At 32.8% G+C, this 139,039-nt stretch overlaps 3 protein-coding genes across 5 annotated transcripts; all 3 read right to left on the bottom strand.

The window, feature by feature from the left end:
* Positions 1–17,707: 17,707 nt before the first annotated feature.
* LOC134687563 (uncharacterized) lies at positions 17,708–97,107 on the bottom strand. Of its 3 annotated transcripts, XM_063547957.1 has the most exons (39): positions 96,947–97,107; positions 94,679–94,815; positions 90,274–90,472; positions 89,021–89,163; positions 87,837–87,971; positions 85,934–86,086; positions 82,516–82,653; positions 81,631–81,798; positions 77,763–77,923; positions 77,012–77,152; positions 76,117–76,215; positions 74,734–74,917; positions 73,623–73,770; positions 73,021–73,154; positions 71,871–72,095; positions 71,116–71,271; positions 70,751–70,840; positions 69,850–69,987; positions 69,381–69,567; positions 68,957–69,030; positions 67,836–68,023; positions 67,348–67,447; positions 61,949–62,113; positions 60,637–60,717; positions 59,508–59,588; positions 58,574–58,675; positions 55,694–55,970; positions 49,272–49,652; positions 48,488–48,538; positions 44,560–46,517; positions 43,690–43,763; positions 42,050–42,122; positions 39,606–39,704; positions 38,999–39,079; positions 28,957–29,031; positions 20,774–20,807; positions 19,894–20,006; positions 19,196–19,295; positions 17,708–18,648 (listed from the first exon to the last, which is right to left on the bottom strand). In XM_063547957.1, exons 1-39 carry the CDS (start codon positions 96,948–96,950, stop codon positions 18,332–18,334), a joined length of 7,164 nt encoding a protein of 2,387 aa, XP_063404027.1. In that variant the 5' UTR covers positions 96,951–97,107; the 3' UTR covers positions 17,708–18,331. The 3 variants fall into 3 exon arrangements, 2 of the variants coding, with proteins under 2 accessions (XP_063404027.1, XP_063404028.1); XM_063547958.1 differs by lacking the exon at positions 28,957–29,031; XR_010101777.1 differs by lacking the exon at positions 20,774–20,807 and having other exon boundaries at positions 18,480–18,648.
* Positions 51,450–53,827, bottom strand: LOC134686401 (14-3-3 protein epsilon-like). Its single transcript, XM_063546073.1, has 4 exons — positions 53,684–53,827; positions 53,206–53,306; positions 52,473–52,831; positions 51,450–51,472 (listed from the first exon to the last, which is right to left on the bottom strand). Exons 1-4 carry the CDS (start codon positions 53,825–53,827, stop codon positions 51,450–51,452), a joined length of 627 nt encoding a protein of 208 aa, XP_063402143.1.
* A 5,519-nt stretch (positions 97,108–102,626) lies between the features above and the next one.
* On the bottom strand, positions 102,627–109,841 carry LOC134687983 (mucin-3A-like). Its single transcript, XM_063548447.1, has one exon. It carries the CDS (start codon positions 109,839–109,841, stop codon positions 102,627–102,629), a length of 7,215 nt encoding a protein of 2,404 aa, XP_063404517.1.
* Positions 109,842–139,039: the final 29,198 nt, after the last annotated feature.

Below are 139,039 nucleotides of genomic sequence, written 5' to 3'. Positions count from 1 at the left end.
GTTGTCAGACTGATTGTTCAATTTGGTTTTATACTTTTTCAAAAGTAGAGCGAGTAGGTAAACAAGAGTGGGGCGATTTTTTTGTAAGGTGGCGAAATAGTATGGGCCGATTGGCAACAGGGGCGAGTTGACATTGTTTGATCTGTCTGAATCTGTAGTGGTACGTGTAGAATCATGTTTAGGCTTTTATACACGGTGGAGAAGAGCGCCGTTGTTATGGGCGATATTCTTGAAAAGCGGTCTTAAATGCCTCTACATAACCTGCATGTACAACTTTATCTGGTAGTTGGTTCCAGTGAATAGTTGTTTCCACAAAAAATGAATGTTTGTACTGTGGTTTGTTGCTATTTGGTACCTTAAGTCCTTTGGTGTTATTGATAACTTGACGTTCGATGATATTGTCAGTTTCACAGTTTGAATAAGTTTTGGCTTTTATTGTTCGTTTCGGTCTTGCTGGTATGACAAAATTGTCGGCTGGTAGAGCCGGCACCAGACCCTCAACCACCTTGTAAATCAGGATAAGACGGAGGCTATATCTTCTTTCCTCTAGCGTCTCCATTTCAAGCTGGCGTCTCATATTAGTTATGGGCCCTGTCTCTCGACTCCTGTAGTTTTTTCTTGATGAAACGTAATCCTCTGTTTTGGATACGTTCTAGTTTGTCAATATCCCCTTTCATATATGGGTTCCAGATCGTTGCGCCATATTCCATTGTTGATCTTACAAGGGATATGTATGCTACTTTCCTACATGCTTCTGGTACGTTCCTCAAGTTCCTCCGAAGAAAGCCCAAGGTGGCGTTGGCTTTCTTGCTGATGTTATTTATGTGGAAGCTCCATTTCAGATCGTTTGAGATTTGGAGTCCTAAGCAGGGATTTACTTGTACTTCTTGTAGAATGTGTTTATTCAGCGTGTAGAATTTGTCTGCTTTTTTGTTTATGGATAGGACATAGCACTTTTTGGCGTTGAAACGCATTCCCCATTTGTCGGCCCAGATTTCTAGTTGTTCCAAATCTGTTTGTAGCTTTTGTTGGACTTGGCTATTTTTAATTGTTCTGTATAGTAGGCAGTCGTCAGCAAATAGTCTTACTGATGATGTTACACTGTCAGGCACTTCAGGCGTATCAAATTGTAAGATTGATACCTTTCATAACTTCGTAGATTGCCCAAGGACACATTGGTAAAGCTAATCAATTCAGGAGAACACCAATAGTTCTTGAACATTTTAGCGGGAATGTCAAATCCACTATAAAACTTAATTAATCATACGGAGACTATCTTCATGTAGAAAAACTCCAGTGTATATGGTGGGATTCGAACTCAAGACCTTTAGCACATCAAGCCACGACACATACCACTACACCAGTCCAGGACGCCTGGATACGACTCCGGGATACGAACTAACAGTTATTTAACATACTTAAAGGAAGCAAATCTTTTTATAAGTGGGGCGAGCTGGCAGACCTGTATTCATTGGAGTTTGAAACTTTTTCGTTAATAAGTGAGTTGTCAGACTGATTGTTCAATTTGGTTTTATACTTTTTCAAAAGTAGAGCGAGTAGGTAAACAAGAGTGGGGCGATTTTTTTGTAAGGTGGCGAAATAGTATGGGCCGATTGGCAACAGGGGCGAGTTGACATTGTTTGATCTGTCTGTATCTGTAGTGGTACGTGTAGAATCCTGTTTAGGCTTTTATACACGGCGGAGAAGAGCGCCGTTGTTATGGGCGATGTTCTTGAAAAGCGGTCTTAAATGCCTCTACATAACCTGCATGTACAACTTTATCTGGTAGTTGGTTCCAGTGAATAGTTGTTTCCACAAAAAATGAATGTTTGTACTGTGGTTTGTTGCTATTTGGTACCTTAAGTCCTCTGGTGTTATTGATAACTTGACGTTCGATGATATTGTCAGTTTCACAGTTTGAATAAGTTTTGGCTTTTATTGTTCGTTTCGGTCTTGCTGGTATGACAAAATTGTCGGCTGGTAGAGCCGGCACCAGACCCTCAACCACCTTGTAAATCAGGATAAGACGGAGGCTGTGTCTTCTTTCCTCTAGCGTCTCCATTTCAAGCTGGCGTCTCATATTAGTTATGGACCCTGTCTCTCGACTCCTGTAGTTTTTCTTGATGAATCGTAATCCTCTGTTTTGGATACGTTCTAGTTTGTCAATATCCCCTTTCATATATGGGTTCCAGATCGTTGCGCCATATTCCATTGTTGATCTTACAAGGGATATGTATGCTACTTTCCTACATGCTTCTGGTACGTTCCTCAAGTTCCTCCAAAGAAAGCCCAAGGTGGCGTTGGCCCAGATTTATAGTTGTTCCAAATCTGTTTGTAGCTTTTGTTGGACTTGGCTATTTTTAATTGTTCTGTATAGTAGGCAGTCGTCAGCAAATAGTCTTACTGATGATGTTACACTGTCTGGTAGGTCATTGATGTGGCACAGGAATAGGATTGGTCCTAAGACTGTGCCCTGGGGGACCCCAGAGTCGACTGTTGTTTCGCCAGATGATTCGCCTTCCACGATGGTTCTCATTGATCTTGCAGTTAAGAAGTTCTTAAGCCATTTGTGTGTATTTCCTTTAATTCCATACTGATCTAATTTATGTAATAATTTGTTGTATGGTACTGTGTCGAAAGCTTTTGAAAAATCTAATATGCCTACGTCGATTTGATGTCCCTTGTCGTGTTCTTGTAAGAAGTCGTTGATGGTAGTTATGAGCTGGGTTTCATATGAGTATCCTGACCTGAAGCCGTGGTTTAAGTTGGTTAGGATTTTGTTTCTTTCCAGATGTTTTAGAATATGCCTGCATACGATATGTTCTAGAATTTTGCTGATGACAGATGTTAGGGATACAGGTCTGTAGTTTTCTGCCAGGTGTTTGTCTCCTTTTTTGAAGATAATGGATATGTTGGCGTCTCTCCAGTCTTTTGGTAGTTCACCTGTGTCTAGCGATCATGGCATAATGATTTGTAGTATGGGTGCTAGTTGTTCAGCACATTCCTTAAGTATGCGGTTTGGGATGTTGTCTGGTCCGGAGGCTTTATTTGGGTTTGTGTTTTTAAGTAGTTTTTCCAGTCCCTTTTGGTCGATCGTTAATGGTGTTATATTGATTTTAGCTCGTATTCTTGTTGTTGGTAGGTTAGTGTCTGATGTTATTGTGAATACGGACTTGAATTGATCTAGTAGGAGTTCGGCTTTCCCTTTACTGTCACTGACAGTAGTTCCCTTTTTTAATGGTGCTATTCCTCCTGAGTCCTGGCGTTTGGATTTAGTGTATTTCCAAAACAGCTTTGTGTAATTGTTGTTTAGTCCCTCAAAGATGTTTTGGTTGACATATTCGTATTCTGCTTTCCTCAGTTGTTTCTTGCATTCCTTTTGGAAAGACCTATAATTTGACCATTTGTTTGTTTTCCTGGCTTGTTTGTATAGTCTCTGTTTTTTCTTTAGCATTTTCCTCTGTTTGTGTTTGATCCATGGGATGTTATTTCTTGATCTTATTTCTTTGTTCGGGATATTTGTGATCATGGTTTTTTGAAGCTGACTTTTGAAGGTGTCCCAAAGTTGATGTACCTCAGCTCCTTGATGATGTTTTTCTTTGACCTCTTCTAGGGTGTGTTTAAGGTCTGTTGTGATTTGGTCCCATTTCGCCTTCTTGTAGATGTAAGCTTTTTTGATGGTATACTTTTGTTTCCAGGTCGGCGATTATAATGTCATGGTCTGATATACCTGGTACGTTATTTGAGGATTTAACTAGAGTTGGGTTCGTAACAAATACAAGATCTAGGAGGTTTCCTTCACGAGTTGGTAAAGTGTGTATTTGTGTCAGATTATATGTTTCAGATATATCAACTAGTCCTTGTTGGATTTCCCTGTCTGGTCCAAGGCTGTTGCTGTGTCCCATATGATATCGGGGCAGTTGAAATCTCCTGTTAGAATGATATTGGTGTTTCCATTAGTCCTGGCTTTCTCAAGTGAATTTTGTAGTTCATTTAGGTGTTTTTGATCTCTGTGTGGCATGTAAAAAGATCCAACTAGCAAGTCTTTGTTGTTTTTTATTTTGATCTTTACCCATTCAATTTCTCCATCAGTAATTAAGGATGTTTGTTCGACTGATGTAATGGATTTCTCTACAAGCACAAATACACCCCCTCCAAGGGTCCCTCTGTCATTTCTGTATACATTATAGTTGGTGGGGAATATTTCGCTTGACATTATGGCGTCTTTTGTTGGATTTGATCCTGGTTTTATTCCTTTTAACCATGATTCTGTGGCGCATACTATGTCTGGTTTCAAGTAGTGGAGTGCTGCCTCAAATTTTTTTTTTTTTTTTTTATCTTTTATGCTCCTGCAGTTGATTGTCATGATGCGGAGGTTGTTTTTTTCTGGTATCTCGTAAGGATTGCTACTGAGATGTGATTTCCTTTGGTTTATGGATGACCTTGTCTTGCTGTGAGATGACATGTTTCCACTCTTTGGGCTGCTTGACTTCAGTGGGCTGAAGACTGATGATATTGAGTCCATGGTGTAGTCCAATCCGGTTATTTGTTCGTATATATTTGATGTTTCTAATTCATAGCTTCTAAAGGTTAATGAGCTTATGTTCATGCTTTCAAATTTGCAGCATATCCACTGTACATTAGATTTTTCTAAGAGTTCATAATTTTTTGAACATAGTTCTATGCAAGAGTTGTGGTGCCAGATGTTGCACCCGTCACAACATACCCCTCGACAGTTCCATGTGACTGGATGCTCGCAAAGACCACAGGGATATACAGTTTCTTTTTTTGGCGGTCCTGGGTTTGTTTCGATGTCTCCACTTAGCGTTATCAATAGTAGGAGCAAATATTTGGTTTTGGTGTTGCAGATAGGTAGGCAGATTGGTCTTCTACCGGCTGGGTGTAGTTTAGCATTAAGTAGTTGTTGGAATAGTTATTGATGGGTCCATGGTTTACTATGTTGTGTTGGTATGCTGAGTAGTACAAATAGTAAAATAAGTGTCATTGCAAACATAGTGATTTAGTGTAGTGTGGAAAAACCCACGCTGACTAAATCTGCCTGCAATGAACTTATTTTAATGGTGGTTTGTGTACAGTTTCCCAGCAATCTCTCTTGGCCTGTTCTGAGATTTTTTAAGCCAGTTTTTTGCTAGTAGCTCGCCTGGGTGTATCCCGTTTTGATACAGTCCGAACTCGTAGTTTCTCGTTGTTTTGAGTTTTCTGTCTTTTCCACAGTGATATTTACTGGTGTTGCTTATATCTGAGGAAAATTCAGGTGAGTGGCTACCTATATGTTTGTTTATTTCACGTATTCTTCCGTTTAATGTGAATAGTTGACGCTCTAGTTCTTTATCCTGCTCTTCAAATGTGTCTGGATTTTTGTGACCCTGTTTTTATTCCAGTTTCTAATAGAGTAAATAGGTGTTTCGAGTACAGTAATTTTTGATCCTGGATATTTATCTATTATTTTGATAATCTCTTCGTATTTCTCAATGACTTTGAGGACCAAACATTCCTAAAAGATTTGCCAAATACAGCTAAGGTAATCTATTCCTGAGGTAGAAAAACCCCCAGATAAGTCGTGGCCATGGTATTTTATCGACAGGACAAGGATAACAGACCGTACATAACCTACTTCGACAAAACACAACCGAACAATAATTATTATCAAACCTACCTGTAGAGATGGATAATGACACAACCCCTACCTACAGGATATTGTGAGCAGACGGAACCTGCGGATATCGAAGAAATTCTTAACTAATAAGGGGACGACCATTTAATATTCGTGGAGGGGGGGGCAGAAGGATTTGCTTTTAATCGGTTATTTACTTTTGTTAACTAAGCGGACAGGTAATCTATTTTCTGCAGTATTGAAGCATTTTTTTTTATTTTCATTAAAGCAAGGGACTGATTACTTATATATTTTCACAACTATATTTATGATATTCGAAAACATACAATTTTTATTTGTTTGTTATAAATAATAAATGTATAGTCAAGACATTATGTACCATTTAATCAGAATTTATCATCATCCTTTGCAGAAAAGAATCTTCTATATTACCAACTACATTTACATGTATTGCATACATACACAGTATCAAAGTTTGGTTGTAGCTAGTCTTTAAAAGTATTGGAAGACATGTTTCATTTATTTTGAAGAATTTTGTAGCCACTGAAGGCCCAAGAAGCTATAGAACAAATTATGCAAAATCATGCTATCTCGGTGTTCCCCAGACCCTTTCTTAATCTGAAAATGCAAGTTCTATTTTAATATTTTTTTGACAATATTTTGGTCTCACAGCAAAATGTATAGATTCAGTGTAAGACTTAAGTTTGTAGGGACAACATCAAAAGACCTGATATGGCAAGCCGTTCTCGTCAAAACTATGTTTAAACCCTTTTTTCGAAAAAAATACACACTGAGATTTAAAAACCTAAAATAACACACTGAGAAATCGAAATTACACACTGAGATTTAAAAAAATAAAAAACACACACTGAGAATTCAAAATTACACACTGAGATTTTAAAAAGACACACTGAGATGAAATAAATTGAAAAACACACACTGAGAATTGTTAATTACACACTGAGATTTCAAAAATACACACTGAGATTAATATGCAAATTACTAATGAATATTCATGAGATGAATGATTCAACCGATTAATATCTTGATCTCAAGAACTCTTGTCATTATAATGAAATGCGATTCCTTCAACCAACATTCGTAATAAATTTCAAGACTTAACAACGCTCATATTCATAAGTTTGTTGCCTATAATTCAGATCATTACTACCAGTGTATCGGGATGATTTTTTTTTAACTTAAAACCGTGGGTCCCTTTTCAAAAGTCTTCCAACTGTTTCCCTGGTTTCGCTAGTTAATCTTTTATATTTTTGTTACGTTGATATGCTATAATAGACACTTGGGTAAAAATTTCACTGCATTCTTATGCAGATTGTTCCAATGTTTTCTTATAATTTTAATAAAGTTTTTCACCATTTGGTTATATTTTGTAATAAGAGTATTAGTGGGTATTTTTCTTGTTGTTGTATTTCTAAAGTTTTTTTATTAATAATTTGGAACCAAATCGAAGGACTAACGAGTTCTGTCCCCTTGTTGTTTTAAGCTTGTAATAGATTCAGATCAAGTATGCTAATTAGATATGTGCGCATAAAAAGTGCGCACAAATCTCAGTGTGTAATTTCAAATTCTCAGTGTGTGTTTTCAGTTTATTTGTTCTCAGTGTGTTTTTTTGAAATCTCAGTGTGTAATTTTCAATTCTCAGTGTGCGTTTTTCATTTTTGTAATCTCAGTGCGTCTTTATGAAATCTTAGTGTGTAATTTTTAATTCTCAGTGTGTAATTTTCAATTCTAAGTGTGTAATTTTCAATTCTCAGTGTGCGTTTTGAAGTTTTTAAATCTCAGTGTGCTTTGTTGTAATTCTCAGTGTGTAAATTTTTCGAAAAATGGTTTAAACATAGTTTTGACGAGAACGGCTTGCCATAACCTGATGATAAATTTAATAGCAAAACTGTTAAAGTACAAAAGGAATGCAACACTTAGTCTAACAGAATAAAAAAAGGGTAATCAATGAACAAACGACAAATAAATAAGAAACATTGATCCCGAAAAATCAGTGGCTACGTTTTGAGAGAGAACAGAACTTGTTTTTTGCAAGGCACTCACCGTAAACATAATTTGATATGGAGGCAAGCGTTCGGTTTTGAAATTTCCTACATGAGGCATTTGCCTCAAGGTTAAGTAACGGCCTTGTAATAATAGTTATCAAAATTACCAGGATTAATAAAAGCGAGGTAAGTGTTCCTGAGAAAATATACCTCAAGTTAAATAACATTTCAAGTATATTTAAATAATATTTATACTTTTATCATTTAAAGATTTGGGAAGTGTTTCACGATGTTTTTTGTGGAAAAATATGAATTTATGAAGAATCTAGTGCCATCTCATACTTTCGATTAGACCTGCTGAGTTATTTATTTTCAATTCATTGCAAGTCAGGTAATTTATTTAACTACCACAGATTAAACCATTTATTTTTGTGATTATCAAGGCTGAGTTATTTATTTTCAAAGTCCTCCTGCCCCCTCCCCAAGAATAACAAAAATGAACGCCCCCTAAAATGATCACGAGAAGGGGTACATGGTTCAATGCGACATCGATTACCCCAAGAATTCCTCATCAAACGTGACGATTGTATGTTGGAGCATGATAATAGGAATAAAGGAGAATGAGAACAAAGATATCAACAAGGTGCACGAACTGAATAACTGCAAAAAGTGAATACTTCATTACCACAATTTGAAACCGTGCTTAGCAATGGAAATTGACCAAAATCACCCACATCAGTGATCGGATTCGAGGAGTCATTTTTATGTCTACCTGTGCGAATTTCAAACGCGCTATTTTACACCAGTAATGAAAACCTTCTATCATTTATGGGTAGACTTTACATAGATAAATTCAGCCGTATTTGACGTGAAACTGTTCTTATGTATCCCGTCATACTTTGAACCACACCATTATTTTATTTATTATTATTACTTTTACTGTTAAGTCTGTTTTTGTTATATCAACTTTACGTAAGTCTTCATTTATGTATGCCGTCATACGACAAAATTATTTTTATGTCTACCTCAAACGCGCATTTTTAAACCAGTAATGAAACCTTCTATCATTATGGGTAGACTTTACATAGATAAATTCAGCCGTATAAGAAAAGCAAAATGAGAATGTTAAATTAATGTATGCCTTTTTGTGCTTCTTTGTTACATTTGTTGTTTATGTAGAGATATTAAGATGATAACACAATATTGACTGTTGTACCCCTATTTTTGACATTTTTACTCTTTGAGTATGTTTGTTTTGTTCATGCATCGTTGACAATTTAATGGAATTTGATGCGACTGTCATATAAGTGAGAGGTTTAGCTAGCTATAAAACCAGGTTCAATCCACCATTTTCTACATTAGAAAATGCCTGTACCAAGTCAGGAATATGACAGTTGTTACCCATTCGTTTGATGTGTTTGGACTTTTGATTTTGCCTTTTGATTTTTGATTTTCCTTTTTGAATTTTCCTCGGAGTTCGGTATTTTTGTGTTTTTACTTTTTTCATAGCTCAAAATGTGTATCAACATGCACACAAGTCTTCACGCCAAGACAAAGACCGACTCTTAGAAAACTTTTTCAAATAACTATTCGGTGTTCAGCAATATTACGGAGCACATGCATCTACAAGAGCGTTGACGTCCAAACTAGAAACAAATAAAGGCAAAGGAGTATACTGCTATTCAATATTCATAGTTCAATTAAGCAAAAACAAATCCGGGTAGCAAACTTAAACAAATGTATCTAGCGTATTAAAAAAACTCATTCTAGCTTCGATAGTTCTTGGTGAAATATTGGAGGAAAGAAACAACAAAATACACTGAACACCAACATTTCAAATTCTAATTTCGTCAAATGCACCAAGCGTGTTAAAAAAACCCACTTCTTCAGCTATGACAGTCCTGGTGAAATAAAGGAGGAAAGAAACAACAAAAGCACTGAACTGCAACAAAAGCAAACGTCAACACACATAGAAACAGACTACAATAACAACTGCCATATTCCTCAATACAGGACATTTTTAAGAAAAAAAGGTGAGTTGAACCTGGTCTTATGGTTAGCCAAACCTCCAGCTTATATGTCAATGTTACTTGAAAAAAAATCCGCTTGAATGACAACACTACGTGACAGAAATACAGTACAAACAAACACTGGAACACTCATTACAGATAATTATTTAAATAAATAATATAATAGTGCATTAAAACAAAGAGGAAGGGAACGAAATTCGTGGCAGAGTAAAACTTAGATAGGAGCTTTATCTTTATCGAAAACATAGACATTCGTAAAAAAAAAAGCATGGTAGACAAGTTTGGATTTTATTAAGGAAGCGAGTGAGGAACCTGACTAGTAAGTTCGACGACCTCAAGATGAAAATCAATTGCTTCGTCAATTTGACAGCTCACATGGCCAGTGAAATTGATAAAACGAAATGGTGGGTTATTCAACCAATTAAAGTCAGCGTTATGATGAAACCAATCTGATTGTGATCAGACCATGACGGATACAAAACGGACGAAAAAAGATCGTGATGGGCCTATCAAAGAACTACCGAAAAAAACATGAAACAAGGTGGTCTAGTCTGAATTTGTCTCCAACAACAGCTACAAGTACAAAATTGAAATGTTTTGAGAACCCAAAGTTGTAAAAGGTTGTACAAACGTAACTGACAAAACCAATTTCATTTGTACCTTCTACAAATACAAAATGTATTTACATTTTACCATTCAAAATAATTTTTTTATGTTAAAATATTTGTTATGCAATTATAAAGAAATTCGTGAATTTGGAGATGAATCACAATACACTTTTTGTAAAGAACAATATTTTGACTACCATCAAAACTTAAACTTCCAAATGGGTTTAGCTCAGGCACTCGTCTCCGAAGAAAAAAATCTTATATACCTTTATATAAAGATATATAGGGGAAAAAATATTCTGAGAAAAGTGCCTCTGGGGTTCAGCGAAAAATTGTTACCTCACTTAGTTTATAATTAATCTTGTTTTAACGTCAGATAGAACTAAAAAAACAATTCCTGTTTTAGTCTCTACAATGATCGATTATATAGTACCCTGTAATTTCAAGTGAACTCATCATTGAAACTGATAGTACCGTATATCAAAACAGGCAATTTAAGAAGACTCCAGGAAATTTTAGCCAAAATACAATTTTTCAAACCCAAAGGATGCTAGATATGATTCTGTTTAAAATAATTGCTTATATATAATCTCATATATATATATAATTTCAGTCGGTTGATTTTATGAATTAGAATGAAATTATTTTCTTCTGAATTGTCTGCCCATATAGGTGGCGTTTAGGTTAAGTGGTTTGTGTGATTTGGCGGTTAAATCATTCGGCACGACAGGGTCTACTCGATAGGTCACGTTAATTTTTCTAGCTGTGTTAGTCGATTAGTACGTTCGAATTTAGTCTTGGATTATGAAGGTGAACCCGATATTTCATTGAGAACTGTTTTAACTGCTTTAAATCAACAAAGTAGAGGTACTGAGTCGGCAATTATTGGTGGTAGAGAGAAATTTGGAGGACTTGGATAAGTTACAGTGTGCTAATCAGTTGATGGAGTACCAGGTGAAGAGAAAAGAAAATGGGAATATACTACTCTTGTGTGTCCTAAACACACTACATGTCCAGCAGTCCGTATGTGAACAGAAGTAAATCACCCACCAAACCTGGCCTCAGTGAAATTTTGAAAGATGAGTATTTAAATTATCTATAAATTTTAGCTATAATAGATAATTGTATTGGTTATAATTTGACCAATGATTTTATTGAAGATCAAGTAGGTCAGCCTGATATTATTATTAAGGATAGACTTAGCAGAAACATTCAATTTTAAATGGATATTGATACGCCTATATTTATTATAGATACTATAAGAGATGGTTGTATATTACCTTTCTATTCATACAATATCGATTATTGTTTGTCAAATAATTTATTATTTTTAAGATACCTCTTTTGTTAAATCAGCGATTACTAATTTATTAGCTTTGATTTAATTGTAGAGATGTCAAATATTCACTTTGTTGTGAATCCGTTAACTGTTTCTGTTCAGTTAAACAACACGTTAAAAATCAGATTTGAGACAGAATATGACAGGTATTTGCGGAAGACAAGTGTAAACTTTGAAGATATGCGTATTGCAAAACATTACATTTATACCAATTCATATACGTTTAAGTATGTTATACATTAGTCTATATATGTTTCCACCTCATGCTAAATATCTATGATTTGTATGGGACTTTAACGGTGTTTCTGCTTGTTATAGTTTTACTAGAATATCTCATTAAAATGGAGAGAAGAAAATAAGCAGATTATTATGTACTCAGACGATGAGGAATTATGTAATACAACAAGTAGCGGTTTTATACCCAAGGCTGAGACGTCTGTGGACTACTATTAAAACCTTATAATTTCAGGGCCTAAGATAAAGGAGTTTTTACTATTCCTGACAATCATACATTGATTTGTGTTTAGCTAAAACGGAAAGTATTTGTTAGGGAGATATAGCTTCTTTGGTAGCCAGGACAGCTTAATATATCTATTTCTCAAGTTATAGGCAATATTGTATATTTATTGACAAAACATTTGTCTTATGATATAAATAGTGTTCATTCATACTGGAGCAGTAATATACATTTATCTGTAGACAGTATTGGTCTTATTAATAAAAAGATTTAAGGTTTTAAATGCACATGAAGCCAATATTAAACCTTATAAATCTGAAGTTCTTGGCAGACTATAGCGTACAGTGAAAACCCATGTAATATTGTTCACGATATGTGGTTTATAGAATGTGAGGTTTCTACAAGTTCCAAATGGAAGGAGTTCACAGTAGTGAAAAATGTATTTTTGTCGTTGATAAACTTTTTAGCTTGCAACAATATAAGATTACTAGTAACCACATTTAAAAATGTTGTTAGTAAAAGGAGCACGACATCAGTATTGCAAAAGTTGATTTTAGACATTTTAGCACATATATATTGCACAATGTTTATATTGACATGGTAGTGAGTCTACGTACTGAGGATAAGAGAGCAGATTATCTTAGTCGGATTGTTGATTAACATGATTGACTACAGGCTAATTCTGAATTTGTATTTCAGATAGTTGATGATTGGCTACAGGCTAATTCTGAATTTGTATTTCAGATAGTTGAATCCCTTAGGGGACCTCATGAGGTTGACTAGTTTACCTCAGGTGACAATTTTTAAATTGATAGTTTTTTATTCCAGATTTTGGAATGTGAATTCGTCAGGTATTGACGCTTTCACGGTTGATTGACGAGGGATTAACGGGTTGTTCGTTTCACCTGTTTCTTTGTTCCCACAAGAATTAATGTATTTTCGACAGTGAAAATTAAACTTTTACTCTATACTGGCTCTCTGCTGTTTTTTTTTGGCTAAAGCTTTTTCTATATGGTGATGGTTTTTCTATATGGTGATGGTTTCTTTTCTGAAGTGACAAATTTTATGGATCTTTCTACTTACAGACATGCTTATATAGCTGGTAGAGTAAAAAGACCATATTTGGCAATGTTGATTTAACATTTGCATATTTTATAGCATTAATGATGGATTTTTCATCCAGTCATATATCACTTTGATGTGAGCATGTATTATAGATCACTTTGATGTGAGTATGTATTATAGATCACTTTGATGTGAGCATGAATATGATAGATCTCTCTTGATCTCTTGCATGTATATGATAGATCTCTCTTGATCTGGTATATATTACTAGCTTTACTAGATTTGAATCTCAGTTTTTGATTTGAGATTTCATATGAATTTTGTGGATAATTAGATGCATAGTACTTAGCTGATAGTTATAATTTTAGATTGCTTTTATTAGTTATGTTTTATTTTTTAATTACAAATATATTTTTGCAGGCACTCACCGGAAGAATTGCAGAATTAACCTGCTTCACTAGTTAGCAAAGTGAATTTTCTCTCAGAACTTATGTAGGAATCTTAGCAGTTTCGACTATAAAGGATATTATCTGAGTATTTTACGCTGGAATAATTGGGCTGCATCAAACAGAATTGAAAATGGTTATACTGTACCAGCAAAAGCTTTTTACGTTGTTTTATATTTAGCTGTATTGACACATTCGAGAAATACTGTTAGTCCAGTTGAACAACCGTTTTACTCTTTACAGTGGATACGTTCTCTTATTGGATCATCATGTTTACCGACGAATTCGTCTTTAGTAATTAACCTACTAGAAGATGTGAGGCGTAGCTTGCCTACTCCTACGAATATAAAGGAGCCTGTTTCGTTAGAATTACTGCATGTAATGTGGGTTGTTATGTTTTCTTTTGGTGACTTGTATAATCAGCGTATTTGATATTTGTACGTGTTTCAGTGCTTTTGCGAGTTGAGTTGCTATCTATTCGACGAAGTGATTATTTTAAGTTATTTTAGATCATTTTATTTCTATTGTCATTTAACGTTTCAAAACAAGCGTATACAGATTGAGAGAAGGCGATTCAGTGTCATTCGTATAAGTGTCAGTGAAACATTTGATTTATTTCTGCATTGGGCAGATTTTTCTAGCTATTTTGATGGGGTTACTTATTTATTTATTTTATTCTACTTTTTGTTTGGATTTTTTCCAAATGTTTAGATGTTGATGTTTTACGTAAAAGAATACGCCAGTGTCATACTATAGGATGCGCGAGCCCTTTATTGAAGTGTTCTGTCGTATGTTCTTCATAGTAAGTGTTATGGGTTTCACAGTTTTAGGTCTGAAGGTGCTAGTGCTTGTGCTAATTTAGGTTTTAAGTTTATAGAGACACGGTAGATGGTGTTCCGAAACGGTAAACGATATTATCGTGAAGGATTCTTTGGATAATTTCTAGCATTATTTTCAGATCTTTATTACATGATATAGATCACCTTTTTTTTTTTTTTTTTTTTTTTTTTTTTTTTAAATTTTCCCGTTCTTTGTGTTTTCGGCCCTCGGCTCTGTCGTGTGGTATTGCACTTTACTATTTGTTGTTATTTATTAGTATGATTATTATCAGTGGTTGTGGTATATGGGTGTTAACGGAAGAAGAAATATAATTTCAGTCGGTTGATTTTATGAATTAGAATGAAATTATTTTCTTCTGAATTGTCTGCCCATATAGGTGGCGTTTAGGTTAAGTGGTTTGTGTGATTTGGCGGTTAAATCATTCGGCACGACAGGGTCTACTCGATAGGTCACGTTAATTTTTACATCCATGCTATTTGATATTAGTTTGTATCATGCATTAAGAGATCGATTGTTTACAAATGTTTGTGTGTATTGAAATACTAATACATATATATATATATATCTATCTAGCGGGAAGGCTAGAGTGCAGGCGATTTGGTGTCACGATATCTCAGTAGCATAGGTTCGTATCCCGGCGAGGGAAGAACAAGAATTTGCGGAAGCAAATTTACAGATCTAATTTGGTTGATGTTTAGACGAGTTGTATATATATCTATATAAATGATGACTTTTCGTACTGATTCGAAATTTGTATACAATTAATATCATTTAATGGTTGTTATTAAACCAGCCCTCGGCTCTGTCGTGTGGTATTGCACTTTACTATTTGTTGTTATTTATTAGTATGATTATTATCAGTGGTTGTGGTATATGGGTGTTAACGGAAGAAGAAATAAGAGATGCATTTGGTCCTGTTTAGGGAACCATCTTCCCTTGGATTTTTTGAGAAGTTGGCAGGTATGCAAATAGTTTCTTTTAATTTGACATTTCACATCCTATAATCAGCCATCAGTTTCGGGTTCAGTGGAAAATTGTGTCAAATTTGATGAAAATGCTGAATGCATCTATCCTATCGAACTAGAGATAACCGATATACAACGGATACAGCAAAGTCTGCCTCATATCTTGACTAACATCTAGAAATTGACAATGAGGGTTGGTTGAAAACAAAACTTTTTGACAAAAGAGATGATTTCAGCTTCCCAATTGTAAACTTTCAATTTCTATGTAGCAACATTTCGGCAGTGCCTGAGTTCAGAGTATATACCTGTCAATTGATATGATATGCTTGTATTTCCTATCATGATTTCCTTGATAGAGGGTTGTTGTTCACAAGGAAGCTTTTAAACAAAGAGTTCCAAATGGTGAAGTTGAAATCATTCTTTCGTAATGTGATCTACCAAATAAGACTATTTACCAGATTTTTAATAACGTGAGAAACATGACTGGTGCCACATGTGGAGCAATATCTATTTATCTTTCTGGAACACCTGAGATCATCCACCGTTTTTGGTGGGGTTCTTGTTGCTTAGTCTTATGTTTTCTATGTTATGTCTTGTGTACTATTATTTGTCTGTTTGTCTTTTTTGTTATTAGCCATTGTATTTTCAGTTTATTTTGGATCTATGAGTTTGACTGTTCCTCAGGTATCTTTTGCCCCTCTTTTATAGTGTTTCTGCATTTTCTTTGAATAACCCTTAATACGTTATGACCTGAGAAACATTGAACCAGGATTGTAGATTTGGTAAATGATCCAAGTCCAATAAACACATTTATTTACTTGATGGTAAAAAGTACAACAAAAACTATTCATGATTCTGACCGAGCTGAACCTGTGCTTTATACATTCACAAATCTTTAAAGTGCTATTTTCATTTTCAAGTTAATTGCAGAATTAGAATAACAAATTTTATCCTATCCTTTTTTTATTAAATATAATACAAATCATTATCACAAAACCAAAACCTTTTTTTTTTATCACAAAGTATAAATAGATATAACAAAAAAATTTTCATCACAGGAAAAAACTTAATAAACTTACTTCTAAAAATATGACTATAAAAACATATGATATTAAGTGAATTTAATATCATCTTTAGCCCTTCAAATACCTATTTGGTAGTGAAATCTTTATGTATCAGGTGAAATTGTTTGTTTTGGGTGACTTTAGATTAGATTAAACAGAGATCCATGATAGTAGGGGAATTTTGTAACTGAAACTGATAAACAAAATTTTAATATAATTGCATCATTACCATCAGTTAATAGATAATCTTACATTGATACCAGTGGATTATCGGATTTATCCAATCGAGATAGTTAAATTATCAATTTTAAAGTCAGAGCCGCCTCGGCAAGGACTTTAAAATTTATAATTTAACTATCGAGATTGGATAAATCCGATAATCCACGAGTAACTATGTAAGAATCTGTTTCTCTAATGATTAAAAAGATATTTTCTTTTTTTGTTAACCGAAAATCCCCTTCAAGTGCCTTTCACATTGCACGAAGTTGTCTATTTCATTAACACCTGTTATCGTATTTTGATTCATTCAGTTAGCTAAAAAGGTCATGACCCTCAAAATCATCCAATGATCTTTTGAGATCACCAGCAACCACACGTTGATTAAATTTTTTTATACAATGGGTTCGGAAAGGGATAAATTTCCATAGAGTTAGAGAAATGGTTATAATAGGTTCAATACCAAAACAAATTTAGATAAATTAAAACATAACAATTATAATCATATAAGCAGATAATTAGCACTCAAAACAGAGGTAAAAGTGAATATGTTGTACTTTCTAGCTGCAGTAGTGTGTGTGTAAAAAAAATCAATAAAAAAAAATGTTTTGTTCAATATAATGTACATATCACAAATGGTCAACTTTTATTTGACTTTCAAATTCAATATATTCAAAATAATATTATACAATTGACAATCAGTATAAACACTTAATGAATTTCTGAAGATGTATAACTTCTTAATGTCCAAAATATGACACATTAAATAAGTTAAGGTGTTGATAGCACAATACATACATCTATAAACAATAAAATTTTAAACTAAAAAAACAGTAGAAAAAAAGTTGAATCATTAATCAAACAACATACATAAAAATAAAATTAAATAATATACTTTTTAAAAATGATATTACAGATCTAGACTATATACTTTAAAAAAACACTAAATAATAAATAAAACAATAGTCATAATCTCAAAGCCTTTTAAAAATGTATAATTATGGCATTTTGAAATTTGTATAAATTAAATCTTGGAGGAACTAATTTTTTTCTCTCAGATTAATTAAAATCTAATGAAGAAAAAAACCTTTAATTTCAACATAATGTACATTTCATGAAATGTTAACTTTTATTTATTCCTTTATTTGGATTTAATGAGATGCAAAAAAATCATAAATACAGAAAAAAATTAAATACATGAATATTTTGTAAACAACATTTAAAGAACATAGATTTCTATTTCCATGGTAACCAGTATATTTGCAATGAATAACTATTATCATAGACAATGTAAATGCTACATTTTTAATAGCTAGTCATATTGTTTATTTAAATCTTTTAGAAGCAGAAGAGAAAAAAACAAATTCAAGTCATATTTATTAGCATAAACCAGATTTTACCTTGAGATAAAGGCAAAACAAGTATGTTAAATTATTATTTACATTTGGTTTTTCTTTATTAAAAAACATCATCAAAATCACTCAATCAATAACAAATAAATTGCAATCAACTTGCTAAAATTTGGTTAATATTTGATGAAACAAAAATCACGAGTTTTATGAATGTATTTGCTATATTTTACTCCATTATCATAAAAAATCTTAAGGCCCATGTATATAAAAACAATATTTGATAGTGGCTCATTTTTCAACAATTAGCCCTAAACTACATTTAACATTTTAGCAGCAACCTGGCCCCAACAGTGGCCCAATTCTAACATGTCTGAGGTCCATTTGTATTCAGCCTCTTTTTGCTGATAGAAGTCAACCATTTTTAACAAATCAGTTGGGGTCTTAAAACATATCTGCCTTGTGATTGGTCTTTTAGTACTATTGGACAACCATTGTGTTAGCTGTTGCTGCCACGACTGTTCCAGTATGTGGTCAGATACAAAGTCAGGAGTTATCAGCTGGATAATCACCAGAAGTGTTAAAGATGTGGCAAGTAATATCATAATTTCTTCTTGTATTTTCAAAGCTAAAAATAAAATTATAGTAATTCAATATCACATTATTCACTGAGTGAAATAATATACAATTACTGTCTTTTGATGAGGTAAATGTGTGGTTTTATTGACTTTTGAAAAAACTGACCAAATGGCCGAAATGAATGTCAGTTTTACAAAAGTCAATTAAACCACATACTTACTGAAACAAAGACGGTAATGGTTTTATTCCATATTCCGAGAGAAATGTATGCAATGAAGAATATTAACCAAAACCAATTGTAGATCAAACGTTTTTTTACCAAAATAACACACGTAAAGCCATGCAACATTTTGCCCGGTGAATATCCTTTTTTCCGCAGGTGAATATGCTTATTTATTCAAAATCGATATCGAAAAACCTACTAAATTTTAACAATATGCACAAATAACTATTATTTCTACATCATTTTTTCAGCTTTTACTGTTATGTCTCATATGCACAACTTTTGCCAGACAATAAAATTTTGTGAGTAGATAGTTCACTCTTTTTTAGTTTAAATAAAACATGAGCATGCATAAATGAATGTTCAATGTTACCTAATGATTTTATCCCGGCCTCTTTGAGTATTGTCATGCAAGCATCATATTCTATGCCAAGTAAGGTACATAACTCTTGAGAAAACTTCCAACTACCATCCTGGAAATAAAGGCAAGAATCAACATTTTGTGGTTATATTATTTTATTGGTTTCAAAATGAGTAGGCTATGTAAAACCTCTTTTTGGCCCCAAATTATAGCATTATAACAAATTGGTTAGAATGTGCACTTTTTGCTATTGATTGTAAAGAAGAATACTTTTGTTCCATAAATATGTTCTATTTTTTTGACAATACAATGCACATGCATCAGGCGATAATATCATAAATTCGTTTAATGAGGGGGGATAGGACCTTTATGGGGACTCCGGGATCAGGTGTTTTTAAGCTCGTGATTTCAGGATTGACCCTTTCGTGGTCCAGGAATTTCAGGACTTCGGGATTTTGTGTTTTTAAGTCCGGGGTTTTGTGTTTTAAAGCCCAGGATTTCAGGATCAGGATCTATCCTACCCTCCCCCTTAAATATTACTGAAATCTTCACAATTTTAGCATTTATGCTAATTTTATGAAGGTTTTGTCTTAAATTGAAGTGGCCAAATTAGTCTTCAGCCTTTTAAATATTTTAACGGAAAACCAAATATAACATTATTTCCCATCTGGACCTATGATTAAAATTGGTCTCTGTAAAATAAGACCTACCTCTTCTTGAATAGCAAATATTTTATTTATACTATGAATATTGACTCTTCCTCCTGTCTTCACTGGTTTTATAGTTGAGCCGATTCCATAATCAGCCAAATCCGTTGAAGGACCTATAATTAACAAATATGTAACAATATTTAACTAGGAGATCCATCTTTTCTTTCGTTACTTCGTAATAATCTCATTGGCTGTAGTATCATGTTTGTTGAGGCTAACAATACTGATTTGTATTTTTGCTTTTCTGTACAAGTTTTGTATAAAATGATTTTTTATGTGATTTGGTCTCTAGTGGAGAGTTGTCTCATTGGCAATCATACCACATCATTCTTATTTATAAATGACTTAAACAGGTTGAAATCCGAAAGGACTTATTTTTATCTAGCCTAATTGAATTTCAATTCTATCAGAAATTTTTACTTTTCTCAGCTAAAAGAAATTGTTGGTTTTGAATTATTTCTGATATTTCAGGACATAAAAAATGGCACCCCTCCCAAGATAATTTAGCATTGTTCTATCTGGGATGCAAATGGTGCCCTAACAGGAGGTGTATATTCAGAAATGATAATAATCATATCTAAATAAGATACAGCTGTATTAGGACAAAAATATGATCTCCCATGAAACACTTAACAATCTTGTTATGGCCAAATGTGAAAGTAAAATGAAGACATTGTTAACAATGACCGAGGAAAGAAAAGACAAATCATGAAATTGTATACCAGTAGAAACAACTCAGGGGGTTATAATCAATAATCAATCTACAGTATTTGACATAAATTTGGGAAATACAGTTACTATAATATAACTATATTATAAACAGTGTAAACATATAAGACATATGTAAATTGTAGACAAATCTTGAACATATTATCTATACCTTGTTGCCCAACTGTTTCTGATCCAGATGACACCTACATTAAAATAAAAAAGGATTACGTCAAAGTAGTGCAATGCCTTTGGGTTTTCAATAAATCATTCTATGAGTAACTATACAATTTATAGCACAATACAGGGTGAAAAATAACCATAGTGAGTAAAACTTTGTAGAACATTTGAACTTTTTCAATTTAAAATGTATAATAAAGGGTTCATCTGAGAAAATAAAATTAAAGCAATATTATCTCCACATCTAAAATTTCATTAACAATGAGAACCATTGCCATAATTCATGATATTTTGAAAATTATAGAACACAAGCAAGTGCTTTTTCCAAGAAAAATATCAAATTGTTTGCCTTTACCGTTTAAGTTCAAGGTCAAATTATATTTGGACCATTTTATGCAAAAAATGATATCTTTTGGACATTTTCCCTGTCTGCATGTGAACTTGCTCAGATTCTGACACTGATTAGATTTTTGTTTCATGCATTTCAATAAATAAGTGCCTGGAAAATATTGAATAGTGTTCAAATGATATTTATCATCTATTTATACACAAGAATGGGATGTTCCACTCACAATAATATCTTTTTCCAAATTCAGTGGTAAAAATCTAATATGGCATTGAAAATAGAAAGATCATAGCATAAGAAACATGTGTAATAAGTTTAAAGTTGATTGATCTTCAACTTCATCAAAATCTACCTTGACCCAAAATTTTAACCAGATGAGGGGCAGACAGACGAACAAAAGTACGTAAATACCAGATAACATAATGCCCATAAATGGGGCATAAAAATTACATGTTTAGAACAAAAATTTCAGTGTTCTTCCCTTACAAGATGCAAATTTTGATTGCCATGTTTCTATGTGTATCTTATCAAGCGCAGAAAGATAGTCTGTTCCTAAGTGAGAAGGTTTTAAAATACCCATCAATTCATATATTTCTAACATAATTTTATTGTTTCTCGAAATTACCATTGTTCAAGGCATTAATATTTAATGTAAAAGTTTCCAATCTAATCTTATATTTGACACAAAAAAAAATTTGGGGTCGTATAAAAATCTTAATACATGTTTAGATTCAGCTTATTAAAGAACCCAAAGAATTCCATTTTTGTGAAAATCAAACAAAGTTTAATTTTGGACCCCGATTTAGACCAACTTGAAAACTGGGCCCATAATCAAAAATCTAAGTACATGTTTAGATTCAGCATATCAAAGAACCCCAAGAATTCAATTTTTGTTGAAATCAAACAAAGTTTAATTTTGGACCCGATTTGGACCAACTTGAAAACTGGGCCCATAATCAAAAATCTAAGTACATGTTTAGATTCAGCATATCAAAGAACCCCAAGAATTCCATTTTTGTTAAAATCAAACTAAGCTTAATTTTGGACCCTTTGGACCTTAATGTAGACCAATTTGAAAACGGGACCAAAAATTAAGAATCTACATACACTGAGTTAGATTTAGCATTTCAAAGAACCCCAATTATTCAATTTTTTTATGAAATTAAACAAAGTGTAATTTTGGACCCTTTGGGCACCTAATTCCTAAACTGTTGGGACCAAACTCCCAAAATCAATCCCAACCTTCCTTTTATGGTCATAAACCTTGTGTTTAAAATTCATAGATTTCTATTTACTTATACTAAAGTTATTGTGCGAAAACCTGGGAAAAATGCTTATTTGGGCCCCTTTTTGGCCCCTAATTCCTAAACTGTTCCTAAAACTCGCCATGATATAGCCTTTTTGTACTAATGCGGTGTAAAGCAACCAACAATCAACATAAAATGTTGGGACCAAAACACCCAAAATCAATCCCAACCTTCCTTTTGTGTTCATAAACGTTGTGTTTAAATTTCATAGATTTCTATTTGCATATACTAAAGTTATTGTGCGAAAACCAAAAAAATGCTTATTTGGGCCGTTTTTTGGCCCCTAATTCCTAAAATATTTGGACCAAAACTCCCAAAATCAATCCCAACCTTCCTTTTGTGGTCATAAACCTTGTGTTTAAATTTCATAGATTTCTATTTACTTAAACTAAAGTTATAGTGCGAAAAAACCAATGTGTCTTCGGACAACGACAACAACATCGACACCAACGTCATGTCGTATAAAAATGACAAATGTAAAACAATTCAATTGCATGATTTATGTACAAAACAATGAACAAACTAGATTTGTCGGAACAACAAAATGGCCCTGTCTCAAAAAATTGAAAAATCTGCTATTTCAATAACATATGTGGACACAAACATGATGGTAGTCTAGCATGTCAAAAATCAGCTCAAAATCTGAAGTTGTATAGAACAAGAATGTGTCCACAGTACACAGATGCCCCACTTGCACTATCATTTTCTATGTTTACTGGACCGTGAAATTGGAATAAATTCTCTAATTTGGCATTAAAATTAGAATGATCTTATCAAAGGGAACATGTATACGAAGTTTCAAGTTGATTGGACTTCAACTTCATCAAAAACTACCTTGACCAAAAACTTTAACCTGAAGTGTAACAGACGGACAAACGAACAGACAGACGGACGAACAGACCAGAAAACATAATGCCCCTCTACTATTGTAGGTGGGGCATAAAAAAGTCCATTTAGCTGATTTTCAACAATTTTCAAAGTCTTGAACCCTTAATTTTGGCAAAAATCAGCAGAGAGCGGAACTATACTTAAACTTAATCTGTTACTCATCATGGTAAAATGACATACCAAAAATAAGCCCAATATCTAAAGCCATTCAGAAAAAAAGTCTGTATAACTGTGATTTTCAACAATTTATCAAAGTCCAAAGCCCACAATTTCCACAAAAATTAGGGGAGCAGAATGAAACTTAAAGTTGATCTGTAACTCATCATGGTTACCTCACAAACTAGAGGCTCTAAAGAGCCTGTGTCGCTCACCTTGGTATATGTGAATTAAACAAAGGAAGCAGACAGTTCATGACAAAATTGTGTTTAGGTGATTGTGATGTGTTTGTACATCTTACTTTACTGAACATTCTTGATGCTTACAATTAACTCTATCTATAATGAACTTGTCCGTGTAGTTTCAGTGGAAAATGTTAGTAAAAATTTACAAATTTTATGAATATTGTTAAAAATTGATAATAAAGGACAATAACTTCTTAGGGGGTCAATTGACCATTTGGGTCATTTTGACTTATTTTTGAGTCTTAAATTGCTGTACATTATTGGAATTTATTGCTATTTAAAGTTTATCTCTGTCTATAATAATATTCAAGATAATAACCCAAAACAGCAAAATTTCCTTAAAATTACCAATTTAGGGGCAGCAACCTAACAATGCTTTGTCCGATTCATCTAAAAATTTCAGGGCAGGTAGATCTTGACCAGATAAACAATTTTACCCCGTGTCAGTTTTGCTCTAAATGCTTTGGTTTTTGAGTTATACATGTAAGCCAAAAACTGCAATTGACCCCTATGTTCTATTTTTAGCCGTAGCGGCTATCTTGGTTGGTTTGCACGGTCACAAAACACAATTTTTAAACTAGATAGCCTAATAATGATTCTGGCTATGTTTGGTAAAATTTGGCCCAGTAGTTTCAGAGGAGAAGATTTTTGTAAAAGTTAACTAAGATTAATGAAAAATGGTTAAAAATTTACTATAAAGGGCAATAACTCCTAAAGGGGTCAACTGACCATTTTGGTCCTGTTGACTTATTTGTAAATCTTACTTTGCTGAACATTTTTGCTGTTTACAGAAAAGGTGTCTCTAACCATAATAATATTCAAGATAATATCCAAAAACAGCAAAATTTCCTTAAAATTACCAATTCATGGGCAGCAACCCAACAACGGGTTGTCCCATTCATCTTAAAATTTCAGGGCAGATAGATCTTGACCAGATTAACAATTTTACCCCTTGTCAGATTTGCTCTAAATGCTTTGGTTTTTGAGTAATAACCAAAAACTGCATTTAACCTCCATGTTCTATTTTTAGCCGTGGCAGCCATCTTGGTTGGTTGGCCAGGTCAAAAAAACACAATTTTTAAACTAGATACATCAATGATGATTGTGGCCAAGTTTGGATTAATTTGGCCCGGTAGTTTCAGAGAAGAAGATTTTTGTAAAAGATCATGGAGATTTACGAAAAATGGTTAAAAATTGACTATAAAGGGCAATAACTCCTAAAGGGGTCTACTGACCATTTTGGTCATGTTGACTTATTTGTAAATCTTACTTTGCTGAACATTATTGCTGTTTACAGTTTATCTCCATCTATAATAATATTCAAGATAATAACCAAAAACAGTAAAATTTCCTTAAAATTACCAATATAGGGGCAGCAACCCAACAATGGAATGTTTGATTCATCTGAAAATTTCAGGGCAGATAGATCTTGACCTGATAAACAATTTTACCCCTTGTCAGATTTGCTCTAAATGCTTTGGTTTTTGAGTTATAAGCCAAAAACTGCATTTTACCGCTATGTTCTATTTTTAGCAATGGCGGCCATCTTGGTTGGTTGGCCGGGTCAAAAAACATTTTAAATTTTAAACTAGATACATCAATGATGATTGTGGCCAAGTTTGGTTTAATTTGGCCTAGTAGTTTCAGAGGAGAAGATTTTTGTAAAAGTTAACAATGACGGACAACGACAGCTGACGGACGACAGACGACGGACGAAAGACGACGGACGCCAAGTGATGAGAAAAGCTCACTTGGCCTTTTAGGCCAGGTGAGCTAAAAATGAGCCCAATATCTGAAGACTTTCAGAAAATAATCCATAAGGGTTAAACAATATGTCCCCAACAACTTTGTTATGGGGCCATAAAAACAAATATGATATACAGAAACAAACCACAACAACTGAATTACAGGCTCCTGGTTTGGGATAGACACATACAAAATATGGTAATGTTAAACTAGTTTGCTTTTATCTAACCCAGGCACTAATTGGCAGGGACAGTGTTGTAACAGTACAACATAAGTACCAATTATACTACTGTGCTGGACGCAGCTTGATACAACCGCAGAGGTAGAACCCTGAACAGTTGGGGCAAGTATGGACACTAACTACATCCAAGCTTAAAAGAGCTCTGAATTTGAATTGTGATTGAATATTTGACACATCATAGGTTTGTGACACAAAAATAATGTGCTTAAAGTATTGGGAAAATTTAAATTGAACAATTTATCTATTATGATCCAATATCCAAAATCTATATACATGGTTAGAAATTGAAGAAAATGGGGAAAGTGTTTATGGGACCACAGATGACTCAGACAATGCCCTGCTTGCGTACAACATTGTAAAGGGGCATAACTCATGAACTGTAACAGTGACGCTACCCAAAGGAGTAGGTTCAGTAAGACCCCTTTTTGGCCCCAAAATATAGCAGTTTTATAAAATTGTGAAAATGTAATCTTTAAGCTATCTATTGGAAAGTAGAATACTTCTGCTACATAAATATGGGCTGTTTTTTACCATACAATGCACATATATTGAGTACCAGCATCATTAAGTCATGCTAAATTACTGAAATCTTCACAATTTTAGCATTTTTGTTTAATTTTAGACGGTTTCCGTCTTAAATGAAAGTGGCCACTTTGTTGTTCATTCATAATATTGAAATGTAAGTTGTATTTGATGATGATACATAATATATATAAAGGTTGAGGATGAACACGGATGCGGCCACTTTCATTTTTGACAAAAAATCATCTAAAAAGTGACGTTTTTTTGCATATTTGATAGATTTTTCATATTCAAGCTTGAATCGGAACGTTTTTAATGACTTAATCAGTTAAAATCATTTACATAAACTAATTGAATCAATTGTAATAGACATTTAAGTGTTTAAAAAGTGTCTAAAATCTTTCGTTAGATGAACTTGAAATTTTAGGCCAAAATCGGCCCTTACCAGACCGGACGTACTCCTTTGTACTTGATCTGAGTTTTGTGGTAATAAACATTGTGTGCATGTTTTATAACATTTAGTTGAGACAAAGTTAAGGTAAGTAAGAGAACGAACCATAAAAAATCAGCAACTTTTCCATTTGTAAAGGGGTATAAAATAGTTTCCTTTTACAAAATGTGACTTGGATGGAGAGTTGTCTCATTGGCACTCATACCACATCTTCTTATATCGATAACTATAGAAAAGCATAAGTGATGCCACCAAAATTGGAACTTAAGCATTGTGTATTTGTTTCATAACATTTAGTTGAGGCAAACTTAAGTAAGGGAATGGTTGATTGATTGATTGTTGTTTGCTTTACGCCGCATTAGCACAAAAAGGCTATATCGCGGCGAGAGCTAATACGAATAATTTTTATAATTTAAAGCATATTTTAAAAATAAGACAAAAGGTCCTTCAATATACTAAAATTCTTGACTAAAGCAAATTGATTGATTATATACAAATAAAAATCAACAGTAAAATAACGTGATAAAAATTAAAATCGATTTAAATATAATAACATTCTTATATTCTATAATAAATTCCAATTTCTTTTAAACTAGAGGCTCTAAAGAGCCTGTGTCGCTCACCTTGGTCTATATAAATATTAAACAAAGGACCCAGATGGATTCATGACAAAATTGTGTTTTGGTGATGGTGATGTGTTTGTACATCTTAATTTACTGAACATTCTAGCTGCTTACAATTATCTCTATCTATAATAAACTTGGCCCAGTAGTTTCAGAGGAGAAGATTTTTGTAAAAGATTACTAAGATTTAAGAAAAAATGGTTAAAACATGACTATAAAGGGCAATAACTCCTAAAGGGGTCAACTGACAATTTCCGTCATGTTGACTTATTGTAGATCTTACTCTGCCAAGATTTATTGTTTTTTTACAGTTTATCTCTATCTATTCAAGATAATAACCAAAAACAGCAAAATTTCCTTAAAATTACCAGTTCAGGGCCAGCAACCCAACAACAGGTTGTCCGATATTTCTGAAAATTTCAGGGCAGATAGATTTTGACCTGATAAACAATTTTACTTCAGTCAGATTTGCTTTAAATGCTTTAGTTTGATTTATAAGCCAAATACTGCATTTTACCCCTATGTTCTATTTTTAGCTGTGGCAGCCATCTTGGTTGGTTGGCCAGGTCATGCCACACATTTTTTAAACTAAATACCCAAATGATAGTTGTGGCCAAATTTGGTTTAATTTGGCCCAGTAGTTTCAGAGGAGAAGATTTTTGTAAAAGATTACTAAGATTTACGAAAAATGGCTAAAAATTGACTATAAAGGCCAATAACTCCTTAAGGGGTCAAATGACCATTTCGGTCATGTTGACTTATTTGTAAATCTTACTTTGCTGAACATTATTGCTGTTTACAGTTTATCTCTATCTATAATAATATTCAAGATAATAACCAAAAACAGCAAAATTTCCTTAAAATTACCAATTCAGGGGCAGCAACCCAACAACGGATTGTCCGATTCATCTGAAAATTTCAGGGCAGATAGATATTGACCTGATGAACAATTTTACCCCCATGTCAGATTTGCTCTAAACGCTTTGGTTTTTGAGTTATTAGCCAAAAACTGCATTTTATCCCTATGTTCTATTTTTAGCCGTGGCAGCCATCTTGGTTGGTTGATCAGGTCTTTGGACACATTTGTTAAACTAGATACCCCAATCATGATTGTGGCCAAGTTTGGTTAAATTTGGACGAGTAGTTTCAGAGGAGAAGATTTTTGTAAAAGTTAACGACGAATGATGACGCGGACACCGCCAGAGGTAAAGTGATGGGAAAAAGGAAAGGGTAGGGGTTAGGACCAGAAGTGTTTATAACTGGATATTAATGAACACTTTTGCAATGCAAACATATAAGTGTCAGCAGGGAGCAGGACCATAAGTGTTTATAACTGGATATTAATAAACAAGCGTGACTATTGCAATGCCAAAATATATGTGTCAGCAGGGTGCAGGACCATAAGTGTTTATAACTGGATATTAATAAACAAGAGTGACTTTTGCAATGCCAAAATATAAGGCTAAGCTTGATGCAGGACCATAAGTAATATATATAAACTGTAAAGCAGTTTTAAAGGTATATATATATATATGTGTTGACAGGTTGATGAACTACGAAGGTTGATTTGATTACAATGAACATCAGTTGAAGGATGAATTTTAATGGATCTAACTGACAGAACCAGTATGTTATTTAAAATAGACCTACTGAAGCTTGCATTGTCATATAGTCATCCTGTGGCATTTCTCCTTTCAATATTTCCTCTGGTACCTCATACTCCAACTAAAATAAACATAGTAAAGACAAACATGCTATTAGTAACTTAGTTACTTCAGAGTAAAGTACACCCAGAACCTGTGTTAAATCAATGTTAAGAAAGAGTTATTTTTTCTAAGAAAAAGAATATTGTAAAACTAGAGGCTCTAAAGAGCCTGTGTCGCTCACCTTGGTTTTATGTTAATATTAAACATTGTACACAGATGGATTCATGACAAAATTGTGTTTTGGTGATGGTGATGTGTTTGTACTCAGATCTTACTTTACTAAACATTTTTGCTGCTTACAATTATCTCTTTCTATAACAGTAGTTTCTGTGGAAAATGCTAGAGAAAATCTACAAATTTTGTGAAAATAGTTAAAAATTAACTATGAAGGGCAATAACTCCTTAGGGGGTCATCGACTATTTTGGTCATGTTGACTAATTTTTAGTTCTTACTTTGCTGTATATTAATGCTGTTTACAGTTTATCTCTATCTTTAACAATATTCAAGATAATAACAAAAAAACAGCAAAATTTCCTCAAAATTTCCAATTCAGGGGCAGCAACCTAACAACTGATGATCCAATTCATCTGAAAATTTCAGGACAGATAGATCTTAACCTGATTAACAATTTAACCCCATGCCAGATTTGCTTTAAATGCTTTGGTTTTTGAGTTATAAGCCAAAAACTGCATTTTACCCCTATGTTCTATTTTTAGCCATGGCGGCCATCTTGGTTGGTTGGCCGGGTCACCGGACACAATTTTTAAACTAGATACCCCAAAGATGATTGTGGCCAAGTTTGGTTAAATTTGGCCCAGTAGTTTCAGAGGAGAAGATTTTTGTAAAAGTTAACGCCGGACGCAGGACGACGACGGACGACGGACGCCAAGTGATGAGAAAAGCTCACTTGGCCCTTTGGGCCAGGTGAGCTAAAAAGCAACAATATTTGTAAATGGAACATTATTAAATAAATCATACATATTATTGACATTGAAATGCTTCTTACGAATATCAGCAAAGTCAATACAATTAATTAAAACATGTTTAATAGTATACTTGCAGTTGCAAGGTACACATTGTGGTTCATCTTCATTTTTCAAAAGATACTCGTGTGTTATTCTAGTATGACCAATACGAAATATATCTAGTAATAACACACTGATCTTTTCTGCACATAATATTATTAAAAGGTTTGCCTAAATTAGGTTTAATTTCATGCAATTTATTATCATCTTTTTTACTCCATTTATTTTTCAATATATTAACTAGATGCTCCGCAGGGCATAGCTTTATACGACCGCAGAGGTTGAACCCTGAACGGTTGGGGCAAGTATGGACACAACATTCAAGCTGGATTCAGCTCTAAATTTGGATTGTGATTAAATAGTTGACACAGCATAGGTTTCTGACACAGAATGAATGTGTTCTAATGAAATTAAAATTTTTGTTTTCTCTTAGAGCAATTCACTATGCTGTTGAATATTATTCCTCTCAAAAAAATGTTTGAAGAAATTTTCTTTTTATTTATGAAATTTCAAATGAGAAAATTGAACCCAATTTTTTTAATCACATCCCCCTTTCCCTAATTCCAAAACTAATCTCAATTAAAATTTCTAATGGAGTTTGCAACAATTACTACTCATTTAAATACATCATAAAATATTAAGATGTAAAAAAACTGCTTGTTATCACTGAATGGTAAAGATTATTTTAATTTATCAGTTGGTAGTAAAAAGTGAATATACATTGTATATTGTATATATAACAAAGATTTAAGTTGATTCTGGACAAAGAAAGATAACTCCAAATAAAAAAAATTCTTACAATTAGATATTTCTTGCTTACTATTCTGGACAAAGAAAGATAACTCTAATTAAAAACAAAATTGCTATTTCACAATATTTTGCAATAAGATATTTCTTGCCATTGCGCAATACTGTGCAATTGAAAAGACTTGCTATTGCACAAAACTTAATATAATAATTTTATATCCTGATTTGGACAAACTTGAAAACTGGGCCCATAATCAAAAATCTAAGTACATGTTTGGATTCAGCATATCAAAGAACCCCAAGATTTCAATTTTTGTTAAAATCAAACTAAGTTTAATTTTGGACCCTTTGGACTTTAATGTAGACCAATTTGAAAACAAGACCAAAAATGAGGAATCTACATACACAGTTAGATTTGGCATATCAAAGAACCCCATTTATTCAATTTTTGATGAAATCAAACAAAGTTTAATTGGACCAACTTGAAAACTGGGCCGATAATCAAGAATCTAAGTACATTTTTAGATTCAGCATATCAAAGAACCCAACCGATTAATTTTTTGTCAAAATCAAACGAAGTTTAATTTTGGACCCTTTGGACCTTAATGTAGACCAATTTGAAAACGGGACCAAAAGTTAAAAATCTACATACACAGTTAGATTCGGCATATCAAAGAACCCCAATTATTCAATTTTGATGAAATCAAACAAAGTTTAATTTTGGACCCTTTGGGCCCCTTATTCCTAAACTGTTTGGACCAAAACTCCCAAAATCATTACCAACCTTCCTTTTATGGTCATAAACCTTGTGTTTAAATTTCATAGATTTCTATTTACTTATACTAAAGTTATGGTGCGAAAACCAAGAAAAATGCTTATTTGGGTCCCTTTTTGGCCCCTAATTCCTAAACTGTTGGGACCTAAACTCCCAAAATCAATCCCAACCTTCCTTTTGTGGTCATAAACATTGTGTTTAAATTTCATTATTTTCTATTTACTTAAACTAAAGTTATTGTGCGAAAACCAAGAATAATGCTTATTTGGGCCCTTTTTTGGCCCCTAATTCCTACAAACTCCCAAAATCAATCCCAACCTTTCTTTTGTGGTCATAAACCTTGTGTCAAAATTTCATAGATTTCTATTAACTTAAACTAAAGTTAAAGTGCGAAAACCAAGAAAATGCTTATTTGGGCCCTTTTGGCCCCTAATTCCTAAAATGTTGGGACCAAAACTCCCAAAATCTATACCAACCTTCCTTTTGTGGTCATAAACCTTGTGATAAAATTTTATAGATTTATATCCACTTTTACTAAAGTTAGAATGCGAAAACTAAAAGTATTCGGACGACGACGACGACGACGCCAACGTGATAGCAATATACGACGAAATTTTTTTCAAAATTTGCGGTCATATAAAAATGGACAAACTGAAGGAAGGTCAAAGTGAAATACAAAAGGATAAAAAAAATGTTGTTATGAAAAAAGATATTTTAGATAAACTTATAGTTGATAAAACTTTAAAGCATTCAAAAGTGAAGCAAGATATTCTTACCCATGGGAAAGTTTTACACAAAGCAGTTGACCAGCACATTGACAAGCTTGTAACTGACTTGGATCAGTCTAAGAAGGATATTCTACAATCCATTGAACAGGATCTCGATACCATCAACAGCTCCATAAATGAATTAGACTACAAAAATGGTGAAATGGAAGATTTCATAAATACTACCGACACTACAAAGTACTTTCAAGAAATGAAAAGGATTGAAAAATCCATTGAAGCGCAAACTCCAATTACAAAAGAAGAATACCAATCTATTCCAATATTTAATCCAGGGGTGATCACTCAGTCCAATGTTGGAGGTTTACTAAGTGATCAGAAACCCACTGCTGAATTGGGTGTAGCCATAGTAATAAATGAAACACATCAAACAAACCTCTCAGCTGTAGGATATATGTGTACTGATCCTGATACAACATTGTGGATAGGGAGTGGGATGGATAATGTAATACAGAAAGTAAAGCCAGGAGAAAATAAACTGAACATACTTTCCAACTTTAATATGAAGGTTCATGATATGGCTGTTACTCAATCAAATATTTTACTTATAACTACAGTGGAATCAAGACTGAAACAAATCAGTAATAGTATACAGGTACATTAACAGACTCGGCATATAATATGTCATCATTCCTTGCTACAGCAGTCCATATCACCAGTGACAATAAAGTTATAGTAGCAGGTGTTAATAGTGACTACCCTGAACGTGGAAGAAGAGTGGTAATATGCATGAATCAGAAAGGAGACCATGAGAGAGTGTATGAACATGATCAACATAAACAACCTTTATTCATCTTTCCAGGGAGAATAACCAGTACCAGTAATGGAAATATTCATGTGGTGGATAAAGTAAGTGATGTCAGGGGTAGAGTAGTAGTGTTAGGACAGGGTGGGGATATCATCAATATCTATACAGGAGATACAGAGATCAACAAAGAGAGATCATTCTATCCAACAGTCATAGTGATAACACCTAGAGACAATGTTATAGTAGCTGATCCAGGTTCTCATGCACTTTATATCCTGACTAATGCTGGCCTGCTGATGACAAGTTATAAAACAAGTGACAATAACATAATGTTACCACTTTCTCTTGCATTCTCTCCAAGAGGACAACTCTACATAGGATGTGGCAGACCATTAGGCAGAACAACCAAGGAGGCCAAGATATATCAAGTGACCATATCAGGATGTTAAAACATTCCATATTACCTTTACTTTTATACAGAAAATAATGTTTGCTGACTTCAGTCTGAAGTTCCTTTCATTACAAATTTTCTGTAGATTGTATATGTGTTTAAAATATTAGCAGTATTACAAAAATTTAATATTATTATTAAATCTCATTTTTTTTTTTAAAGTTTTAAAAGTGACAAATTTTATTCATAATAGGTAGTAGGCTATACCACCAGTTTGCATCATTTGTAAATTAACTGAAACTCAGGAAAATTTTCTCCTCTTAAACAATTTCTTTATACTTTTAATTCTCTTTTTTTTTTAAATATTGAAACTTATGTTTCACAATGCTTTCATAGAGTTATGCCTACAGTATTTATCTGATGATTAAATTATTCATGGAGTTAAAAAATGTTTTTTTTTTTTCTTTTCAAAAAGATAAAACGAATTCCATTGCATGAACAAAAAGGCATTTGTGGTTTTCAGACTTCTACACTCAAGTCCATACAATAGGTACGAGACCACAATTGTTGTCCCTTGATTTTCGTTTTTCACAAATACATTATAGTCCTTAGTGTTGACAGTGGGGTACTTGCCATTAATTTTTATACCCCTTCCAAATTTATTTCTCCATGTTCAATGCCTCAAATTGCAAGTAGGGGGGTGAAATTACACTAAAAAAATTTGGGTCCAGAATTTTAAAGGAAAGTAGTAATTTGGTCCAGGTTAAAAGGTTGAAAAATAGCACTTCAGAAGCTGTCAAAAGATTTCAAGACGCCCTAAACATAAAATTGTCCATTTTTTTAGTTAGAGCCGATGAAGTTTTCTATAATTTTGATATAATTTGTCCCAAAAGTAGTACAGCCCACTGTAAAAGTTTCTTTGAGAAAGCGCAGGTGGGATTGTTTTAATTTTCATTTATGTTCTAAAAAGGAAGTTATAATCTTGCAGTTTTGCTTGGGTAATACGTACATGACAGATAAATTTAAGATTACATGCAAGAATGCACATACTGAAAAGTCTTGCCTGCTATACATATCATGATTGAATATGGTACAGGCCAGATGAACCCAATGGGCAGACATGCACACCTTACAATCATTCCATACACCAAATAGAGTAAATCTTTTACTTATAAAATTTGAGAAACTTACCTAGCAGGGAAAACTTAATGTTGACAATGGTCTAAAAAATTAGCTCTAGGTTAAACCACTGTTAGACTATCAGTACATCTTACAATCAGTCCATAGACCAAATATAGTTGACCTTCTATTAATAGTATAACCATAAAAACTTTGACTGATGAACCATGAACATGATGATGATATCAAGGAGGGATGAACTTGGCAAAACATATGTACACCATACAATCATTACCTGCATCAAATGTAGTTGATTCATTGCTCATTGTATCTAAGATATTGACTTTACATTGAAATCTTAACATTGCAATTGAGGTAATAAAATGAGGTTAAAGCCATGTGAACCCTCTATGGCAGGAATGAGTAATAACAAGAATGTGTCCAAAGTATAGGGATGCCCCACTGGCACTATCATTTTCCATGTTCCATGAACCGTGAAATTGGATCAAAAGTCTAATTTGGCTTTAAAATTAAAAAGGTCATATCATAAGCATCAAGTGTACTAAATTTCGAGTCGATTGGACTTCAGCTTCATCAAAAACTACCTTGACCAAAAACTTTAACCTGAAACTCCCACTTTCATTTTCTATGTTCAGTGGACCGTGAAATTGGAGTCAAAAGTCTAATTTGGCTTTAAGATTAGAAAAATCATATCATAAGCAACAAGTGTACTAAGTTTCAAGTTGATTGTACTTCAGCTTCATCAAAAACTACCTTGACCAAAAACTTTAACCTGAAACTCTCACTTTCATTTTCTATGTTCAGTTGACCATGAAATGTGGGTCAAAGACTCAAAGGTCTAATTTGGCTTTAGAATTAGAAAGATCATATCATAAGCAACAAGTGTACTAAGTTTCAAGTTGATTGTACTTCAGCTTCATAAAAAACTACCTTGACCAAAAACTTTAACCTGCGAACGAACGAACAGACGGACGAACAAACAGATGGATGAACGAAACAAAGCCACAGACCAGAAAATATAATACCCCTTTACTATTGTAGGTGGGGCATAAAAAATGGGATGTTGCATGATTTCTAGTGAGACAACTAACCACTAGAGACCAAATGACATGAAAGAAACTAAATATCACTGTAGTGACTTTACAGCCTTCAACAATGAGCAAAATCCATAATGTACATTAGGGTGGAAAAAACCCCCAGAAATAACAAAACTCAAAACAATCAAACAAATAAAAACAACAACATTTGCCTAATGTATCTACAGAACTAAAAATTTGTAAGGGTTCCACGGAACCCAGTGTCTCGCCTACTTTTGCTGTAAATCGCAGGCTCAACAAAAGTGAGGAAAAAAATCAATAAAAATATTCCTCTTGATACTATCTATTGATTGTAAGAGGCTTCTGTCCAAGATTGGTAAAAATCTAGGATGGTTAATGAATCTAATAAATGTTTGATAACTTTAACTGCAGACTGTATGTAATGTTAACTGGAAGAAAATCTAAGTCCATTTAAAAGTAAAATACAAAAAAAATTGATTTAATTTTTTACAAAATTTACTTCTGGATACTATCTTATGATCATAAATAAGCTTCTGTCCAAGTTTGGTACAAACCCAGGATAGTTTAAAGAAAGTTATTAAAATTCTAACCAGATGCTCCGCAGGGCGTAGCTTTATACCCCGCAGAGGTTGAACCCTGAACGGTTGGGGCAAGTATGGACACAACATTCAAGCTGGATTCTTTAAATTTATCAGTTGGTAGTAAAAAGTTAATAAACATTGTATATTGTATATAACAAAGATTTAAGTTGATTATGGACAAAGAAAGATAACTCCAATTAAAAAAAATTCTTGCAGATATTTCTTGCTTACTATACTGGACAAAGAAAGATAACTCTTAATTAAAAAAAAATTTGCTATTTCACAATATTGTGAAATTAGATATTTCTTGCCATTGCACAATACTGTGCAATTGAAAAGACTTGCTATTGCACAATACTTAATATAATAATTTTAGATCCGGATTAGGACCAACTTGAAAACTGGGCCCATAATCAAAAATCTAAGTACATGTTTAGATTCAGCATATCAAAGAGGCCCAAGAATTTAATTTTTGTTAAAATCAAACTTAGTTTAATTTTGGACCCTTTGCACTTTAATTTAGACCAATTTTAAAACTGGACCAAAAATTAAGAATCTACATACACAGTTAGATTTGGCATATCAAAGAACCCCAATTATTCAATTTTTGATGAAATCAAACAATGTTTAATTTTGGACCTCGATTTGGGCCAACTTGAAAACTGGGTCAATAATCAAAAATCTAAGTACATTTTTAGATTCAGCATATCAAAGAACCCCCAGGTTTCAATTTTTGTTAAAATCAAACTAAGTTTAATTTTGGACCCTTTGGACCTTAATGTAGACCAATTTGAAAAAGGGACCAAAAATTAAGAATCTACATACACAGTTAGATTCGGCATATTAAAGAACCCCAATTATTCAATTTTGATGAAATCAAACAAAGTTTAATTTTGGACCCTTTGGGCCCCTTTTTCCTTAACTGTTGGGACCAAAACTCCCAAAATCAATACCAACCTTCCTTTTATAGTCATAAACCTTGTGTTTAAATTTCATAGATTTCTATTTACTTATACTAACGCTATGGTGCGAAAACCAAGAAAAATGCTTATTTGGGTCCCTTTTTGGCCCCTAATTCCTAAACTGTTGGGACCGAAACTCCCAAAATCAATACCAACCTTCCTTTTGTGGTCATAAACATTGTGTTTAAATTTCATTGATTTCTATTTACTTTAACTAAAGTTATTGTGCGAAAACCAAAAATAATGCTTATTTGGGCCCTTTTGTGGCCCCTAATTCCTAAACTGTTGAAACCAAAACTCCCAAAATCAATCCCAACCTTTCTTTTGTGGTCATAAACCTTGTGTCAAAATTTCATAGATTTCTATTAACTTAAACTAAAGTTATAGTGCGAAAACCAAGAAAATGCTTATTTGGGCCCTTTTTGGCCCCTAATTCCTAAAATGTTGGGACCAAAACTCCCAAAATCAATACCAACCTTCCTTTTATAGTCATAAACCTTGTGTTTAAATTTCATAGATTTCTATTTACTTATACTAACGCTATGGTGCGAAAACCAAGAAAAATGCTTATTTGGGTCCCTTTTTGGCCCCTAATTCCTAAACTGTTGGGACCGAAACTCCCAAAATCAATACCAACCTTCCTTTTGTGGTCATAAACATTGTGTTTAAATTTCATTGATTTCTATTTACTTTAACTAAAGTTATTGTGCGAAAACCAAAAATAATGCTTATTTGGGCCCTTTTGTGGCCCCTAATTCCTAAACTGTTGAAACCAAAACTCCCAAAATCAATCCCAACCTTTCTTTTGTGGTCATAAACCTTGTGTCAAAATTTCATAGATTTCTATTAACTTAAACTAAAGTTATAGTGCGAAAACCAAGAAAATGCTTATTTGGGCCCTTTTTGGCCCCTAATTCCTAAAATGTTGGGACCAAAACTCCCAAAATCAATACCAGCCTTCCTTTTATTGTCATAAACCTTGTGTTAAAATTTCATAGATTTCTATTCACTTTTACTTAAGTTAGAGTGCGAAAACTAAAAGTATTCGGACGACGACGACGACGACGCAAACGTGATAGCAGTATACGACGAAAATTTTTTCAAAATTTGCGGTCGTATAAAAATGAGACCAATGAAAATAAATAAATACACAGTTTTTGGTTCATTTAAATGCATAGTGCAAGTGATATAAAGTATTTAGTATATAATACAATAGCATGCACCAATAAATAATTGCAAGATAATTTCATTGCATTCTATTTCCCCAATACAAAGTTTATATATCATAGATACCTCCACGATTTTGTCAAACATTATTTTGAACTTTTGCACAAAACTTTAAAAAATTACTATTCAGAGCTATTAAACAAAAAAGGTCACGGTACAAAAAGGTATAAGTGGACAGATTCTCTTAAAGTTGAACTTCTTTATATATTTAAAATATTTGCTTAAAACATGACTCTTACAAACTCTATTTTCGAACTAAATATATATTTAAAACAATGATAAAAAAATGTTTTCCACAAAAGTTTTCATTTTATTTCTTGCAATTAATGAAAAAAAAAAAAATCAGAAAAAAATGACTGTTTTGTTTTACATTTAGTGTTTAGTGCATTTTAACAAAATCTATCATATAAACATGCCTAATACCAAATCACCTAGAATACCAAAAAATTAAAAATCTGTCGAAAACCAAACTAGCAAGTAATCGTGCAACCCTGAGACTACATCCCTATCCTATTGTTACTATATCAAACTTCTATTGTATTTTACCGTGGGTTCTGGAGGAGGTCTTCTGCCCCCTCTAGGAGGAGGAGGTACAGGAGCTGGGGTTTCCTCTACCTTCTTTACAGCCTGACAAATAAATAAAATATCTAAAATTTGTAGAATTTTTATCTTCCTGTGGGATGATGTGTTGCATATTGTAAATTCAGAATTTAGGAACTTGTTATCATTGAAGATGTACCAGTAAGTCTTTCATATTTTCACTTTGGCAAAGTGACAATAAGTTGTTGCTAAGATCATTTAGAATTGCTTTTAATACAAACCTCAAATACGGAAAATAAGTGAATACTACTCAAAAGAACTTAAAATCAATTTGCTATGATCTAACATAGGTCTATATTTCATCTGTGAATTTCATCACAACATGTATCATGTCTTCTGTGTCACATTTCAGAAGAAAATTTGTTGAAGGACGCCTCCGGGTGTGGAAATTTCTCGCTGCATTGAGGACCTGTTGGTGGCCTTGGGCTGTTGTCTGTTCTATGGTGAGGTTGTTGTCTGTTTTATGGTGAGGTTGTTGTCTCTTTGACACATTCCTCATTTCCATTCTCAATTTTATTGTGATCATCAGTGATGTTTTTTTCTGGAGACTTACCTTTGGGGGTTGTCTCCCCTTACCCCTGGGAGGGGGCGGTGCTGGAGCATCTGGTTCTGATGTTGTCCTCATTGTCATTTTTCTCCCCATTGTACTAGTCTGTTAAGAGATGTGACACTAATTAGGACTGTGTCATACAATAAATTACAAAATAAAATAAATACTTCACAAGTTGTTATATATGTATAGATTTTACATCTGGTTATTTTCAGCGAAATCAACTGTTATATTACAAATTTTAAAACGCTAATTTTACCAACTAATTTTACTAATCAATTTTATTTTGCTAGATAAGGAATATTTTACAGCAAAGAAATCCTCTTGGCTGTGCTGGTTCTCTTGAAAGCTTGTCTTTACATACATCAGTTCTCATCAACACAGACTGATTATATATTATAAAACTCATTAATAATTTAGTCTAATATCTATCTTCTTTACTGAATATTTTCCTTTCCTATTCAATGACTAACATAAAGAGATACATAAGCTAAACCTGGTTGAATTTGAGTGCATAATTAAATACAAGAGCACACATGTTGAAATGTCTCATTGGTATTTATGTATATATATAACAAGAATGTGTCCCAAGTACATGGATGCCCCATCCGCACTATCATTTTCTATGTTCAGTGGACCGTAAAAATGGGACACAATTTCTAATTTGGCATTAAAATTAGAAAAATCATATCATAGGGAACATGTTTACTAAGTTTCAAGTTGAATGGACTTCAACTTCATCAAAAACTACCTTGACCAAAAACTTTAACCTGAAGCAGGGCAATTCAAATGGGTGGATGGACGGACAGACAAGGAAACATAATGCCCATAAATGGGGCATAAAAATATGAAGATGTATTATGATTGCAAATGAGATGATTGTCCATTAGAGACCAAATGACATAGAAGTTAACAACTGTGGGTCGCTGTATCCCATTCAACAATAATCAAAACCAATACTGCATAGTCAGCTATAAAAGGCCTAGAAATAGCTAAGGTATAACAATTCACACAACAAAACCTAATAGCTTGATTTATGCACAAAACAATGAGCCATGAGTGTGCATATGTATATTACTTGATTTTAATTAAACAAAATAAATCAATATTTATGCCAATAGAAACAATATTCAAAGGACTTGAAAGTCTGTAAGATAATGATTTTGCTTCAAGTATCACATGAAGTTAACATTATCAATGTTCTATGAAAATGATGCTAGGGTCAAATGAATTTTGACAGATATACATGTACACCTTAAAATCATGACATGGTGGTTGTATCACTCAGTACCTGAGAAACAGATCAAACCACAAAATCTTAACATTGACTAAGGAACCATGAAAATTAGTTCAAGGTCATATGAACCCTTCCAGACAGACATGTACACCTTTCAGTCATTCCATATGCCCAATTTAATAGCCCTATTGCTTAAAACATAGAACTAAAATGAAAAGGAATAGCAATGATTAATTAGTATGTTCTAATGACCGGCAGAGGTCTGTACCGTCATTGTCTCAGTGGCAAGACCCCTTGGGTTACTATCTGTTATACAGCGATTTTAAAATGGCATATGTACATACTTATCAGTCTCAAGATTTTAAGGTGTTTTGTAAATGTAGCACACCAGTGGAAAAATTATTGTTTATTACTAGTAAGCTTAGGGTGGCACTATACTGTACAGAAATTGAAGAAAAAAAAATCATACTAGAATTGTGTAAACTACAACAGTTAAATATGCAAATTTTATCTTATTTGCATACTTTTGATTTTGCTCTTTGTTTTAAACGTATCTAAAAGTGTTTTCTACACTAATGCAGTCTCGAATAAAACAGGTAATAACAAATAAGCGATCAGGTTTCACATGATGTTTTAAGAAAAAATTGTCAATATATGTCGCAATAAGTCATTTTACTGTTGAAATTTGACTAGTATATTGAGATTTATAAAAAGATATTTTCATTGATTACTTTATTGTGAAAATCTGGTATAACTGAAACAATTTGACATTTTAACAAATGTTATCATCAAATTTTAACTTCATTTATTTCACTGAATTTTTTTTCCGATGTTAAGGGCCAAAAAACTTTATTCCTTACTTTTATAAATATGACAGTTGTTTTCAATTCGTTTGATTTGTTTGAGCTTTTGATTTTGACAATAGTTAAGGAACTTTCTGTTTTGAATTTTCCTTTGAGTTCAGTATTTTGTTTGCTTTACTTTTTACATAATTTCATGATTTCATATTTTCAAAGTAAGGAAGACTTTAACTCCATCCTGTAGTGCCCCATCCCTCATAATGCACTCTATTATTTTTTGTTCATATTAAAACAGTACACAGAGACACTGCATGTCAGAAAGAAAATAAGAATAATTCAATCGCTCAATGAACTTGTTCCTTTGATTATCTGAGTTCTAGCCTTTTTTTTAAGCCTGTATTTTTTTTTACCTTTGTCATCATTCCTCTGTTATCATCACCATCACCATCATCATCATCTTCATCAACTTGCAATGCCTTACCCCTACAAATATATGATATCAAGATTTATTTATTATTTTGTAATAAAACTGTTACACAATTAGAATGTATATTATCTAATTTTAATAAGGCTTTTGATAAAGTTTTAATATCTAAAATATGAGCTAATCAAGGTAGTGCTTTGATCCTGCCATTCTGACTAGAACATCCACAATGTTGACTTCTATATTAAATAACACCGTTGTTTTCAAAGCGGCAGTTGTAGAAGTCCTCTTTTCAAATAATGAAAGGGATACATGTATTTAAGGGGCATGTTTTGGTGAAAATGTATCTTACTTTTATAGGCCTGACTTATTTTAGCATTTTTAATGAAACATAATCAACATTTAAAGTAAACTTTTTTTTTTATATTTGTCTCAATTACAATTATTCCACACCTATCTTAAATCCAGAAATGCCAATTAACTGTTTTTCGTTTTGAAAACTGATAATTAATTGTCATCCTAAAGGGATCCCAAATTTTATTTCACCTGGTCTGACATTTTTTATGAAAACATTGTCAATGTTTTTCTTAAATTATGTGAACTGCAATTATACATTTCAAAACAGCAATCAAACCTCAGGATAAGTCCCTCAAAACTATAATATGCTGAAATTCATTGATTTGAACTCTGTTTTAACCCCTTAAAAAGATTTAAAGCCTTAATTTTGCAAACAGATGGGATAAACTGCTTTACTGAGCTCAGTCTGATACGACAGCAGAAATTGAACCCTGAACAGTTGGTGCAAGTTTGGACACAATATTCAAGCTTGATACTAAGACACAAAATAAATGTGGGGAAAGATCTTGAAACATTTGTATTAATTTTCAATTGAAGATTTCTCACTTTTGTGATATACTATGAATTTGAAGATTTCTGTCGCAAAACTGTGCAATTGAATATTTCTTGCTTTTGCGCAATACTGTGCAATTGAAGATTTCTTGCTATTGTGCAATACTGAGCAATTGAAGATTTCTTGCTATTGCGCAGTATGATGCTACTGAACAATACTTCATATAATAGTTTACACATCATGTTTGGTGTATCTCCTGCCATGTCAGTATTATTTTGCTTTTATCTATAAATCAGAAATAATCAATGCAAAAATGGAAAGTTTCAAGAAAAAAAAAAGAAAAAAATTATGAAAAAAAATCCCTCCCCAAATTTTATTCGTCCCCCTTTTATCAATTATCCCAAAACTCAATGCCAGCTTTCCTGTTGAGGAATGGTACCTTGCGGTACAATTTATGAGAAATCCTTACACTTGAACACAAGTTAATGTCTGGAAACTAGAAAAATGCTTGTTATCTTTCTTAATTATAAACCAAAATAAAATGACATTAATTTTTTATGGGTACTACTTTTTGTGGATTGAGAAAACTTGCATTTCAGTGGATATTTGGTTTCATGGTTTTGTCAATGTCTGTATACAATCCTATACATATAAACTTTCTCATTGTTTGAATATTTAAATTTGAGTTTCACCTTTACCCACAAAACCCATGAAAAGTGGTATCCAACACATAATACAAATGTAATAATGAATCCACAGTATTTCCTTATACTTACATCCTCTTTTTAGACTTTCTAGACCTTAGATTAAGCCTTAGATCATCAAATACTGAAGCAAAATGGGAATCAACCTAAAAAAATTAAGAAATCATTTTAAAAATTCTCACAAGGTCCTTAGTTTGAGGTTTTTCATCTAACAAAGTGTATCTAAATTTTTGCCCTATACATATAGTATTGCCTGCCAAGTTATATAACATATATCTTGATGTGCCTGTGATTTATTTTATTGATACTACTGAATGGCTTTGTTCTTTTACAGTTGTGGCATAATCATTAATTTAGTTTGCAAAGAATTTCCAATAAACCAGTGCTATTGAGGTCTTAAACTTGCAGTGAGGTGAGAGCTTTTGCTCCATGTTAAGCAATGTGACTGAAATCAGTTTTAAAAAGAGATTTTATTGTTCACTGACTGCTTCACATCTACCAGTTCAAATCTATTCAACATATCACCACAATGGCAGGGATTCAAAGTTTTCTTCAGTCATTTGCCAAAGTATATAAATGCTGACATATATAGGATAGTAGTTGTTCTAAAATGCTATTACATAAATCCATGTGAAAAAGAACAAGAAGTTTAGATTTCCTTTTAAAATAGAAAACACTCACAACCCAAGGAATCATAATATCATATATATATATATATATATATATATATCTGATGGTGGAAATGAGATTTTGCAAATTATAAAAACAACACTTTTAAATTAAGTTTTCAAAATTGGTTCAGATTAAACAAACTATTCCTTTGATATTATCTAAAATTGGTTCAAATTAAACTATTTTTTTCATTTGCCATTATCTAAGATTGGTTCAAATTAATAATACATTTGACATTCATATTATAAGTACAGGTATCTTTTTACTTACCATTAATTCTTCAGTATTACTTTGTTTTTGAATGCTATCAGGTCTAGTCATGTCAGTGTACTGGTCAAGAATTTTGGTAGATTTTACACTACATTCATATGCTGGCTGTTCTGTGGATTTCTCTTGCAAACCAAAGGAACCAAAATATATCGGCTGTTCTAGATCTGTGGATTTCTCTTCCAAATTAAATGAACCAAAATGTGATGAAGTTGCCCTCTGCTTCTCCTTGTAGACAAACGTATCTTGGTTGTCTTTAGTGAGAGGCATTTCCCTTTTGTATTCACTTGCTATTGCATGTTGTTTTATTACAGAATTCATCCCTAGCCTATGGTATTTTCTTTCTGGTATAGCAGAATCTAACAGGCTAGGTATATCCTTCTCAATTATTGATAGTGATTTTGTTATACTCCCGAAAACACGAGCTGATCCTCCAGGAGCAGTTAAACCACTCATTTTTTTAGCTGAAGTTGCAGCTGAAATGTCTGAAAGTAATTGTGCTCTTGGTGATGATGATGAAATGGGTTGATTTTGTTTTGGTTGAAAAGACCTACTCTTTGACATTTGTTGTGGGGAAGGTTGCATTTGTATTGATGATGGAGGTGGTTCTCGTGGTCCCTGTGGTGGAACATACAGTCCCCCCACACCAAATGGTGTTTTTGGAATTGGTAATCCTGTTGGTGGTGGTGGCGGTGGTGGTATTCCCCCTGGAGGACCATATCTTCGTTCCGGTAGCATATCGTTTAATTCTTCTAGTAGTGGAGGTGGTGGTGCACCAATCATTGAAGAGTCCATTTGTTTGGATGACTGTAACAGTGGTTGTGGTTTTCCCTTTTGATGCAGTGGTGGCATTTCTGATGCTGAGCTCATAACTGGCATTCCTAGTGATGACAAAGGCGGTGGAAGTGGTGGCATTCCTTTTGTTGAGAAAAGATGCGGTGGCATTTCTCTTGATTGTAGAGGTGCTGGAGGTGGCATTCCTCTTGATTGTTGGTGCGCTGGAGGTGGCATTCCTCTTGATTGTAGGGGCGCTGGAGGTGGCATTCCTCTTGATTGAAATGAAGGTAGTATTCCTCTTGGTTGTAGGTGTGCTGGAGGTGGCATTCCTCTTGATTGTTGGTGCGCTGGAGGTGGCATTCCTCTTGATTGTAGGGGCGCTGGAGGTGGCACCCCTTTTGATTGCAGTGGCACTGGAGGTGGCATTCCTTTTGATTGTAGATGTGCTGAAGGTGGCATTCCTTTTGATTGAAATGAAGGTAGTATTCCTCTTGGTTGTAGGTGTGCTGGAGGTGGCATTTCTGTTAATAGTAGGGACCCTGGAGGTGGCATTCCTCTTGATTGTAGGGGCCCTGGAGGTGGCATTCCTCCTGTTGATTGTAGAGGGGGTGGAGGAGGTGGAAAAGCATCATAAACTGTATCTTCTGGAATTGCTTGTGCAGGAGACATTGGAATGTAAAATTGTATTGATGGATCAGGTGGTATTACTGATGAAGACACATCAACATGTTTTCCTCTTGGTGGTGGTGGAGGTGGCATTCCTCCAAGTGGTTGTGGAGGTGGCATTCCTCTTGGTGGTTGTGAAGATGGCATTCCTCTTGGTGGTTGTGAAGGTGGCATTCCTCCTAGTGGATCATAAGATATCCTTTTTGAATGAAATGTTGATGCTTTAACTTCCACTTCTTCTGACAGAAGTGTTGATGTAACTGGTTGTATTACTTTTGATAAACAATCAGAAAACCTTTGGGATCCCATTGGTGGTGGTGCAACTGATTGTGTTGGTGGTATTTTTCTTGGTGAACCTAAAAATAACATGTTTGATGGATATGGTGAGGATTGTGGTTCACCTGTAATCATTCCTCTTACTTTTCGATGTACATCAGGTACTGTTTCTTCATTGGAAGATTCTATTGTATCTACATCATAAGATGAGGTTGGAGACCTGCTATATTTCATCAAGATGTCTACAAAATAGAGTATATATATAGAGTTCACATTTGTTTTGTCAAGTCTAATTGTGAACTGCTGTTCATCATTTATGCCAACATTTATGACTTGCCAGGCAAATATGAAAATGTTTGACAAAATGATGACAATAACACAAAACATATTAACTGCAAGTACTCTAATTTCTGTTTTTTTGTCCGTTGTTTTTACATTAGTTGTTTTCATAACTCATACTTATCTCTTAACCTAAGCCAATTGCAACTAATTTTTACAGTTTGGTATTATGTTGTGCTTTTTCACCAATGTGGGAGGGTTGAACACTAACACACATGTTGACCCTATCACATTCTTTATGTGCCTCTTCCAATGTACTCGTTCAGTGGGTATTAGTTCATATCTGTATTAATGTCTTTATATAAATTGTTTTGTTTTTAATTAAATTCGTTAGTTTTCTCATTTGAATTTTTTATATCTTTCAGGTCAGACCCTTTTATTAAGGTTTTGAATGAGTGTTAAGTGCTTAAATATATTTCCAACTCCTTTGAATGGCTATTTTAGATATTTATATAATGTAATGGAGGATTTTAAATGGAACGTCAACATTCCTTAAGATGAAATTTTCCATAAATCAGACAGCCAGCTAAAATATTTAGCCCCGCAACTTTCTGTATGTATGTGCCTGTCCCTAGTAAGGATCCTATAATTCAGTGGTTGCCATTTGTTGCTGTGTTAAATACTTTTTTTCTGTAATATTTTTTGAACATATATCAGAAGGTTAGTTTTCTCATTTGAATCTTTTCATTTGCAGTATTAGAGCCTTCCATAGCTGACAATGTGGTATAGGCTTTGCTCACTGTTGAAGACCGAACAGTCACATATAGCTGTTCATTTCTGTATCAATTAGTCTGTTGTGGAGATTTGTCTCATTGGCAAACATACCACATTGTCTTTTTTAACAGGTATGGAATTTCTGATATATTTATTTGTGTTTAGATGGTTTTTCTTTGGAACTAACCATGCACATCACTATTCAATTGCGAGTGAATGATCTTCATGGCACTAGTATTAATTTTACAAGGCAAAAGAACCATTCATAATATGTTTGTGAAATAAGGGAGATAAGAAGACAATAAGGAGATAATCTGAGACATTTAAAGTTTTCATATTGTTTTTAGTAATTATTTGCCTATTTAAGTACATGTATTGGTAATACTTTAAATGGACATTTGGTTCAGATGAAAAGTGTTAGTCGCTTAATGCTACAACATATCAAACTGCAGAAAAATTCAAACTGTTATATAGACTTGGAAAGAATAGGGCTTTGCCAGGACTGACATAAGTGTCCTTTCAAAGAAACATGATCGCAATACTATGTTCCAGTCAGTTCTAACAATAGTCATCAGATATTAGAGCAATCTTGGACTTGCAGCAAAGAAGATATAAATGTCATTAACTCATTACTGTAATTAAAACAGCATAAGTTGCTTACATCCACATTATTTTGTCTCTGGTAGGTAGATCATTGTAATATTGAATTGGCAATCATACCACATCTTTATATATATATATATGTTCCCTTGTATACCATTATTTAGGGAAATTTTTCAACATCCTCCTCATACCATTTCAACAAGAGGAAAACAAATTTAGAAATAGAACCGAACAGAATAAGGTGGCACAAAAAATTGCCTCAACTATTTTACTTCTACATTAGCAGCTAAAAGATAAAGTAAAATTGAAGGGTGCAGTTGTTTTTTTTAAAATCAGAAATACTGTAAATTCAGAAATTATTGCGAGGTTTTTATTATTGCGAATAATGCGACTGAGTTATAAACACAATAATAAAACCTCGCATTTTGTTATATTTTAACTGAATTAAGCATGACTTTTCTCAAAATCGTAAAAATAAAAATCGCATTCAAGTGTAAAATGACAAAATCGCAATAATAAATGCACACAATAATTTCAGAATTTACAGTATACTGACCATCTATCTGCTTTTCTTCTCTCTTTTTCTTTTCAACCTCTTTTCCTTGAGCTGAAAGACAAAACAATTATTCTATAAATAGAAAAGCTAAAATTCAAACTGAATCATTGAAGACGTTTGGCAAACGTTTCAATAAATAATGCACAAAAGGGTTTATCCTGCTTAATTGATCATGATTGATTTTATAATTGAAGTTTTTTTAAGATAAAGGTTTAACTACATGTATCACAGGAATTTTACATTATCAATGATCCAGGTAAATCGTAGGATCAATACCAAACAGTAAACCATGTAAATGATGTTAAATTTTGTGTTTTTTCTCATTGTTGAAGGCTGTATGGTTGACTTTAATGCCTACATTTTCTTCATTTAAACTTTTGATTGATAACAGTTGTCTGATTGACAATCATATCACATCTCCTTATTTTTATATGTATTGCATACAGTGATTTCATCACAGGAGAGATGATAAGAAAACAATTTTGTTTCAAAATATTATTTCCTTATTATCTTCCTCTGTGTTTAACCCAACTTTTATGCTTAGTATGCTTTTTTGTGGTGGTCAGTTTTTGTTGCTGGAGGAAGCCTGAGTGCACAGATATAACCAAGACATTCAATATGAAAACTGTGAATGTTGAGTCAATTAGGTTGAAGTCCAGTACACCTGCCCAATGTGGGATTCAAACTCACAACCTCAGTATCGACTAATAAGTGATAAAGTAGCTCCATTTCCTTATTATAAACCCAGCATCAAACCGTTATGATTAAACAGAAAGTTTTATACCTGATTTTCCACAGGCTTCAAATCCAACATATGCATCCTTCTGTCCCATTCCAACCATCACCCCTTGATGTCTAGGTCTACCTACAGCTGTGGGGAAGTTAGCTCTAGGATGATCATCTCCGGCAAATCCTGCCTTCATCATGAATGATCCAGCATCTAATACTAAAGTCTGCATTTCTTCATCAGAGCTTGAATTATATTGGCCTTCCTCAGAAATCATACTCGTGGCTTCTGCAATAATTCCATCTTCCTCAAAATCCTCACTTGATGAATATGAAGAACCATAGTCTAATAATTCATTAGAATCTTCGTCTGAATCATCCAACCTGGTGGCACTTTGCTTTTCTACTGTCCCAAATGTTAGCCTATCAGTGCCATCATCTAAAATAAAATATTAACAAGAATGCTGTAATACCAAAGCTTAAAGTGATAATAATTGAATATTATGATGAAAGTATTATATGCAAACAGGTATTGCATAAACTTAATAGTTTCAAAGATTGATTGATTGGTGTTTAACACACTATTATGATATTGTGTTGCAGTTTTAACTGGTGGTGGAAGCCAGACTGCCTTGAGAGAACTACATTTTGGTAAAAACTGAAAACCCAAGTCAATTAAGATTGCAGTCAAGTGCACCTGCTCCTTGCAGGATTCAAACTCACAACCTCAGTATTGACAGTCTTATAGTCGCCGTCACATAAAATTGGCATCATGATTTTTGTTAAAATTTTCTTAAATATCGACCGTGTTTACTCGCGATCATGTTTTTCAATTAGCAGAATAAAAATCCAATCCAAATATATACTACTGTCCTACCTTTTATTGTGTTTGCACTGTATTAACCTGACCTTCATATTTTTCAAGATTGTTTTCATTGTAAAACCGCCATCTTGGTTTCTATGAGGATCCCTTACTACATAACATTCGTTACTCTCTGGTAATATCATTGTCATTGATGATACGATTTCCCGCGCTTTTTCACATAAAGACGACGAACAGCTTCGAGAGACACAAGAAAATTGAGAGCATGTGGACTCCACGGCGACACTTCCGGTAATAACAATGTCGGATTCCACCATACAAAATAATCTTGGATTTTGTGAAGGTCAGGGTTACACTGTGCAAACACAATAAAAGGTAGGACAGTAGTATATATTTGGATTGGATTTTTATTCCGCCAATCAAAAAACATGATCTGGAGTAAACGCGGTTGATATTTAAGAAAACTTTTACCAAAATCTTGGTGCCAATTTTACGTGACGTCGACTATCTGATGGTTTACATGTTTATCAAAGATCAGTGACAAATAAATTCAATTTCAGTTGAACTATGCAAGACACAAATGTACATCTCACAATCTTCCTCTGATTAATTTCTTATAATGTCTGAGAAACAGTCTTAACCATTAAAACTCAATGTTGACCAATGAACCATGAAAATTATGTCATGGCAAGATGAACCCGTACAAATGGTTATTATTCAATACTCAATGATATAGTCTTTTTTATAAAAGAAACTAACCACAAAAAATGTACCACAAATTAAGGTCAATGTCGGAGGAAACAAGTCAGGGGAACAAATAATTAAATAGGGTTCACCTATTTCTGAGTATCTGAGCCACCAAAAAAATGAAAAATTAATATTAATTAATGAACTAAGATGAACTGTTATCACAGAGATATGTCTCGCTTTTTTGTAATTTTGATTATGCAAATGTTGAAATCAAAATAGCAATACTTTAACATCTTACACAAGTTATGCAAATATTCAAAGTCAATGAAACATGACTGAGTTACATGGCTAAACAATCTCCATGTAAATGAGATGTGCCAATGCTAATACAACTGCATACCAAATACCATTGACTTAGTATAAGTCGTTCCCAAACCTAAATACACACATTAACTTGTAAACTATGTAAACGTTTCAAAGTCAATGAACCATGAAGAGGGGGGTGGGGCTATACAATTTCCATGGAAACGATACTTGCAAATGCATACCAAATATCATTGACTTACCAATAGAAGTTCATCTTAAACTGATCTAATCACAAACTAATACATGTACATGTAAACTAAGAAAAGTTTCAAAGATATTAAACTGTGACTGAGGGGGGAGGCCAAATATTTTACATGGAAATGAGATGTGCCAATACTAATTAGCGTTGGCCTACCACTAATGGTTCCCATTCAACTGACCTAATCACAAAACAATACATGATAACTTAGAAAAAATTTCAAAGTCAATAGACCATGACTTAGGGAGCGGATCCAAATTATTTCCATGAAATCAGATATGCCATTAGTTATACAACTGCATACCAAATATCATTGGCCTACCACTTGTGGTTCCCCATAAACTGACTTAATCACAAACTAATACATGTAAAATAAGAAAAAGTTGTTGAAGTCAATAGACCATGACTGAGGGGGCAGGGCCAAAAAATCTCTATGGAAATGAGATGTGCCAATGCTTATACAAATGCATACCAAATATGATTGACCTACCACTTGTGGTTCACCATAAACTAGACCTTATCACAAACTAATACATTGTTGATGCCGAAAACAGCATACCTATGTGTCGCTTTTTGACTCTGTCAAGGTGAGACAAAAATAAAGTCAAATTAAGGCGAATCCTAGCTGAGATGATCATATACTCTCAGACCTTGCAAGTGTAAATCAGGCCATTGCTTTACTTTATTTAAATGGTTGAGCATTTTGTTTGTACTGAGGCCATTCATATAAACTGCCTTATGGATCAGATTTTACTCATTGCCAAAGATTGCTTACATCTTTACATTTGGTTTATATGGATAGATGCCTCATTGGTAATCATATCACATCTAATTCCTTTATACTTTATGAGCAATTGTTGTTGGTGCTATTAATGAGAGGGGGTGGGGGTAAGAGGGGTCCTGATCCTGAAATCCCAAGCTTAAAAACATGAAATCTTGAAAAGAAATTTAAATCCTGACATTCCCAAATTCGAAAACAAAATTCCAGGATCCCGAAAGGATCAATCCTGAAATCCCAAGTTAAAAAACCACCCATCCCAACGTCCCGAAAAAGGTCATGCACCCCCCATCAATGTCTAAGCATGCCTAAGTTATGATTTTGGTACTTTCTTGCACTTCTGCAATTTTGATGCAGACAAGACAGTAATTATGATAACTTAACCGAACTACTCTAAACATACCTTCACCTTCAGCAGACCACAGTGTTAAATTATCTCTTAACAACTGCATTTTTAACGTTGAATCTTTATAGCTCTCTTCACTTAAACAATCAAGCTCTGATATTGCCTGATCAAATGCTGTTTTTGCTATACTACATGCTTTATCTGGGGAGTTGAGAACATCGTGATAAAACGCAGACAAACTAAGTGCTAAATCTAAATGTACAGGATGAGTAGGTGGTAGACCTGTAGATGCTGTATCACTTGCAATGTTATATGCTGCTAAACTTTTTTCTGTCGCTTCATTTTTAGCATTTCCTGTGACAGCTTTGTTTAAGTATTGGTAATAGTCGGCTAAGTATTGGTAATACTCTCCTTTCCTGGAATTTTGGAAGGTCAAAATATAAAAAAGAAAATGTGGTATGATTGCCAATGAGACAACTCTCCACAAGAGACCAAATGACACAGAAGTTAACAACTATAGGTCACTGTATGACCTTCAACAATGAGCAAAGCCCATTCCACATATAGTCAGCTATAAAAACAAAGTTGATCTTTATGCCAATCTCAAAACACTTTTGGATCAATTAATGATTTTTACTTCAAAGCACCTACAGAACAGTAATTTATAAAGCTTTTAGTTAAACTTTAATTTATAAAATAAAAAATCTAAGAGGACAAAAAAATCCAATTTTACATTACAAGAATTTAACTTTTGGTGTATTTAAATAGAAGGAAATTTTGTAAAACTTACATTTTATAGTAGAAAACTTTGGATTTTTCACTTTCTGCATAAGGAATTAGTTTTCTATCTAAAATGTCTAAAGTACTATGGCAAATATTCTTCAAATTCATCTACAAAATGAAAACCTTCGGTTAACATAATTAAACTGAATATTATATTATATAGTTAAAGAGATGAAACCACAAAAATGTCTTTAAAAAAATATTTAAAAATATAATATCATTTTTAAAAACTAATAAAATCCTTGATTCTTTTATAAAAAAAAAAAAAATCCCTGACTTTTTTTAAAAACTAATAAAATCCCTGACTATTTTTTTAATTATCAGTTTTGAATAACAAAAAGATAAAATAAAAAAAAAATAGAATATTAAAACTCCTGGAATGTAATTGTAAAATTATGAAAACAGCATGGACCTATATTTAAAGTCTCATGACCTAATTTTTACCTTTAAACAACTTGAAACAAAATAGAGCTCTATTCCTATACCTTTCCTTTGTGTTCATTACTGCCATTATTTTTCAAAAAAGTTCTTTTAGATAAGATTTCTCTTTTTAATACATTTGACAACAAGTTTCTCTCTTTGGCTGTTAAATCCACATGTGTTGACTCAACCTTAATTATTTGTTCCATAATTTCTGAAACAATAATATCACCTAATGCTTATGTTTCTCAAAGGAAAGACATGTGGTCAAAATACACAGTTTTTTTCTTATTTTAGTATTCCAGATCAATAACTGTTAAAAAAAAGGGCTCTGAAAATAGACTCCCTTAAGACTGCTGGAAATACAAGCTATTATTGACAAGAAAAGAGAATAAACTACACTTACAAGATTTATATGAATAAAAGTACTGTCAAAAGAGGAAGACAATAAAAATCAAATGGGGATAATTGTGGTCTCGGGCCAGTAGTATATATTGGGGTGTCAAAAATATAGTTAATTTTAACTTTAGTATAAGGTTGAGAATATTAGGATACATGCTTTTAACTGAAATGGAATAAAGTTATTTTGTCGATGAAGTGTAAGATTATAGAATCAAACACAAGTTTACCTATATGAAAATTTTTTTTTTTTAAACAAACAAGAAACTTTTATTATTATGCCCCACCTACGATAGTAGAGGGGCATTATGTTTTCTGGTCTGTGCCTCCGTTCGTCTGTTCATCCGTTCGTCCAACTTCAGGTTAAAGTTTTTGGTCAAGGTAGTTTTTGATGAAGTTAAATTCCAATCAACTTGAAACTTAGTACACATGTTCCCTATGATATGATCTTTCTAATTTTACTGTAAAATTAAAGTACTAACCCCAATTCCATGGTCCACTGAACAAAGAAAAAGATAGTGTGAAGCTCAGGTTAAAGTTTTTGGTCAAGGTAGTTTTTGATGAAGTTGAAATCCAATCAACTTGAAACTTAGTACACATGTTCCCTATGATATGATCTTTCTAATTTTACTGTCAAATTAAAGTACTGACCCCAATTTCATGGTCCACTGAACAAAGAAAAAGATAGTGTGAAGCTCAGGTTAAAGTTTTTGGTCAAGGTAGTTTTTGATGAAGTTGAAGTCCAATCAACTTGAAACTTAGTGCACATGTTCCCCATGATATGATCTTTCTAATTTTAATACCAATTTAAAGTTGACCCCAATTTCAGGGTCCACTGAACATTTTAAATGATAGTGCAAGTGGGGCATCCGTGTACTATGGACACATTCTTGTTTTATTAATTTTTAGAAGGGATTGACAATGACAATGATTTTTGCTACCCCCCCCCCCCCCTCCCCCCATTTTTTTTTATATAAATTGGCTGTTTACTAAAGACTCTACTTATATGTGTCTAAAGTTGTGTACATCAATCAGATCTTCAAATTACTCATCCTTAATATATATAGATTTATTGCACATCACAGTATTCTCAACTCATCAGACAAAACATGTAGGCTGCAAACGTTCAAATTATATCAGAGCATTTTCAAGAATTCTATATAAATTCCAATTTTTAAAATATATTTTATAAGATACAATTATAATATCACAACCAAAGTTCATTTTTTTTATACATATAACCAGGCCTTGAAGGCACAAAATATTGCTCAGTGCTCTGAGCACAAAAATCATGCTTTAAACATGAAATCCAGAAATTTGATTGGTTGATTGTCGAGTCAAAGTACAAAAATCATGCTAGAAAGTTTTATGATCGTGAGGCCAGAATCATTCTTAAAATCTTTAAAACAAATATGTCTTTTTATAAATAAATGATAGAAATTTACTTGCATATGACAGTCAATCTTCAAATATCATAGAGGGTTAAATCAAGGGATTTGTTTTTTTAAAGAAATGGGCTCTGACATCAAATATGTGATTTCTCTCTATAAAAATACCTTGTAGCACTACTACATGTAGCAGTTTTGAGATAAGACACGAAAATATGGACATAAAACAGTAAGTGATTTTGAATTGGGTACCTATCGCATTAAAATTCTGTTCCTAAATCAACTTACCACATAAATAAAGATCATGCATTGGAGCGGCTTCTTCCATATCTGCGCCATAACGTTTGTTGTAAGAATCTTTCCTATCCATGTAGACAACTTCTTCATCAGTATCTTCCATATCCATGTCGACAACTTCATCATAAGTCTCTTCCACTTCCATGTCGCCAATTTCATAATAAGAATGTTCCACTTCCCCTTCCCATCCTAAATACTGCAAAGTATCCACATCTTCATCAGAAACCAATTCCAGTATTGATGGTCCATCAGCATGAAGCACTTCATCCTTAATCAAGTCAAATTTTAACATAACATATGAAAGAAATATTTTTAACTTTCACATATGCATATTGGTTGGCATACAGATCATTCAGATATATTTCTAACTTTCACATATGCATATTGGTTGGCATACAGATCATTCAGATATATTTTTAACTTTCACATATGCATATTGGTAGGCATACAGATCATTTCAGATATATATTTTTTACCCCTTATGTGGAAAATTTGACAGGATGAAAACTTTTATATAGAGTAATAGTTATTCTACAATTTACACAAAAATTATATTAATTTAAATGATCATTTTTTATCTGCTATAAAAACTTAACAATAATAAATGCAAAAAATCTAATTCTGATTTTACATCATAATAATCTATATATTTCATTATTAGTTTATAGCTAGACATATTTATTCTTACAGATTTCTAAAAATATCTGACCAACATAACTTAGTATTAGCTTTAATAGTCAATTATACGACATGGGTTTTTCGAATTGTTGAAGGCTGTATGGTTGACTATAATTGCTTACACCGTATTCATTTCAACTCCGGTGAATATCCGGGGGGATAGGAGGGGTCCTGATCCCGAAATCCCGGGCTTGGAAAAACGTAATCCTGAAATCCAGTGCTTAAAAACACAAAATCCTGAGGTCCCGAAATTCGCAAAGAAGAATTCATGGATTCTGAAAGGGTCAATCCCGAAATCCTGAGCTTAAAAACACCCGATCCTGGAGCAGGGATGGGGTAATTGAAAATGTAATGGTAATTAAGTGTAATGCATTACAATTTTCCATGTAATTGAATGTAATGTGTAATTGAGCATTTTTTTAATATCATGTAATGGTAATTTAATTAATTACATTGAAAAAAGCATGTAATGCTCAATTACTTTTGAATTACATTTCAATTACATATACTTTTATGGTGTTAAACTTAAAGATGAGGATTTGTGTTTAATAAATAAAATTGTAAAATAGTACTTGTTTTTCAAATATTGATATCACATACTTTTTTCAAAATATGAAGTCTATAATTTATACTGAAGTTACAATGTATATTAATATTTATTTGACCTACAGATGTTTTCTTTAATAATTATTCTTAATTATAATTTAAAAAAATGTGAGAATCATATATTAGTGTTCAGTTTTTAAGAAAGATCTTTTAACTAAATCGATTGATAAGTAATTAATCACCTTGTTAAACAAAAAACAAAGTGTCACTGTTAAAAATCTTTCTTAGACAGTTCATTTAGAATTTAAAATCACTGTACACTATCATTTTGTCAAATAAGTAGACACAAAAGGATTATAGAAATAAAAATTAATAGCTGTAAAAACAAAGCAATTAATGAGATTAAAATGTCCAGGGGCTATGCCACTGTTACATGTATTTTTATCTAATTAGCAAAATATTGATAATATTTAAACATTATGCATACATTATTTGTACTAAAAATTATTTTCAATATTATGACAAGCACACTTTTTGATATTTTTAATGTAAACAAATTTATTTATGATTTATGTATAATATCTTTGTTTAAACTCTGTTTAATTCAAATGACTTCCATTTCTGAGATGTCAAAATACCCCTTGATGTATTGGCAAGTTAATAGGAACCAATTCCCTCTCCTATCAATATGATGATCTTCTGATCATAGAACTTCCATGTTCTGATCAAGCAATATCTGCCACATTAGCTACCGAAAAGCTATTTAGAATTGCTGTCAAAGAGATGCAGACTAAATGACAAAACATTAAAATAGCTAATGATTATCAATAATGCAACGCTTAAACTATGCTTACATGAATATTTTACACATGCATTATTTATACATGTATAATATTGTTAAAAAATACCATGACGAAATGTAATGTGTAATTTAATTAATTACTTTAGTAAAGTAATTGTAACTTAATTAATTACATTTCAAAAACAGTGTAATGTGTAATTGATGTAATTGACCATTTTTGCAATGTAATGTGTAATTTAATTAATTACATTCCAATGTAATTGACCCCAAGTCTGTCCTGGAGTCCTGATAAAGATCCTATCCCCCTCAATATTTGTCTCCTTGGCAATCATACCACATCTCTTTATTTTAATATAAAGTTACCGTTTCTAGTGTGTATTTATTCTGAACTTTTTGATTATATAAAACATGGGAAAATAGATTTACTAGTATTCAAACAGTTCTGGGTTGTACAGTTATCAAGTCACTTTGAATTTAGTTTAAAACTTTTAAGTGTTATTCTATTCTGTATTATTTGTCCATGAAATAGTTACAGAATAAATTAACAAGCCTACAAGTCCATTAGTGTTAAAAGTTTCATAACCTAGAGCAACATTATCAGTATGTCTGTCCATTTAATTTGGACCATTTTTTTAGGCCTTTTAAAAGTTTTAAAAGCATATTCAATATATTAGAAAGACCCTCCACATCTATGTTTGGTCATTCAAAATTTGTAGGAAAGACTAACCATCAAAATACTGCATACATAATCTGTGTTATATGTAACAAAAGATACAACAGATGGACCCTAACGGACAAAGAGTTGTCGTTAAATATTCTGATCTATTAACATAGGTAAATATTACCTTTTCTCTTTTCTCCACGGCTATAAAACTTGTCAGCTGAGTGACTATAGAGTATTTCTTACTCAGTTCTATTATATAGTCTTTCATGTCCATCTTCTTCAACTGCAAAAAAAATCATAAATAAATCTACTTCTTTATCCATAATAATTACCTTAAATTTAAAAATCATTGGGATGTTTTTATTGAGAAAATGCGACAGATTTATCATCACGATAATTAAAACTCGCATTTTGAAATTTATTATATGAATCAAACAGGAATTTTCTAAATATCTCAAAAATTAAATTGCATTTTATTCTAAAATGACAAAATCACAATAATAAATGCACGCATCAATTTCTGATTTACAGTATATAATACCTCCTAGAGTAATTCAGCAACTGACTCAGTAATTTCAATGTCTCAAAATAAAGAGCTTGGATACTAGATGCAATTTTGCAGCTGGTGTTTTAGTTATAACATGAACTTTCATTTTCAGCAAATAAGGATGTAAAGGTTAAACTGCTATACAAATATGAACACTGTTTTGTAATAGAATGACATCTTGGGCATGACTTTTAACAAGATAAAGATCACTAGTTGTCTGTGCAGGACAACATCTTACCCTGCTCACACACATTTATTGACTCAAAGCCAAATGCTCTAAATCCTGAATGCTGTATGATTGGCTGATAAATCATGAGCAGCAGCAAATATCATCTTTGGTAGCAGGGGTCTCAATTAACACTAAGTCTTGTCAGTTAACATACTGAAAATTTTCTCCTCTTTTCAAAAAACAATTAATAAAACGTAAATGAAATTTAGTGTTGTACTTAAATGTGAATGTGACTTACAAGCATTTTTTATTGTAAGAAATTTTGTGAAATTAGTAACTGACTGTTAAGATTCACATCCAAACTAAAGTTCAGATTCTACGTTATTCATTTAATTTTACCTGATGGTCAATACTATCAGGGGAGAGTACTCCATCTTCCCAGTCTCTGATTATTGCTTTAGCAGTCAGTCTGTGAAGATTCTGCAAGAAAAAAACAACAACATTATCATATCCATCTCATGAATACAAGGTGATTCTCAGTACATGACAGCAGGGCAACAAACAAAGAAAGAAGACATTTAGTGGTCAACATGTTGTCTTCAAAACAGTTTAGTATAAAGCTCTGACTTCCCCCCTAAAGGAACAGTTGTGACCATTTTAACACAGTAACAATTATATTTTCTCCATTGTTTTTTTTATCAAGATAGATCATAACAATATCAAGTTTATACACATGATATTACTAATGTCAGATCTGAAAGTGAGAACATTGTATTTGTGTTCAAAGTTTCCAAAAACCAAAACAGATGTAAAATTATCCTTACCTGTCCTTGAGTAGTACTGAGCTCCGATGTAGAGACAAAAGTAGATATTTCTTGTTATCCTTACCTGTCCTTGAGTAGTACTGAGTTCAGATGTAGAGACAACAGTAGATATTTATTGTTATCCTTACCTGTCCTTGAGTAGTACTGAGTTCAGATGTAGAGACAACAGTAGATATTTCTTGTTATCCTTACCTGTCCTTGAGTAGTACTGAGTTCAGATGTAGAGACAACAGTAGATATTTCTTGTTATCCTTACCTGTCCTTGAGTAGTACTGAGTTCAGATGTAGAGACAACAGTAGATATTCCTTGTTATCCTTACCTGTCCTTGAGTAGTACTGAGTTCAGATGTAGAGACAACAGTAGATATTCATTGTTATCCTTACCTGTCCTTGAGTAGTACTGAGTTCAGATGTAGAGACAACAGTAGATATTTCTTGTTATCCTTACCTGTCCTTGAGTAGTACTGAGTTCAGATGTAGAGACAACAGTAGATATTCCTTGTTATCCTTACCTGTCCTTGAGTAGTACTGAGTTCAGATGTAGAGACAACAGTAGATATTTATTGTTATCCTTACCTGTCCTTGAGTAGTACTGAGTTCAGATGTAGAGACAACAGTAGATATTCCTTGTTATCCTTACCTGTCCTTGAGTAGTACTGAGTTCAGATGTAGAGACAAAAGTAGATATTTCTTGTTATCCTTACCTGTCCTTGAGTAGTACTGAGCTCCGACGTAGAGACAACAGTAGATATTTCTTGGCCACCAATCTCTGCCTTTAAAGTAGCCTTTATAAAAAACAGTAAAACATGGTTTATATGTGTACATATTATATTCATTTGAAGGCAAACCAGTTATATAAATGATAGAGAACATAACCTATCTTTGATCTTTCACATCATTGTATAAGTTCATGGTATATATAACTATATACTATTAGAGGCTTTAAAAAAAAATCATTTCAAGGGGCATAACTCTAATATATTGGCAGTCAATATACTAAAATTTGCAATAGAATACTGAAGTTAATGGAAAGCTATTTAAAGTTATCATTTTGGAACAATATATTATGATTTGTGAAAAACAAAATAATAATTCACCTAAACAAGAAATATGTCCATAAAGAATACATTACATATTCATGTATTATATCAGGGTGATCAATTTACATGTCAAATTTGGTAATATGTCTGCACAAACATTGGAAATCCCTGTTAAAAGTTTAATATATGTAATGTTGTTTATGTGAGATCTTTAAAAGTAATGATTCTTAAATAGTTATCAAAAGTACCAGGATTACAATGTTATACGCCAGACGCGCGTTTCGTCTACATAAGACTCATCAGTGACGCTCAGATCAAAATAGTTAAAAAGCCAAATAAATACAAAGTAAGAGCATTGAGGACCCAAAATTCCAAAAAGATGTGCCAAATACGGCTAAGGTAATCTACTCCTGGGGTAAGAGAATCCTTAGTTTTTCGAAAAATTCTAAGTTTTGTAAACAGAAAATTTATAAAAATGACCATATAATTGATATTCATGCCAACACCGAAGTACTGACTACAAGGCTGGTGATACCCTCGGGGACGAAACGTCCACCAGCAGTGGCATCGACCCAGTGTTTCAACTTTCCATAATGTAACTTTTGTGAATTCAAACTGATGATTCTTAGCACAAAAAGTTACATTATATTGGCTCCCAACATAGATATAAAAAGGGTGAAAAAAAGGATACTTTATTCTTTAGAACAAAAAAAAGGTTAATCTAACAAGAAAACAGTCTGACTTATGAAATAATTGTCTGATTTGTCTGTAAGTTTGTTAATTGTCAATGTATAACAAAACAAAATTGTAAAATGTACTTTTATAGCTGACTATGCGGTATGGGCTTTGCTCATTATTGGAGGCCGTACGGGTACCTATATAGCTTTAGTTGTTAATGTTTGTGTCATTTTGGTCTTTTGTGGATAGTTGTCTCATTGGCAATAATACCACATCTTCTTTTTTATATTATAATTACCATTTTACAATTGCTGACAAATCCATATACCACAAGTCTGGAGCCATTAAACAGAGCTGTGATTTGTTGTGGAGCTTGAACTGGAGGCGGAGTATCAAACTGTTGCCAAGCAACTGATACAGAGGTCAACACTGGCTGAGAGGTCTTCTGAATTTGGGATTTTACCTGCAATATTCATATATTATGAATTATAGATCACACAAGTCATGATGTTTTTAGATGACATAAAATGTCATTATTTTTATTTTTTCACTGTGTTTTCAGCTTTCTTATTGTAAAAGACTTTAAAAGAGTTCTAATGAAAAATACTATTTTACTGATCTTTTTTCTTTCTACAGCTTATTGTATCCTCTTTTTCATCAAATAAAACTTTAAATAAATACCATTTAAAAAAAACATAAAACTCTTCTTCAAACATAAAAATAGTTACATAAAAAAGCTTCTTTAAGGATGTTTGCTGCTCAGTTTCAAAATAAATAACTTACCATAAAACTCGTGTATATTGATAGGGGATTAATTGAGGAATTAAAAAAGCCAAAAAATTATAGGGGTCAATGTGCTTGTTTTCGAGATATTAGCCATTGACATTGTGGCGGGAAAATGTTCTCTCTTGATTTTTCATAGCTTTATCATTGACCACTTAAAGTTCTCAAACACTAATAATCAAAGAGCTGAAAGCTCTGAAGAAAAATGACGCCACTGTCTCTAATATTGGGATAGTTTTTATGCAAGTCTTGATTTTCACGTACCGTAATTAGTTTAACAATGCAACATGTATCGTGAGCATATAATTGATATTCGTATATGTGTGTGTGTGTGAAGTGAAGGTGACAACTGGCTGTTTTTTTAAGACAAATGAATAGGTCAAGACTAGCTGAATTGTACAAATAAATACCATAGAAAGGCTTGTATATTTCTCACTGGTACATAGTCTGAATACGGGTCCGTTCGCTTCCATTCACGTTTGCGCCCACTCATTTTCACCCCCTTTCACTTTCACACCCTACATGTTCGCACCCAATCTTAATTGGTTTTGTGTTTAATAACTCTGTAAGCAAGTGTTTTCTTATAAGTATAATTGTTGTCATTGTCTCAAAATAAAGTAAGACAGCAATTTTTTTTTTTGTGTTGAATAAATCTTAATCATGTTTTGGATAGGGTATTGCTAAAAATAATAATAATTCTTTCTAAATAAAGTGGTATTTTGTTAACGTTTTATTTTGTGTTGAATAACTCTTAATCATGTTTTGGTTAGTGTATTGCTATAACTTGTTTCATTGACTTGTTTCAAAATGAAATGAGATTCTGACTATGTTTGTTTCTGTGTGTTGAATAAATTTTATCATGTTTTGGTTATATTAGTTGATTGCTATATTTTGGTGTCTATGTTTTATTGTTTCGTTGTTTCAGATCAATGGGACCAAGCTGTTAAAAACAATTATCTTTTGTGTTTTTTCCTTTAAAATCTTCAATGTTTTACTCATACCAAGCTATAAATACATTCAGTATTTACACCAAAGCAATTTAAAACAACAACCATGATTTTCCAATTATTCAACTTGAATTTGAATTAAAATTGGGCACGAATGAGTAGTGTGAATGTGCGAACGTGTAGGGTGCGAAAATGTATTGGGCACAAACAGACCTGATACCACACAGTCTGAACCCCCTTCTCCCACAAAATATTAAGTAAATAATCTTTTTGTTACTGCTATCAAAGGTCTAATGAAACTCAGATAATTTCAAACATTTGTCAAAGAATTCTAGTCAAACCGGCACCTAGTTAAATTGGCACCTGGACAAATCATCACCTGGTTAAAATCGACACCTGATATAGTCAATTCGTCACCCATGTTACAGTGACTTGCCTAAAGGTATTACTGTAAAAGTTTACCTATAGCTCAACCTTTTTTTTAAATTGTCCTTTTTTTCCTGAACTTTTTCTTACCTAGGATTATTCTATTGAGAGATTTTTATTTTACTGTCATTCAAAATATTAGGAGTGATCAAGCCAAACAAGAATGACTATATCATATATGATATTTTCTTGCAGTTTGTTTAAAATTGCATAGACTTAAATGCACTACATTTCATCTTAATGTTTGTATAGCCACTACTAGCCGTGTTTATACCCTAAATAATCCAGTCGTAATATTTCACTCACTTTATGAAACATCAAAATCATATTTGAATAAACAATTTTATTTATTTTTAACACTAATATTTGACATCTCATCCAGAATTCCAAATATTTTAAATAATTCCAAATTTCATTCATTTTTCACTACTTCACTAGATTTTTTTCTAAATCCATAGTTTAAATTCTGATTAACTTCCCATGATATACAACCTAATTTAACAGGTGCAGAATCTTGTTATTTTGTTATCAATTCCATTACTATATTCCAAATAGATGTCCTCACTTTACAAATATTTTGTAATATTGTATTTATATTTTTACTATATATCACTTGATTTTACTATATCCACAGTAAACATTTTATTTCTTTTCCTATGATAAATTTCCAACTCAAACAATATTTGATCCAGAATTTTATAATTACTATTTCCAATTTCACATGAATCACTTAAAACATTTCCTCACGTTAGGAATATTATATTTTACTTTCATTTTTCACTTTATCACTAGATTAGACTATATCCACTGCATTAATTCAACATTTTATTTCGTTTCCAAGACCCCATTTAAATGATAAATCATCTTAAGTTTGTAATAGATCCCAAAACTAATAATGAATGTTTTTAAAATCACGTTTAAAGCCACAGAAACATGTTGGATGAACTCGCACTATATCTCTTACTTGAATTCCAGTTTTGAATTTGTTTAATCTTTAACATAACAAAAACCCATCTATGAAAATTTGAATTTCCTTGATTGAACACAGCATTTTATACACAAAAGTCCCACTGATATTATAATAGATTTCAAAGAAAAAACACAGCAAGGTATACTCCAAAATTATTTTCGAATTTTACATGTACAACATCATATGTTAGCCCCACAGAACAGTTTGAATGAATTTTTTCCTCCTTGATGTCCTTCATGACAATAACATCTTGAAAAAAAACACATCACATTTTAAGAAGCAAAATTGCCATAAAAAATCTAAGAAGTGAATTCAAATGAAATAAATCCAATATTGTATGCACAATGACACCAAAAGATTTCAAACATTGCAAATAATAATCCAAAATGAGAATCTTGAAGGGTCATGTGAAGAAATGAACAACATATCCCTCTGAAAATTTAAACTGTAAACACCTGAACAGCTATTTCTTGTTTCACTGGCAGCTGGACAAAACTATGTTTAAGGGTTCGAATTTTAAAGAAGCATTTAGTGTGTAAATAAAGTTTAAATTTTCAAACATAGTAATACATATTTAATTTAATCTTTTACTGATTTAGAATTTTAGGTAATAATTTGATAAATCATAAATATCAGGGATTTAAAACAATAAGAACCAAAAACTATTTTCTTCCCTATCAATTTTTAATAGAATAATCCTAGGTAAGAAAAAGTTCTGGAAAAAAGCATGCTGAAACTTTGGGTTAGGTGAATAAAAATCTTACAGGTAGCATCAAGGTAAATTTAAATCTAACAATACCAACTGGTCAATTAATTTAAATGTCCCTATTGTGTTGTCAATTTTAAAAACTGATTGAGCTATAGGTAAACTTTTACAGTAACACCTTCAGACAAGTCACTGTAAATATATATTTTTAACAGTATTTTAAGCAATAGGGTAAAAATAAGAAAGGGCTTGCCAGAATTTTTTTCAGTATTTAAGCAAAAAGAGTTAAATACTAACTTTCACATTTTTGGGTGTTCATGTACATTTTGTATATATTTATTTTTCTCAACTAAATGACTTTTTTGGTGTAGTTTTAATGATATATATATATGAGTAGTCCAAATAATTATTACGTCTGGCAAGGCTTTTTTAATTTTATTCTGGAACACTTTCCTATGACCGCAAGGCTATATTAATTTTTTTTCTGGGACGCCTTCCTACGAACGTCGTAGGAAGGCGTCCCAGAAAAATAATAAAATAGCCTTGCCAGACGTCATAATTATTTTGACTAATACATGAGATATTGGGTATTTTTCTGCAATATTTTAACCAGTTGAGCATTTTACAGGATTGTTGGTTTAATGCTGTATAAACTTTACTGAAAAAAAAACACCTTAAATTTGCTAATTATTTTGCATGAAAGTTTGATTTATTGAAAGGGACTCATAGTTTTCCATTTTATTTTAATAATTGACTTGTTTTTACAATTACACAAATTGTCTAATTGTAAAAACAACAGCTTTGGTAAGGGCTTCGTTGTTTACATTTATACACAACATTATTATATTCACTTTCGTTTCGTTGTTTACCAAAATACACAACAACATATTCACTATGTACTTGGTAACAGTAATTAATTAATTGAATAGAAAATATTATAACAAATATTATTGGATGCCGAATTGACGTCGAATAGGTGCCGATTTGACTAGATGCCAATTTAACCAGGTGCCGACTTGACTTGTAAGTTTCAATTCCTCTGCGATCGTTTGCGGTATTTTCTTGAGAAAATCTATTTTCCATCATCAAAGAGAAGAAGAAACTGCTTTAAAATGATTCTGGAACGCTTCATGATTGTTAAAATAAGTTTAATTCACTCAAAAACAATTTTAAAACTTGCGATGTTTAAGCAGGAAGTTTCCAAAGCATGTGTAATAGAAGAAATTAACTGGTGAGAGTGAAAATCCGTATATGACAGATATCCCTATAGTACGACTTTGAAAGTAAAACAGTTCAATCCTTTTGTAAAACAGTCTTTAATATACCTTTCACATTAATGTTTGAAGGGTCTTAAGCTTATTCAAACCATATGAGTCGGTATGAAACACCAAAACGGAATGAACAATAACCGATTACGTTTTGTAGTTTACAAATTATAAAACTGGTTTCCGTCAAACTACAACACTTTGTTCGAGTGTAGTGGAATTCAAGTAGAAACCAGTGTAAACTGGGTCCTGGCTGATTTAATACTACACAATGATGCATAATGATAACACAAGCAGATTCCAGTTTGTATGGAAAATAGTAAATACGAAACCAAGCGCGGTAGGCAGAGAAATGAAATGAAGTTCAGGTCGGCAGTTATGGAACAATGACTGCGTCATTTTCCAAAAAATGAATAAGATTTTATAAAACTTTTATAAATGGCTTATAATTATATATGTAAAAGATTTATAAAAAGAAAAATGGGGGTTCATGGGCAAAATTTTTTAAGGCATTCAAATGGATAAAACCAGAGGATTTCGAAAATCTGATAAAAATTCCAAAACATGACCATTAAAAATCCTTAATAGATCTATATCTACCTTGTTTTCCCACTTTGACTTTGATTGAGAATCAAAATATTCAAAAGAACCTGCTCCAAGTCTGGACATAGCCTTCAGCACATGTTTGTTAGCAATGGCACTGAAACAGAACAAGTACATTCATTTATTCTTTCATTCTCTTGAACAAACAATTAGTATTTATGACAATAGACTTTTTTTTCTTTTTTCAAAAATACATACGGTACATGTTGAAAATATTCAAATTAAAAAGAAATATACATAGCTTTTAATATATTCTTGTTACCGTAAGGAACATAAAATTTTAACCTTCCTTGTCTATGAGAAATTTCCGCAGGATCTATTAGAAAGGGACAAATGGCAATCTTTTTACATTTCAGCAAGCAACTTTTCATTACTGTAGTAGATCTAAATTTAAGTGCCAATCTGCCTAAAATAAAGCAGTGGTGCAAACATGACAAACAAAACACTAAATTATCTTTTAATATAAAAGTTTTCTCTACAGTTACCTGACACCGAATGTAAAGATCCTTGTGTGTTGACAGTTGTCACGAACAGCTTTAAGAGTCGTCTCCTCATTGTTAATATGGCCGTCAGATAATATAAAGACATTTCTTAATGAGTTCTCTGGCTTAAGAAGGAAGAAACTGTGGAGGGGACGATATACCTCTGTGCTACCCATGTTGGCTTGGATATCCTAAAAACAAAAAAGACAGAATTGGAAGGAAACAAGTCAAGTTGTGTAGAAAAGGATGAGTAATGCATATGCTTATATCATTTTAATCTGTAAAGATACTTATATTAATGTTATACAGAGGAGTCTCATCAAGATTTACTGTAAACAACAGATTGTAAGTATTCATAAATGCTACTCACTGAATATGAAAACTTTTTCAATATACGGTGTAACCTGTGTTATCCGACACACTGGGGGACCAGAAAAAAAATGTTGGATTGAGCAGGGTGTCAGAATACTCAGTTTTTTTTCTGCAAGGATAGGAATTTATTGGGACCATGATGTCAGTGTCAGTTAATGCAGGATGTTGGAATACTCAGTTTTTTTCTGCAAGGATAGGAATTTATCGGGACCATGATGTCAGTGTCAGTTAATGCAGGATGTTGGAATACACGGTTTTTTTCTGCAAGGATAGGAATTTATTGGGACCATGATGTCAGTGTCAGTTAATGCAGGATGTTGGAATACTCATTTTTTTTCTGCAAGGCTAGGAATTTATTTGGACCATGATGTCAGTGTCAGTTAATGCCGGATATTGGAATACTCAGGTTTAGGATTAGTCAGGTTGCACTGTATTTACATTATTTGATTGATTGATTGTAGGTTGCTTAACAACGAGTGGCAAATATTTCATGCATAATCAGGACGATTAAACATTAAATGAAAAGAAAATTAGAAATAAACATTAAACACAGGAAGTATATGAGACATGTTCATCACATTTTATCCTTTTTTTAAATTTTCCTAGCTTCCTACCCAAAAAAAGTTCAGAAACCAAGTTTAACTCTATGCTACCTCTTTGAATGTAGATCTGTTTTACATAAGAGGCTGCACGTCAAATTTTAGTGCCCTTGATATAATGCATATTGAACTGAGTTTGAGATTTTAACATACCTTAACAAATTGCTCAGCAATTTTCAGAGTTGACTTGGACTTTTTCTGGCCTGTAGGAAATAATTCTCTGTAACCTGTTTAAATTGACAATTTATAATTACAAGAGAAACTTTTAAAATGGGCATTTTTTGTTACATATACATATACTGTAAACTATTACATATACTGTACAGTATTACAAATGAACAGCTACCGATGATATATTCATATTAAAAGATGATGCATTGTTATAGATATATTTGTAAAGCTGTGACATTGACCTCCCACTTCTTTTGAAATTGACCTCTTTCTACCTTTGACATTGACCTCTTGCTACCTTTGACAAGTCATAATTTGTAAAAGTAAAACACCAAGCATGAAATATAATTTAGGATCATTCAGGACCGCAACATTTTAAGACACCTATTCAAGTACCAGTACTTACATGTGCCAAATAATACAATGTTAAACAGAGTATGTGCTGACAGATGATTCAGTGTTAGCAGCAAAATTTTCTTGGCTTCTAACAAAGCTTTCCCCTTCATTGAATTTGAAAGGTCAAGGACAAGTATTATTTCTGTTTCGTTGTCTTCTGCCGCTTCAAATTCTGGATAAAATGTCAACATGGCTGCCTAAAAATATGTAAAAGATGGAATTTTTTTACCACCAAGAGTTCATAACTTTCATGGTTCCTTTTTTTACCCCCTATGTAAGTGTTGAAAGGTTACAAAATTTAGTTCTGAGAGTTCACATAAGAAGTTAAAAAGGTCATACTTTTTGGATTACATATTCGAACCTTTTTATATGGATAATATAATTTATAATTAATATTTGGCCATGAATTGACTTTGAAAAATGAAGAAATTGTTTTGCACATACTTAACTAGCTATTTCCCCATCTTTTGATAATGTACCTCAGTTTGTTTGCCTTCATTATCTACCTCGACCCACATCCTTGGTACATGTATCTCAGCCAGTCCTATCAGCAATTGAAATCCATCGGAAATAGTCTGTCCTTCTGTCATTGAAACTGTACATCTTGTAGCTGTACTCTGAAACAAAAATACCCACAAACTTTACTTCATTTCTATATATACTTACAGAAAATTAATCAATATAAAGCTATCTTGTTATTCCATTCAATTCATATTTTGTATTTTTTCAAAATAGAACTGATCTTTGAACTGCTGTTGCTATTATCTTAATATTCTTTTGAATATCAAACGAGTCAAATTTGGCAGTCTTCAAATATGTATTAAAAATGATGAAGTTAACAAAAACACAATAAAAAAAGCAAATCTGCTGATAAAAAAAGATAAGGTCTATATAACATTTGAAGAATGCTATATGTAAGTCTTATGATACTTATGGTTTTCTAATCCATCAAGCTAACAAGAATGTGTCCATAGTACATGGATGCCCCACTTGCACTATCATTTTCTATGTTCAGTGGACCGTGAAAATTGGGGTCAAAACTTTAATTTGGAATTAAAACTAGAAAAATCATATCATAGGGAACATGTGTACTAAGTTTCAAGTTGATGTAACTTTAACTTCATCAAAAACTACCTTGACCAAAAACTTTAACCTGAAGCGAACGGACGCATGGACGAACGGACACACAGACAGATGAACGGAGGCACAGACCAGAAAACATAATGCCCCTCTACTATCGTAGGTGGGGCATAAAAAGGAGCTTGAAAATATCAGACATTTCAAAACACTCAATTTGTCAAAATTTGAAAGATTTTCATAGCTGAAAAATAAAACCATGCACAGAAAAATTCCTCAAGCAACATAAAGAGAGTTACTTACCTTTTTCATAATTTTATGAGTTGGACATGTTACTGTTCTGATATCAAATGGCATCTGTATTGACACTTTGATGGTACAGCTGTCATCACCCTGTAATACATGTACAATGACAACATACGTGTTTCAATAAAACTATAACTCAGCTCTCTGTCCAATATAAAATTCTAATTCTAAAATGAAATCTGTAGATTCAAATGAACTTTTCTTCTATGACAAACTTATATTTCATTTTTTTTATAAATGTTTGTATTTAATATCATCATCTTCCGAAAAGATATCCCAATAAAAATATTTCTATCTTCCTGATTCAATAGGAATATGAAAGTATTTATTATTTCACCCTCTGCTCTTGTTATCTCCCTTACCTCAGTATTACTGGCTTCCTGTTTCCAAGGAGCCACAGATCCAGGAATTGTGAAGTTAATCAATTCTCCTTCTACTTGTAATTCTGATACATAAGTTATCTTGATAAGGGCCACACACCCTGGTGGCAAATTACCGACACTGACAGTAAATACATCCTGCCAGAAACAAGAAAGATTTATAAGTAAATTTTCTTCATAAAAGACACATAGCATACAAATTATAACGGCATCTTATAAATCTTCACTATATTTAGAAATTTGATGTCAATTTATATATGTAAAGTTGGCTAACAAATTGATCTGTGCACTGTGTTGTAAATGTTTACATGACCTGTGTGTTCAAAAAGATCCTTTAATATATTTGAATTTGATGACACCGAATGTTTTATATAATAATTTAACTCACAGTTGACTCATTAATTTAACCATACACATTAAAAAGGTACAAATATATACTGTTAAAACATTATTCCTGAAGTATTACTAACAGGAGATGTGGGAAAATAGAAACAAGACAACAACAAAATAATGAGTAGAATAAAACTAAAACATCAAGTATATAATTGGCTGTTTAAGAATCTAATGCATTCTGGGTAATATTTTCATAAGTGTACACCAAAGTGTCATGATTGTTATAAACTGTTCGAAACAATAGGAATTAGACCAATGACATGGTGTTATTTTCGATTTTGGGTACAAACAATTGAGTTACCCATAGTCCTTTAGATTCTGAAACAGCCGATTATAAAATGTACCGGAGTTTCTTCATCCTGATCCATGAGATAGGCTCCATGTCCTTCACTTATTGCCTTCTTGTATTCCTTGTGAGCGGTCTCCTTCTCCTTTACTTCTCCCACGATATGTTTACCGTTAATAAAAGCTTCAAATCCACAAACAGCAGCCATATCATCTAATGGGAACACATACTTAGCTTCGAGAGTAGAGGTACTAGTGTTGTGGTACTCTTGTAGCACTACAACCTAAAATATAAAGTACCATTAGAGAAAGATCTTTCCAAGACATAATTGGCTTTCAAAGTATAATTACAACAAAACTGGTCTGAACAGAACCTTGTGTTGGGAGGATGACTGTGTAAAACCAAACTGTTCTTGAAAATTTTCTAAACTACAAAAAAACCCAACAACATTGTTCCAATTCAATTTCTTAACCTGTCTTTTCTTTATTTCACAATGGCATAAGTTTCCTTCAATCAGTTTTTGCAAGCATTGAAATTTGGAAAATTAATGGTTGATTGTGTGATAAAGTAATTGTTTTGGCCCTTTATAGCTTGCTGTTTTCAGTGGACTCATTGTTCAAGGCTCCATGTTGAAGACCGTACCTTGACCTATAATGGTTTGTTTTTGTAAATTGTGACTTGGATGGAGAGTTGACTTATTGGAACTCATACCACATCTCCCTATATCTACTTATTTTATTTTTTTTTATTTACCATTATACAAATACCCTTCTGTGATATCATTCCATTTGTATTTTGTTTGATAAATTGAAATAAAATTTCTGCTACTAAAGTCCTGTCCATTTCATAAAAGTTAAACTTATTCAGATTTTACTACAAATTATTGATTTTGTCTACTGGACTCTTAAAATTGAAACAGTTATTGATATGTCACAGTAAAATAAGGAAATAGGCATTCACAGGGAAGAGAACAATCAGAATACATTATTAAAGGGGTCCAACTCTTATAAACTTTTGAAGCCAGAATAAAGGTCATTCCTTCAAGAAAATTGTCAAACAGCATACTGTAGTTTATTATGTCCAGCAATGTGAATAGATTTCAAATATTTTTCTAAGTAAGGTGCTTATGGTATAATTAATACCTTTGAGGCCAATTCCATAAGCTGAGCTCTGATATGGACTTAAGCTTATTTACATGTTAATCATACCTTTGAGGCCAAGTCCATTAGCTGAGCTCTGATATGGACTGATTTCAAAACACATGATTCTCCTGAGGTAGATACCAATCCTGGTTCTACTTTGTCCATCGGATTCTTTATTCCAGAAACATCTTTTAAGTCAACTGAAATATAAAAGGATATTTAAAACAGTTATTGCAATCTGCACTAAAGAAATATACAATTAAGTTTAAAACTTTCCTAAATTAGTTTGATTGTTGTTTGCTACATGTCCAGTTGCAAAATTATTTTGTCAACAGTTAAGTTAAAATCTTTCTGATATTTTCTACTTGAGGCTGAAATGATTTTCTAAAGTAAATCAATTATGTTTAATCTTTAGAAAAAATTTTAAAGTCACAATTGCCATAAGAGTAAGTAAGTAATGGGATGGAAATGACTATAATTAATACGGCCATCAGTTTTAGTCTATTCAGTGAATATTTTATTCTGTCAATTTTTTTTTTTTAAATATTATATTTAAATTTAGAGGTATATAAGCACTTAATTATGAAATTCACACTAATTAAATATTTTCCTTTTCCTTTAAGATGTTTAGTGCTTACTGCAAAAGGGATATTAAATAATAATTTTACTTTGCTGGTTAACATCTAAATCTACATCTTCTTCCATGGTGGACATTGATTCTATGTTAAACGATTGTTTGATATCCCCTTCCATAGAAAACTCCACTAAGTACTCTACGATTTGCTGGTTTGTATTGTAAATTACATATTCATCATCCTGTAGAAATTAAAATAAAAAACGTAAAATATCATTAAATCGTACATTATATTGTGGTATGTAAACAATACTTAACTATGACCAGTGCTGGGGGTTGTCTTGGACTTGCATTAGGAAGGGAGTTTCTTTGCTCCATGTTGAAGGCCTAACTGTGAATTTGAGAAGAAAAAACAACAATAAATGGACTGTTTGCCTTTTTATTTTTTGCTGTGCATTTACTGATTTTGTGTCATGGATGGATACCCCATATCCTTTGTTTTGTCTATTAAGAATTGTCAATCTATGTACTGGTCCGAGTACACAGTTATCCTCCCTTGATTTTCGTTGTCCACAAATATAGTCCTTAGTGTGGACAGTGTGTTACTTGTCAATTTTTTTTATCCCCCTTTCCAATTTATTTCTTTATGTTTTATGCCTCAAGTAGCAAGAACGGGGACAGAATTACACTGTAAAAAAATTTGATTCATGAATTATAATGTAAAGTAGTGATTTGCTCCAGTTGAAAAAGGTCAAAATTTAGCATTTCCGAAGCAGTCAAAAGATTTCAAGACCCCCTATACATGAAATTGTCCATAGTTTGAGTTAGAGCTGATGAAGTTTCTATAATTTTGATAGAATTTGTCTTAAAAGTAGTACAACACACTGTAAAATTTTATTGAGAAAGCGCAGGTGGGATTTTTTTATTTCCATTTATTGTCTAAAAGAAATGCACAACTAAATAACTGTGTACTCTGACCTACCACAGTGAGCTCATGTCACAAGTATTACCCCTAATTATTCTGTTATACCATTCAAAATACATAAAAAACTAATACATATTGATAACTTGCTTATCTGGTAAAAGTATTACAAGGTGGACCCCATATATCAAGAATATTCTGCATTATTTTATTTCTTAGTGAAAAAAAGAATGTACTGGTTATATTAAAACCATTTGGAGGCCTCTATTATTTATCTGTGTACCTTGAATTCTGAAGGTTGATCTTCTGATGACGCTACACCATGACAGCTTTCATACCCCTCTGGAGGCCCCTGTAGATCTTTGTGGTATTCAGTGAAATCTTTACAGTTGCCAAGGGCAACATTACTGACTAGCATCATTCTGGTTCCCTTACATTTACTTTGGTCTGAGTATTGTATACTAGTACTGTCAGATAAAAATAAATCATATTATGTTTTGAATCTTACATTGTTTTAGTACTTTTTTCAATTGTATATCTTGTTAACATTTTAGTACACAAAATATAAAGAGCTGACGTACTAAAATGTCCGGAATTATGCAAATTTGAATTACCAGCACTTCATACCTGTCAAATCACCCGTTTTTTGCGGGTGACACCCGTTATTTTCACCTCTCACCCGGGAGTTTTTCTTAACCCGGCGGGTCCCGGGAATTTCTAACATTACCCGTTTCACCCGGATTTCTGACCGGAATTGTTTCCGGTATTTAGAAGTAATACGACCTTCGGTTTTATCGGTCTTTTTCAATGTAATCAAAAGTCAAAATGTAGGACTTGTTTACCTGAGCTACGTAACGATATTTTCAACAAGCTACAAGATGAGTTCAGTGACTATCAGTTGACCCCATTAGATGAACTTCCACTTTGCACTTCCCCTGAAACTGACATTGGTACATTTTGGGGAGAAATGTCCAAGTTGCATGACATTTTTCTTAACAAGCCAAGATTTTTTGTTTTGTCAAAACTTGCTAAAACATTACTGGTTTTGCCAAACAGCAATGCAGACAGTGAGAGGGCATTTTCTTTAGTAAAGAAAATAGCTACAGAGTTTAGGGCTGATCTTAATAAGGATACACTGTGTGCTCTTCTTTCTTGTAAAATGAATACACATTTGCATTGCTATGAACTGAAACCAAGTGCAGTTCTTTTAAAGAATGCCAAGTCTGCTACTATGGAATATAACAATAGTCTGAAATAAACTTGTATACATGTTCTAACTGTTTTATATACATATTGACTATATAAATTATATGTAAACATATTTTTGTTCTTCAATTGAGCCCGCAAAATGTCGTACGCGTTATGACCTGAGATTTTTTTTCTCAATGCAGGTCATGACCTGACTTTTCATTTTCAGAGGTTGACAGGTATGGCACTTCATATAACCTTGAATCTTATCCCAAGATAAATGAAAATTTTTCAGTTACACGTTATACTCATTTAAATAATTGAAATTAAAATAAAATCACATTGTCATGCAAATATCTTACATTAAAAAAAAACTTGACCACTGAAGTCAACACTATATGACAAAGATCAAATTCTTGTAAAGAAAGTCCATTCTGTTTTGCAGAATTTTATTTGAGTTCTTGCGACCTCTACATACCTCGCAGAGCTGGCAAAGTAGACACCATTTCCCAGCATTCCTGCATCTGTTCTTGTTCCGCCAAAATCATCAACAATTATTTTAGGCAAAAGTAAACCCCTAAAAAGAAAGATTTATACTTATTGAAAGATATTTGCTGTTTCAGAATCTAATGCATCCTGGGTAATATTTTCAAAAGTGTACACCAAAACGTTCTGATTGGTTGAAAATGTCATAAACAATGGAAATTCAACCAATGAAATGAACTTATTTTCCTTTTGGGGTACGCACAATGAAATTACCCATGATGCTTTAGATTCTGAAACGTCCAATTGTGGTAAGCACTTACGTCCATTTTGTCATATCATGGTTTTTTTTTCATATATGTATAATCTACAAATATTATTTCTGATTTAATTTTATTTATCCATTAAAAAAAAAAAGAGGATTGGCTATATCCGAAAAAAAAGATTGGTTGTTGAAAGGCACTGCATATAATAACACAGAGATGGGGTTCAAATCAGTTTTCACAATAGTTATACAGTTGCATTTTTTTCTCCCAAAATATTCTGTGTGGTTGATCTTTAAAACATTGCCTTTCAATTCTCTGTTATATTTTCTAAAGAATTTTGGCCCTGAAACAGGATGTCTACAACTGAAGTTGTAAAGATTCATAGGAAACAAAGTATAACCCTTGAATGGATAAATCTGCAAATGAACCTGGTTTATATTTAGTCATCCATCATATTGTGTAAAAGTTTTCCAAAGATTTGGTGATATGGTTCATAAAAATCACCTAGAAACTAATGAATTATAATATTCAGATAATGAAAGACACGAACTCTTCAACAATACATTCAGATTCTACTATGGTCCTATTTGTTTGGCCATTTCTAATTAAATTAAAACTTTTTACCTTGATAATATTCCTACAAAGTTCTGTACTTTTGATGCATGAAACAACAATTTCTGAGGTCTCAAGTCTTTCCTAAAATTGTCTTCTTCTACTTGTCGATGAACACAGAAAACATTACTAATGTTGATCTCAGGGCTTCCTCTGAAATAAAAAAGGGGAAGGAAATCAAAATCTTCATCATATTTTACTTACGGTTGTAAATCCTGAATTCACCAGCAATAAACTTAATAGCTATATACTACCGCCTAAAAAATAAGAAAACAAAAAACAATCCATTGAGAATTTACTGGAAGCAGAAAATTTGTTTATACTACAAGTATTAAATCCAATGATTTCAATATGTTATCTTTTTAAGATTTGGATTAAATATCAGCATCCAAAAACACAATAACCCAAGAATCTATAGGTGACATTGAATCCTTTTCAGTGTGACAATCCAGACATTGGTATAAACATTTATCTTATCTGTTATTACCTATTAATCTCCTGTAATCAGCTGTTATCTAAAATTATAAACAACCTTGGAAAAATTGAATTGTTTTGACCCAATCATGATGATTTCAGTAAGACCTAATTAATAAGATTCTTGATTCTAGATATGTTCTTAATTATAAATATGACAATGTCAAAACTAAGTATTTGTTGCACCCAAATTTCATGGTTTACCATTGATATATACAAATACATTAAATGTTAATGAATCATCAACAACAACAAAATAATGTATATGTATTGTATTGAAAATACAAACTGTTTTAGAGACTGTATAATGTGCTCCTTGATCTGTTTATATTCTGTATCTGTAATCTCTAAACCATCCAGTCTACATCGTAATGCTTTATACTTGGCCTCTGTACTACTTCTAGTCGACCAGTTTGTAGACTCACTCACAGCCACCATATCTTTAATCATCTGAAATACATAATATTAAAATACATACATCATGTCAAAAACATACACAAATATTTTAAGTCAGGGAAATGATAAGAAAGAAACACTCTAATTTTGAAATAGAGCACTTCCTTACTTTTAGACTTAAAAATGTGTTACGATCTAATTTTGTCCTGTCATCACTATATACATGAACAGTTATAGAACCTTAGTGAGCACACTCACATACACCACGTCCCCACATTGTCATTGGAGAAATAAAATATGTGTAAGAAAAAAAAATTGCATCATAATTTCCTGTCAATATGCACATCTGCATAGTATGTCCTTATTATCTGAAAAGGATTCGTGAAATTCTGTTGTGTGGTTTGAGAGGAGTTAAGATGACAAAATGTTGCAGTAGTACATTAAAGTAAATAAGTTCAAAGGGGCGTAACTCCTAGAAAAACTAGAGGCTCTAAAGAGCCTGTGTCGCTCACCTTGGTCTATGTGCATATTAAACAAAGGACACAAATGGATTCATGAAAAAATTGTATTTTGGTGATGGTGATGTGTTTGAAGTTCTTACTTTACTGAACGATTTTGCTTCTTACAATTATATCTATCATGAACTTTGCCCATTAGTAACAGAGAACTATATTTGGTAAAAATTTACATAAATTTACCAAATTAATGAAAATTGTTAAAAATTGACTATAAAGGGCAATAACTCCTTAAGGGGTCAATTGACCATTTAGGTCATGTTGACTTATTTGTAGATCTTACTTTGCTGAACATTATTGCTGTTTACAGTTTATCGCTATCTATAATAGTATTCAAGATAACCAAAAACGGCAAAATTTCTTTAAAAATTATCAATTGGAGGGCAGCAACCCAACAACCAGTTGTCCAATTCATCTGAAAAATTCAGGGCAGATAGATATTGACTTGATTAACAATTTAACTTCTTGTCAGATTTGCTCTAGATGCTTTGGTTTCATAGTTATAAGCAAAAAACTGCATTTTACCCCTATGTTCTATTTTTAGCCGTGGCGGCCATCTTGGTTGAATGGCCAGGTCATCGGACACATTTTTCAAACTAGATACCCCAAAGATGATTGTGGCCTAGTAGTTTCAGTGGAGATTTTGTAAAAGATTACTTAGATTTATGAAAAATGGTTAAAGATTGACTATAAAGGGCAATAACTCCTAAAGGGGTCAACTGACCATTTTGATCATGTTGACTTATTTGTAGATCTTACTTTGCTGAACATTATTGCTGTTTACAATTTATCTCTATCTATAATAATATTCAAGATAATAACCAAAAACAGCAAAATTTCCTCAAAATTACCAATTCAGGGGCAACAACCGATTGACCGATTGACCGATTCATCTGAAAATTTCAGGGCAGATAGTTCTTGACCTGATAAACATTTTTATCCCATGTCAGATTTCCTCAAAATGCTTTGGTTTTTGAGTTATAAGCCAAAAACTGCATTTTACCCCTATGTTCTATTTTTAGCGGTGGCGGCCATCTTGGTTGGTTGACCAGGTCACGCCACACATTTTTTAAACTAGATACCCCAAAGATGATTGTGGCCAAGTTTGGATTAATTTGGCCAAGTAGTTTCAGAGGAGAAGATTTTTGTAAAAGATTACTTTAATTTACGAAAAATGGTTAAAAATTGACTATAAAGGGCAATAACTCCTAAACGGGTCAACTGACCATTTTGGTCATGTTGACTTATTTGTAGATCTTACTTTGCTGAACATTATTGCTGTTTACAGTTTATCTCTATCTATAATAATATTCAAGATAATAACCAAAAACAGCAAAATTTCCTCAAAATTACCAATTCAGGGGCAGCAACCCAACAACCGATTGACCGATTCATCTGAAAATTTTCAGGCAGATAGATCTTGACCTGATAAACATTTTTATCTCATGTCAGATTTCCTCAAAATGCTTTGGTTTTTGAGTTATAAGCCAAAAACTGCATTTTACCCCTTTGTTCTATTTTTAGCCGTGGCGGCCATCTTGGTTGGTTGACCAGGTCACGCCACACATTTTTAAACTAGATACCCCAAAGATGATTGTGGCCAAGTTTGGATTAATTTGGCCAAGCAGTTTCAGAGGAGAAGATTTTTGTAAAAGATTACTTTAATTAACTAAAAATGGTTAAAAATTGACTATAAAGGGCAATAACTCCTAAACGGGTCAACTGACCATTTTGGCCATGTTGACTTATTTGTAGATCTTACTTTGCTGAACATTATTGCTGTTTACAGTTTATCTCTAACTATAATCATATTCAAGATAATAACCAAAAACAGCAAAATTTCTTCAAAATTACCAATTCAGGGGCAGCAACCCAACAACCGATTGGCCGATTGATCTGAAAATTCCAGGGCAGATAGATCTTGACCTGATAAACATTTTTACCCCATGTCAGATTTGCTCTAAATGCTTTGGTTTTTGAGTTATAAGCCAAAAACTGCATTTTACCCCTATGTTCTATTTTTAGCCGTGGCGGCCATCTTGGTTGGTTGACCGGGTCACGCCACACATTTTTTAAACTAGATACCCCAATGATGATTGTGGCCAAGTTTGGTTTGATTTGGCCCAGTAGTTTCAGAGTAGAAGATTTTTGTAAAAGTTAACAACGACGACGGACGACAGACGACGGACGACAGACGACGGACGACGACGGACGCCAGACGCAAAGTGATGGGAAAAGCTCACTTGGCCCGAACGAAGGGCCAAGTGAGCTAAAAATTGAATCGCAATTTCCCGTTGATATGCACAACTGCATAGTATGTCCTTATTATCTGAAAAGGTTTCGTGAAATTCTGTTGTGTGGTTTGAGAGGAGTTGTGATGACAAACTGTTGCAGTAGTACATTAAAGTAAATAAGTTCAAAGGGGCATAACTCCTAGAAAAAATTAAATCGCAATTTCCCGTCCATATGCACAACTACATAGTATGTCCTTATGATCTGAAAAGGTTTCGTGAAATTCTGTTGTGTGGTTTGAGAGGAGTTGCGATGACAAACTGTTGCAGCAGTACATTAAAGTAAATAAGTTCAAAAGAGTGTAACTCCTAGAAAAAAAATTGAATCGCAATTTTCGGTTGATATGCACAACTACATAGTATGTCCTTATGATCTGAAAAGGTTTCGTGAAATTCTGTTGTGTGGTTTGAGAGGAATTGCGATGACAAGAAACAGGACTGACTGACGGACTGACAGACGGACTTCAGGATGGACGGGTCAAAAACATTATATCCTCCGCAACCCGTTGTGTGGGGTATAATGAAGGTCACTAATTGTAATGGAAAATGAGTGAAGAAAGATTTTTGGTATGAATATTAACTTACAAGACTCTTTTCTGTGGAAGTGTTTGGTTTTATGTGACATAATTTGAAGTCAATAATAGGTTTGCTTGACATAAAGTTTATGTCAGTGCGTTGAGCTAAGGGATGAATATTCTAATGGTGATAAATTATATGTGACTGCTTTGATAACTGTTTTTAAATGATAAAATTTAATATATTTCTATAGGCAGGTTTTGATTATGTTCATGAAAATAAAGACCGGTGTTTGAAAAAATGTCAAGCAATCACAATTACTTCATCTGTTCAAATATTCAGGGATGCACTTTACCCATTAAAAGTTGCATCAGAAGTCAGAAGTCAGAAGTCAGTTAAAAGAGTATTTCTGGTAATTGAAATGGATCAAGCATATTACCTGACATATATCTTGTTTCTTTGATAGCCATGATCTCCTCTGTGAACTGACAGGTTGATTTTTGTTTTTGTGTGGTAATGCTTCATAAAATTCTTCAAACAATTTTACTACTCTTGAGTCATCCTTACAATCCTTTATCATCAACAGAATAGCTTCTGCTTTCTCTATCTATAATATATGTCAAAAGAAAATATTGTATTACATATTTTTATCAGATCAACATTTGCATTACATTCAAATACTGTACAACTCATTTTCTGGTATGCTTGTGATAAATGCCACTTAAAGACCCTTAACTACAGTACATTCAGAAACTATTTCGAGGTTTTTAATGTTGAGAAAAATGCTTATTTAATTGTTGTAACCGCAATAATTTAAACTCACATTTTAAAAATATTTTATATGAATTAAACAGGATTTTTTCCCAAAATCATAAAGATTAAAATCGCATGGAAGTCTAAAGTGACCAAATTGCAATAATAAATGCACACAATAATTTCTGAATTTACAGTATTGACAAGCAGGGTTTGAACTAACAACTTTGGTTATAATTTTATTATGATGCTTTCTCATTTCATTTTTGTCTGGAACGTTGCCATTAATTTCAACCAAACTAAATGTTCACTTCAGGAAAAAAACAAAGACAACTGATAACAATTCATAAATAGATATAAACAAATATAATTATAAAATATAAAATAGCTGTGTTGTTCAAAATACTGTTTGTTATTGTTAGAAATATTTAGTAAAGATTGTAAAGATCGTTGGTGACAAATACTTATTGTATAACATTGTATATAATTGGTTTTCAAAGGTAAAAGTTATGTAAATTATTCCAGTTTGTATTCTAATTATATTTTTTTAATAAAAAAAAAGTGTGCATACCTGTTCTAACTTGATGCTCTGTAATGGTACACTTATCACCTGTTCTATTTCACCTGTAGCCTCTTTCCAAATATGTTCAATTAACTCTACAGTTGATGGTGACAAGGGACGACTGTCCATACCATAAATTTCTACCATCTGAAAAACATTTTTTACCTCACTTAAATTTGCTTTTAAGAATAGGCAAACTAAGCAATAAATTCACCCAATTGCAGAAAATATTTAGTCTGGTTCTCAATATTCAGGCTCATAGTAGCAGGGGTAATTGACATGCTAAATCAATTAAGTTTAAGCATAGGTTGTAACTTCTAATGATTATATAAATTTGTATTGACACCAGCAAACTATAGTTTAACCCCACCACATTCTGTAAGTGCTGGTCCCAAGTAATCAGTGGTTGTTGTTTACTGCTGCATATCAGTTTTTTGTGCATTGTTTTGTACATAAATCAGGCCATAGGTTTCTTGTTACAATTGCTTTACAATGGTAATTTCAAGGCCTTGACTATACAGTATGGGTTTTGCTCATTCAAGAAAACCTTAACAGTGACCTATAGGCTATAGTTGTTAACTTCAATGTCATTAGCAATCAATCTAGTATAAATTTGACCCTAACCTGAAAGTAATTGCAACAGAAGATTTTTAAGTTTTAATCTTAAGCATTAAAACCCCAAATATACACAGAAAAAAGTCCCATAAAATCTAACTTGAGGAAGACTAAAAAAATCACCATTTAAATTTTCCTATGGAAATTTGCATTGAAAAGGGAGATAACTTGCAAAAAAGGCAGAAATGTCAATAAAAATTGATACAAAATTATAACTTTACCGCTTCTATTCATCAGAATGTATTGATTCTAGATTTTTTAGCAGTCTTTAGAGTATAACAAACAACTCTAAAGGTGTTTTCATATAATTTATCAAGCTATAATCTAGATTTCGTAATTCATTAGTTGACCATTTATTGAATTTTTCAACATGTCAAGGTTAAGAATCTCAAATTTAATTAAAAAAAAATTGAGCATGTATTCCTCTTTTTGTGGTTTAAACTTTCTTTAGATAATTATGTTGTTAAAAAAATATCATATACAGATATAAACAATACCAAATTTTCACATTATTTTTTCAAAATGCTGACAAAGCTTTAAATTTGAAATTTCTTTAATGAAAAATGCATGAAAAAAATTTGTAAGGGTTCCGCGGAACCAGTGTCTCGCCTACTTTTACTGTAAATCACAGGCTCAACAAAACTGAGGAAAAAAATCAATAAAAATATTCCTCTTGATACTATCTGATGATTGTAAGAAGCTTCTGTCCAAGTTTGGTAAAAATCTAGGATAGTTAATGAATCTAATAAATGTTTCGAAAATTCAACTGCGGACTGTATGTAATGTTCACTGGAAGAAAATCTAAGTCCATTTAAAAATTAACAAACAGAAAAAATGGAGTTATCTTTTTACAAAATTTACTAGATACTACCTCATGCTCAAAAATAAGCTTCTATCCAAGTTTGGTACAAACCCAGAATAGTTTAAAAAAGTTATTAAAATTCTAAAAACTTTAACCACAGAGTGAATGTTATGTTTCCCCGCAGAAAAAACTAAGTCCATTTAAAGGTAAAATACGAGATTTTTTTTTTTTTTTTTAAACAAAATTTACTTCTGAATACTATCTTATGATCATAAAAAAGCTTCTGTCCAAGTTTGGTACAAACCCAGGATAGTTTAAAAAAGTTGTTAAAATTCTAAAAACTTTAACCACAGAGTGAATGTTATGTTTCCCCGAAGAAAAAACTAAGTCCATTTATAAGTAAAATATGGAAAAAATGGAATTTCATTTTTACAAAATTTACTTCTCGATACTATCTTATGATCATAAACAAGCTTCTGTCCAAGTTTGGTACAAACCCAGAATAGTTTAAAAAAGTTATTAAAATTCTAAAAACTTTAACCACAGAGTGGATGTTATGTTTCCCCGCAGAAAAAACTAAGTCCATTTAAGGTCAAGTTACAGTAAATGGGCTATGTCATAGATTTCAGTAAAATTTGGCATACAGCTCTGGCTCGATGAACTTCAACTGAAAATCGAAATAAAAATGCATTTATCTCAATTATCATTTGAAATATTACTGATTGAATTCTTACAAAATGGGTGAACATTTGTATAGAAAGCACATAAAATCGGCGAAAACTCTTCTAAAATTTGTCTTAAAATCGCCAAATCTCTAATTCTACTCCATAGATTTTTCTTAAAAAACTATATGTTGTTGATACATAAATTTCCGTTATAATGATGCAAAATAAAGATAGGGTCACCGACTTCGTTTTTACGGTATACATCATTCAAAGATGCGTTCTTTGTGAAAAAATCCAACAAAACGTCGAAATAATCGTAACGTTATCGCGTTGCAGGCCGTAAAACGTTGATTTTTGACGTTTTTCACTACCAATAAGGTAGCAAAATGATTATTAGACAAAAAACGAAGTCGGTGACCCTATGATTATTTTATATCATTAAAACAGAAATTTATGTGTCAACAATATATAGTTTTTTAAGAAAAATCTATGGAGTAGAATTATAGATTTGGCGATTTAAAGACAAATTTTAGAAGGTTTTTCGTCGATTTTATGTGCTTCCTATACAAATGTTCACCCATATTAAGAGAAATCAATCTGCAATTTTTCAGAAAATAAAAGAGATAAATGTATAATTTTTTCGACTTTCAGTTGTAGTTCAACGAGCCAAGGTTGTATGCAATTTTTTAGCAATATCTGCGACATAGCCCATTTACTGTTCCTTGACCTTAAGTAAAATACGAAAAAAATGGAATTTTATTTTTACAAAATTTACTACTGGATACCATCTTATAATCATAAACAAGCTTCTGTCTAAGTTTGGTAGAAATCCAGTGTAGTTTAAGAAAGTTATTAAAATTTCAAAAACTTTAACCACAAAGTGAATATTTGTGGACGCCGCCTAAGCCGACGATGAAATGTAGGATCGCTTAGTCCCGCTTTTTCGACTAAAGTCTAAGACTCGACAAAAAATAAAACTACCCATAACACTTCAATTTTGTACATTTCATGAGCAGGAGATTATATAATATAGTCAAATACAAACTTATAACCCCATCAAAGTATCATACTTTACATAAATTTCAAGAAAAACAACCAAAAACTGACCAAAAAAAAGACTCATTTTTGCAAGAGTTATCTCCCCTTCCAATGTTAATTTCCATTGGAAATTAAAAATGCTGATTTTGAGTTTTCCTGAAGTTAGATTTTATGGGGCATACTACTATAGATTAGAACTAAAACATTTTTTGTTGCAATTAGTTTGAGGTTAAATCTTAGTTTGACTGGACTATCATACCACATCTTCTTATTTCTATATATTTTATCAAATTTTTATACGACCTACCTTTTGAAAGTTTGTAGAACCTATTTTTCTTGACAAGGGTTGGTATATAATATCCATGTTGTATGGAGGTCGAGTTTGTTCAGTATGTAAATAGGTATACACATGTAGGGCATCATCTGATGTGGCTACATACCGACATTCTGTAACACCTCTCTGAAAAATAATATCAAATCGTATTACAGACTGGTCCTTATATGGAGTTTTTTCCACACTTCAGACTAGTGTTATTTTTTTCATTTTAGAATTAACTGTAAATGTTCAGATATTAGATCTCAATAATACATACAGGTTAACAAAATATATAATCAATGTTTGTATCAATCAGAGACATATGAACAATGGTGATTTCATGAACAACCAAATGCTCCGCAGGGCGCTGATTTTTACAAGCAAAGAGGTCGAACCCTGAACAGTTTGGGCAAGTATGGACACAACAATTGAGCTTGACACAGCTCTGAATTTGGATTGTGATTAAATAGTTGACACAAAATAGGTTTCTGACACAGAATGAATGTGATCTTAAAACTTAAAATTAAAAACTTAAAATTTTAAATTGGACATTTACCTATTATGGTCCAAAATCTAAATACATGGTTAGATTTAGAATATCATAGAACCCCAAGAATTATTTTTTTGATGAAAACAAATAATGTTCAATTTTATACCCTTTAGACCTCAATGTGGACCAATTTGATAACCAGGCCCAAATATAAAAAATCTAAATACATGGTTAAATTCAGCATATTGAAGAACGCAATATATTCAATTTTTGTTGAAATCAAACAAGTTTAAATTTGGACCCTGATTTAGACCAACTTGAAAACTGGGCCCATTATCAAAAATCTAAGTACATGTTTAGATTCAGTATATCAAAGAACCCCAAGAATTCAATAATTGTTAAAATCAAACTAAATTTAATTTTGGACCCTTTGGACCTTAATGTAGACCAATTTGAAAACCGGACCAAAAATTAAGAATCTGAATAAACGGTTAGATTTGGCATATCAAAGAACCCCAATAATTAATTTTTTGATGAATTAAACAAAGTTTAATTTTGGACCCTTTTAGACCCTAATTTAAACTGTTGGGACAAAAACTCCCAAAATCAACCCCAACCTTCCTTTTGTGATCATAAACCTGGTGTTAAAATTTCATAGATTTCTGTACTTATAGTAAAGTTATTGTGCAAAAAACAAGAAAAATGCTTCTTTGGGACTTTTTTTGGTCCCTAATTCCTAAACTGTTTGGACCAAAACTCACAAAATCATTCCCAACCTTTCTTTTGTAGTCATAAATCTTATATTACAAAGTTATTGTGTGAAAACCAAGAAAAATGCTTATTTGGGCCCTTTTTTGCCCCTAATTCCCAAACTGTTTGGACCAAAACTCCCCAAATCAATCCCAACCTTCCTTATATGGTCATAAACCTTGTGTTTAAATTTCATAGAATTCTATAAATTTATACTAAAGTTATAGTGCGAAAACCAAATGTCTTCGGACGAAGATGAGGACACAAATGTCATACCAATATGTGACCAAATTTTTTTCCAACTTTTGCGGTTGTATAAAAATATTGCACAGCGCAACTTATAAACTAATCAATTATATTAATTTGACAGCTACTATTGATTCATTCATTTTCATGGGTACCACCAATTTTCGTGGCTTAAGGAAATATGTTTGTGGATATTTAATTTCATGTTTTTTGCCAAATTCTTCACACATTTAGTCAATAGATAATTTTCTATTCTTCAAACTTATATTTTGTGGTTCACCTGTACCCCAGAATCCATTAAAATTGGTATTCAAAGAATAATAATGAATCCACAGTACTTGTTTATTAACTTATGAATCCTCTTAAAATTTGGAAATCAAACAATTACAATCTGATAATCTGATCTACCTCAATCTCAGCTGTAGAACCATGGTGTGAAAATACTCTAAATCTATAACAGTCTGATCTGTTTAAATCTACAGGATCAGCTACATGTATCTCCAAATTATAAAACAGTGTCGTCTCTTTTAACTTGTCATATTTCTGAAATATATAACTACAATATAAGTAACATGTAAGCTATCATTTAAAGTTTTACTAATAAGGAATATTGTATATATATAAAAAAAACAAGATGTGATATGATTGTCAATGAGACAACTCTCCACAAGAGACCAAATGACACAGAAATTTACAACTATAGATCACCGTACAGCCTTCAAAAATGAGCAAAGCCCATACCAAATAGTGAGCAATTCTCTCACAAGCAAATATATTGTATGCTTAGTAATAAACACACACAGCACATATACTGTGGATTCATTAATATTCGTTGGATATCAATTTTCGTGGATTTCATGGGAACGGGTGAACCAGGAATTCAAATGTTCAACGAATATCATATTTTCAATAGGCGTTGTATACAGAGATTGGCAAAACCACGAAATCTAATATCCACGAATATGCAAGTTTTCAGCATTCCACGAAAATTGATACCCACGAAAATAAATGAATCCACAGTAGGTCTTTTGAAATAAATAAAATAGACTTCTTTAAAAATTGGTTTGTTCCAAAATCTTTTGTAACAGACACAAATATACAATTAAATTTTTTTTAAATGTATTAACCAAAAAATTAATATATAATTATCGGTTTTGATGAAATCAATCACAGAAATATGGAAAAGGACTTGATATGTATTTTAAGTTTACTTTCCTCACTTACAAGTTTATATATACTTTTTATTTGTGCAGAATAATAGTTAAGATCCATCGGGGTGTCTAATTTTCCTAAGTATTCCATATAGATGGGAATCCAATTTTTAAACACTCAATGTAAAATCAACTTCAAGTTATCACAAAAAAATGTGGACAACAGGAAACACAAAATGCTCCAGTGCAAATTACTGACTTAAGAACTAGTATTTAAAATACTATCTGACTACCAGCTCAGCACAGACAAAGAGATGAAAAGCAAAATATCATTTAAATTGCTTTCATCTCTTATCTTTTTTTATTTTTTTAAATCTAATTCAAAATTGTTTATTTCTATAATTTCTAAAAAATGAAAAAAAACCCAGAATTATTCCTTGCCTGAAATATGGCATACTTGGCCACTTCATAGTCTTTTTCATTGTACTCTGGGGCATTTTTATCTTCTGTCTTCCAAACTTTAACATTCTTAGGGTCAATTTTAAATTTCTTCTTCTTGGGTTCTTTGCTCTGATATTTCGAGGCTGCAAATAAAAACAAATCATTCATCTTTATCATTGTTTATATTCATCATGTCTAAATATTCTAATATTTAACAATTCATCACATGTCTGCTACTTTTTACCTCATCTGTAAGCCAAGTAAATGTTGTATTGTTAAGACAAATAAATATTGATATAAATGGAGAATGTGTCCATTATGAGGACCCAGATGATACCCTTGTTGTGTAATAATACACTTCGCTTCTACAATAAATGGACATAACATAATAGACCACTTTTGAGTTCATCTGTCACCTGAAAAAACTCGTCAATTATACACGCCTTTATGACGTCATTTACCAGATAGAGGGGGTCGCCTGTATCCCTGCACTATTTACATTCATCAAGCATCTTAGTGATCGTTATTGTGCCGGATAAACTAGAAGTAATGGCTGTTCTGTAAGTACTTAATGACAATTCCCTAATGACAGCAATGCTGATGGTCAATTTTGAGAATTCAATTTACCAAATAATTCGTACAATATAGAATTGTGGTCTTCCAACCACTCACTCAACATAGGAATGAAAGTGACGCACAAATGACGTTCACAAAAACAAGAGTTTTTGATGGAAATGCATCGAACACAAAAGTTGTCTATTAAGCATAATATATTAATATAAAATATTAATTTTCCGTAAGTACGTTCAGACCTGCTGAACAATATTAGAAGTCTGCAAGCCATTTAAAATTATAAATAGGCATTACATACCTTTTAACATGTTTAAGGTCATAACATTTTGTTATCTACAAATTTACTCTTGCATCTTGATATCTGAACCTACAGGCACCAGTCAATGCTAAATTGGTTGAATTTTTAAATAGATTTTGACAATTTCAGAAGGGTCTAAAGAGAGTCATACAAGGGAAGAAATCAGAAATTGAATCAGTTGCGCAAGCATTACCTTTTAAAACCAATGTGATACATATTGTATTCAGAGATTTGTACTTTGGAAATCTTAAGAATATTGAAAAAAATATTTCTAATTTTAAAAAAGTTTCAAAACTTCAAACAAACAGTAGGCTAAAATTGAGATTGATACCCCTTTTCCGTTTATAAAATTAGTTTGTTTATTTTTTTCATTTTCTTTTACCTGTTATCTTTCCTGAGCTGAATTCTTGTGACTTTGTTTTTCCAACCAGGATGTAATTATCTGTATTGAGTAATCTCCCCTGGTCTACACAGTCATGGATATAATCAAGTGACACCACTGGTAATCCATACTTTGTGGCCATTTTACATTTGTAACTGATATCAGCCTTTTCTGGGTCATTACATACAACATGTGTACTCTGTAAATAAACAAGAAACATATAACAAACTAGACAACAGAGTAATCTCCCCTGGTCTACACAATCATGGATATAATCAAGTGACACTACTGGTAATCCATACTTTGTGGCCATTTTACATTTGTACATGTAACTGATATCTGCCTTTTCTGGATCATTACAAACAACATGTGTACACTGTAAATAAACCAGAAACATATAACAAACTAGACAACAGAGTAATCTCCCCTGGTCTACACAATCATGGATATAATCAAGCGGCACTACTGGTATTCCATACTTTGTGGCCATTTTACATTTGAACTGATATCTGCTTTTTCTGGATCATTACATACAACATGTGTACTCTGAAAATAAACCAGAAACATATAATAAACTAGACAACTGAGTAGTCTCCCCTGGTCTACACAATCATGGATATAATCAAGTGACACTACTGGTAATCCATACTTTGTGGCCATTTTACATTTGTTACTGATATCTCCCTTTTCTGGGTCATTACAAACAACATGTGTACTCTGTAAATAAATTTGTAAATAGTCAAGTGAAATTATTAGTTGGATTTGGGAAAACATATAGATTCTACCGCTGCATCGAGTGTAATATAATATTAATCAACTAGAGAAAGTTAAATTTTCAAATTTAAAACGTGAGGCTTGCCAGAGTGTTTTAAATATTTTAAATTTAACTGTCATGAGTGGATAAATATTGTATTACACGAGATTTGGTGGTGGAATCTGTTTCTCTAATGATTTTCTAACATTATATGCGGGCACACTTATTCCTTCTTTTCGAATGATCTGCAAAATAAAGTGTTCTTTCTATGTGACGTCATGATGATGGCCGCCTGAGGCATGGTCGCCTTTTTTCATGCCGTCAAAATAGGAATTTTAGAGGAAAGCAAGAAAATTCGACGTCATAATCGGATTTTAACCAATGAAGTACTTAGATCAAACAAACCACATGCTGATTAAATTTTTTTATACAATGGGTGCAGAAAGGGATAAATTGAGGAAGAATTAGATATAAATAGTCATATTTACAGTGAATTCAAAAATTCTTGTTAGTTTTTTATTAATGGGAATAATAACTGGGGTAGTATCAAAATAATTAGAACTTGCATTCTAATATCAGATACATTCCTCAGTATGAATATTTGGCTATTCCTACATTTTGTATTTTACTATTCTGGCTATTCCTACATGGGGGATTAGTGGAAGAACAATACATGTTTTTATTGCAAAATATGTTGTTTTAGTCGTTAGTGTCTAATTTGGTCAAAGGCACATTTACCTGCGGAAATTAGATAAAAATCATTATTTATATGTAAAAAATGCGGCATTTTGCATTTGCGCCGATCTGCATTTCATTTGCGCCAATTTTGTCTTTTAAATCAAGAAATAAAAACCTGAGATAAAAGCACTTTGTTTATACTAAAATGACGAATTAAAAAATATATGTACAGCATTCAAATCCATAAAAACGGAATACATTCAAATCATAAATCTCGGTTTTTGCCGAGTATGTATAGTAGGCAACACATATATTCCTTTCTTATGATTTCGTCTCTTCTATATTTGGCGTAATTGTCGATAAAGAAGGTCATCTTTTCTTTGTCTGGCATACGTACTGTACTGGTGGGGTATTTCTAGAGTTCGCATTTTCTCACAAGGGAACTATTAAACCAAGAGTTCCACATGGTGAAGTTGAAATCATTCCTCCGTTAATTTTATGGACACCATCACGAATTGGTTGACCGTTATGGAATGTGTACTTGTACGTTGTCTACGAATGTATAAAATTTGCCATCAGAAGGAGCGGAGCGTCAGACAATGTCAAACGTGAAGCAGTCATCGATTTCATTTAGGGAAAGCCAACGGAATGGTAACCCGAAACATTGGGATAGCCATTTACCAATTGCAATGTCACTTGATTTGTCTTTATACTCTGTGCTCGGCCAATGTTAAAGTATGAACTTACCTGTAACTTACCTGTAAATCCAATTAGGAAAAAATATAAAATCGGCGCAAATGAAAAAATGAAATCGGCGCAAATGAAAGAATGAAAATTTTCAAAATCGGCGCAAATGTCATACGCCCAAAAAATGCGACTTTTTTGTTTGAAAACATGCATAAAGTAATATTTTTAAGTATTTTAATACCATGGAATTTCTAAAATAAAATATATTTAATTGAAAGAAAAGGGAGTAAAAGCATTGGAAAAATAAAAATGAAATGAAAGAAAAAGTAGTAAAAGCAATAAAATATTTATTTATTAATTTAATTTAGTCTGGAAAGTCTGGAAAGTCTGGAAAAAAACGTATTTAAAAAGAAAATTAATAGCTACCCACACTTTCAACTTCAGCCTCAAATATATATAAAAAAAAAAAAGGAGATGTGGTATGATTGCCAATGAGAAAACTGTCCACAAGTGACCAAAATGACACAGACATTAACAACTATAGGTCACCGTATGGCGTTCAACAATGAGCACAGCCCATACCGCATAGTTAGCTATAAAAGGGACCCGATATGACAATGAAAAACAATTCAAACAAGAAAACTAACGGCCTTATATATAGAAAAAAAAATGAACGAAAAACAAGTATTTTATACATAAACAAACGACAACCACTGAATTTTGATATAAATTATTCTTTTTCTTTATTTTCTACAAGAATAACCTGCATTTACCTTGATTCATAAAATATCATTAGTTTAGTGTTGTTACAAGATAATCCTACATAATCCCATTGTTTACACAAAAATTCTGGGGACTCCTACATAAAATTTTACTATTTTACCTATAAAATTCAAAATGTAGGAATAGCCAGAATGAACCGAATATTTTCCTGGAATCACAACAATAACTAAACTAGTATTTTTGTCCATTCTTAAAATATTGCAATAATACATTATATATTGAATGCAATCATTTCTGAATTTACTGTTCTTAATCAAAGCTATGAAATTTGAGAAATAAATAAAAATGCTCTTTGAACCTTGAAAATCCAGTCATCTGAAGTAAGGCTCATTTTTCATTTATATTACCCACTAAGCACTTATTTTAAAGAAGTAAAATCACCTGTTTGCAACAGATATTTTTAATTGAATCAATGGTCATCAGATGCACCAACCTTAGCAAGAGTTATTTCCTCTGCTGTCATATTGTAGGTCATTTAAAACAAATAATAAAACAATCAAATTTAACTTGTTAAAGTGGCTATAAGACCTTAAAACTAGAGGCTCTCAAGAGCCTGTGTCACTCACTTTGGTCTATGTGCATATTAAACAATGGACACAGATAAATTCATAACAAAATTGTGTTTTGATGATGGTGATGTGTTTGTAGATCTTACTTTACTGAAAATTCTTGTTGCTACAATTAGCTCTATATATAATGAACTTGGCCCAGTAATTACAGTGGAAAATATTTTCGAAAAATCTACAAAAATTTATGAAAAATGTTGAAAATTGACTTTAAAGGGCAGTAACTCTAAAGGGGTCAACTGACCATATCGGTCATGTTGACTTATTTGTAAATCTTAAGTGCTGTTTACTGTTTATCTCTATCTATAATTTTATTCAAGATAATAACCAAAAACAGCAAAATTTCTTTAAAATTACCAATTCAGGGGCAGCAACCCAACAACGGTTTGTTTCGATTCATCTGAAATTTTCAGGGCAGATAGATCTTGACCTGATAATTTTTTTTACCCATTTCAGATTTGCTCTTGATGTTTTGGTTTTTCAGTTATAAGCCAAAAACTGCATTTTACCCCTATGTTCTATTTTTAGCCATGGCGGCCATCTTGAATAGTTGATCAAGTCACCGGACACAAATTTTAAACAAGATACCCCAATGATGATTGTGGCCAAGTTTGGTTAAATTTGGCAACCTAGTTTCAGAGGAGAAGATTTTTGTAAAAGATTACTAGGATTTACGAAAAATGGTTACTATATAAGTAGTATGGTTTGTCATATTAAACTTCCTTTTCAATTCTCTTGGTAACACTTAAATTCAACTGTCCGGAACTTTGCAAGAACAATTGTTAAATGATAAAATTGCTTTTTAAAATCTTGATTATTGAAGTTTTGACCTTTGTTGAATTTCAGTTGTCTCATTGGCAATAATCCACCACACCTTGTTATATTATAAAATTCTAAAAACTGGAATTTGTAAAATGGCAGGCTCTATGATGTTTACCTTTTTAGTGACAATATAGGATATAACTCCTCCATTATTAGTGATAATTTTCCTGATTTCTGTCTTTTTCTTAAAGTTGACACTGGTAGTCAAGTCCAGGACTATCTGACAATCACTAAATATTGACATCTTTTTATCTGAAAAATAGAGCATGACTAAAATTATAAACACTAATTATAATAGATTCATGATAGAGATACCAAATAAATAGCCTCATAAAAGTATCCTGGTTTTGGATGGACACAGGAGGATAATAATTGTTAAAGGTCAAGCAATGGTCAACAGGCCTTCTTAAATCCACCTCACTTAATTGGTCATTGGATTTATCGGAAAAGGATATTAAACTCATTGCCAATCATACCACATCATGTTATTTTAATTGAAAAAAATAAGAGTATGTGAAAAGGTTTAAAAAGATGTTGGATCATACGAAAGGTTTGTTTATATTTTCTGATAGAGCATAGCAAGGACTAAATAAGTAAGGAATAGTGGAGGTGTCAAGGGAGGGTGTGTTGGTCTTTGAGGTGGGGATGGCAGCAGGTAATAAATGTCATGCTTCAAAGGTATCAAAAATTAGACACCATAAATCACAACTAAATATTTCCCTGGCATTTTTTTTCAATTGAAATTTTCCCTGACATTTTTTCAATTGAAAATTTTACCTGGCATATGTTTAATTGAAATTTTCCCTGGCATTTTTTCCACTGAAAATTTCCCTGGCATTTTTTCAATTGAAATATTCCCTGGCATATGTTCATGATGTTTAATTAAAATTTTCCCTGGCATTTGTTCTGACAATTGAAAGTTTTCCCTGGCATTTTTTCAATTGAAATTTTCCCTGACCTATGTTTAATTGAAATTTTCCAACAGAATCCACTCCCATCACTAGCTGACTCTATATGACTTAAATCAATATACATGTAGAGTGATGACTAAAAAACATAGACTTCAATTTTTCATTGCCATTACAAAAAAATAAAAAAAAACTACTGTCAGATGCCAAACAGACATTTTTGGCTTCCATTCACTTCAAATTGGATAAAATTTTCAGTGATTTGTCAAAATAAACTTATCTTGATTTGTAAGAGGTCTGAAAAAATAATCATTACTAATACTGTCATTTTTGGAAAAATCATGTTTTTTTTAGTCTAAAAGAAAGTTACATTTTATTGTCATGCACCAAAAATTACCGTTAAATAACGTCATTTGGCAAGATATTTACCGATATTCGTCAAGTAGGTAAGTACCCCAATTACCACCCTCTACCATGCCTACTTACCTATATGAAGGGTTTGGGCAAACCAAAATAATTATTAGTGTGGCCTAACTACATGATCTTGTGATATTTCCCTAGAATATATAAATTGTAGTAGATAACTTAGTTAGCTGTAAAAAGTTGAAGATCCAGACATTTTTAAAAGGGGTTCCAACCCCTAGAACCCCCCTCTCCTTGATCACAAGGTTGAGCTAGAGAAGTACTTCTTTAGCTCAGTTGGTGTAATGTAGAGTGCCTTAAATGTAACCCAGATTCTCAAGTTTCAAGGTAGATGGAGAAAACACAATTTTGTAAAGATAACATGTCTTAGACGACTCATAAGTAATTATAAACTTTCTGGTACAAGAAAGTGGCTGAACTAGAAGTTTTCATAAAGACGTCCCACTTACGAGGGGGCAGGACCTTTTTTGGGACGTCGGGAAAGGGTGTTTTTAAAGACCCTCTTTTAAAGCTCAGGATTTCGGGATTGACCCTTTGGGCATCAGGGATTTCCTTTTTGGAATTATGGGATGTCATGATTTTATCTTATTTCTAAATTAATGACTCAGGATTTCATATTTTTAAGGCCAGGATTTCGGAATCAGTACTCCTCCTACCCACCCTCACTTTCTGCTGTAAAGTGGGGGGCTTCTCTTTGCTTCTGAGATTCATTTTATCATCAACCAAATTTTTCAACATAATAAGGGGGCTGGGCACCACCAACAAACCCCTAAATCTCGTAAATATAGTTACGTTGATAGTGGGTCTTCCCATGGATAGAAACAAGTACCTGTGGACATGATCCTGATTTTCATGTAACAAATGATATACGTTGATTTATTACACCATTACACAATCCTTTATTGCTATCCAGGTGAGTGTGTTTACCCAATATTTGTCATGTCCTTCCCTAATATCTCATTCTGATAATACTGAAAAATATTTGGAAATTCCCTAAGTTTGCGGTTTTGGTCATTTGTTCACCAGTGCAAAGTAAAAAAAATAACCCTTACCCATTTCTCGTTTCTTTTTTATTAATGCCGCATATTTTGCTGTTTCTGTAATGATGAAGACAATAACTGCGTTTCTTGCAAAATATTTGACAGTGATCGGGAAATTTTCTTACTGTTTAGGTTTACCGATGACTTCCTGCTCTAAAAATAACAATGATATATAGTTGATTTTAGCGGGAAATTCAATTTATTTTCTACGGTCAAGGACAAAATGTCACAGGACAAAAAGTCCAGCCCATAGTACAGAAATTCATTTTTGTTCTCAATGCTCTTTAACTTCGTACTTTATTTGGCCTTTTTAATGATTTTTTGGATTCGAGCGTCACTGATGAGTCTTTTGTAGACGAAACGCGCGTCTGGCGTATATGAGACAATATCTGAAAAAGTCTACTTTCCGTGTCCCCCACTTCACCAGCTATTATTTTTTTATTCAACCATCTTTTTTGAAAATTTTAAGTTTCAGTATAAACTAAATTATATAATGCACCGCAACCCCTGCCAATTAAACACTCATTCTTGTATTTCTTCCAATACAATATTGTAATTTAAATGTTCAACCCCCCCTAAAATCATGTTGTCCCCTGTGTTTTTTTGAAAACTAAATCATCATCAAATACTAGTAATATCCAAATTAATTCAACAGGCGTCCGATTCTCACATATATGATATATTATATAATAAACTTGCCCCTAATTTGTCCTTTTATATTATAACTAGAGCATGTAATAAAATTTTGCAAATTTTAAGAGAAAAGAAATTGTCCCCAGGGGTGATTTCCCTCCTGTTACCACTTGGTTTTGTTTTACCTGTGGGAACGTTTACAAGACCAAGAGTTATTTTCCCATTATGTATTTTGAAGAGCATCATTTCCTGAATGCATTGGTACAAAGAAATAGATAGAAAGGCGGCCAGGTTTAAAAATTCAAGCCCATCCAAGGTACGAATTTATAGAAAAATACTTTATGGTGTTCTATCCTGTTATAGCCTTTTCTTACACTTTCTGAGAATAATTTTAAGTGTGCACTACAACATTAAGTGTGTTTTTATATCATCTTTTTAAATGTTATATGTCACAGGATATCCACTTACATTTAATGGGACAAAAAGGACAAAAACTATCGCGTAATTCCTTTCTGTTACGTTCTGTCATGTTACCTGATAAAAAGTAACAGCATAACCATCATCAGTAACAGGAAGGATGCTAAAGACAATTTCACTAAAGAATCGAAAAGTTTATCTACTATATCCCAACCATTTCATTTAATTTAAGTTATCACCACCTTATCCAATAAATTTTAAAATAATATACAGTATATTGAATGAAAAAATAGGGTTTTCCACTTTGATAACAGCAGAGAACATTGTGCAATTCTAGTATAGTAGATAGTAACAGCAAGGAATTTATTTTAGAATTTTTCATTACCTAGGCAGATTTTTCATCTTGCAAATACAGTTTCAAGGATAAATGACATTGTTTGCTGTTATCTTTCAATTGTGACCAATCTAAAATGATGTATTTTTCTTAACCTTTAAAATAAAGTAGAAAAATCCTTTCTGTTACCAACTCAGTCCTGTTACCGTTGTCCTGTTACTCAAGATTCTTTCATGTTACCGAAATATTTGACTATATTTAAGTATATTTCTAAACCTTTTGTATTGCAAATGCTAAAATCAATAATTGGCATTTGATAAACTATTGCAGGATATACTAGTAAACCACAAATAGTGTCTTAAACTTATTTCTTATTCCCATTAGAAACTTTTTAAAATTGGTTCATTTTGGTAACAGGAAAGAACTGGATTTTTTTTTGTATCATTTTTAAAATAGCCATTGCTTCCTTGTTAATCAATTGTTTGAATTACAGACAACAGTTCCAAGATCCCCAATGTGTGTTCTTCGATTTGTGCTATTAAAATACCGGGTCTAAAGATATTTTTTTTTTTTCTTATTGCCAAAAAATCGACTTTTTCAGATATTGTCTCATATACTAAGTTTAGTCCTGGTATCTATGATGAATGTATTCACAGGACAAAAAGTCCAACCCATATATATATATAGGACATAAAGACACAAATTGGATAGGAAAAAAAGTCACAAATAATTTGTTGACAATTGTTTGAATATATAAGAGAAAGTATTTAATTTCTTTTATTGCATATTTTCCGATTTTCATGTGCATTGTTCATCAGCAGTTTATAAAGTTTTTTAGAAAGACTTTAAGTTCATTTAGTTGTTTCACTTGATGATACGATTGTATATATACATTTGCAACTTATATTAATCCCTTTCCACTTTGCGGGTGCGAGTGCTGCCTTGTAGCGGCATTAGCCTACTCTTTTTCGAAATCTACAAGGGTGTCTTTAACGTGCAAGAGATATGGCTCTCTCTTAACACGAGTCAGCCATTTATCGTCCCCTTCCGACGGACTATCATCGTTTCCTCTAGACCATACTCGCAAATGGTGTTAAGGGAGAGACGAAGATTGAGTTACTGAAATTTTCATCCCAAACGGGAATCGAACCAGTATCCTTTGTGTAAGTAGTCCGATGCACTAACCACTACACCACGGCCCTCTTAGTACTTAGTGTCTTTTTGTTGTTGGGATATACAAGTACCCGGGCCACCACATCCACTCTGTGCATGTAGTATTTGTATTTGTATATCCATCTGATGAGTTTAGCCTTTTTCAACTGATTTTTATAGTTCGTTCTTATGTTGTACTGTTACACCACTGTCCCAGGTTAAAATTATTATTATATCGTCTTCTCACATAATACAAAATATTATGAGCAGACTGTTATACTCAAATTACTGCATATATCATAGTACTAGCCATTTTCGTCTTCGTTAAACTACGAACATTTTTTGGTGGATTTTTTAATGATATCTATATAAACATTTTAAACGAAGAACTTGATACTTTGATGCTTATCAATTACAAAGATGTTCTGGTTGTGACAGTTGATTATATTTGTCTAAGTCCAGCAGTCATCGGCGGTCATACCCGCGATGGTTATCAATGATGTTGTGTCGACTGTGAAACAATTTATTTTCATTGGAGATGTTGCAGCAGTCTTCATCTTCCATTCGAAAGACAAAGGTGCGGTTGTTAGAGCCTCCACAGTTGTTTCTGCAGTATAGAATGTTCGGTGTCACAAGAAAATTAGTTGTGTATGTTTTGAGTCATTTCACATGGCCATATAAGAGGGAGGTTTGGCATGCCACAAAACCAGGCTCAACCCACCCGTTTTTCCTTTAAAAATGTCCTGTACCAAGTCAGGAATATGGCTATTGTTATATTATAGTTCGTTTCTGTGTGTGTTACATTTTAACGTTGTGTTTCCGTTGTGTCGTTTGTTTTCTCTTATTTTTGACTGTGAATTCACATTAATATAAGACGTGTCAAGGTACTTATCTATCCAAGATTCATGTATTTGGTTTTCATATTATATTTGTTATTCTCATAGGTTTTTGTCTAATGCTTAGTCCGTTTCTATGTGTGTTACATTTTAATGTTGTGTCGTTGTTCTCTCTTATATTTAATGCGTTTTCCTCAGTTTTATTTTGTTACCCCGATTTTTTTTGTCTATGGATTTATGCGTTTTGAACAGCGGTATACTACTGTTGCCTTTATTCTTCAGATGTTAAACCATTAATCATTGGGACGGTTTCGTTTAGTCTCTAACAACACGCTCATAGTACTTGTTATATTGAAAAATACTTAATGTGGCCTTCAAACAACTATTCTTTCGGTAATATTCACTCTTTTTAGGATTTTGTCTGATGCTTGGTCAGTGTCTGTGTGTGTTACATTTTAGTGTTGTGTCGTTGTTCTCTCTTATATTTAATGCGTTTCCCACAGTTTTAGTTTGTTACCCCGATTTTGTTTTTTGTCAATGGATTTATGAGTTTTGAACAGCGGTATACTACTGTTGCCTTTATTCTTCAGATGTTAATCCATTAATCATTGGGACGGTTTCATTTAGTCCCTAACAACACTGTCAAAGTACTTGCTATATTGAAAAATACTTAATGTGGCCTTCAAACAACCGTTCTTTCGGTAATATTCATTCTTTTTAGTGTCAGTTGTCTGAGATAAAGAGATAACATCGATCGATGTAACTTGAGGATGTTACAATGAGGGAGGGTAGGAGGGGTCCTGATTCCGAAATCCCGAGGTCCCGAAATTCGAAAAAAGAATTCCCGGATCCCGAGAGGGTCAATTCCGAAATCCCGAGCTTAAAAACACCCGATCCAAGAGTCCCGAAAAAGGTCCTACCCCCCTTCTACAATTTGTGATGATCATTTTCTACGATTTATTATATATGATATGAGGTGTATGTTTGTGTCACCCCCCTCCCAGCTATTGATTCATTACCCTTTAAGACAGTTTTGTATGTTTTCCTCAACTACAACCAACCGACGTAGATTTATTACCGGCTTTGTACTTTCGTGTAGATCAGGACCTGCATACTTTTCCGAAGCTTATGAGAGCATCTCCGGTAATTGGTGGGATTCGTGTTGCGTAATTTAACATTTTCCGTGGGTTCTTTCTACTGGTATTTGTATTTTCATCATTTAACGTTTTGACCACGGTTTTGTAAGTTTATTTTCGACTTGTGAGTGCAAATATATCTTTGATATCTGGCAGCATTCATAGGTTCTAAATGATAAGGTTGTGGTATTGTGTTATCCGAAATGGTATGAAAAATAAAATAAGTTTTTTGTGTGTATTTTTATTGTCACAGTAGTTTTCACATGCTGGTATATCTGTCACAGTCATATCCATTGCTGTAATACAACTTGACGTTTGAGATGTACTTTTAGTCAGGAATCTGATGTACAGTAGTTGTCGTTTGTTTATGTAATATATACGTGTTTCTCGTTTCTCGTTTTGTTTATATAGATTAGACCGTTGGTTTTCCCGTTTGAATGGTTTTACACTAGTAATTTTGGGGCCCTTTATAGCTTGTTGTTCGGTGTGAGCCAAGGCTCCGTGTTGAAGGCCGTACTTTAACCTATAATGGTTTAATTTTTAAATTGTTATTTGGATGGAGAGTTGTCTCATTGGCACTCACACCACATCTTCCTATATCTATCTTCAATGGTTTTTATTGAATTTGTGACTTGATTTAACAGTCTCGTTCACAACTGTAAGAGTCCAATCATATGGCAAAGTAATGGTTGCTTTAAAAATCTTTATCAAATCTATAATTCCAAAGATACAAGGAAATGTAACTTCGAACGTTACACACGATGTAGCACGACACGTTGCAGTCATTTCCTCAGCCGGAGTACAAAATATCTGGGCAACAAATGTATTTCAGGTAATTATCAATAATATCAATATATATCTATGAAATAATCTTCCTCAGCTGTAGCCTACAAGACCATTTACATGTAGTATCAATTATCGATATATTCTGCTGTAGTGCCAATTTGCTGACTTTAAGAAATGTATGCCGATGTTTTTGTAGGCGTTTTTGAGCCCGAAACCGTGTCTGTCGTTTCCCTTGGTTCATTATAAGTAATCGCAAAGATCAAAGCTTCATCCGCGGTTGTCTCTTACAAGGTTGTTGCTGCTGTGTGAGTTGTTTCGTCAGAAGTTGGTCGATGAGTCTCAAAGACTGTTGTATCTTCGGTGTTTATCAAAGATTGTTCGGAGGAAATACCAATAGTTTAAGTGGAAGTGCTAGTATAATTTAATTTGGAGGTAAGTTCGATGGTTTTTGCGACGGTGATAGTAGCTTCACTAGTTGTTGCGTCTGTTACAGTAGCATCATCTGTTGTTAGACCAACCGTCTGAGTTTCAGAAATGGATGCTGTTGTTTTCGATGGCGTTGCTGAGCTATCTATTGTGTCTGTCGTTTCCGTTTGTCCATTATCAGTGATCGGAATGATCGAAGGTTGATAAGCCGCTGTAATAGTTGTTTTGTCAATTGTTGGTCCATGAGTCTCATATATAGTTGTTGTTCCTTCGGTGCTTGTCAGCGAATTTTCTGCGGTAGTACCAACAGTGTTAATGATAGTGCCAATATGAGCAGAAGTAGAGGTTAGTTTAATGTTTTCTGAGGCTGTGAAAGGAACTTCATCCGTTGGTTGTTTTGTCACAGTCGTATCATATGTTCTAGTGCCAATCGTATGAAAGTCAGAAATTGATGCCGATGTTATCATAAGGGTTTCTGAGCCAGCTACAGTGTCCGTCAGTTCCGTCGGTTTATCATGATTGAACGGAGCGTTCGAAGTTTGAACAGCTGTGGTCTCTAGCAAGGTTGTCGTTGCTTTGTGAGTTGATTCGTCAGCTGTCGCTCTATGAGTCTTTGAGACAGTTGTACCTTCGTTGTTAGTCAATTGAATATTAACGGTTTTGTCATCGATATTATTAGTGGTAGTTCCAGGAGTATTATACACAGAGGTAAGTTTTTTTGCGGATATGACAGTAGCTTCATTAATGGTTGCGTCTGTCACAGTCGTATAATCTGTTGTAAATCCATTTGTTTCAGAAATGGATGCCAGCGTTTTTGTTGGCGTTGCCGCGCTAGCTTTTGTGTCTGTCGTTTCCATCTGTTTATTAATTGTGATCGGAGAGACTAAAGCTTGACCAGCAGTTGTCTCTACCAAGGTTGTAAGGGATGTGTTAGCTGTTTTGTCAAATGGTGGTTCATGAGTCTCAGAGAAAATAGTTGTTCCTTCGGTGTTTGTAGATGAAATGTCAGCGGATTTGTCAATATTCTTATTAGTAGTTCTATAAGAAAGTTCGACACTACTTGCGGATGTTGACGTAAGTTTATTATTCATGATCAAAGAGTCCGCAGCGTGATCAACGGTTGTATCTACAAATGATGTTTCTGTTGTGAATGATGTTTTCTCAGATTTTAGTTCATGAGTCTCAACGACAAAAGTTGTACCTTCTGTGTTTATCAATGATTCTCCTTCTGTAGTATCAACAGTATTAGTGGTAATGTCAACAGTATAAGACATCGAGGTAAGTTCGATGGTTTTTGCAGCTGTTACAGTAGCTTCACTAGTTGTGTCTGACATCGTAGGATCATCTGTTGTAAAGACGATCGTCTGAATGTCAGATATGGGTGTAGACTTTTTTGTTGACGTTTCTATGGAGTCAATCGTTTCCGTCAATTTATCATTCGTAATCGAAGTGACCAAAGCTGAATCAGCGGTTGTCTTTAGCAGGGTTGTTGCTGCCGTGTAAGTTGTTTCGTCAGATGTTGGTTTATAAGTCTCAGAAACAATAGCTGTACCTTTCGTGCTTGTCAAATGTTTATCGGTGGTAGCGCCAATGGTCCTAGTTGTTATTATAGCAGTATTAGATATCGAGGTAAGTTCATTGGTTTTTGCAGCTGTTACAGTAGCTTCACTAGCTGTGTCTGTCATCGTAGGATCATCTGTTGTAAAGCCAATCGTCTGAGTGTTAGATATGGGTGTAGACTTTTTTGTTGGCGTTTCTGATCTATCTATGGGGTCCGTCGTTTCCGTCAATTTATCATTCGTAATCGAAGTGATCAAAGCTGAATCAGCGGTTGTCTTTAGCAGGGTTGTTGCTGCCGTGTAAGTTGTTTCGTCAGATGTTGGTTTATAAGTCTCAGAAACAATAGTTGTACCTTTCGTGCTTGTCAAATGTTTATCGGTGGTAGCGCCAATGGTCCTAGTTGTTATGCCAGCAGTATTAGATATCGAGGTAAGTTCGATGGTTTTTGCAGCTGTTACAGTAGCTTCACTAGTTTTGTCTGACATCGTAGGATCATCTGTTGTAAAGACGATCGTCTGAAAGTCAGATATGGGTGTAGACTTTTTTGTTGACGTTTCTGATCTATCTATAGAGTCCGTCGTTTCCGTCAATTTATCATTCGTAATCGAAGTGACCAAAGCTGAATCAGCGGTTGTCTTTAGCAGGGTTGTTGCTGCCGTGTAAGTTGTTTCGTCAGATGTTGGTTTATAAGTCTCAGAAACAATAGCTGTACCTTTCGTGCTTGTCAAATGTTTATCGGTGGTAGCGCCAATGGTCCTAGTTGTTATGCTAGCAGTATTAGATATCGAGGTAAGTTCATTGGTTTTTGCAGCTGTTACAGTAGCTTCACTAGCTGTGTCTGTCATCGTAGGATCATCTGTTATAAAGCCGACCGTCTGAGTGTTAGATATGGGTGTAGACTTTTTTGTTGGCGTTTCTGATCTATTTATGGAGTCCGTCGTTTCCGTTTGTTTATCATTAGTAATCGAAGGGTCTGCGCTTTGATTAGCGTTGGTCTTTATCAGGGTTGTTGCTGCTGTGTGTGTGGTTTCGTCAGATGTTGGTCCGTGAGACTGAAAAACAGTAGTTGTACCTTCTGTGTTTGTTAAATGTTTATCGGGGATATTACCAACACGTTTAGTAGTTATGCCAACAGTATTAGACATCGAGGTTAGTTGGATGTTTTTTGCAGCTGTGTCAGTAGCTTCAATAGTTGTTGTGTTTGTTATCGTTATATCATCTGTTGTAAAGCCGATCGATTGAGTGTCAGATATGGATGTAGACGTTTTTGCTGGCGTTTCTGAGTTAGCTATGGTTTTCATCTTTTCCGTCATTTTATCATTAACAATCGAAGTGACCGAAGCTGGATCAGCGGTGGTCTGTAGCAGTGTGGTTGGTGCTGTATAAGTTGTTTCGTCAGATGTTAATCCGCGAGTCTCAGAAACAGTAGTTGTACCTTCTGTGTTTGTCAAATGCTTATCGGTGATAGTACCAATGGTCCTTGTGGTTATACCAGCAGTATTAGATATTAAGGTAGCCTCGATGGTTTTTGCAGCTGTTACAGTAGCTTCACTAGTTGTTGTGTCTGTTACCGTATTATCATCTGTTGTAAAACCGATTGTCTGAGTGTCAAACATGGATGTAAACCTTATTATTGGCGTTTCATAGCTAACTGTGGCTTCCATCGTTTCCGTCGGTTTATAATTAGTAATGGGAGTGACCGAAGATTGACCAGCAGATGTTTCTAGCAAAATTGTGGCTGCTGTGTGTGTTGTTTCGTCAGATGGTGGTTCATGAGTCTCAGAAACAATAGTTGTACCTTCTGTGTTGGTCAAATGTTGATCGGTGGTTGTACCAATGATACTAGAAGTTATGTCAGCAGTATTATACATCGACGTGAGTTGGATTATGTTTGAGCCTGTGTCAGTAGCTTCAATAATTGTTTTGTCTGTTATCATAGTATCAACTGTTGTAATGCCGATCGTTTGAGAGTCAAATATGGACGTCGACGTTTTTGTTGGCGTTTGTGAGTAATCTATGGAGTACGTCGTTTCCGTCGGTTTATCATTAGTAATCGAAGGGTCTGCAGTTTGATCAGCGGTGGTCTTTAGCAGAGTTGTTGCTGCTGTGTGTGTGGTTTTGTCAGATGGTGGTTCTTGAGGCTGAGAAACAGTAGTTGTACCTTCTGTGTTTGTTAAATGTTTATCGGGGATATTACCAACAAGTTTAGTGGTTATGCCAACAGAACTAGACATCGAGGTTAGTTGGATGTTTTTTGCAGCTGTGTCAGTAGCTTCAATAGTTGTTGTGTTTGTCATCGTTATATCATCTGTTGTAAAGCCGATCGTTTGAGTGTCAGATATGGATGTAGACGTTTTTGTTGGCGTTTCTGAGTTAGCTATGGTTTTCATCTTTTCCGTCATTTTATCATTAACAATCGAAGTGACCGAAGCTGGAGCAGCGGTGGTCTGTAGCAGGGTGGTTGGTGCTGTATAAGTTGTTTCGTCAGATGTTAATCCGCGAGTCTCAGAAACAGTAGTTGTACCTTCTGTGTTTGTCAAATGCTTATCGGTGATAGTACCAATGGTCCTTGTGGTTATACCAGCAGTATTAGATATTAAGGTAGCCTCGATGGTTTTTGCAGCTGTTACAGTAGCTTCACTAGTTGTTGTGTCTGTCACTGTATTATCATCTGTTGTAAAACCGATTGTCTGCGTGTCATAAATGGATTGAGACGTTTGTGTTGGCGTTTCCGAGCTAGCTATGGTTTCTGTCGTTTTCGTCGGTTTATCATTAGCAATCGGAGGGACCGAAGATTGATCAGCGGTTATCGTTACCAGGGTTGTTGCTGCTGTGAAAAATGTTTCGTCAGATTTTGGTTCATAAGTCTCAAAAACAGTATTTGTATCTTTTGTGCTAATCAAATGTTTATCGGTGGTAGTGCCATTGGTCATTGTGGTATTAGACATCGAAGTAAGATGGATTGTGTTTGCGTTTGTGTCAGGAGCGTCACTAATTGAAGTGTTTGTCATCATGGTATCATCTGTTTTAAAGTCGTTCGTCTGAGTGTCATACATGGATTTAGACGTTTTTGTTTGCGTTGTCGAGCTACCTATGGTTTCCGTCGTTTCCATTGGATTTTCATTAGGGTTCGGAGAGTCCGAAGCTCGATCAACGGTTATTGTTACAAGTGATTTGGCTGCGGTGTAAGTTGTTTCATCAGATGTTGGTTCATTAGTCTCAAAAATCGTAGCTGCACCTTCTGTGTTTGTCAAATGTTTATCAGGGATACTACCAACAGTCTTAGTAGTTATGCCAGCAGTATTAAACATCGAGGTACGTTGTATGGCATATGCGTCTGTGTCAGTAGCTTCACTTATTGTTGTGGCTGTAGCCGTATTATCATCTGTTGTAAAGCCGATCATTTGAGTGTTAGATATGAACGCAGACGTGTTTATTAGCGTATCTGGTCTAGCTATAGGATTTGTTGTTTTTGTCCGTTTGTAATTCGTAAAGGAAGAGACCGACGATTGATCAGTGGTTGTCTCTAGTAAGTTTGTTGCTGCTGTGTGAGTGGTTTCGTCAGTTGGTCTTCCATGATTCTGAGAGACAATAGATGTATTGTTTGTGTTTATGAACTGATTTTCTGCCGTAGTACCAATAGTCTTAGTAGAAGTGCCAATAATGATAGGCATAAGTTTGGCAGTTGTGACAGTATTTTCATCAGTTATTGCGTCTGTCACAGTGGTATCGTTTGTTCTAGTACCAATAGTCTGAGTGTCAGAAATAAATGGCGGAATACTCCCAGGATTTGCTGTGCTTGTTATTGTTTTCGTCTGGTTTTCATTAGTAATCGGAGCGTTCGAAGCTTGAGTGTTTTTTTGTAAGGTTATTGCTGCTGTGTGAGTGCTTTTGTCAAATGTTGGTCCTTGAGTCTCAGAGATAGTTTTAGTTGGCATTGCTGTGCTAGCTGTAGTGTCTGTCATTTCCATCGGTTTATTATTGGTAGTCGGAGAGACAAGGGCTTGTTCGGTGGTTGTCTCAAGCAATGTTGTTACTGCTGTGTGAGTTATTGCATCGGATCCTGGATCACGAGTCTCAGAGACTGTAGTCATACCTTCGGTGTTTATCAATGGGGTTTCTTCCGTAGTACCAATAGTATTTGTTATAGAGAAATGTTTGATTGTTTTTGCAGCTGTTACAGAAACTTCACTTATTGTTGTATCAACTTTTCTTGAGCCAATCGTCTTAGTGTTAGAAATAAATGCCGGTGTTTTCGTTTGGGCTTTTGAGCCAACCATAGTTTCTGTCGTCACCCCCAGTTTTGTATAAGTAGGTGGAGAGTTCGAAGTTTGCTGAGCGGTTGTCTTTATCAAGGTTGATGTTGATGTGCGAGTTGTTTCGTCAGATTTCGACCCATGAGTCTCAAAGACAGTTGTACCTTTGGTATTATTCAACGGCTTTGTAACGGAAGTGTCAACAGTGTTCGTGGTAGTGACAACAGTATTAGATATAGAAGTACTTTTGATGGTTTCTGCAGCTGTGACAGCATCTTCATGGGGTATTGCGTCTGTCAAATTGCTATCATCTGTTGTAAAGTCAATTGTTTGACTCTCAGAAATGGTTGCTTGTGTTTTTGTTGGCGTTGTTGAGTTAGTTATTATGTTCGATATTTCCCTCGGTTCATCATAAGTAATCTGAGAACTCAAAGCTTGATCAGCGGTTGTCTCCATTAATAATGTTGCTGATGTTTGAGCCGTGTTGTCAGATGGTGATCCATGAGTCTCGGGAACAGTAGTTGTACCATCCGTATCTATCAACCGTTTTTCTGCGGTAGTACCAATAGTGGTATTTGTAGGGCCAACAATATTCGATGAATAGGTGAGTTCGATAGATTTTGCGTCTGTGACAGTAGTTTCACTAGTTTTTGTTTCTGTCGCCGTAGTATCATCTGTTGTAAAGCCGATCGCCTGAGTGTCAGATATGGATGTAGACGTTTTTGTTGGCGTTTCTGGTCTAGCCATGGTTTCCGTCGTTTCTGTCGATTTGTTATTAGTAATCTGAGAGACCGAAAATTGATCTGCGGCTGTCTCTAGCAAGTTTGCTGTAGCTGTGTGAGTGGTTTCGTCAGATGATGATTTATTAATCTTAGAGACAGTAAATGTCCGTTCTTTGTTTGTCAACGGTGTGTCTGCAGTGGTACCAACATTCTTAGTGGTAGTGACAGTATTAGAAGATAAAGATGTAAGTTTGTTTGTTTCTACGGCTGTAACAGTATCTTCATCAGTTATTGCGTCTGTCACAGTCGTATCATTTGTTCTCGTACCAAAAGTCTGAGTGTCAGAAATGAATGGCGGTGTACTCCCAGAATTTGCTGTGCGTGCTACTGTTTTCGACTGGTTATCATTAGAAATCGGAGAGTTCGAAGCTTGAGTGGTTGTTTTTTGTAAGGTTGATGATGATGTGTGAGTTGCTTCGTCAGATGTTGATCCACGAGTCTCAAAGACAGCTGTTCCTTTGGTGTTTATCAACAGCGTTTCGGTAGAAGTACCAACTTTGTTAGTGTTATTGACAACAGTTGTTGTTGTTGATGTTTTAACCGCACTTGCAGTGGTAGTTGATTCTAAAAAAGAGAAAATATACTTCATTGTATGACACTTTTATGACTTGTTGATGCTATTAGTAAAACCTTTTATAAACGGCCTGCAGTCAAGAGGCACGTATTCTATCTGAGTAAACCTCCTGTAAGAGATGAGGGTTTATAAATTATTTTGATAGGCTGATACTATCTTAAGTTACTTAAGATATTCATCCAAATCTGGATCGTACTCGAATGTAAAACGTTCAATTTCAATGTTTTGCAACGTGCTCTTTTACTTGTATATAAATATTTTTAGCATTTACTGTTTAGTCCATTTCCGTGATATTTTTTTGGCGTGCCTCGGTATTCATATATCCTGCCATTCTTTTATTGTGCCATGACCAATTTTTGTATTCTTGTCTTCCATTTTTGCTTATGTGCTTTGTCTATATATGTCATTTCATTTCTCTTTTAACATTAAGATTTTAACACAATAATGACTGCTTTTGTTGACATACTGTTGTGAATATAAAGATTTTTTTGCGACTGTCGTACAAAAAAGGATCAGCTAGCTATAATCCCAGGTTTAATTCACCATTTTTCTACATCAGAAAATGTCTGTACCAAGTCATGAGTATGACTGCTGTTTTTCATCGTTCGTTTGAAATGTTTACGCTTTGAATTTTGCCATTTGATAAGGGACTTGCGAATTGAATTTCATTGAAGTTCGTTATTTTTTGTTATATCACGTTTTATGTTGTATGATACTGTTTTCAAGAAGTGTCAAAGGCATTCACAACGTTTTGGGAATTTTATAGTTTTGCTTCCAAGACACAGGCAACATGTCTTTTCGGAATTCAGATTGACCAAAATTATATTTTATGCATATGTCATGGATAAAGTTATGAAATTTGTTTGAATTCTTTGTTTGATTTGGAAAATGAATTAAATTTTTGTTTTTATCGAATATTAATTGTGCTTTATTTGTTGTTTTTGAATAAATCATGCCGTTGATTTTTATTTTCAAATTGGTTCGCATCTGTTTTTCCCATGACATTTTATTTATAGGTTAGACAATACTATGTCAAAATTAATAATCATTAAATGACAATGATAAAACTTTATCAATTAATATCAAAATTACTAGTAGTTCCAGCATTAGATGCTTAATTAATCTGAAAATTGTTTTGTTTTTAATTCAAAACATTTTTACCTTTATAGTCATTGTTTCTTAAAAAAGTGAATTACACTAACTCTTTTGTTAAGAATGCATAAATCAAGGAAAGAATTATTCCACTTAACAATTCCCTTCCCTTTCTAATTTTCATTACAGCAAAATATCTTTTTAATTATACACAAGACAGAAATTTTACAAATATTTCAGATATTTTCGATAATCAACGATACATTTACCTTTAATTGTGTACTTGTTATCTTTTACACAAAATGTATTTCCATCCGGTTTTATTTCACAAATCTCTGCTGACTGGCAGGGCTTTCTATGGCATGGATCCAGTAGCGGGTCCTGAAAATATTGAGACGGAATCATGAGATAAAAGTATATATAATACCAATTCTACTGCGCTGGTGTCTTGAATAGTCTTCCCAATGAACAAACAAGGCCAATATTTGATATTGAAAAAAAACCAAATGGATAGATAATAAATTCACATTTCAATGTGTTCTTGCTCATCTGCAAGATCTTACAATGACACTGATATACACAAATTCATCATAGATACAGTAACGTAGATTGACATTTTTTATTTGCGCAGACGCTCGTTTCATCTACAACAGTAACGCTCGAATTATAAAAGGTGTAAAAGGCCAAATAAAGTACGAAGTTGAAGATCATTGAGGATCAAGATTTCCTCAAAGGTTTGTTGCCAAACTCAGTTAAAGTAATCTATTCAAGAGATAGAAAAGCATAATTATACAAAGATTGCATCATTTAAAATATACTTCAGAACTTTTTTGTGTATTTTATATTCAGATTCATTTACTGCAAAATGATATTGAAAATAAAGAAAATTTACATTTTTCATTTTATTTACTTCTTTTCAAACTCAGATGGGTATATTCATTGATATTTCTGTGATTTTTGTAAAGACAAAATGGAAAATGTTCATACATTTTTTGTGTATGTTGCTTACATGTATTTCATAATATCTTTATGACAGAAGATGGCTTTATCTTATTAATTTTCTCAAAATATATTGGTGTCGCCAAATTCTTATTTGCGTCTACTTCTCGTGTTAATGAATTCCATAAACAACTTATAAGAAGGTATTCTTTACCTGTCTAATGCTTTTGAATAATGAACGTTCTTATTCACAGATATATTGTCTTAAGGAAGGTGGCTTGTCATGTTTTGGATTTTTCGTCAGATTTTCGGATTCCGCTGGTTTGATCAATTTAAATGTGTTGAAAAAATTTGCCCGGTGACCCCCATTTTTCTTTATGAAAATCTTTTACATGTATAATGATAAGCTATCTATAAAAGTAAAATTTTAATTACTTTTTAAAAGTTTTTGAGAACTTCCATTTGTCAATAATAAAGCAATGAAAATTCAAGAGTGAATATTTTCCCGCCAAAATTTCAATGGCTCATATCTCGAAAACAAGCACGGTGACCGACATATTTTTTGCTCTTTGGATACCTTTATTAATTTCCTATCAATATAAACTAGTGTTTTGAAAAGTTAATTACTTTGAATCTGAATCCCTGATGAAATGAAACTATAATGGCTTTTATTAATAATAGAGGAAAGAACTTGAAAACAATCTGTAAATATGTAACAATGTTTCACAGGGACTATACAGCGGTATCTTGTTTTAGAGATCTTTCCAGCTCTGCTTTCAATGTAATGTTAATATTTTCTTTTCACATTTAATTTTTCGCATGATAACATAGCCTAAATTATGTAGGACTAGAAGAACAAAAATTCTGATCTTTAATGTTAAATTTCTGTAGCATCAAGTTCTAAAATCATATTGATTTTTCTTTCGATGATTTTTCTTTTAATTATTAGGGAATATAAAAGGAGAAACATAATATGTATTGAAATCGTCTTTCCATATTTTGTTTCAAATAAATAACTTATGGGTCGTTTTCAAAATCCATCTTTAGTTTAGATAGAAATGGAGGAATAATTTTTATCAGTTAAACAAAATTTTTGATATTCTACCGAACTCATAGTAGTTTATATGAACAAAATTTTTAATATGCAGTCTTGTGCGAAGATAATTTCAAATGCAAAATGCGATAACATAAGTTTGTATACTACATTACGATAGCATTTATGTTGATATATCAATGTTTGGTAGTGACAAATGATGAACTTTTCCTTTTTATTTGCGCAGACGCTCATTTCATCTACAACAGTAACGCTCGAATCATAAAAGGTGTAAAAGGCCAAATAAAGTACGAAGTTGACGATCATTGAGGATCAAGATTTCCTCAAAGGTTAGTTGCCAAACTCAGTTAAAGTAATCTATTCAAGAGATAGAAAAGCATAATTAATTAAAAATTCAAAGTATTGTAAACAGTTATTTCAAAATAAGGACCATTACAATGATCATATCAACACTTAAACTACTTTTATGGTAAAATTGGAAAAACGAAAGCAACAATGCATTAAATATGTGAAATAACTAAGAAAATTTAACATAAAAACTCTACACCGAAAGCATACGAGAAAAAGCAGTCTATGTCAAAAAGCGCCTGTTGTATATAATATGTGTTACTTAGTTACTTAAAATTTGTTATAATAACAGTTGATCAACTATTTAGTTTTTTCTTATTTTTCTTTTAAAATCAATGTACATGAGCTAACCTCTACATTTATTTACGATATCCCTTTTTTCGCCACGGGTTTCCGACTTACTATTGTTATTAAAAGATGGACTCGTTGCGATATATGTTAACTGCATACGGAAAAGCTTAAGGCGAATTATAGTATGGGAAGACAATAGATCGCAGTATATTACTGAAGAATGTGGTAGGATAAAGAATTCCTTCAAAAGAAGGTCTATGTTCACTTGTTTTATAAAACTTGACCATATGCTAGTATACAAAACATATGCAATGGTTTTATTTTAATCTAACGTCTCGTGTGCATTTAAAACAATATCCATGCTTGATTTTAGAACAGATAATGACTCTAACTATATTCCTGTCTTAACGAATCACGGGCAATGCTCAAAACTAAACTTTCTTTCAGAATAATACAATAATTCGAAAACATATTTTAAAAGAAAAATTCCTTTCTTTATAATATGAAATTTTTACATACCCCTCTGTACTGGTCAATTTCAACATATACATATCCATTCTGAAAATAAAAATCCTCAGTTGATACAGATTTTGGCTTGTTATTAAGTTCACATGTCAACAAAGCTTTATTATAGTTATACGAGTGACAATTTGGCCTCCGAATACATTTGTTAAAGCACAACCTCGGTGGTATTTTCTCAAATTTTAGATAAATGTATCCTTGCAGCTTAGAATCAAGCCGATCTGGGTGAATGTGAAAAATGCTGGACGCAGTTTGACCCGGACTGCAAACATTTAAAAATAATAAAACATATTTAACTATGAACATGTTTGCACCTTGTGACATCATTACACATTTCTACGAAAAAATCGTATCATCTTTGCAAGACTTCTTGCAGATTATCACTAACGTACCTGTATTATTTTAATTATGAATAATTAATGAATTTAAATATTAGGTATAAACAAATGAATGATTTATGATTGTTTCTGCCAATGGGAAATCTATCTTTGACATTGGAAATAAAATTGCTACGATCTAATTATCAATGTCATTTCACTACAGTTATGAGGAGGATTTGTTTGCATATTTCGTATTTAAACATAAAAGGTTGAGGGGAGAAATACATTATTGAGTATCAAAACGCATTACCTGTTCCTATTTGTCAGTTAGTATTTATTGAAGTCAAAGAAAGTTCTCCTGAAAAAACCCACTGAAATCCTACTTCAAATTATGAATGATAAGAGCCTAAGTTAAATTGAATCCTGTAGTGTTCCAGTGAGTATGTTGTATATATAATATCAAAGATATAGGTTAAACAAAAGTACAGAAGATATTCATATTTTTTGGCCACTGTCTTGAAAAGGAAAGATTTATAGTTATTGTAAGTGAAGATGAATGTTCAAAACTCTTCATCCTGAGGTTCTTTTTGCAAGAGTCGTTCACCACACGTCAAAATTGTAGAGCATACAAAGATTACATCATTTAAAATAAACTTCAGAACTGTTTTGTGTATTTTATATTCAGATTCATTCACTGCAAAATGATATTGAAAATAAAGAGTATTTACATTTTTCATTTTATTTACTTCATTTCAAACTCAAGTGGTTATATTCTTTGATATTTCTGTGATTTTTTTTTAATGACAAAATGGAAAATGTTCATACATTTTTTGTGTATGTTGCTTACATATATTTCATAATATCTTTATGACAGAAGATGGCTTTATTTTAATAATTTTTCTCAAAATATATTGGCGTCGCCAAATTCTTATTTGCGTCTACTTCTCGTGTTAATGAATTCCGTAAACAACTTATAAGAAGGTATTCTTTACCTGTCTAATGCTTTTGAATATTGAACGTTCTTATTCACAGAGATATTGTCTTAAGGAAGGTGGCTTGTCATGTTTTGGATTTTTCGTCAGAAATTTCGGATTCCTCTGGTTTGATTAATTTAAATGTGTTGAAAAAAATTGCCCAGTGACCCCCGTTTTTCTTTATGAAAATCTTTTACATGTATAATGATAAATAAAGGCAACAGTAGTATACCGCTGTTCAAAACTCATAAATCCATGGACAAAAAACAAAATCGGGGCAACAAACCAAAACTGAGGGAAATGCATTAAATATAAGAGGAGAACAACGACACAACACCGAAACGCAACAGCACACAGAAACGGACCAAGCAACAGACAATACACCACGAGAATAACAAATATAACATCAAAACCAAATACATGAATATGGGATGGACAAGTACCGTGCCACGTCTTATCTCAAAAATAAGAGAAAACAGAAACGAACAATATTATAACAATGGCCATCTTCCTGACTTGGTACAGGACACTTTTAAAGGGGAATAAAAGTGGTGGGTTGAACCTGGTTTTCAGGCATGCCAAACCTCGCACTTTAATGGCACAGTTATATATAACATTGAAATGAAAACAAAAAATTACAGGACTACAATACAAATAAAAAGATAAGCTATCTGTAAAAGTAAAATTTTAATTACTTTTTAAAAGTTTTTGAGAACGTCAATTTGTCAATGATAAAGCAATGAAAAGTCAAGAGTGAATATTTTCCCGCCAAAATTTCAATGGCTCATGTCTCGAAACAAGCACGGTGACCGACATATTTCTTTTTTGCTCTTTGGATTCATTTATTAATTCCCTATTAATATAAACTATTGTTTTGAAAAGTTAATTACTTTGAATCTGAATCCCTGATGAAATGAAACTATAATGGCTTTTATTAATAATAGAGGAAAGAACAATCTGTAAATATGTAACAAAGTTTCACAGGGACTATACAGTGGTATCTTGTTTTAGAGATCTTCCCAGCTCTGCTGTCAATGTAAATTTAATATTTTTCTTTTGACATTTAATTTTTTGCATGATAACATAGCCTAAATTATGTAGGAGCAGAAGAACAAAACTTCTGATCTTTAATGTTAAATTTCTGTAGCATCAAGTTCTAAAATCATATTGATTTTTCTTTCGATGATTTTTCTTTTAATTATAAGGGAATATAAGAGGAGAAACATAATATGTATTGAAATCTTCTTTCCATATTTTGTTTCAAATAGATAACTTATGGGTCGTTTTCAAAATCCATCTATAGTTTAGATAGAAATGGAGGAATAGTTTTTATCAGTTAAACTAAATTTTTAATATTCTACCGAACTCACAGTAGTTTATATGAACAAAATCTATAATATGCAGTCTTGTGCGAAGATAATTTCAAATGCAAAATAAGATAACATAAATTTGTATACTACATTACGATAGCATTTATGTTGATATATCAATGTTTGGTAGTGACAAATGATGACATTCTCCGTAATTATCATAAAATCGGTGGAGTTTTTAGTCTCCGATGGTATCACCAGCCCGGGAGTCAGCACTTAAGTGTTGACATGAATTATCATTGAAATGGTCATTATTATAAATTATTTGTTTTCAAAACTTTGAGTATTTAATATTAAGGCTTTTCTACCTCAAGAATAGAACCTTCACTGTATTTGGGAAAATCTTTAACGAATTGTTGGTCCTCAATACATTGAAACTTCGTATTTTATGCGGCCCTTTCAATTTTTTTATTGAGTCTGCTGTAGACGAAACGCGTCTGGAATTAATACAAATTTTAATCGTGGTATATATGACGAGTTTATTTACTCTTTTTTTATTACTTAAGTTATAACATGTTAAACGTACGATTTTGACTTTTGCCTTTTGTCACTTATAAAACGATATTATCAACTACATTGTATATTAGAAGAATGCCAGCTGTATAAAAAAATTAGATCTATTGTTATGTAGTTGATCGGTTTGTAGTGGACTTATTCACACTTTTTGTTATTTATTAATACCACTGACATTTCGACATCACACACATTGTCTATTGCAAATAGTAGAACTTACGTGGCACTAAGCAGGACACCAAAATTCAAATAATGACACATTCGTATTTTCCTCAAAGGTCAGTTGTACACGACAGATTTTGAAAAAGAACTTATACTAAACGAAATATTTAGTAAATAAGAAAGTTGCACAGGTTTACGATGAAAAAAACCCAATGTTAACCTATATATAAGATGCAAATTATTCAGTCATCCCGTCTTTTTTTTTTTAGGGCAAAATATCTTTTAGGTCAAAATATTCTTTATTCAGTTCCTAAATCCCTACTCCTTTAAAAAAAAACAAGAGAAGCAAAAAAAAATCAGATTGTTGTTGTTATTGGTTTTGGTATGCGGCTAACTTATGTTGTAATTGCGCCTTAAAGGGACACTAGCTACGAGATATATCAAAAATGTAAAGTTTGATTTTTTTCTGTTCAATCAATAATGAGAGTAAAATAGTGAAATAACAATTTTCATTTTGCAGCCAAAAAGGTTCAATTTCGTCAAATTACGGTAAGAAACATTGATAATTACTTATTCACTTGCAAGTGAATGGGTCGACCTCTATAAATCCGTAGTCATGTGAACTTCAATTTAACACCTAGCTAGAGATTAGCAACGTATGCATTGTACGTGTTCTTGTTATATTAAGAAGAAGAATGTCAACAATGACAGTGAAACTACGGTAAATCATTTGATTACTAATTTGATGCACATAAAATCATTCTTATAGGTTAAAAACAATGAAAAACATCTATTTTTAATCTATAAAGTAAAATCAAACAGACCTATAAAAATCCAATTGTACGTGTTCGTTTAATCTATTCATATCTTTATTAATGTTTACATCGCTTATATGGTCATCTGAGGCCAACTCGATATTTAATTAGATGGAGTATAGACTAAAATATACACGAAACGAACCTATATTTTATCTACCGCATGCTCTGTAAACTGTTTGTTTTAGAGTTTTGATGGTTTGGATAAATGTTTTACATTGTTATAAATCAAATATGAAAATTTGAGTCAAATCGGTGACCCTGAATTTGACAGATAGTGCCCCTTTAAATTCATATAACATACAAATTATGTATATATCCTTTCAGTCCTAAATTAATTTTTAGTATTACGTTTTTTAAAATCAGATTGTCGTTCACAAACCCCGATCGTATGAAAAACACTCTTTTATCATCAACCAATCATCCTGCTATCTTGATCAATAATGTCACCGTAATCATGTGTTTATTTATTCAAAGTATATCCTTAAGGGGTTACAATGTAGTATTCTATTTAATAATAGTATTCACAAATCTTGTTTAGTAATGGCATGGAATTATGAATGATTAATAATCATAAGTATCATCAATTGAAACTTTGAATGACGTTAACGTTAGTTAGATATTTAAATCTTAATATCTCATTTAAACCAATCAATACACGTCCTTAGGCTTGTTAAGAATTCACAGATTGTTCATGTGATAGCCTAGAAATGTATCAATGAATTATGATTGTTTTATGAAATTTGTCAATGTGAATGGCTAACGAAACAAAAAGCCCAAAGTCTACGTGCGTTAAGTGAGACATTTAGCAAGCTATAAAACAGGATTTAATCCCACAGTTTCTACCTAAGAAAATGCCTGAACCAAGTTAGGAATCTGACAGTAGTTGTCCATTCGTTTGATGTATTTGACCTTGTGATTTTGCCATTTGATTAGGGACTTTCCGCTTTGAATTTTCCTCGGAGTTCAGTATTTTTTATGATTTTATTTTTTTTATATACTAACCCAGTAATTTGTATCACAACTTTGTAATATCAGATCAGGAATGCAGAACAATTTGTCTTTTCTAAATAGATTATTTAAAGTTTTTTGTATTATTCTCTTGGCATGTAACCTAAAGTTTTCTTATAAATGAAGTTATGCTTATAACTTATAGATAAAGCTATAGAGTATTCAAGGCAATATAAGTTTTTTAGTGAATACTTCATCACTGTGAGATTCTTTGATGCTCACAATTACTGAATAGAAGAATCTTTGTAATTTTACTCTTCACAAAAATATTATCTTCGATTTGAAACCACCACACCTAGACAACGACCTTGAAGTACTGTTTGTCCCCTCTGTCAACACAAGTTGTGAGTTATATTTGTAAATAGTCTGCATTTTTCACAACACTTCAAGATACGAAGGGGGTGATTTTTACCCAGCCAAAAATTTCTAAACTATTATCTTAGTATTTTATCAACCCTGCCTTATCCAGACCCTGTGAACATAGTGGAACACGGATTTCTTTTTGTTCATATCCGCCGCTATTGGTGTCTGAGATTAAGTTGATCTTTTCTGTTTATAACTTATACAATCTTTATAAAAAAAAAAAGAATTGAGTTGCCTCTCTTGACATGTTAGTGTTTAAATTTTGGATATCATTCATTTTTTAATATTTCACAAGTGAATGGTTGTCCAATAATAATATCCAAAAAATAAAAAAAAAGTATCGTTTATATATGGAAAAAGTAAAATCACAAAAATACTGAACTCAAAGGAAAATCAATTCGGAAAGTCCATAATCACATGGCAAAATCAAATAACAAAACGCATCAAAAACGAATGGACAAGAACTGTCATATTCCTGACTTGGTACAGGTATTTTCATATGTAGAAAAATGTGGATTAAACCTGGTTCTATAGCGCCAACCCTCTCACTTTAATGACAGTCTCATCAAATTCCGTTATATTTACATGATGCGTTAAATAAACAGTCACAATTAATAAAATAGTCAAAATATGGGTACATCAGTCATCATCGTATAACAATTTTAAAAGGAACATTTTAACAGAACACAAAGAGGGACGAAAGATACCAAAATGACAGTCAAACTCTAAAATCTAAAACAAACTGACAACGCCATGGCTAAAAATGAAAAAAGACAAACATAAAAACAATAGTACATATGACACAACATAGAAAACTAAGGAATAAACAACACGAACCCCACCAAAAAATAGGGGTGATCTCAGGTGCTCCGGAAGGATGAAACATTTACTAACCACATTAAAATTTTGAATTGTTTGATCGATATTTAGATACCAAACCAGTCATACAAATTTAAACAGAATAGATTGTATGCCTTCGACGTTTCACAATTATACTCTCAAGTTTGAGTCAGAATAAGGCATACAATTAAATTTACAAGTCAATCATACGGTCATTGCTATATTAATAGTATCAAAATTACAAAACAGAGAGCCCTCCTAGTCAGACTTATATGTATTATGCTTGATGATCATTGCTATATGAAATAGCTTCAAAATTACAACACAGAAAGCCCTCCTAGTCAGACTTATATGTTTTATGCTTGATGGTCATTGCTATATGAAATAGTTTCAAAATTACAACACAGAAAGCCCTCCTAGTCAGACTTATATGTATTATGCTTGATGGTCAATGCTATGTGAAATAGTTTCAAAATTACAACACAGAAAGCCCTCCTAGTCAGACTTATATGTATTATGCTTGATGGCCATTGCTATATGAAATAGTTTCAAAATTACAACACAGAAAGCCCCGCTAGTCAGACTAATTTGTATTATGCTTGATGGTCATTGCTATATGAAATAGTTTCAAAATTACAACACAGAAAGCCCTTCTAGTCGGACTAATATGTATTATGCTTGATGGTCATTGCTATAAGAAATAGATTCACAATTACAACAGAGGGAGCCCTCCGGGTCAGACTTATATGTATAATGCTTGATGGTCATTGCTATATTAAATAGTATCAAATTACAACACAGAAAGCTCTGCTAGTCAGACTAATATGTATTATGCTTGATGGTCATTGCTATATGAAATAGTTTCAAAATTACAACACAGAGAGCCCTCCTAGTCAGACTAATATATATTATGCTTGATGGTCATTGCTATATGAAATCGTTTCAAAATTACAACACAGAAAGCCCTTCTAGTCAGACTAATTTGTATTGTGGTTGATGGTCATTGCTATATTCAATAGTTTCAAAATAACAACACAGAAAGCCCTTCTAGTCAGACTAATTTGTATTATGGTTGAAGGTCATTGCTATATGAAATAGTTTCACAATTACAACACAGGAAGCCCTCAGAGTCAGACTAATATGTAGTATGCTTGTTAATAATTCACATTTGATTCTATATAAATCCATTAAGACCTAACTTTATATAGACGCCCTACTTAATTTCAAATACGGTTTCAAACCATAGCCAGTGTAGATTTTAATATGGTTTTTTGTGTAAAAGTCAGGAAAATGGCAGTTGTAATCTTATAGTTCGTTTCTGTGTGTGTTGCATTGTCGTTTGTCTTTGTTGCACTTCAGTGTTCCTGTTGTTCCTTTGATTTCCTGTAATAGATGATGTGTTTCCCTTAGTTTTAGTTTGTAACCCGTATTTTCTCTCTCTCAATCTATGTATGTAGATATAGGAAGATGTGGTGTGAGTGCAAATGAGACAACTCTCTATCCAAAAAAAAATTTATTAAAGTAAACCATAATAGGTCAATCATACGGCCTTCAACACGGAGCCTTGGCTCACATCGAACAACAAGCTATACAGGGCCCCAAAATTACTAGTGTAAAAACATTCAAATGGGAAAACCAACGATTTAATGACTTTTGAACAGCGGTATACTACTGATGACTTTATTTCTCATTTCAAGTTGGTGAGGCATTTATCAAAACAAGACAATATGCCTATACTTAGATATTTATCTTATTTCCCTGTTTTAATGGCTCACTTCAAACTTAAGGTATTCAAATTGATATTGTGGTATATAAAGAAATGTGCATTTCTTATGTAAGAAAATAAAGAAAAGCCTCTAGCTATGATGTTGTATACCTAAACATGGTTTATTTTCCTTTTCAGTATCTTAAATGTTAAATAAAAAGTGACAGCCATGGCCTAATGCACTCAAACAGTATGCTAAATGAGATGCCAATAAGACATCAACTTCATCAAAATCATTTCCAAGTTTCATGTACAAAGCACAGAAGAGCCCTACTCTGAGATGCTCACAGAAATATAAGTTTTTTTTTTTTTTATCTATATAAATATTACCAATAGTTGAGTATACTCTTGTCTCGTGACAGGCCACCTACAACTCCCTAGTCAGACGCATCGAGTTCTTAAACGAGCTTCGTACTTTATTTTGCATTTTTAACTTTTTTGGAGCGTCACTGATGAGTCTTATGTAGACGAAACGCGCGTCTGACGTATATACTAAATTTAGTCCTGGTATCTATGATGAGTTTATCTATATTTTACCTTGTATTTTATCTCTACAATCAGGACGAATCAATACCTTAACTTTTACTCCTAGCCATTAGTCAATTGACATTACTTTCAAGCAACTAAAGAAAACTGATATAATTGTCACCGCGTTTAATATAAAAGTTGGCCACGAGCATCACTGAAGAGACATGTTTTGTCGAAATGCGCATCTGGTGCAACAAAATTGGTACCGTTGATTTTATTACTACCACTGGGTCGATGCCTCTGCTGGTGGACTATTAGTCCCCGAGGGTATCACCAGCCCAGTAGCCAGTACTTCGGTACTGGCATGAAAATACGGATTTTTTGTGTTATTAAATTTGCTGTTACAAAATATTAGAAATTATTATAAATTAAGGAATGTATCTCCTTCATGCAAAGCTCTGATTCCTTTCTAGAATTTGGCTTTACTTTTTGGACCTTTTGGATTATAGCTCTTCATCCTTTATATAAGCTTTGGTTTTCAAATATTTTGGCCACGAACATCACTGAAGAGACATGTTTTGTCGAAATGCGCATCTGGTGCAACAAAATTGGTACCGTTGATTTTATTCTGATACATTACGTGGTAAGGTATGTAATTCTGTTAATGTTTTAATTTCATGCTAAATCAATATTCTGAAAAACTTAAAAATAATTTTGAAATATCCAAATTTACCAAAAGGATTTCATTGTGTAATTTAAGGTTTATTTAACAGCTTGCATAATAATGCATGAGAAAATAACGCAACAGTAATGCAAATATTATAAAAATCTTTGACATGATCAGTTAGTGATTTCGAATAAAGAAATTAAACAAGTAAGGCCGCCTTCACAAGATGCCATTTTGACTTTGATATCATTACTATAAAACTGATTTTATAACTGAAATACACACTACATGATATTATAATTTTATATACTTCCAGGAGCAGATCAAGGATTCGAAGTTTTAGTTGAGCCGAATCGCTCATATTTAATAAAATGCGGGGCATCGAACGGTCTATATATATATATATAAACGAGTCTAAATTGAAAACTACGTTCAAACCTATGACTGCGTTGGATAAAAACCGCAATTTTTATACGTGTGCATGTCAAACAAATTTCGTTGTAGAAGGGTCTAAAAACAGCACAAACAACATTTTCCAAAAGACCAAAAGTGTGAAAAAGTATATTTAAACAAAACGCATTTGACTAACAGGTCGAACAACTGATGTTCTTTAACCCTGCTGACTGCCATTGGCGATTGCCAAATAAAATTGATCACAGGTTGTAACAAAATGGATCTTATTATAAATTTAATACGTCACAGAAAAAAATAATTGTTAAGTTGTGGACAGGATGTTGTGCCACAAACATTCGGTGTCAATATTTCTTTAGTACACCATATCCGGATTTCGACAATAAATGTCTCTTCAGTGATGTTAGGGATCGAAACGGTATTTGGAAGGCCATATAAAAAGCACCCTCATTTTTAGAGAAAGTACCCTCATTTTTAGATTAACTCTTGAATTTTAAGAGTCAATATATAGGATGAACGGATCATATAAACCGGAGGGAAAATATGATACATGCCCAAACAAAAAATATAAACGAGTCTAAATTGAAAACTACGTTCAAACCTATGACTGCGTTGGATAAAAACCGCAATTTTTATACGTGTGCATGTCAAACAAATTTCGTTGTAGAAGGGTCTAAAAACAGCACAAACAACATTTTCCAAAAGACCAAAAGAGTGAAAAAGTATATTTAAACAAAACGCATTTGACTAACAGGTCGAACAACTGATGATCTTTAACCCTGCTGACTGCCATTGGCGATTGCCAAATAAAATTGATCACAGGTTGTAACAAAATGGATCTTATTATAAATTTAATACGTCACAGAAAAAAATAATTGTTAAGTTGTGGACAGGATGTTGTGCCACAAACATTCGGTGTCAATATTTCTTTAGTACACCATATCCGGATTTCGACAATAAATGTCTCTTCAGTGATGTTAGGGATCGAAACGGTATTTGGAAGGCCATATAAAAAGCACCCTCATTTTTAGAGAAAGTACCCTCATTTTTAGATTAACTCTTGAATTTTAAGAGTCAATATATAGGATGAACGGATCATATAAACCGGAGGGAAAATATGATACATGCCCAAACAAAAAATATAAACGAGTCTAAATTGAAAACTACGTTCAAACCTATGACTGCGTTGGATAAAAACCGCAATTTTTATACGTGTGCATGTCAAACAAATTTCGTTGTAGAAGGGTCTAAAAACAGCACAAACAACATTTTCCAAAAGACCAAAAGAGTAAAAAAGTATATTTAAACAAAACGCATTTGACTAACAGGTCGAACAACTGATGTTCTTTAACCCTGCTGACTGCCATTGGCGATTGCCAAATAAAATTGATCACAGGTTGTAACAAAATGGATCTTATTATAAATTTAATACGTCACAGAAAAAAATAATTGTTAAGTTGTGGACAGGATGTTGTGCCACAAACATTCGGTGTCAATATTTCTTTAGTACACCATATCCGGATTTCGACAATAAATGTCTCTTCAGTGATGTTAGGGATCGAAACGGTATTTGGAAGGCCATATAAAAAGCACCCTCATTTTTAGAGAAAGTACCCTCATTTTTAGATTAACTCTTGAATTTTAAGAGTCAATATATAGGATGAACGGATCATATAAACCGGAGGGAAAATATGATACATGCCCAAACAAAAAATATAAACGAGTCTAAATTGAAAACTACGTTCAAACCTATGACTGCGTTGGATAAAAACCGCAATTTTTATACGTGTGCATGTCAAACAAATTTCGTTGTAGAAGGGTCTAAAAACAGCACAAACAACATTTTCCAAAAGACCAAAAGAGTGAAAAAGTATATTTAAACAAAACGCATTTGACTAACAGGTCGAACAACTGATGTTCTTTAACCCTGCTGACTGCCATTGGCGATTGCCAAATAAAATTGATCACAGGTTGTAACAAAATGGATCTTATTATAAATTTAATACGTCACAGAAAAAAATAATTGTTAAGTTGTGGACAGGATGTTGTGCCACAAACATTCGGTGTCAATATTTCTTTAGTACACCATATCCGGATTTCGACAATAAATGTCTCTTCAGTGATGTTAGGGATCGAAACGGTATTTGGAAGGCCATATAAAAAGCACCCTCATTTTTAGAGAAAGTACCCTCATTTTTAGATTAACTCTTGAATTTTAAGAGTCAATATATAGGATGAACGGATCATATAAACCGGAGGGAAAATATGATACATGCCCAAACAAAAAATATAAACGAGTCTAAATTGAAAACTACGTTCAAACCTATGACTGCGTTGGATAAAAACCGCAATTTTTATACGTGTGCATGTCAAACAAATTTCGTTGTAGAAGGGTCTAAAAACAGCACAAACAACATTTTCCAAAAGACCAAAAGAGTGAAAAAGTATATTTAAACAAAACGCATTTGACTAACAGGTCGAACAACTGATGTTCTTTAACCCTGCTGACTGCCATTGGCGATTGCCAAATAAAATTGATCACAGGTTGTAACAAAATGGATCTTATTATAAATTTAATACGTCACAGAAAAAAATAATTGTTAAGTTGTGGACAGGATGTTGTGCCACAAACATTCGGGGTCAATATTTCTTTAGTACACCATATCCGGATTTCGACAATAAATGTCTCTTCAGTGATGTTAGGGATCGAAACGGTATTTGGAAGGCCATATAAAAAGCACCCTCATTTTTAGAGAAAGTACCCTCATTTTTAGATTAACTCTTGAATTTTAAGAGTCAATATATAGGATGAACGGATCATATAAACCGGAGGGAAAATATGATACATGCCCAAACAAAAAATATAAACGAGTCTAAATTGAAAACTACGTTCAAACCTATGACTGCGTTGGATAAAAACCGCAATTTTTATACGTGTGCATGTCAAACAAATTTCGTTGTAGAAGGGTCTAAAAACAGCACAAACAACATTTTCCAAAAGACCAAAAGAGTGAAAAAGTATATTTAAACAAAACGCATTTGACTAACAGGTCGAACAACTGATGTTCTTTAACCCTGCTGACTGCCATTGGCGATTGCCAAATAAAATTGATCACAAGTTGTAACAAAATGGATCTTATTATAAATTTAATACGTCACAGAAAAAAATAATTGTTAAGTTGTGGACAGGATGTTGTGCCACAAACATTCGGTGTCAATATTTCTTTAGTACACCATATCCGGATTTCGACAATAAATGTCTCTTCAGTGATGTTAGGGATCGAAACGGTATTTGGAAGGCCATATAAAAAGCACCCTCATTTTTAGAGAAAGTACCCTCATTTTTAGATTAACTCTTGAATTTTAAGAGTCAATATATAGGATGAACGGATCATATAAACCGGAGGGAAAATATGATACATGCCCAAACAAAAAATATAAACGAGTCTAAATTGAAAACTACGTTCAAACCTATGACTGCGTTGGATAAAAACCGCAATTTTTATACGTGTGCATGTCAAACAAATTTCGTTGTAGAAGGGTCTAAAAACAGCACAAACAACATTTTCCAAAAGACCAAAAGAGTGAAAAAGTATATTTAAACAAAACGCATTTGACTAACAGGTCGAACAACTGATGTTCTTTAACCCTGCTGACTGCCATTGGCGATTGCCAAATAAAATTGATCACAGGTTGTAACAAAATGGATCTTATTATAAATTTAATACGTCACAGAAAAAAATAATTGTTAAGTTGTGGACAGGATGTTGTGCCACAAACATTCGGTGTCAATATTTCTTTAGTACACCATATCCGGATTTCGACAATAAATGTCTCTTCAGTGATGTTAGGGATCGAAACGGTATTTGGAAGGCCATATAAAAAGCACCCTCATTTTTAGAGAAAGTACCCTCATTTTTAGATTAACTCTTGAATTTTAAGAGTCAATATATAGGATGAACGGATCATATAAACCGGAGGGAAAATATGATACATGCCCAAACAAAAAATATAAACGAGTCTAAATTGAAAACTACGTTCAAACCTATGACTGCGTTGGATAAAAACCGCAATTTTTATACGTGTGCATGTCAAACAAATTTCGTTGTAGAAGGGTCTAAAAACAGCACAAACAACATTTTCCAAAAGACCAAAAGAGTGAAAAAGTATATTTAAACAAAACGCATTTGACTAACAGGTCGAACAACTGATGTTCTTTAACCCTGCTGACTGCCATTGGCGATTGCCAAATAAAATTGATCACAGGTTGTAACAAAATGGATCTTATTATAAATTTAATACGTCACAGAAAAAAATAATTGTTAAGTTGTGGACAGGATGTTGTGCCACAAACATTCGGTGTCAATATTTCTTTAGTACACCATATCCGGATTTCGACAATAAATGTCTCTTCAGTGATGTTAGGGATCGAAACGGTATTTGGAAGGCCATATAAAAAGCACCCTCATTTTTAGAGAAAGTACCCTCATTTTTAGATTAACTCTTGAATTTTAAGAGTCAATATATAGGATGAACGGATCATATAAACCGGAGGGAAAATATGATACATGCCCAAACAAAAAATATAAACGAGTCTAAATTGAAAACTACGTTCAAACCTATGACTGCGTTGGATAAAAACCGCAATTTTTATACGTGTGCATGTCAAACAAATTTCGTTGTAGAAGGGTCTAAAAACAGCACAAACAACATTTTCCAAAAGACCAAAAGAGTGAAAAAGTATATTTAAACAAAACGCATTTGACTAACAGGTCGAACAACTGATGTTCTTTAACCCTGCTGACTGCCATTGGCGATTGCCAAATAAAATTGATCACAGGTTGTAACAAAATGGATCTTATTATAAATTTAATACGTCACAGAAAAAAATAATTGTTAAGTTGTGGACAGGATGTTGTGCCACAAACATTCGGTGTCAATATTTCTTTAGTACACCATATCCGGATTTCGACAATAAATGTCTCTTCAGTGATGTTAGGGATCGAAACGGTATTTGGAAGGCCATATAAAAAGCACCCTCATTTTTAGAGAAAGTACCCTCATTTTTAGATTAACTCTTGAATTTTAAGAGTCAATATATAGGATGAACGGATCATATAAACCGGAGGGAAAATATGATACATGCCCAAACAAAAAATATAAACGAGTCTAAATTGAAAACTACGTTCAAACCTATGACTGCGTTGGATAAAAACCGCAATTTTTATACGTGTGCATGTCAAACAAATTTCGTTGTAGAAGGGTCTAAAACAGCACAAACAACATTTTCCAAAAGACCAAAAGAGTGAAAAAGTATATTTAAACAAAACGCATTTGACTAACAGGTCGAACAACTGATGTTCTTTAACCCTGCTGACTGCCATTGGCGATTGCCAAATAAAATTGATCACAGGTTGTAACAAAATGGATCTTATTATAAATTTAATACGTCACAGAAAAAAATAATTGTTAAGTTGTGGACAGGATGTTGTGCCACAAACATTCGGGGTCAATATTTCTTTAGTACACCATATCCGGATTTCGACAATAAATGTCTCTTCAGTGATGTTAGGGATCGAAACGGTATTTGGAAGGCCATATAAAAAGCACCCTCATTTTTAGAGAAAGTACCCTCATTTTTAGATTAACTCTTGAATTTTAAGAGTCAATATATAGGATGAACGGATCATATAAACCGGAGGGAAAATATGATACATGCCCAAACAAAAAATATAAACGAGTCTAAATTGAAAACTACGTTCAAACCTATGACTGCGTTGGATAAAAACCGCAATTTTTATACGTGTGCATGTCAAACAAATTTCGTTGTAGAAGGGTCTAAAAACAGCACAAACAACATTTTCCAAAAGACCAAAAGAGTGAAAAAGTATATTTAAACAAAACGCATTTGACTAACAGGTCGAACAACTGATGTTCTTTAACCCTGCTGACTGCCATTGGCGATTGCCAAATAAAATTGATCACAGGTTGTAACAAAATGGATCTTATTATAAATTTAATACGTCACAGAAAAAAATAATTGTTAAGTTGTGGACAGGATGTTGTGCCACAAACATTCGGTGTCAATATTTCTTTAGTACACCATATCCGGATTTCGACAATAAATGTCTCTTCAGTGATGTTAGGGATCGAAACGGTATTTGGAAGGCCATATAAAAAGCACCCTCATTTTTAGAGAAAGTACCCTCATTTTTAGATTAACTCTTGAATTTTAAGAGTCAATATATAGGATGAACGGATCATATAAACCGGAGGGAAAATATGATACATGCCCAAACAAAAAATATAAACGAGTCTAAATTGAAAACTACGTTCAAACCTATGACTGCGTTGGATAAAAACCGCAATTTTTATACGTGTGCATGTCAAACAAATTTCGTTGTAGAAGGGTCTAAAAACAGCACAAACAACATTTTCCAAAAGACCAAAAGAGTGAAAAAGTATATTTAAACAAAACGCATTTGACTAACAGGTCGAACAACTGATGTTCTTTAACCCTGCTGACTGCCATTGGCGATTGCCAAATAAAATTGATCACAGGTTGTAACAAAATGGATCTTATTATAAATTTAATACGTCACAGAAAAAAATAATTGTTAAGTTGTGGACAGGATGTTGTGCCACAAACATTCGGTGTCAATATTTCTTTAGTACACCATATCCGGATTTCGACAATAAATGTCTCTTCAGTGATGTTAGGGATCGAAACGGTATTTGGAAGGCCATATAAAAAGCACCCTCATTTTTAGAGAAAGTACCCTCATTTTTAGATTAACTCTTGAATTTTAAGAGTCAATATATAGGATGAACGGATCATATAAACCGGAGGGAAAATATGATACATGCCCAAACAAAAAATATAAACGAGTCTAAATTGAAAACTACGTTCAAACCTATGACTGCGTTGGATAAAAACCGCAATTTTTATACGTGTGCATGTCAAACAAATTTCGTTGTAGAAGGGTCTAAAAACAGCACAAACAACATTTTCCAAAAGACCAAAAGAGTGAAAAAGTATATTTAAACAAAACGCATTTGACTAACAGGTCGAACAACTGATGTTCTTTAACCCTGCTGACTGCCATTGGCGATTGCCAAATAAAATTGATCACAGGTTGTAACAAAATGGATCTTATTATAAATTTAATACGTCACAGAAAAAAATAATTGTTAAGTTGTGGACAGGATGTTGTGCCACAAACATTCGGTGTCAATATTTCTTTAGTACACCATATCCGGATTTCGACAATAAATGTCTCTTCAGTGATGTTAGGGATCGAAACGGTATTTGGAAGGCCATATAAAAAGCACCCTCATTTTTAGAGAAAGTACCCTCATTTTTAGATTAACTCTTGAATTTTAAGAGTCAATATATAGGATGAACGGATCATATAAACCGGAGGGAAAATATGATACATGCCCAAACAAAAAATATAAACGAGTCTAAATTGAAAACTACGTTCAAACCTATGACTGCGTTGGATAAAAACCGCAATTTTTATACGTGTGCATGTCAAACAAATTTCGTTGTAGAAGGGTCTAAAAACAGCACAAACAACATTTTCCAAAAGACCAAAAGAGTGAAAAAGTATATTTAAACAAAACGCATTTGACTAACAGGTCGAACAACTGATGTTCTTTAACCCTGCTGACTGCCATTGGCGATTGCCAAATAAAATTGATCACAGGTTGTAACAAAATGGATCTTATTATAAATTTAATACGTCACAGAAAAAAATAATTGTTAAGTTGTGGACAGGATGTTGTGCCACAAACATTCGGTGTCAATATTTCTTTAGTACACCATATCCGGATTTCGACAATAAATGTCTCTTCAGTGATGTTAGGGATCGAAACGGTATTTGGAAGGCCATATAAAAAGCACCCTCATTTTTAGAGAAAGTACCCTCATTTTTAGATTAACTCTTGAATTTTAAGAGTCAATATATAGGATGAACGGATCATATAAACCGGAGGGAAAATATGATACATGCCCAAACAAAAAATATAAACGAGTCTAAATTGAAAACTTCGTTCAAACCTATGACTGCGTTGGATAAAAACCGCAATTTTTATACGTGTGCATGTCAAACAAATTTCGTTGTAGAAGGGTCTAAAAACAGCACAAACAACATTTTCCAAAAGACCAAAAGAGTGAAAAAGTATATTTAAACAAAACGCATTTGACTAACAGGTCGAACAACTGATGTTCTTTAACCCTGCTGACTGCCATTGGCGATTGCCAAATAAAATTGATCACAGGTTGTAACAAAATGGATCTTATTATAAATTTAATACGTCACAGAAAAAAATAATTGTTAAGTTGTGGACAGGATGTTGTGCCACAAACATTCGGTGTCAAACGATAAACGTGAAACACTTATAAACCACATGTAATAATGTTTCATATGAGTTTATTTGATAAAATTTGTTTTTTTTTGCATTTTAATCCTTCAAAGAAAATTAAAAAGATTTATTGTTACATTGATATATACGATTTTATGGAAACGAATGTTTAGGTCCGTTTCAGGCCTTTCATTTGGATATTATGTTGATATCAACACCCCGCTCACCTCAAACTAGACAGTTATTTGTTTATAGTTCCCTTATATTGGCAAAATTGGATAAGTAAACCAAACAGACTTAATAGATAATTTGAAAGTAATTTGGATTCAGCAACCAAACTGTGTTAACATACACCACAGACATACAACACAACTGACAAATTAATCTAAGAAAGACGCCAGAAAACTCCTAATTACAACTATTTTACTAAGAGTACATTTTGAAACTAACAGCCAATGACAGTGCTTGTGAACTTTGTCAGTCTTCCTTGTATTTATAGAGCTGGTCATCATAGATTTTTTCAAACTTGATGTAATTAAAGGTTCAATATAGTAAACTTATTTTTGTGGTATGTAAAGATAGGCCTATGTACAAGCTTTTTTTATAATGATCTTTTCTCCCCAAAGTAATAATCATTATAGTATCTCTAATAAGAGTGACGAGTTTTATATTTTCTATGGCTATCAGTGCTTTTAGGTAAATACCTATCCGATAAGAAGTCTATGGATTAAATCAGGGTCAGGACAGTTATTACCCCCAACATGACCAATATCACGCCAAAAAGCATGCATATTCCAAACCTATATATCAACTAGTAAATAATTCATATATTAGATTATAAAAGGTTATATAATGGAAAATCGGAAAGTGCTATTGATCTCGGTCTCCCACGAAAAGTAATCGTTATCGAAGAAAGTCCTTACTACCACACCGAAGAAGGTCAAGTAGTACTTGATATAATTCTCTTATGTATCAAACTATCTAGGATTATCAAAATCAATTCATGAAATCTATTATTTGATCGCAAGATGTATATGCCACTTCTTTTGTGATGTCTATAATACTTTTCATAATTCGTTAAGACAAACAAGAACATTTAGTGCTATTTCTGACCCATGTTGAATACCGAGTTACCAGAACGGAAAATAATTAAACTCTTGACATTACAAAAGTACTTGACTCTCTTTGAAAACACACACACAATAAAACAAAAGACATGTGGAATGGTAGTCAATGAGTCAACTAGCCATAGCCTAAAATGACAAATACGAATAATTACAAGTCACTATGCAGCGTTTAACAAATGCACAAAACCTATTTTAACTTATGTTTGCCAAACATTCCCCGTAGATGTTACAGTCGTTTAACAACACACTCAACAAAAACAAACTGAATAAGGACAGTTGTTATACATAGGACAATTGTAAACAACTTTATATCGCAATGAATATCTAATAACTATATCGAAAAATATATTAAAAAAGAACAAATAATTAAATATTTAAAGAGGGTTGGTCTCATCCGGTCGCTACATAATCTAAAAACTAACATTTTGGTCTCTTAGGGAAAGTTGTATCCTTGACAAACATATCACATTTTCTTTTTTTATATTAAGAATAATTGAATTTATCGTTTACATTGACGTTAGAAACTACTTTGATCGTGCTTCATGGTTTGTTTCATATTTGAAAAATCATCTTATGTAAAGAAGTGCAAGTATATAGTAGGGAAATATAGTTTTTTAATTTCTACGTCATTTCTTCTCAGTTGTCTTATTTGTAATCATATCATATATTCTTATGTTTATATGTAAGATGACGAAAGGTAACATGAGATCACCCCAGTTGTTGGTGCGGTTCGTGTTTCGTTATCTTTATATTTTCTATTTATGTGTTTTTTACTTTTGTTTGTCTGTTTGTTTCTTTTCCTTTTTTAGCCATGACGTTGTCAGTTTATTTTCGATTTATGAGTTTGCATGTCCTTCTGGTATCTGTCACCGCTCTTGGTGAGAATTTGCTCAATTCAAAATACCAAATTTGTTAATATTGTTTAACATATACAATCACCCAATATGACTTCATTATAATTTGGAGATCCTCTAATCAGTAACACAAAATATTGCACAGTAGATTTGGGTGCTGAATTAACTTTTAACTGGATGGGTGATGTTAAAAGTTTAAAACAACAATACATGTTTAACCTTTTCCGAACACAACAACAAAACTCGACTTTAACATTGAAATGAATGTTTTAGTCATATAAGTCGATTTCAACTTGTTTATAATGTCATAGTGACATCACATGTGACGCTACTGCACTTAAGTTTCCGGATTATATAGAAAAACTGATTTACCAATAAATATTACATGATTTTATTAGGTTTTGAACCTTTTACCATTCCTAATCCTATTATCTGATTTAATGTTTTGGAACCATATGACATTGTGTAATTTACATAGTTTTGATTATCTATTATTCATTTTCTAGATTAGTCCTGTTTGATACATTTGCATATTTGTGTTTTAGGTATTCCACGTTTTAAGAAGATGTTTCTCAAATATCATTTGCAACTACATTATTCGATGTATATTTTACGGCATAAGTAAACAATAAAATTGGGTTTTGATAGAGACAACCATCCGACCAATGAGCAGATAACAGCCGGAAAGGACCAGCACATATTTATAATTGGGAGGCTCACACTTACATCACCAAATGTACACTTCATACACTTTTTTACATTGCTATTCCAAGTCTAAGTGCTCTATTTGTAGAAACGATAATAACTTTAGCGGTAACACTATGATATAAAGATGTTCGACCAAAAACGTTTGTGTAGTAGAGTATTGAATGTTACAAATAATCCCCACTTAAACATATAAAATGTTGCGTATTTACAAGATGTCTTTTATGATACACAATATTACTCGTGTTTTTATTAGCATCCATATAATACGCTACTTGCCAATTATGTGATGGTACAAAAATCTAAACACTAGGATAGAATAAACATATTAAAACATTTTGTATCAATAATATAAACGATACACTCATTTGAACCAGGTAATTTATACCAAGGTTGAACATAGGTGATAAATAACACCTCTTTCGTCTAATATTTCTGATAAATGACCACTGTATAGTTGTACTGACCATAGTACATTTGTATAAATAAACCGTTAGTCTTTGACCACAGTTTATTTTTTATTCATGTTATTATGGTATTTTGAAGTGAATTAAATAAGATTTAATAAGATTTTGTTTCTGTCATGACATAAGTTTTTGAGTGAAGATGCTTGCGTTTAATGTTCTCGTCTGCTAATAGAATATTATTAATTACATTTTTTTTAGTCTTTCATTTTAAAATTTACAAAACAAATGATACTGCAATACAAGTTAGTGGTCACGCAGATTCGACATATTTGTTTAAGGTATGGAATTAATCTGAACCAAAGCTTGCTGTACATTGCTTGTACTTGTCTATCCGTTCTAAATGCAATACCAATAGCGGGTGCATTTTGCTTCTTTCTTTTCTTCGTATAAGCTTCCTCTGTTAGGAACACCCCTCTTTTAAGGGTAATAAGGTTAAAAGTCTTTAACTATATACACACTCCATGAATACATGAATACATACACTTGCTAAAATCTAAAATAGACTTTAAAAAAAGTTTTTAAGTTGAGTGATAATTGTCAACAGCCATTACACACGTATCAGTTTTAGTCTCGAGTTATGCATCTTGTAGCACATATCTCTTGTGAGCATTTCTTGTTCCTCTATTTTGAGCTTGCTTTCACTAAATATATATATGAAATTTGTACAGTCAATTATAAGGACTGTAATTTTATGTCTATCAAAGAATGTCTCTTTCCACTTCATTTCTCCAATAAAGGTTACATAGGTTTTAATTGGGTTGAAAGTTTCTTTTCTTGTCTCTCTTAATGCTTAGCAGGTAGTAGGCATATGAGTAAGATATTCTGGTTCTTGATTGCACATTTGAGTTTATATCTGCTGCATTTGTGCCGATAAGCTTGTAGGATGTACGTTCGTGTCATCATTCTTCTTTTGATTATACCTTTTCGAAAATCAAGAATTGTAGGTAGCAATGTGGTGTAGGAGATATGCGGCTTTCCATTTTTAGTTTGATTTATAGCTAAATTTTGCTTACATATGTATTAATATGCTGGTTTGTTTTTTGTAAAATCAAGGTTGCTCAGTGTGAAAATGTCTTGCTGAAAGATACTAAAGGAACATTCAAACTCATAAGTCGAAAATAAACTGACAACGTAACGGATAACAAAAAGACCAACAAACAACCAACAGTACACAGATCACAACATAAAAAACCAAAGACTGAGCAACACAAAACAAACCAAACACTTTTTTGTGTGTAGTGTCTGTTTGACTTGCTTGTCTTTATTTTATTTTTTTGATTTGACAATGGTGTTGCTGTTGTCTGTTTTTCTTACCCTTTCTAATTTTAATTATCCCACAGGTTCTTACATCTCTTCTTCTAATGTGACTAAAAGTCAAAGTTAATATAGAAATTTCACAGACATTCCCCTTGGAAAACTTAAGTATAAATATATCTCCTCCGATTCGTTTTTTTTTTAATTCTCAGGGAAAAAAGTAATTTACTGTTAGCAAAGTACACAGCTGTAAAGTACAGTCGAGCTGTTTACACAAACATTAAGCAACCCTGAATCTTAATTGATATATGATGGGCTATTTAGACTTCATATATCTTTTTCTCGAGTCGGAATAATTGTCATTGACATCTGCAGGATAAGTTTTCATAAAAATTAACCACACAGTATTGACCAATTTAGATTGTCAATACTATTCTTAAATTAAAAACTTGAAGTGGAATGCAATTATTGGATTAGCCTTATAAACAAAGTAGAATTACATTGAGTTTCTTATTCTAGAGGTCAAGTTATATTGAATGCTAGGGGCAACCTAAGAGAAACACTTAGAATATCATAAACATTCAAGATAATGCTGATAACAAAATTTATACGATAATTTCAGAAAATTTTATAAAGCCGGTCTTTTATGACTTCCATTGAAATATGTTGTTCATTTCAATGTTTCAGGTATAAAAAGTAATTTTTAGCCCATTTTCGTTAAGTTATTTTAGCCAGGCCTTTTCGTCGTACCTTTTACGACTATGATGTTCGCGTTAAATTCCTCCTTTGTAATGTTCAATTTTATAAATTACAAAATGTCAAATATTTCGAATTCTACATTATCTGCGAAATAGAAATGGAGATTACTTTGATTAGTAAATAATTCTGTCTTCTTAAGAAATATATTGATTATTGAATTGGAAACAAATACGGACACTTGCAATTTCTTTTTTTTATAATCAAATTGAGCAGAAATGGATTGATGTTTATAAGATAGATGATTTGACGATGAGGAATATACAATTAAGGAAAAAATGTTGACATTAACTTGTGACTTATATCTTTTTTTCTTTTCTTTTTTTCTCGTTCCGATTTAAATACATTTGAAAATATAATGGAGACCTGGTAAGACGCAGTGAATGGCTAGCACAGGATATTTCCATAGTGTGTATAAAACCTGATCGATATTTCCTTAATTTTTTTTATAAATTTAGATAAAGTAGAACAGTACACTGCAAAAGTTAATATAAAAACAAACATATGTATTATTTATAATAACATTCATTATAATAAAGAAATGCAATGCGTTAATAATTTAGTTCAAGGGCTCTTAACTATATATACTAGTGACATCCATCTTTTTTCTTTGTTAAAACCAATTGAAGTGGCTTGATAAAATTAACGGTACCAATTTTTTCTGCACCAGATGCGCATTTCGACAAAACATGTCTCTTCAGTGATGCTCGTGGCCCAAATATTTGAAATCCAAAGCTTATATAAAAGATGAACCAATAACATTGCATTTTTCAAAAGCATATTTGCATATGTCTCTCGTCTTGCACATGTTATCAAGTACCTAAAATATCGCTACCTGTAAACTGAATATGAGAGTTATAAAAGAGATTTGTAAGGGCACGGGTAGACAAGAGCAATAGCAAAGCATTTGCATAAAACAAAAGACTCTAAAAGCAAAGGCGCTATATATTCTTGACTTGGTACAGGCATTTTCTTATGTAGAAAATGGTGGATTGAACCTGGTTTTCTAGCTATACACATTTAAGTGACCGTGAGACCAGATAGATAACAACAATTGGAGCAAATCAGTATCAGCGAAAATAAATGTATTCTCTTACGGTCGACCAAATTATAATAAAGCCCGTAAATCTTTCGAAGCGATGATTTACCGACTTATCTCTCTTATAAGGGCAATACATAAAAACAAAATCAACTGGAAAGAACTTCACTAATCATTTTTGCATTTAGCTCAAACATTTGTGTTCTATAAAAAAGCTTTAAACAAAGTATCGACTTAAGAAATACAGTTAAGCAGGAGAACATATAATGACTAGTTTATGTGTGATTCGGTAATTTTGAAATGCAAAGCAAAGAACCATTTCATCCCGTTCTCGAAAATGCTCGTCGACTTTTGTTTTCATAGTAATAGCATGCATTTACATTTTTTTAGCTTCGATTTAGGGCATCAACTAAGTAGATTTGTAGAAAACCCAGGTTTTATTATTTTTGATTACCACTCACATTCATTATCTTTGAGACAAGACCATGTTTAATGAATACATATGTGAGTACCTCTCACATTGACTCGAGGAATAACCTTTATCTTGCTATATTATTTGCCACTTTGTTTCGTAATTAATTTCATAAACTCATCATAGATACTAGTATCTAAATTACAGAAAAGTACAACTGTTGATATTTTATTCATTTGAAAATGTTAGATTTGGTATTTTCGTTTTAGCACGTTCATCCAAAAGATTATAATAAAATTAACGACTT

The sequence above is a fragment of the Mytilus trossulus genome, chromosome 10, assembly GCF_036588685.1.
Source record: "Mytilus trossulus isolate FHL-02 chromosome 10, PNRI_Mtr1.1.1.hap1, whole genome shotgun sequence".
NCBI classification, from domain to species: domain Eukaryota; kingdom Metazoa; phylum Mollusca; class Bivalvia; order Mytilida; family Mytilidae; genus Mytilus; species Mytilus trossulus.
This window is presented reverse-complemented; position numbering and strand designations above follow the sequence as displayed.

Coding starts and splice junctions, on each gene's coding strand:
- LOC134686401 (XM_063546073.1), bottom strand. CDS start 53,827: ATGGAACAAATAATTAAGGTTGAGTCAACACATGTGGATTTAACAGCC. Junction 53,307..53,683: donor GTAATGAACACAAAGGAAAG/GTATAGGAATAG, acceptor TTCATTTTGTAG/ATGAATTTGAAGAATATTTG. Junction 52,832..53,205: donor AAAGTTTTCTACTATAAAAT/GTAAGTTTTACA, acceptor CCAAAATTCCAG/GAAAGGAGAGTATTACCAAT.
- LOC134687563 (XM_063547957.1), bottom strand. Junction 73,771..74,733: donor ATCAACCTTCAGAATTCAAG/GTACACAGATAA, acceptor TAATTTCTACAG/GATGATGAATATGTAATTTA. Junction 69,031..69,380: donor CATTGTATTATTTGGCACAT/GTAAGTACTGGT, acceptor CAATTTAAACAG/GTTACAGAGAATTATTTCCT.
- LOC134687983 (XM_063548447.1), bottom strand. CDS start 109,841: ATGAAGTATATTTTCTCTTTTTTAGAATCAACTACCACTGCAAGTGCG.